This window comes from Polyodon spathula, chromosome 35 (genome assembly GCF_017654505.1).
Source record: "Polyodon spathula isolate WHYD16114869_AA chromosome 35, ASM1765450v1, whole genome shotgun sequence".
Lineage (NCBI taxonomy): Eukaryota > Metazoa > Chordata > Actinopteri > Acipenseriformes > Polyodontidae > Polyodon > Polyodon spathula.
The window spans coordinates 1103891-1248069 of record NC_054568.1 but is presented as its reverse complement, the minus strand read 5'-3'; the positions used below and the strand labels follow the sequence as shown (position 1 = coordinate 1248069).

Here is a 144179-nt window from a genome sequence, read left to right as displayed (position 1 = left end):
ATTATTTTTTCAAATAGGAAAATAACAATAGTTAGCTACACACCCAAATAAGAAACAAAAACAAAACTTTGCTTTTATATATAGTGAAAATGTATTTGTTTGGCTATCTATTACGTATGTACTGGAAAAAATAAAGGTCAGCTTCATTTAATAGTGTGTGTGATATCCTTGTGATGGTAATTGCAGAAAAGAATATCAGTGACATGCTAAATGAAGCTTGTGTCTCTTCACTGTGTATTTTCTTTTCTTGGCTCTTGGTCTATGATGTTGCCATTTGTATCTCTTAGAAATTTAACCTCCTCTTTGAATGTTCTCTTGCTGTTGTAATATTGTGTACTTTGTTTTTGGTCCATTTTTAACGCTCTGTAAAGTGCCTTTTTTCACTGAATTTTTAAATTTTTTTTATTGATCTATTAAACTATTTTGGCAATTTAGTTTTATATTTAGATTTGTCTACTTTAGGGATGTAATTGTTTTGCGCCTCTAGTACTACATTTTTGAAGAACAGCCATCCTTTTTCTTTGGATGTTTTCTCTATTTTACTCCAATCTACTTCTGTTAGTCTCCGTTTCATACCTTCATAGTTTGCTTTTCTAAAATTGTAAACCTTAGCTTTAGTCATTACTTTTGGGGTTTTAAAAAGCACTTCAAATGAGACCATGTTGTGGTCTGAGTTTGCTAGTGGTTCTCTGACCTCTGTTTTAGTTATTCTATCTTCGTTATTTGAAAAGATTAAATCAAGGCATGCCTCCCCTCTAGTCGGTACCTTGACAAATTGTGTTAGGAAGCAGTCATTTGTCATTTCCACCATTTCTATTTCATCCTTCGCGCTACCCACCGGGTTTTCCCATTTTATATGGGGGAAGTTGAAATCCCCCATTAGTATGGCTTCTCCTTTGCTACACACATTTCTAATGTCATTGTATAACAGATTATTTTGCTCACCGTCTGAATCTGGCGGTCTATAGCATGCTCCTATTATTATGCCCTTTGAATTTTTGTCTGTTATTCTGACCCATATTGATTCGGCTTTATTTTCTTTGTCCAGGTTTAACACCTAGGCTTAAAGACTGTTTCTTATGTACAGTGCTACCCCTCCACCTGTTCTGTCCTGCCTGTCTTTCCTATACAGTGTATACTCACAAATATTATATTCGTCCCCGTCACTCTCAGACAGCTAATTTTCTGTAACACCTATCACATCATAGTTACCTGTTAGTTGTTCTTGTTTTGATGCGGTCTCCCTTCTGTTTTTTTGTTGATTTCTCCCCCCCCTTCCTTTCTAGTTTAAATGCTTCTGAACCTGCTCGAGGATCTTTTCTCCAAGTAGACTGGTTCCCTTTTTATTTAAGTGCAGTCCGTCCATATGGTCCTTTGCAAGGTGCCGGCAGTATCCCAGAAAATACCACAGTTTTGGTCTTGTCTTTTAATTTCCTTCCTAGCTCTCTGAATTTGTTTTGCAGGGATTTTGGTCTGTCTCTTCCAATGTTGTTTGTACTGATGTGGACGACTACTACCGGGTCGTCTCCTGTTAGGAGCCTGTCCACATTCTCAGTGATGTGCTTGACAGAGGCTCCGGGAAGGCAGCACACTGTTGTAGTAAGGGGGTCCAAACTGCAAATTGAACTTGCTGTGTTTCTCAATATGGAGTCCCCAACAATCATGACCTCCCTTCTTTTTGCTGTCTGGTCACAACTGTTAATAGGGTCGTGGATGTTCAATGCAGTCAGTATTGATTAGCAATCAAAAAAGTCTTTGCAAGATAACTGTCAAATCTGTGCACCAAATGTTTCATACTGTGCTTCTTTTGTGCCCATGCATATTTCTCTGCAGAGTGTATCTTTCTCAGCAGTGGTTGAAGTAGCTCTGTAAGTCTTTAGGAGCAGGATCCCTTTCAGGATCATGGTTCTTTCCTTTGTCCACTGGCTTTGCATCAGTGAAAGAACTTGCTCTACATTTGCATTGTGTGAGGGAACAGCAAAGAACTGTGCAATACAGTATGTAACAGTGCTGAATGACATTCAATATTTTTGGACCTGTCGAAATATTTGGCCTATTTTTGGAGTGCTGTCAAGTTCTTGAATTCTTCATCACTTTTACAACCTTCCACACATTTCTGGAGATTGCAAGATTGCAAAGCACTTACCTAAACAACAAGAAAACATTTTAAATTTGGAACTCACTGTAGCTCAGTGTTGTTTATTATCGTCTGCGCTCTGCTGCAGTTTAACGTTCAACCAACATCCACATATTTTAAGCGAAGGAAACTGAAACTTTCAAAGTATTTTTAAATACAGTTTTCTTAAATACAAATACAGTACTGGTAGCATTTTAATAGCAAACTGTATTTATCTTACGTACCGGCATTTAAACCTCAGCGTTTCCAGAAAAAAAAAAAAAAAAAAAAAAAAATATATATATATATATATATATATATATATATATATATATATATATATATATATATATATAATATATTTAATTAGTTACATGTTTTGACACATTCATCTTTGGCTCGTTTAACGTGTGTTACATTATAGTTGTACCAAACACGTGTTTTATGTGTGCTGTTTTTGGTGGCTGTGATGCACAGGTATTCACGCAATCCTGTCAGTCTGTGAATGAGCCGCTGCACTTCCTCCATTTAAATACGTTCGATCAAACTCTGAAGCAAGATCGAGTCAGGATCAGATTTTGGGCTCAAACTGAGCTCAGGGTCAACCCTGTTGCTTTCAGTATAAGTCAGTACGTCACAGGAGCAAGATCAAATCTGGGATCCAGTACAAACGGCCCCAGTGAACAATACGGACAATAGCGGGGCTATCAGGACACGCCGGGGATCGCAGCTCTGCAAGCATCAGCTGCACCAAAGGGGCGAGCAGGTGAAATCCTGGACCTTCATTCATTTTTCGAAAATCCACCCGGATGCCCAAAAAAAGAGGACGTGTGGTAACCCTAAACAATTCAGACAACTCGGTTTGAGTTTAACAAATCAAGAAACGTTTACTAAACACCTAGTTCGCTTACAGGTTTGGTCAGTGTCACTTAATCGCATGCTGGCAACTGAATCTCCTCTAAAGACTACGGCGTTACAGTTTTATCTGACCCGTCCACAACTGTGGCTCAATGCTAAGGAACCCACTCTGTTTTTCAGCTCGGAGTGACAGGATGTGGTGTGACACCAGGGGGGGCGGGATCGGGGGGTCTGTCCGCCGTCAGAACAGGAAGCTGCATTGTCCCTGGAGAAAAAGACAAGCGAAGACAGAAGGAATAGAAAACAGAGCAAGAAAGAGAGCTGTACATCATCATTGGGATTGAATGCATTGCTCTCGCTGATAGCTGTGTGGAGAGCGGTACATCATCATTGGGATTGAATGCGTCGCTCTCGCTGATAGCTGTGTGGAGAGCGGTACATCATCATTGGGATTGAATGCGTCGCTCTCGCTGATAGCTGTGTGGAGAGCGGTACATCATCATTGGGATTGAATGCGTCGCTCTCGCTGATAGCTGTGTGGAGAGCGGTACATCATCATTGGGATTGAATGCGTCGCTCTCGCTGATAGCTGTGTGGAGAGCGGTACATCATCATTGGGATTGAATGCGTCGCTCTCGCTGATAGCTGTGTGGAGAGCGGTACATCATCATTGGGATTGAATGCGTCGCTCTCGCTGATAGCTGTGTGGAGAGCGGTACATCATCATTGGGATTGAATGCGTCGCTCTCGCTGATAGCTGTGTGGAGAGCGGTACATCATCATTGGGATTGAATGCGTCGCTCTCGCTGATAGCTGTGTGGAGAGCGGTACATCATCATTGGGATTGAATGCGTCGCTCTCGCTGATAGCTGTGTGGAGAGCGGTACATCATCATTGGGATTGAATGCGTCGCTCTCGCTGATAGCTGTGTGGAGAGCGGTACATCATCATTGGGATTGAATGCGTCGCTCTCGCTGATAGCTGTGTGGAGAGCGGTACATCATCATTGGGATTGAATGCGTCGCTCTCGCTGATAGCTGTGTGGAGAGCGGTACATCATCATTGGGATTGAATGCGTCGCTCTCGCTGATAGCTGTGTGGAGAGCGGTACATCATCATTGGGATTGAATGCGTCGCTCTCGCTGATAGCTGTGTGGAGAGCGGTACATCATCATTGGGATTGAATGCGTCGCTCTCGCTGATAGCTGTGTGGAGAGCGGTACATCATCATTGGGATTGAATGCGTCGCTCTCGCTGATAGCTGTGTGGAGAGCGGTACATCATCATTGGGATTGAATGCGTCGCTCTCGCTGATAGCTGTGTGGAGAGCGGTACATCATCATTGGGATTGAATGCGTCGCTCTCGCTGATAGCTGTGTGGAGAGCGGTACATCATCATTGGGATTGAATGCGTCGCTCTCGCTGATAGCTGTGTGGAGAGCGGTACATCATCATTGGGATTGAATGCGTCGCTCTCGCTGATAGCTGTGTGGAGAGCGGTACATCATCATTGGGATTGAATGCGTCGCTCTCGCTGATAGCTGTGTGGAGAGCGGTACATCATCATTGGGATTGAATGCGTCGCTCTCGCTGATAGCTGTGTGGAGAGCGGTACATCATCATTGGGATTGAATGCGTCGCTCTCGCTGATGAATGCGTCGCTCTCGCTGATAGCTGTGTGGAGAGCGGTACATCATCATTGGGATTGAATGCGTCGCTCTCGCTGATAGCTGTGTGGAGAGCGGTACATCATCATTGGGATTGAATGCGTCGCTCTCAGCTGATAGCTGTGTGGAGAGCGGTACATCATCATTGGGATTGAATGCGTCGCTCTCGCTGATAGCTGTGTGGAGAGCGGTACATCATCATTGGGATTGAATGCGTCGCTCTCTCTGATAACTGTGTGTATAAGACTCGTTCACTGTAACCTGCTCGCTTGATCTCCATGCTGTAAGTCGGACCGCTTTCTGACAGGCTGAGTTCGGGTTTATATTCGTGTTGGGTTCATCGGAGATGACTGTCGAGAGGAGATTTTAAATACAGTTACCGCTGTGTGCCAGCGGCGTCTCGTTTGTAAAACAGTACATGAACTGCATTCTGCAAACTGCCCTGTACTGTATGGGCATCGGCGTGGTTCATAATAATAATAATAATAATATACTAATAATAATAATAATAATAATAATACAGTGACCGCTGCCTGCTTGTACGATCTTAATGTGCGGTGTGTCAAGTAGGGTTACCAGATTTCCATAGGTAAAAACTGGGACTTTTAGTCTAATTCAGTTCATCAGCACCATAGCAACTCTTAAGCAGTTAAAATAACAGTGTGGAATTGCAGAATCAAAATTTAAAAGTAAAACTTCGAGTGCATTTATTGCAGATCATAGCAATTGATTGTTTTATTTCTGTTTTCATCTTACCAAAACATGTTTAAATGTACAAAAAGATTATTTTTAAACAATAGATTAGCTTTTAACGTTTAAAAAACGTGATATATTAGAATAATAACTCAAATAAGATATTAGGCATTCCTTTGTCTTGCTAACACATTTATGAATAACCCATGGTACACACTTCATATTTCTACTATGTATATTAACTCTGTATTGCTATGAATTGTAATGAGTTTAAGAAATGTTTTGACCAATACTAATTGAATTTGAGGTAATTTAAATGTTATTTTTAATGTATTTTATTAAATAGCGTATTCAATTTGGCGCAACGGTGTTTATTTTAAATTGATCAAAATTATTATTATTATTATTATTATTATTATTATTATTATTATTATTAATAGGGTACTTGCTATACGTTGCTTATTTTCTGTAATAGGGTAGCCTGCCTGTATATAGCACCGTGTGTGGCTTGCGCTGCTAGGGACATAATTCAAACTGACCTCTCATACACTACACAGTGAAATCCCAGACGCTACACAGTGAAATCCCAGACGCTACACAGTGAAATCCCAGACGCTACACAGTGAAATCCCACACGCCACACAGTGAAATCCCAGACGCCACACAGTGAAATCCCATACGCCACACAGTGAAATCCCACACACCACACAGTGAAATCCCACACACCACACAGTGAAATCCCATACACTACACAGTGAAATCCCATACACTACACAGTGAAATCCCATACACTACACAGTGAAATCCCACACACTACACAGTGAAATCCCACACAGTACACAGTGAAATCCCATACACTACACAGTGAAATCCCACAACGAGATTTCAAAGTCACGTAGTGTATGAGGTGTCGGTTTGAATTATGTCCCTAAAGGCGCCTCATATACGTTGACTACAGTACATTTATCGGTGACAGTTACCGAGAACCAATTAGGTGGGAGTTTGAAGTTCAGGGAATACTGTACCAGCGAATCAGGAGTGTGTATTGGTTGTTAAGGGGTGGGTAATGCTGGTGTGGCAGTTAAATTCAAGAGTGTGATGTAGATGTTTTTCTGCAACAAAAATGACCTCAGAATATCAGTTTGATTTTTGTAAAAACTACAATATGTCCTACTTGGTTTTTTTTTTTCTCACTGTAACTTGCTTGTTTGTAATTTTTCTGCAAGAGAAACCGAAAATAATACTTCTCATAGATAGCAGCTTCCAAGCTCTTGGGTTTTAAAGCTGGTCTAATTTCTTTAGCTCAGGAGAAAGCCTTTGATTGTGTAGATCATAAATAATTATTTAATGTAGTTAAGGTTTTTGGTTTTGGGCCCAGTTTTTTGGGCAAAATTTAGTACACTTAAAATCAATGGTGTGCTTAGCTCTCCTATTCAGGTGCAGAGGGGAATTCGCCAGCGTTGTTCCATGTCTGGGGTGTTATATTTACTCTCAATTGAACTATTACTCCACAAATTAAGGCTTTTGTTATCTGGCTTGTCCATTCCAAATATACCAATGGAGCCTATAAAAATGGTGGCCTGTGCTGATGATGTTGTAGTCTTTGTTTTGGGAAAAAAAGATGTACAAACATTAAATGATTGCTTGACATTGTTTGGAGAAGTGTCCTCTGCAAAGACAAACTGGTCAAAAAGCAGTGCATTTTTATTAGGTGATTGGGAAGGCAGTGCGCCTCCAGATCTCCCCTCAGGGTTACAATGGAGTCAGGCAGTTTTTAGATACCTGGGAGTGTTCTTGGGAGGGGTAGGGATGGCTAAAGAGAACTGGGATGGGGTGTTAGATAAGGTCAAAAGTAGACTATACAGATGAGGTCAAAAGTAGACTGTCAGAGCATGGGATGGCTCCTCACTAATTGATCCTATAATTTTTCGTGATTAACAACCTAGTAACCTCCATGTTATGGCACAGAGCTTGCCAAGTAATGTGTCAAATCCTACATGTATGTTAACACTTCCCAGTACATTTCACTGAAAAGGCACCAGTAAATGGGGTCTTATACTATAGTACTGTATGAGTATACTGTTGCTCCATGTACCTTCTGTGGTACACAAAGACTGTCTGTGACATTTTATCTCTTGTACAGCATTACAATCCACCTTTTGTGTAATGTGCTTCATTGAGTACTGTTAAATTTTCACAATGGTGAAATCTGCAATTGTATCTAAACATTGTTAATGTCATAATTGTCTTTCAGCATAACAGTATGTTACAAGCATTCATAGCGAACTATAAAGTTTAAAAGAAGAGTGGTTAATCACAGTGCAAACACACATACATGCCACTGCAGAAATGCAGGGACCCCTTTTGCCATGTATAACAGTGAAGTTAATACAAGAAAAGCCAATGTGTTTGCAGATTCCCAGTGTTATGTCCATATTGGCCAGCCTTCGGTGAGAATTTGTCACTTGCTTAGTGATGTCATTGCCGAGGTCAAGTGTAACAGGAAACCTAACTGGAAAACGTACATACGTGAGGTATGCTGCGTTAGGGTTGCCTGGCTCTTAAACAAGTCCTTGCAGTTTTCTAACTTTTAACGACTCCAGTTGCAACAGAACCTTAACGTTACTTTTCCCAAGTTTTTGCCATCCCATTGTTTTGCGAAGGCATTCTGGAAAATCAAACAACCAGAATCTGAATAATACAGTGCTGAAAACGTTTTTGTCTTGAGACACTGAAAGTGCACAGAAAACGGACTTGGTAACCAAAGTTCCGTCAAGACCTTTTTTTTTTTGGTCTAGACAGATTTACTTAAGTCAAAATCTTTTGTGAAAAAAATGTTAATCCCTCTCCCTGAGTCTTCCGTCAGAACCACTGTTCAAAGTTTGTCCCCCAAAACCTCTTGTTTCAAAATTGATTGCAAGAATCAATTTTTAAAGATAGCAACAAAGAAAGAATAAGAGGTCAATTGGCACGGAACAACCACTTTGAAATAGAAGCACACAAGTTACACAAAGGACAGGCTTGATGTTTGATTTTAAACACTTTTGCCTCTGTATTTTTGGGGAGGGGAAACGTCTCACACAAGGGGTGAAACTTTATGACTTTGTTCACTGCAACTGTGTTTCAGGGGCTATGCGCACTAATATGGGCCAAAGTCAGCCTAGATCTGTACTCGAGTGTACACGTGGGGCTCATATGATATAATCTTTGAATGCGGTGATCAAACCTATCGAATCCGTGTTGAGTCCCCAGTTACCGGTCCGGAGTTGTAGCATGAAAATGTATTACCAGGTATACATCCTTAGAAAGATCATAATACGGTCAGTTCATACTTTTTTTTCTTTTTTTCAGGACTGCCTTATAATATTTCATTTCATTTTCTGTTTTCAGGACTGAGTCGTCTTGGTGAAAACCAAGGAAGAAAGATGGAGTACTTGTTTACATTAAACAAGATTTTATTTTCTGTTTTCTGGAATTGTAGTCTATGCATTAAACAGGAGATGACTGAACTGGAGCCTGTCCACATTAAACAGGAAGAGACTGAACTGGAGCCTGTCCACATTAAAAAGAAGAGACTGAACTGGAGCCTGTCCACATTAAACATGAGACTGAACTGGAGCCTGTCCACATTAAAGAAGAGACTGAACTGCAGCCTGTCCACATTAAAGAAGAGACTGAACTGGAGCCTGTCCACATTAAAGAAGAGACTGAACTGGAGCCTGTCCACATTAAAGAAGAGACTGAACTGGAGCCTGTCCACATTAAAGAAGAGACTGAACTGGAGCCTGTCCACATTAAAGAAGAGACTGAACTGGAGCCTGTCCACATTAAAGAAGAGACTGAACTGGAGCCTGTCCACATTAAAGAAGAGACTGAACTGGAGCCTGTCCACATTAAACAAGAGACTGAACTGGAGCCTGTCCACATTAAACAAGAGACTGAACTGGAGCCTGTCCACATTAAACAAAGAGACTGAACTGGAGCCTGTCCACATTAAAGAAGAGACTGAACTGGAGCCTGTCCACATTAAAGAAGAGACTGAACTGGAGCCTGTCCACATTAAAGAAGAGACTGAACTGGAGCCTGTCCACATTAAACAAGAGACTGAACTGGAGCCTGTCCACATTAAACAAGAGACTGAACTGGAGCCTGTCCACATTAAACAAGAGACTGAACTGGAGCCTGTCCACATTAAACAAGAGACTGAACTGGAGCCTGTCCACATTAAAACAGAAGAGACTGAACTGGAGCCTGTCCACATTAAAGAAGAGACTGAACTGGAGCCTGTCCACATTAAAGAAGAGACTGAACTGGAGCCTGTCCACATTAAAGATGAGACTGAACTGGAGCCTGTCCACATTAAAGAAGAGACTGAACTGGAGCCTGTCCACATTAAATATGAGACTGAACTGGAGCCTGTCCACATTGACTGAACCGGAGCCTGTCCACATTAAACAAGAGACTGAACTGGAGCCTGTCCACATTAAACAAGAGAGACTGAACTGGAGCCTGTCCACATTAAACAAGAGACTGAACTGGAGCCTGTCCACATTAAACAAGAGACTGAACTGGAGCCTGTCCACATTAAAGAAGAGACTGAACTGGAGCCTGTCCACATTAAAAGAAGAGACTGAACTGGAGCCTGTCCACATTAAAGAAGAAGAGACTGAACTGGAGCCTGTCCACATTAAAGATGAGACTGAACTGGAGCCTGTCCACATTAAACAAGAGACTGAACTGGAGCCTGTCCACATTAAAGAAGAGACTGAACTGGAGCCTGTCCACATTAAACAAGAGACTGAACTGGAGCCTGTCCACATTAAACAAGAGACTGAACTGGAGCCTGTCCACATTAAACAAGAGACTGAACTGGAGCCTGTCCACATTAAACAAGAGACTGAACTGGAGCCTGTCCACATTAAACAAGAGACTGGACTGCAGCCTGTCCACATTAAACAAGAGACTGAACCGGAGCCTGTCCACATTAAACAAAAGACTGAACTGGAGCCTGTCCACATTAAAAAACAAGAGACTGAACCGGAGCCTGTCCACATTAAACAAGAGACTGAACTGGAGCCTGTCCACATTAAACAAGAGACTGAACTGGAGCCTGTCCATATTAAAGAAGAGACTGAACTGGAGCCTGTCCACATTAAACAAGAGAGACTGAACTGGAGCCTGTCCACATTAAAAGAAGAGACTGAACTGGAGCCTGTCCACATTAAAGGAAGAGACTGAACTGGAGCCTGTCCACATTAAACAAGAGACTGGACTGCAGCCTGTCCACATTAAACAAGAGACTGAACTGGAGCCTGTCCACATTAAACAAGAGACTGAACTGGAGCCTGTCCACATTAAACAAGAGACTGAACCGGAGCCTGTCCACATTAAACAAGAGACTGAACTGGAGCCTGTCCACATTAAACAAGAGACTGAACTGGAGCCTGTCCACATTAAACAAGAGACTGAACCGGAGCCTGTCCACATTAAACAAGAGACTGAACCGGAGCCTGTCCACATTAAACAAGAGACTGAACTGGAGCCTGTCCACATTAAACAAGAGACTGAACTGGAGCCTGTCCACATTAAACAAGAGACTGAACTGGAGCCTGTCCACATTAAACAAGAGACTGGACTGCAGCCTGTCCACATTAAACAAGAGACTGAACCGGAGCACAGAACCAGAGCACTGACTGCAGCCTTCCATATATACAACAGACTGGAACTCTGTTTCGCCTCTGACCTTGACGTCGAGACGAGTGTAATTTTTCTCCACAGAACCTGAGATCGGAGCACTTCCCAATTAAAAAGTATTTTTGCTCTGACCTGTATCCAATAACCCACATTAAACAGTCTTAAATGGACAATTCAGGAAGTGGCTGTCCCACATAGTGGGTTTGTCCAATCAAGTGGAACTGTAAGTCAGTCAGTGACAAAAACCCTAAAGAGTTAGAAACCCTAAAAAGACACCAGCGAATTCACACTGGAGAGAAGCCTGTATCACTGTTTTGAATGTGGGGAGAGCTTCATTCAGTCAGGACTTGAAAAGACACCAGCGAATTCACACCGGAGAGAAGCCGTATCAGTGTATTGAATGTGGAAAGAACTTCAGTCAGTTAGAAACCCTAAAAAGACACCAGCGAATTCACACCGGAGAGAAGCCGTATCACTGTTTTGAATGTGGGGAGAGCTTCATTGAGTCAGGAAGCCTGAAAAGACACCAGCGAGTTCACATTGGAGAGAAGTCAGATCACTGTTTTGAATGTGGGGAGAGCTTCAGTCAGTTAGGAAGCCTAAAAAGACACCTGCAGATTCACACTGGAGAGAAGCCATATTACTGTTTTGAATGTGGGGAGAGCTTCATTGAATCTGGAAACCTAAAAAGACACCAGCGAATTCATACTGGAGAGAAACCGTGTTGCTGTATTGAATGTGGGGAGAGCTTTGGTCGGTCAGCAAACTTAAAAAAAACACCTACAAATTCACATTAGAGCCGCCCCCCGCTCCCTCCCAATCCCTCACCTCTCCACCCTGCTTGTGTGAGTTTGTGGAGAGCTGATTGATTTCATTAAACTCGACAGCAGCTACAAATGAGCACCGAAAAATGAAATTAATAAAAACAGAAGCCCTAAATATGCCAGGCTTTTTCTCTGAACAGTTATATGTGTGATACAAACCCATCACATTAAACAAAGCTGCTAATAGCCTACATGGTATTTTATAAATGTAGTGCGAGCTATAAAAGGCATTACTGTACCAACGTCAATGGGAACAGTATAAGATACAGAAGTGAATCGTTTAAGAGAAACTAAATTAAGAATATCTTCATGGGTGTGGCAGCAATGTTTTCTTCATCTTTCTAGAATGGCCCTGGAGCCAGTGCAAACACAAGCTGAAACAGCCTGCTGTTTTTTTTAATTTATTTCTTTGTTTTATTTCAAGTGGTGCAAACTTTGCACTTGAGCAGATGCTGTTTTGGTTTTTGAATGAACGAGTCTGTGAATATTTATGAATATAAATACAAGCAAGCAGACTGTTTATATGATTGTGCTATCATTAGCGTGACAGTACAGTACATCCTAAGGCAAACATAGCTATGTAAAAGGATTTCATTGAAATTGAGTGCGAGTTCCTGTACGTTTTCCAGTATCTCTGTTTCCATCATTTCTGTATGTAGAAGTGCTGTCATTTTTTAACTATCCAGTGATTCCTGATATAAATATCTGCAGTGGAACTGAACAAACCCAAGAGGGACATTGAACAATACAAGCTTGCCGGAGCAGGAGACATGCTGCTGCAGGTTTGATAATATTGGCTTCATGAAATGAGCAATGGAATTCCCTGTGTATCCTGGAATTCCTGTGCTAGTGTATCATGGTGTAAGCCCTGAAGTGTGGGATCAGTCTTCTCTCCTGCCTGCTTGTTCTCGTTGTGCGAGTTAAACGATGCTTCATGTCCTGAGCTGAGCTTTGAATCCACAGTGGCTGAGACTCGGATTTTGTTTTAGATCAACAAGACAAGAAACCTTATACACATAACTCTTGTTTTATTGTTTTTTTTTTTTCCTATGAATTTGTTAAGACTTAGAGTCTCTTTGTATTGTGTTGCAATTTAGACATTTTCAGTTTCTGTAAAAAGCACAGCTACAGACAAGTTTTGCATTGCCTCAAATTTTAGGATTGAGACAGAAAAGAAACTTTATGAACATAATTTGGAGTTTTTTTTTAACATCATATGTCAAACAAGAAAGTCTACTCTGGTCTATTCGGCCAAACAGAATATTGCTAGCATGCCTGCAGTGGGGGGCCATCTCTCCGCCGGGACCACCAGAAGTCGAAGCCAAGTCTACTGATACACCAGACGCTCTTTCTCAAGGCGGGGCTGAAAGTTTCCCAAGTAATGCGTCAATGTTCAGATACCTCTACTTTAAATACTAATTCAACAACTATCTTTAAGTTGACACCCTAATGCATATCCAAACTGATTAGCAGAGTGTCTATATCTCTATCAGTTGCTCAGCATTTGCTAAGCAACGATAACCTTGTTTCACCTCGGAACCATTTTTCTGTTGCATAAACAAGTTATTTGCTAAACTGCTGCTACCAACAAGAAATGTACCGATAACAGAATGTTCAAGTTCTACTTGTGAAAGTAATGCAAACTCATACATGAACCCTTTCATACATTCCTTAGGCGGTCCAGTGGTGTAGATAGTTACATTAATATTTTCCTAGATATGTAATACTGGAAGTTATCATAACATTCACCAGGTTTCATTCGACTATGAAGCAAAATCTGTATTGGAAAAAGATCTAAAGACATACATATAAATTGGCAATGCCAATGAAATAGAATGTTTAATGATTTGGATGTTTTGTATCAATTCCATTCTATAAGGAAGTGTGAAGTGTATATCATGCTATCAAAAGAGAACATCTTACACGTTTCACTATTCAGAAGCCACTAATAAACTTTGCATTGGTTTTACACAACTTTGGTGAAGTAGTTTCTTTTTTTGTTTCATTGCTTTACCGCTCGGCTCCACTATTTGTGCTGCCTGTATAGGAGAAGAGAATTCTATTAATCCAAACAGCAAGCAGATTTTTAGATTTGATCAGGAGCAATGGATCCTCAAACAGGTTTGGACTGTACAGGTACGTCATGCATGTGGAAATGGCAAAAACAAACAAACAAATGAACAAACCACAATACATTTGTATAGCATGTCACACAATGCCACAATCAGCATTTAAATAACAGTATGCACATAATAATACAAAAGCAACTATTTTAAATTTACCTCTAAAGCCATTTTATAAAAGAGTGTTTAGTCTTGATTTGAAAACTTCGTCCCAGCTTCCCTGACAAACGAAGGCAGAGCACTCCATAATTTAGGAACTCTGCAAGAAAAAGCCTTACACTCTCGTTGACCCTAGGAATAACCAGCAGCCCTGTATCCTGCAATCTCAGTGTGGTTTGGGAGATATGGGGTCAGTAGCCAGTGTAAAGATTTATCTGAATTCAACATTAGAAAATTATGTGACACCCAATGCGTGATGTCTGTAAGGGAAGTAGTTAATAACACCCAGGAGAAGAAATTCCTGGATTCAGGGACAAATATAGCTGGGAATCATCAGCACAGCAATGGAAGTTCACTCTGTGTCTGTGGATAATGTCAACTAACGATAGCATAGATAATGAAAACAACAAGGGACCCAGAACTTCTGATAATACAGATTTTAACTCCCCAATAAATCAAACTGAAACCTATCAGATAAGATTTGAAACAGGATAGGACATGGCCAGACAGTCCCACTGTGCTTTCAAGATGACTCAGTGGGATGGAATGGGCTACAGTATCAAAAGAGGCACATAGGTCAAGAAGAATTAATAGTGGTGGAAAGCCTGAGTCAGAGCTTAAGATCGATCACAACTCTGAAAAGGGCCGTCTCAGTGCTGTGTCAGCACGAAAAACAGATTGAAAATTGAATATACTATTAAGAGTTAGATATTTTTGTAATTTAATTATAAAAACTCTGAAATCTTAACTAAGAATAGTATGTTGGAGATTGGCCTATAGTCATTGAGGACTTTAGCATCCAAATTGTGTTTCTTAAGCAAAGTCTTTACCAAAACTATCATAAGTGCTGAGGGAACTGTATCGGAGGAAAGGGAACCACTTTTTAAATGTGGGTGTTAATAACACCAAGATCATCTTTTAATAGTAATTTACTGGCAAATATTTAGAAAAAAAGTCTAAGTCTATTTTACATATATTTCTCATTAGCCTTCCCAGTGCACCCCTGCACAGATGCCCGCTCCCACCGCCTAGAGAACCGTCCAGCGTCGACGGAGGCACACGCACATCAGCCCCTGATTACGGAGGAACCAGAGGACAGTCAGCCTGGCAAATATGTGAAGGAAGCAACCCTCCACTGACTGCATCAACATCCGCTCCGCCTGCGGCTTCTGCGTCAACATCCGCTCCGTCTGGACATTTCATTTAATTGCAATAGATGAATGTGTTTGTTTATTTTGTTTATTTTATTGTGTATCAAAATGTTATATTTACTTATTGCAGTTGTTTTCATGTTACAAAATTTAAAGTATATAAACACTATGAAAGGCGCTATATAAAAATAAATGTGTTATTATTGCATGTGATAAGCACACAAGTGACAGTACATTTATTGCATTGTTATAGTAACATTTTCTTAACAGTAAATAATACATACCCAGAAATGTAAACGCTAGAAACAAATAACTATTAATGAAACAAAAAGTGATACAAATTATATTTAACACATATTACATAAACATTGTTCAAATATGCATGTACGAATGTTACAAGGTGTGACAGGACGAGGAGCCCTGTGCATTGTTTGTTTGTTTATTTTTAGAACAGGGTCTCCCCCTCCGCCCCTGTGTTATTTTGTATTTGTTTATCCTGATTAAATATTTAAAAATATATATATATATATATAATATATATATATATATATTATTAATAGATACATATATATTATATAGATACACTGCCACATCACGACAGGTGAAACTGTAGCTGTATTTTTGTTTAATACTTGTATTATGATAAATTTTCTTATTTAAAAGACGGCAATCCGTGTCAAAACTTGGCGAGTTTTGACACTCGTCTCATGGATTGTATTTTTAAATAACTCGTGCAGTAATAGAACTTCGCTGTTTCGACCACAATATAATAACCCTGCAGCTCTCCATGTTCCGGGTGGGTGTTCGGAAGTGGAGAACGAGAGCGAGAGGAGAGAGCAATTTAAAACAATCTAGGAGCAGTGAAGGCGATTTGCTCAGCCTGACCTGGAGTATTTTCTTTTTGTGTTTGATAATTTGTTTTGTTTACCTGTTTCATTTGCTCTGTGAGCAGTGTTGTTTGCGTAAACCTTTTATTTATTTTTGTGTCTTTAATAAATGGCGCGTCTTTTTGCCCTGTAGTTCCTTGCCTTTGTTTTGCTTCCTGCATTCTGGCCTGACATCACCCCTCGCCAGCCTGTCACACAAAGGTATAGAATAAACATGTCCATCCCTTCATAATATTACAAATTATACAGAGAAAAACAATAAAGAAACAAACAGACGATTTCCATAGCAAAAAATTAAAAAAATTTGCCTCAACTTCCTCTTCCCCCCATTTTCCCCTTGTGGAGAACCTTGCAGTCAATGTTAATTGCCAAGAGAAAATGGTAGAGCCCCCATTTCAATGTGTACTCGATTTATTTTATTTAATTAATAATAAATTAATTTATAAAATAATCTGTTGAGAGAAAATATTTATCATTATGTGCACTGGGCGCGAGTTGGGGGATGTAAGGACAGGGCAGAAGAAGCAGAAAGGAGCAATTAGTAGGACAGGGTGTCAGCTAGAAAGGACCGGACTCAGACTAGTAGCAGATAGACAGGCCCAGACTTGGAAACTAGGACAGAAAGTGGTCGCTGACTGAGGGCAACGATGCCGACACATCTCAGGGGCAAAGAACCCAGTGACTGAAAACACATTTGAGAGTTATTAATAGAGAAGCAGCCCCAAGGTAGGAAGTCAGTCCTGGTAGACCAGGACATGAAAGGAGATATGAGAGAGAGGTACCCAGCATCTGAGCCTTCTGTAAAAGGGGTGCTCGTTAAACCCCTGATTGGCTGAGACTTCACGCTGCCTGGGACCTGAAATAAGGACAAAGCACGAAGGTTGGTATGGGACTCGAGCACTGAGAGCGGCCAAGTCCTGAAAGAAGAACAGAGCCTCAAGGTGAGGGAAGATAAGAGCAGCAGCTATGAAAAGGACAGTGTGGCCGGGGCTCCGCTCTGATTCCTGTGGTAAGAACCCCCCTCTGAAGGTAAGGGAGGCAGATACCTAGCCCTGAGGTTGGGTAAGTGAGATTCACTTGCCCACCAAAGGATGGACCCCCAGCTCCTCGCAAAATCTCCCACACCATGAGACGAACAAAAGACAGCACATGCCAGCGCATAACATATAAACAAAAGAGCAGAAGGACAAAACAGGACAAAACAGGACAAACAGGAGGATGGGTAGCAATTTAGTAGGATGTGACAGTGTGTATACCTGCTGATCAGTGAAGAGGAAAAAACTACCTATTCTTTTGGTAATTATTTATCATCCTCCTAATTATGGTCAGACTTTCTTGTCAGAATCTGTTGAATAGCACTCTATCATCTAATTATGACAGGATTATTTTAATTGGAGATTTTAATCTACATATTGACACCGAGATTGATTTAAGGGCTCTTGACTTTCTACCGCTATTGGAATCTTTAGATTTTGTGCAACATGTAACTGGGCCTACTCACAATCATACCTTAGATCTTTGAATCACTCCTGGTGTAGTTGTGCATATCTCCTCTATACTTGATGTCTCTGATCATTACCTCATTCTATTTGAAGTAATCCTTCCCTTATCTAAAAAGAGGGAGACTCTCACTTTCAAAAGCTGTGCAGTTAATCATTTTACTGCTAGCACATGTGCAAAGAGAATAAGCTTTGCTTCACCTGTGCCTATACAGTCTCTGTCTACGTGGTTGATAGAGTTAATCATCTTTGTGCATCGACCTTTGATGCTTTTGCCCCACTTAAGACCAGACTAGTCATACAAAATCACAAAGCTGCATGGATTAATGATGCTATCTGCCAAATGAAAACAGAATGTCGTAAAATGGAGCGTACATGGAAAGCGACGTGACTACAAGTTCATTATGATATTATGAAAGAAAATTTATTAAGCTACAAGGAAGCAATGTAGCTATTTCTTGAATCTTATTGAGGAAAGCAAGAACACTTCCCGGGTCCTTTTTTCTGTAATTGATAGATTGGTAAATCCTTCCCTAAGCAATCACTGTGATGATAGGTGTAATGAATTTCTTCATTTATTTCAGTCTAAATTATACACTACCAGAAAACATATCCCTATTTGCGGCTCTGACTTATACATTCCAGATAGGCCAAGTGCATTGGCAAAGGGTTCCTTTTTGTTAATTACAATACAGGAACTCAATATGATTGTGATACAGATGAAATCTGCTACTAGTTAATTCGATCCATTCCTACTAAGTTCCTTAAGGATGTTTTCAATTACTTGTTCAGTGATATTCTTGCAATAATAAACAGCTCTCTTGAAACAGGAATAGTGCCAGTTCAATTTAAAACTGCTGTAATAAAGCCTTTGCTTAAGAACTCTAACGTAGACAGCTCGGTGCTGAATAATTTTAGACCTATTTCCAGTCTTCCTTTTCTTGTAAAGGTCCTTGAATAAATAATGCTAAAACAATTAAACGAACACCTGATTTCTAACAGCATATTTTAAAAGTTTGTCAGTTTTTTTTTTATCTTATTATGAAGGTTTCTGTCTTATTAAAAGTAACGAATGACCTTTTGATAAATGCAGGTTCAAATGCTATCTCCATCTTGCTGGTTTTGCTGCCTTCTCCTCCGGCATCTCTGTGTGTTCTCAATCACGGCCACCCGAATGCACAACCAAGTGCAGTACTTATTGGCTGAGCAATCCCCCAAGGCCCGCCTCTCAGCCACTCAGAGCGAGGGAAAGCCCACACACCCTTTCTGTGACTCTCTGTGTCATCGCCATGACTGACAGGTGGAGTCTCTGAAGGCTGCCACGCAGGACGGCAGACAGTCAGCACAGACCCCGCTCTGTTACACATTTATTATTAATGTCTCTGTATTTAAAGTATTATGGATTTTCTTGTTGTTACTGAATTTTGTAAAGCTCTTTGTGATGGCGGTCCACTATGAAAGGCGCTATATAAAATAAAGATTGATTGAGTGATTGATTGATGGTACAGTGTGGCAAGGTGCCCGCCCCTGTGTATTTTCTGTTATATGTTGTGTGTTAATGTTGGTGTATAGTCATTGGTACACGGGATATAAATGGGTCTGTGTAACACGAGTGTTTAAAATGTATATTTGTATTTTGTCACGAGGATTGCACAGCACTTCACATGCAGGTAAAATGTAATAATATGTGAGCACGGGGAATTGCACTTTATTAATTCACGTGGAGTTGTACCGAGACTCCAATTGAATGATTGATTAGCAATCGAGTCTCGGTACAGCTGCGTGTTTTCACCCACTCGCGGTTGGGTGTTCGGTGAGTGGAGAACGGGATTGGAGACAGAGGTAATAATAAGTATAATAATAATAATAATAATCGTTAAATAGAAGCTCACCGTGTTTTGTCTGTATAGTCCGTTTTGTTTGTCTTTTTGTTTTGGTGAATGTGCCGTGTGCTGTGTTTTTCTGTTTGTTACAACCGTTTATTTTTTCTGGCTGTCTGTTCATTTGTTAAATGCTGAGTGAAACCATTCGCTCAGCTCCACCAAACTCCACCTCTCTCTGTCGTTTATTTCCTGTTTCTGATCTGACGTCACCCACTGCAGCCGTCTTTGTGACATACAGTTATCGTAAAACATGGCCATTCATACCATTCCGTATTAGATACGCTATCCTTCAGAGCTCTTACCACTGGGTATCCTCCCTTATCTAGTTGTTGTAATACATAATTTTTCCAGAGGGGTGAGTTCCATCCTCTGTCTAATTCCCTAATGGCAAGCATTACATCACATGTCAAAGAAAAACCGAACCTAAAGCAATTTTCTTCCCTTGCAGTTTGACTAACGTCATGTTCAATTGCTATCATTACCCTCCTAACAATATTTACAGTCATTTGTGTCCCTTGACCCACCATTTCAGATGCAGAGGCTGGTTTCTGGATCGCGTCGGCGGTCGAGGTAAACTGGCTCCTGTCTCGTGACTCTTGCACAGCTCCATTAATGTAGTTGAACCGCGAATTAATTGCTCCAAACCAGCCTGCCGCATCATCAAGGAGCCCTCGTTTGGTCCTTGAACCTGCGTTGGCCCTATTATAATTTTCTTCCCTTTTCAGTGTTATTAATATTTTTTTAATATTAATTTTTTTAATATTTAATATATTTGGAATTTAGGGCACCGGCAATAGTATTGCTTAGCTCTGCTATCCAGGTCCACTTTTACCAATGCTTTATGCCATGTTATCCCTGTGTATTATGTTTTAGTGCGCCCCACGGGAACTAGGCCATCTCAGGGGGCCTGGCCCTACGTCAGAGCATTCTGATTTGGGCAAATTAATTTTGGGTCCTAAGAATATGTCGCCTGTGTACACTCCTCCTCTGTGGCGCGTCAATTCAAACAAAATACGCTGTTCGAGGGTGAGCTCCACAAACATATTTTGTTATTTTTACACGATAATCTATAGTTATTTACTGTATTTGTGTAATGTTTCCCTTTGGAATAGACCCCCCCCCCCCCAGCTCCCATACCAACATCCACACTGCCAGTCACCCTGTATAGTTCCTTCATATGGTACTCGTGGATAGCCCACCCCTAGCTATGGCATTGGTAGTAACATGTCTAGTCTCTTAGGGGGCTGATAATATGTTATAGACAAAGCTAAGTTGTACCTAGCATCACCAATCTCCCTGTACTAATTGGATCCTATCTGTTCCACAGGGCCAATCTATTTGTGTGAATTAAACTAATTAGTGTTGATTTGAACATTTTTAGTAATTAGTTCGGTAATTCAGTAAACTCAGTTAGGGAGGGGAGGTCTGTCTGAATGATGTTTGCTGTCTGTATAATAATGTATAATAATATGAATGTAGAAAACTATGAACTCAGGGAGGGAGGACTGTTTGAATGGTGTTTGCTGTCTGTATAATAATGTATAATAATATGAATGTAGAAAACTATTAACTCAGGGAGGGAGGACTGTTTGAATGGTGTTTGCTGTCTGTATAATAATGTATAATAATATGAATGTAGAAAACTATGAACTCAGGGAGGGAGGACTGTTTGAATGGTGTTTGCTGTCTGTATAATAATGTATAATAATATGAATGTAGAAAACTATTAACTCAGGGAGGGAGGACTGTTTGAATGGTGTTTGCTGTTGCTGTATAATAATGTATAATAACATTAATATAAAAAACTATAGGGGTTTTCACCCAGGGGTCCTCAGAGACAGTCTGGGAGGGATAACCTGAGAAGATTACACTCAAGATTAGCAGCAGTAGTGTATGTAAAAATCAACGTTTACTTCCTGAACGACTCTGATCTGACAAGGTCTAATTATGGTGGATCTGTTGACCTACAAACCTGATTGTAATATCTCACTGTTAATAATAACAGCATCATTTATTATGGTCTAAACTTCAACATGTTCTGATGCTGAAATTAGTCTTATTGAGAGTGACTGCTTGAAAAGGTGGAAAACCCCTGCTAATACACATTGTGAAGCACTGTCTGTAGATCCTAGCGAAGAACTCTGAAATCTTGTGAATGCTATTTAAAGGAACAGAGTTCTAGAGAAGTGCCAGATTATAAAGCATTGGAAAGCATTGTAACACATTGTGAATCACTGTAAAGGACAGGGAAGCATTGTAAATCACAGGGGAGCAGTGTAAACCATAGGGGAGCATTGTAAACCATAGGGGAGCATTGTAAACCATAGGGGAGCATTGTAAAGCACAGGGAAGCAGTGTAAACCATAGGGGAGCATTGTAAACCATAGGGGAGCATTGTAAAGCACAGGGAAGCAATATAAACCACAGGGGAGCAGTGTAAACCATAGGGGAGCAGTGTAAACCATAGGGGAGCATTGTAAAGCACAGGGAAGCAGTGTAAACCATAGGGGAGCATTGTAAAGCACAGGGGAGCAGTGTAAACCATAGGGGAGCAGTGTAAACCATAGGGGAGCATTGTAAAGCACAGGGGAGCAGTGTAAACCATAGGGGAGCATTGTAAAGCACAGGGGAGCAGTGTAAACCATAGGGGAGCAGTGTAAACCATAGGGGAGCATTGTAAACCAGGGGAGCATTGTAAACCATAGGGGAGCATTGTAAACCATAGGGGAGCAGTGTAAACCATAGGGGAGCATTGTAAAGCACAGGGAAGCAGTGTAAACCATAGGGGAGCAGTGTAAACCATAGGGGAGCATTGTAAAGCACAGGGAAGCAGTGTAAACCATAGGGGAGCAGTGTAAACCATAGGGGAGCATTGTAAAGCACAGGGAAGCAGTGTAAACCATAGGGGAGCATTGTAAAGCACAGGGGAGCATTGTAAACCATAGGGGAGCATTGTAAAGCACAGGGAAGCAGTGTAAACCATAGGGGAGCAGTGTAAACCATAGGGGAGCATTGTAAAGCACAGGGAAGCAGTGTAAACCATAGGGGAGCATTGTAAAGTATAGGGAAGGATTCTAGTAGTTAACAGTATTTAAATCAGTGTGTCACTTTCTCTCCCTTTCCTGTGCAGAGTTCTAGAGAAGCACCAGGCTGGTGCAGGAGAGAGTGTTGAACTGACAGAGGATGGCCGGCTGGTCCTGCCTGGTCAACAAGAACGCTCCCGAGTGGTGCATTTTAGATACTGGACTAGTGGAATTGCATTGAAACTGCTGTATTCTAATTTTTTTTTTCTTTTCCCCTATTTTTTAGATAGCTCAGTTTACATGGGACCCTGAGACTGATCCATGGGTCATTTTGTTGGGGGGTAAATAGTCACCCAAATACCTGGCTGGGTTATATCACAGAAATTCACAGCAAACAGGTAAACCAAAACTTCTAAAAATCCATTAAAACTAGGGAAGCAGTGTAAAACACAGGGAAGTAGTGTAAAACACAGGAAACTAGTGTAAAGCACAGGGAAGTAGTGTAAAACACAGAGAGGGACAGTAAAAGCGCAGTGTAATGTAACAAATAATTTAAAATATTGACATACTTTTTTATTCTGTCATCTTTGGAAAAAAGCCTGGTTTCTAAAATGTGCAAAGTTTGAATTAAAAAGCAATAGTCCCGGTAGTAATGACTTACTCTAAACTTGTTCCCAATATTTCTAAGCTAGTTTGGAAACACTTGTGGATTCTACATAATTCAGAAAAAAATGAAAAAAAAAAGTTTCTTAAGGCCCCAGTTGCAGCATTCAAAAGAGAAGCTAATTTAGGTGATATTCTAGTTCACAGTAAACATAAAAGAATAATTGACAGAATATGATCTACAAATACTTGCACTAGTACATGTGAAGTGTCTAAATACATGGACAAAAGTAAGAATATATAATAATACAAGAACAACACATATCCACTAAATACTCATATCCACTGTAAAAACAGCAATGCTGTTTATGGAATAGCCTGAAATATGTATATAATAAAATATGTTGGAGAGACTGGAACAACTTTATATAAAATAATTCAGAACCACCTTTCATTCATTAGAAATAAAAAATGAATGAGCCAATAGCACAGCACAGCAGTCAAGGACATGACATAAATGATGTAAAGTCTGTAGTATTAGAACAGCTAAAATTACACACTGCGACATATGTAGAATCTGCAAGTGTTTCCAGACTATCTTAGAAATATCTTAGAAATATTGGGCAAATGGGACTCTTCTGACCTTTTATCTCTATTTTTAGAATCTAGTAGATCATCTCTTTTTAGTTTATCCACTTTTCTTAACTCTGTCTCTATAATTCTTTCTTTGTATCCTCTTTTTTTTAAGATTTGCTTTTAATACATGTTTTTGTTTTACACAGTCACTTTCTTTAGCGCATATTCTTCGTATTTTTATTCCTAGCCCCTTTGGGATTGCCCTTTTAGTGTGTATTGGATGTGCAGAGGACATGTGTAAATACTGGTGCATGTCAGTAGGCTTATAGAAGAGGTCAGTCTCAATTGAACCACCTTCAAATTTTACTGCGGTATCTAAAAATTAGATTTCTTTTCTTGTCCCTCGAAGGTCCACCTTAATATTGCTGTGTATGTCATTTGCTGTTTTATGAAACTGGAAGAGATTCTTCTGCATCTGTCCAAACCCCCAAAATATCATCTACAAACCAAACGTATTCTAAAGGTTGTGTTTCTGAAATATATTTCGTGAAATAACTGAGTGAGGCTGGAAAAAGGGCAGCTTCGATTTCCTGTGGTAACGTTGCCCTATACGTGCTGAATTCCAGCGCTTCATAATGAAACGAATTGCTTTCAATTTTGAGCGCTTTCATTCTGGAATCAACCATTTCATGTGCGGGGAACAACTTTCTTTTTTTGTGTATTGTTTATTTGCTTTTTCTTTCTTTCTTTTTTTTAAATATTTAAAATGTCTTGAAACTCGAAAATATAGCCAGAATATAACTTCCCAATTCCCGTGCGTCCGTGTGGATTGTTAATAAGTTTACACACACGCTCGCACCCCCTCCTCCACCTCGTTAGATTTGGTACAGGCTAAACTAAGTGCTGTATGTTTTCTGTAAGGATTGTGTGCGATAGTTTACACTGAGGAGCCGAAGTTGAGCTGACGCAGGTAAAAACTAGCGCATTATTATATTGCTATTATTATTGCTGGGAATGTTGTATTATATTGAATGTGGTTATTGTATATTGAAATGCATTCTATTTTAACATTTACCTTTTTTAAATCAGTGGTCCACACTTTACAGCAACGAAATGAGCAGATTGTGTGTGTAAATTAACAATATTTATTTATTTATTTATTGACAGACGCTCTTATTCAGGGCAACGTACAAAAATATCACTTTACAGAAAGAAAAAGTAAGTTACTTAGTCTTCAGTGCTAAATTAAGAACAAGTTAAGAGCAAAATACAATACATCAGGATTCAATTAGGGTCAAGTTCAAGTACAGATCCATATTCCAGTAAATCTAGTTCCATTTACTGATGTACGAGCAGGATCGGATAGAGCTGCTCGACTACAGATCCATATTCCAGTAAATCTAGTTCCATTTACTGATGTACGAGCAGGATCGGATAGAGCTGCTCGACTACAGATCCATATTCCAGTAAATCTAGTTCCATTTACTGATGTACGAGCAGGATCGGATAGAGCTGCTCGACTACAGATCCATATTCCAGTAAATCTAGTTCCATTTACTGATGTACGAGCAGGATCGGATAGAGCTGCTCGACTACAGATCCATATTCCAGTAAATCTAGTTCCAGCTGCTATACGTGCAGCAGAGGAGAAACTACAAAATGCTGCAGATTTGCAGTTACGGTTTAGAGGCAGATTCAAGTGCTAGGTTTAGTAAACCCAGATAGAATTCAACAATGATGGGGACGAATATAATATTTGTGGGTATACACTGTATAGGAAAGACAGGCAGGACAGAAGAGGAGGAGGGGTAGCGCTGTACATAAGAAACAGTCTTGAAGCCCAGGGGTTAAACCTGGCCAAAGAAAATAAAACCGAATCAATATGGGTCAGAATAACGGACAAAAATTCAAAGGGCATAATAATAGGAGCATGCTATAGACCGCCAGATTCAGATGGTGAGCAAAATAATCTGTTGTACAATGACATTAGAAATGTGTGTAGCAAAGGAGAAGCCATACTAATGGGGGATTTCAACTTCCCCCATATAAAATGGGAAAACCCGGTGGGTAGCGCGAAGGATGAAATAGAAATGGTGGAAATGACAAATGACTGCCTCCTAACACAATTTGTCAAGGCACCGACTAGAGGGGAGGCATGCCTTGATTTAGTCTTTTCAAATAACGAAGACAGAATAACTAAAACAGAGGTCAGAGAACCACTGGCAAACTCAGACCACAACATGGTCTCATTTGAAGTGTTTTTTAAAACCCCAAAAGTAATGACTAAAGCTAAGGTTTACAATTTTAGAAAAGCAAACTATGAAGGTATGAAACAGAGACTAACAGAAGTAGACTGGAGTAAAATAGAGAAAACACCCACAGAAGAAGGATGGTTGTTCTTCAAAAATGTAGTACTAGAGGCTCAAAACAATTACATCCCTAAAGTAGACAAATCTAAATGTAAAACTAAATTGCCAAAATGGTTTAATAGATCAATTAAAAAAAATATTCAGCGAAAAAAGGCACTTTACAGAGCATTAAAAAAGGACCAAAAAGAAAGTACGCAGAAAGAGTACACAGAATTGCAAACGCAAGTCAAAAAGGAAGTTAGAAAGGCCAAAAGAGAAATACAAATGAACATTGCTAAGGGAGCTAAAACCAATTCCAAAATGTTTTTCCAATATTACAACAGCAAGAGAACATTCAAAGAGGAGATTAAATGTTTAAGAGATACAAATGGCAAAATCGTAGATAAAGAAAAAAAAATAGCAAATATATTAAATGATTACTTTTCACAAGTTTTTACAAAGGAAGATACTGACAACATGCCCCACATGTCATCCAGTTCCTATCCAGTTTTAAATAACTTTAGCATAACTGAGGCAGAAGTGTTAAAGGGACTAGGAGCTCTTAAAATAAACAAATCCCCTGGGCCGGATGAGATCCTCCCAGTAGTACTCAAAGAAATGAAAGAAGTAATTTACAAACCGCTAACCAAGATCATGCAGCAGTCTCTTGACACAGGGGTGGTACCGACAGACTGGAAAATTGCAAACGTAATACCGATCCACAAAAAGGGAAACAAAACTGAACCAGGTAACTACAGACTAGTAAGCCTGACTTCTATTATATGCAAACTTATGGAAACTATAATAAGATCCAAAATGGAAAATTACCTATATGGTAACAGGGTCCTGGGAGACAGTCAACATGGTTTTAGGAAAGGGAGATCGTGTCTAACTAACTTGCTTGATTTTTTTGAGGATGCAACATCGATAATGGATAATTGCAAAGCATATGACATGGTTTATTTAGATTTCCAGAAAGCTTTTGACAAAGTCCCGCACAAAAGATTAATTCTCAAACTGAACGCAGTCGGGATTCAAGGAAACACATGTACATGGATTAGGGAGTGGTTAACATGTAGAAAACAGAAAGTACTGATTAGAGGAAAAACCTCAGAATGGAGTGTGGTAACCAGCGGTGTACCACAGGGATCAGTATTAGGTCCTCTGCTATTCCTAATCTACATTAATGATTTAGATTCTGGTATAGTAAGCAAACTTGTTAAATTTGCAGACGACACAAAAGTAGGAGGAGTGGCAAACACTGTTGTAGCAGCAAAGGTCATTCAAAATGATCTAGACAAGATTCAGAACTGGGCAGACACATGGCAAATGACATTTAATAGAGAAAAGTGTAAGGTACTGCACGCAGGAAATAAAAATGTACATTATAAATATCATATGGGAGATACTGAAATCGGAGAAGGAATCTAGGAAAAAGACCTAGGAGTTTTTCTTGATTCAGAAATATCTTCATTTAGACAATATGGGGAAGCTATAAAAAGGCTAACAAGATGCTCGGATACATTGTGAAAAGTGTTGAATTTAAATCAAGGGAAGTAATGTTAAAACTGCACAATGCACTAGTAAGACCTCATCTTGAATATTGTGTGCAGTTCTGGTCACCTCGCTATAAAAAAGATATTGCTGCTCTAGAAAGAGTGCAAAGAAGAGCGACCAGAATTATTCTGGGCTTAAAAGGCATGTCATATGCAGACAGGCTAAAATAATTGAATCTGTTCAGTCTTGAACAAAGAAGACTACGTGGCGACCTAATTCAAGCATTCAAAATTCTAAAAGGTATTGACAGTGTCGACCCAAGGGACTTTTTCAGCCTGAAAAAAGAAACAAGGACCAGGGGTCACAAATGGAGTTTAGAAAAAGGGGCATTCAGAACAGAAAATAGGAGGCACTTTTTTACACAGAGAATTGCGACGGTCTGGAATCAACTCCCCAGTAATGTTGTTGAAGTGACACCCTGGGATCCTTCAAGAAGCTGCTTGATGAGATTCTGGGATCAATAAGCTACTAACAACCAAACGAGCAAGATGGGCTGAATGGCCTCCTTTCGGTTGTAAACTTTCTTATGTTCTTATGTTTTTAATGAAATAAGAGTAAACAACTAAATTAAGCGATTAAAGTTAATTATATTAAATACAAGCTATAGGTTACGCTAAAAAAAAAAATGCAATTTGTCAAAATGATCAAAATTAAAATTAAATATTATTTCAATATTTATGTAAAATGATTTAAACAAATTGTGAAATAAAAAATACCAACCAGGCAAAGACCAGTACAGACGAAAGCAGAGACACATTTCTTCAGTCTTTGTGTTTATACAAATTCATAATTCCTGAACAGATTTCGAAAACGCTGCTAATAGCAATTATACCCCTTGGAGAGTTTTCAACCAAAATAAAAGGAATTATTTAATCAGGCGTAGACCTCTCGTCAAGACCCTAGTCAAGTGAGTGTAATACATGTGTACAGTTTTATTTCTCAAGGACAATGGGGCAATTCTGATTCAGTTTTAGTTTTGATGGACAATGGGGATATTTTGACTTATTGCATCTCCAAAATGACAGACTCACCAATTGCGTCTGAGCGCATTTTCTTTGTCAGGGCTAATTTTGATGCATCGTTACTCCAAAAATCTACAGTAATTTGTCATGCAATTCATAGTATTTTTTAGCGCTGATGCATGACCAAGAATTTGAAAGCGTCTGATAGCTTTACCGCTGTAATCACATGATACCACCACAACACAAGCTGGACCCCCTTTGTGCATGCTGTGCCAGGAAATCTCAATACTCCGGTTATGCAACAAGCTGGACACCCCCCCCACCCATAAAGGGGTGTATATTTCACTGGGTATTTCCAGGGTGTGAATGCCCCTTTTAATAAATTCTCAGGGTTACAATGTAGGTCGTGTGTAAATGTGTATGCTGTTGTTTTAGTGATATTGAAATAATTTTAAGACACGTAATTTACGTCCATTATAATAATAATCTTAGCAGAACCCTTATCCAGGGTAACTTACAATTTGTTCCAAAATATCACGTTACAGTTAAGACCGCATACAAGAAAGAAGTCAAGATTACAGCATTGATATGTGGAAGAGATTTTGCGATTTATGATGCACAAAATCTACTGTCCATGAGCGGCTATTATTATGAGAACATCTTTGCTTTGTTGTACTATAAATTTTAATATAGCACACAAGTTCCTGAATATGTGGTTACTCTGCAAAAACAAATAAATAAATAAAAAGAATAAACACGTTTCTGTAACACTTTTCGGAACACCTTTTTAACCGCATTTACAGTTTGTCTGAACGGTTTGGTGTTTTAAGAAAAAAACAAAACAACAAAAAAAAAAAAAAAAAACACACACTGGCTTAAATAAGCTTAAGAAAATAAACAATTTAAATAGGTATATATTTAACCTTGAATTTTGCATGTTAATGATATCCCTTTCGAAATGTTAATATTAATAAAATTATTATTATTATTATTATTATTATTATTATTATTATTATTATTATTATTATTATTATTATTATTATTTATAAAGTAAACCACACACAGCATATCAGAATAAAATAGTTGGACATTATGACTTTATGAAAACGTATGTTCACAATCTGAACAGCGATTTTTTATTATACAGTGTATTTAATACATATAAGAACACTTCAACTGTTCTCGATTTTTTTTTTTTTTCTAGCAACTATCTAAAGAGCAGGTGTGTGCCAATGGGGATAAAGAAGATGAATCAAACTGCGCTCTTACTGCCACTGCCGCTGTCTGCAGCCCCATCAAATCAAAACTTTTTAAATTAAACAAAAGTAATGGGTCCGTGTACATTCCGGCATTCAAAATCTGAAAACCAGAAAACAACTCGTTTTTCTATTTCGGTTTTTCATTTTAAAAAAGAAATCGACCCGTTTTTCATTTTCCAGTTTCAGAGTATAAAATACAAAAACTGATTCAGGCTTGTTTTCACATTTTTCAAATTGCTTTTTGCAAAGAAGTGTTGGAAATGGAATAATCTCAAACATTGGGATGGTGTGAAATTTTCAGGGTATGATAACCCTTAAAAAATACCGTGGTAATCTTAATATCACGGTATACAGTACATCATGCAGGTTATCAAAGAAAGACTCAAAAGAAGAAAGACTAATGATTTAAACATTTGATATTTAATATGATACTATGCCAAATAACTTGGCCCGTTTCTTTTTTTTATAAAGACAATCAGAATAATTAAAACCTGAAGATGTACACTCTCAATGTTATACTACAACAGTATTAAGAGCTAGTATTTGTTCAGAATGACGTGGTGCTATAGTTTGTATTTTAATGTATACAATTTAATAAATACATACATACTTTGTTTAGCTGATGGAATTGGGAAATGATCGGTCTTATTGTTTAAAACACAAACATGTACCCATACAGGTTATTATTTAAGAGCAGAGGTGAGTCGTTTCAACCTGATAAATAAAATATGTATAGCAAAAAAAAAAAAAAAAAAAAAAGTATTTTAACACTGAAACGTGTTATTGGATTTGCATGTACAACATTGCACAGGTTAGCTTCCAATGATTATTACACAAGAGCTTGACCTAAGAAAATCGGAATCCTGTTACAACTAGTTTGAACAAATCTACGTTGATAATAAGGAGGCTGTCGTGCTGCAGTCGCGGGTCTGTGCCGGTTTTGTTAGAGAGATGGCTTGTGTTTTTACAGCGCAGGTTTCCGCAGTCCTGCACAGCGCTGCACAGAATCGCAGAGATGCGCTGGACACGCCACTCGACACCCACAGAAACCTGTGCGGATTCTGCAGAGCGCAGCTTTGAAATGTTACTGCGGGAGGCTGGCTGTGAACCAAAGGGACGAGGCAAAGATCACGAGTCACTGCTAATCGTACTGCAAATAACCACTAGCACTACTGCTGCAGCCTTGTTAGCGGGGGCGAACGACATTTTATCATTATGTAATGAAGCCCTGAACAGCCTTGTTATTTTAATAAATAAATCAATTATTAAAAAAAAACAAAACAAACAAACAAAAAAAACATAATGTACTAAATCCTTGATAAGTGATGTATAATTTTACAATAAAGTTAATGTTAATCAATTATATTAAACTAACCGCTGGCTTTTGTTCCAACTGAGCTGCTCACTTCCTTAAATTGAACTAACCGTTTGCTTAATTCGAATTTTTAAATTGTTTAGCATATCAAAAGTTGGAGATTTCAAGGTCCTTTCACAATTTTATACTTAATTTGAAATCTCCAAATCTTTCAAATAATTCAAAAGCTCTGATTAGGCAAATGATTAGTTCAACTGCTGGTTCAATTGAGTAATTGAGAGCCGCCCGGGTGGGGCTCAAGTCGGCTGGGTAATCCGTCTCACCGTGTGCACCAGTGAGCCCTGGGCTGTGTTGCTGTCACCAGATCTGTGTGGTCCTCCAACGCGATAGCTCCGGTGTCTTCACTGAGGGCTTGCGGTGTGAAAGAATGCGGGCGGCTTGACTTCACAGTGCAGGTTTCGGGGGTTGCAGCGGTGAGACAGGGTCTTAAAAACAATTGTATGTTCCAAATTGGGAGAAAAGCAAGGGTAAAATAATTGACTCCAAATTAAAGAATAAAAAGGAAAAATCTCGCTGCTGATCTGTGAGAGAGCTGCGTCAGGATGCCTAGAAGCGCATTGTTTATTGTTTTGTTTTGTTATTTTATTATTTACCAAAGGACCGGTCTGTGTCTATTTACTTTCCTTGTTAAATAAAGCCCTTACCGGGACAGTCAATAGCATAGTTGTGGCATAACTTCCTTTCCCCGGCACTGCACTTTGGCATAGCCAGTTTATCACAATTGTCATATTAAGCAACTAATCTATAATTTTTTCTCTGTAAACTTTAGAACTCAATGATGGCCAAGCAGCTGGATATCCTTCTACAAAAATACAAGATACCATCATATATCTACAGTCTATTTAATGTTCTCTCTGAGAACGGCTTGGAAAGTGGAGCTTTTAAGCATTTAATGACATCAGAACAAATAAAGCGTATTCTTCAATCATGTAAAACTTTGCTACCCATTCTCAGTTCAATAAAAGAGTTTAAAGATGAGGACGTCTCTTTGGTTATTGAGGTAAGTGCTGAATATTATTATTTTTTTCAATTTGGAGTTGCCAATTATTTTACCCCATTTAACTGGAGATATCACGTTGGAGGACTATGCAGATCTGGTTACAACCCAGCTGTCTCACAGGCGCCTGGCCACCCACAGGAGTCGCAGGTGTGCGGTGAGACAGGGACTACCCAGCCAACTTGAGTCCTCCCCACCCAGGCGGCGCTCGGCCTATTGTGTGCCTCCCACTGGAAGCTTCCGGCCACAGCTGGCAATGGCATAGCCTGGATTGGAACTAGCGATCTCCAGGCTATAGGGCGCATCCTGCACTCCGGTGAGCGCCTTTACTGGATGTGCCACTCAGGAGCCCTTGTGCTGAAAATGTCTTTTAGACAAGGAGCACAAACAGCTATTAAAAGTGACACACGGTTAAAAACATCTCATCATCACTCAACTCGAGTTTATGACCAAGCCACCTGCAAGTTTAGTCATTTTTTTAAGGTGTGGCTAATTAAAGCCCTACCACATTTTACTCCAAATCATACACATCAAATCATATTGCAGCAGCAGTGAGGAAATAATACGCTTCTCCACTATGACTGGATAGGAACTAGATTAATAGATTAATGATAAAAGAAAAACATTGTTCCACTAGAGCAGGGATCTTAAATTCCAGTCCTCGAGGGCCGAAGTGTTTCTGGTTTTCATTCCAACTCCAGGTCTTAATTGCTTAATTGATCTAATTATTTGGGCCAGATATTTAAGGCTTTAAGAGACATTTTTGGGGGGGATTTTTCATTTGATGTTTAAAAATCAGATGTGGCCGTACACCAAGCACTGCGACCCATTTTGGTGGATCTCAATGGCAGTTTAAATGAGGGAAGCTACTTTATTTATGTAACTAGTTTCCGTTTGTTGTGCAGAACATTGTTCTTCTCCTCTTCTGCCACAATGTGTGAAAAACTTTGAATTGGAAGGCTGTTAATTGATGGTTAAACATTGTATCATATTTGCTACAGATTAATAATATAACAGTATCCAATAACAACCACAATAAAAAAAAACAAATGTGCAATAAGATATAAAACAGCTTTTATTATGAGTCCTGAAACCAAGCAGCTATCTAATAAAAATCCATAACGGTAACAGCAATGATGAACATTACTGTTCTTTAAAATAAACATAGTTGCCAGTACTTTAGCTCCAGGTTTACCTTCTTTGAAACTGTTGGGATATTTTCACCTGTGCTTCTGGGCGACACAGAAGGCTTTTGAAACTCGTACCACAAAACGATCCACTGAAACGTCAACACAAACCCAACCGCATATTAGAAACTGCTGGTGGAACTCGGGTGTTGTCACAGTAGAAATTAATTTCAGATATTAAAGTTCTAGCGCCATCTTTTGATAGAAGTTCTTATTTTAACGTATGAATTCTTAGTTGGGAATTTTTATTTGCCATCAGTCGTATTGAAAATGGTTGCATGCTTGTGTTGGTGTTTGATCTGATTTGTCCTGAGATCCACAACAAATCTTTTGTGATCCACACATTGGCCACCGCTGGTTCAAATGATGCACTTGATTGATTCAAGATACAGTTACCTGTAAAACATTATAAGGCCCTGAGCAAAAGTGTTTTTGTTTTGTTTTGTTTTCTATTTTTTCAATAATTAAGCTAGTTAACTAACAGACAGCTTGAACAGAATGTACCTGTTCATAATGATAAGGTGTCTAAGTGTCTCCGTGATAGTAATGATGGATACTTAACCTCTGTATGAAGGTCCTCCTTTGTTACCAGAGAAGTGAAGCGCATACATTATGTAAGTACAGCCATGTATCTGGAGAGGGTTTCGTGCAGGAACACAACTTAGCTGGCCTGTTCTTACTCATGAATGGACAACCCTGGTCCTGGGCCTCAGTCCTGAAGCTTGATGTTTTGTAGATATCTCTAAATCATTAATTGCTAAATACCTGCAGCTTTCGTTTTATTTTCATTGCAAAAGAATATTTGAAATGTTTGATGATTTCGAGATCTCTCTAAATGATAATTCGGCTTGCCATAATCATTTGGGGATATCTCGAAATCTTTGTGTGGAAATCAGTGGTTAGTGGGTCTGTGACACAGGTTTAACAATATTTTCATTTATTTTTTTAAGTTTCACAATATGTCTTTTTTTATGCGCATATAGACCATGGAAACCATCCTGTCAGAGCTCAAAACATGTGATATCAGCAAAAGTATAAGTAAAATGAAACAGAAGCATGACCAACTCAAAAATGATCTTGAGGAAAAGCAATCTGGAATCGGAGTCGAAGAGAAAAAAATGAACCTTAATGAAAATGACAAAACTAAATATGAGGCAAAAAATGACCCTGAGGGATATAAACAATGTACTGATGAGCGTGACAGTGCACAGACCAGTGCAGCAGTTGGCGCTTCTGCTGGAGGAACAGTTGCTTCTGTTGGACTTTCTTTCATCCCATTTATAGGTCCAGTTCTTGCAACACTCAATAAAATGACATTGATGTCCAAAGCTGAAGAGGAAAGTGTCAAAATCAAAGAGCTGAAGAGTGAAATTGGTAAGTTAGAAACATTCAAATGAACGTCACATTTTTTTAAAACCTGGAAATGTGCTGAAAGGTTAATATTTGTTTTGTTTCTTAGATCAACTTGAAAAGAACATTGAGTGTCTGTCAGCTCTAAGAGAATCTCTTGAGGAGAGGGGCGGACTGCCTATGTATCTGAGTGCTTTGTCTGAGTTCTTGCAGGTAGTTATTGGGCATGTTGGCTGTACTGCTCAACTGCTTTGTTCAGAACAGAATTTAGACATCTACAGTATTTCAGAGATTTCCATACAAAGGCTTCCAGGAATGTCAATTCAATCTTTGGATTTGGGAGGACAAAAAACAGAAAAAATGTCAATTTTGTGATTGTGATTAGTACTTATTTACAGAAAACGCTCAGTAATTTGTCACCTCAGGGGGAATCCAGTTTGTGAGCAGTTATCCTCAGCTACTTGAATGTATTTGCACTATAAAGTACACAGTAATATGCCGACATACATCTTGTTTGTTCCACGCTTGTAAAAAGATTCACACCCCTTTTTAAAGGAGCACTCCCTTATTTAATTTGTGCACCACATTTTTTAAAATTTCACCTTGCCCTTCCAGGTCACCATACTTATGCTATATAAGCACTATTGTAACATAATGTGTGTAAAAAGCCTGTTCATTGTCCTTTCTATCTATATCGTTTGTGTTGATATGCTCTGTGCAAAAACTAAATAAATGCTTATTCAAAAACAAACAAAAAAAGTCGCCAACAGTGATACAACAGTGACCCCCAGTGGATTCTTTAAGAACTGCGCTTCACTAAAGTACACTTACAAGAAGCTAGGGAAGCATTGTAAAAGCAGAGAGGGACAGTGGTAAAGTAAAGCCCTGGGAAGCAAGGGTAAACCAGCTTATAAAAGTTTACAATTCGTGGACTTCTCTTGTACAGCAGTTTTTCTTACAGTATTTTGTTTTTTACTTTGTTTAGGAGCTGAGAAAAACAAGCAAAACAATGGGAAACAAGCAGAGTTATGTTTATCACATTACAGTCATCACTTCAGACTCTTCTTACGCCCCAGCTATAGAATCAGTCTCTGTTACTCTGATCGGCACCAAAAGCCAGAGTAAAGGGTACCACAAAGAACTGCATGTCTTTAAGCAAAGTGTGAGTATATTAATCATGACTTCACATTCTTTGGTTAAATATCAATGATTTATCCCTACAACAGACAGGCTCAGGGGTTAATTTGTGCAGGATCGCACTGGATCTCAGACCTGGTACCTTTTTGTGTAACTGCAGGGTAACAGTCCCGTTCAGTGCTTGAAATATGGGCCGCTTCTCAAATTTAAACATTTGAGTCCCACTGGCTCTCTCATTTTAAACCATGGCGCTTGTTATCACTGAGTATCTGCCCATTTTCTTTCCAAACTGGCGAGCGATTCTCAGCTACATTTGTGTGCCTGTAGCTGTTACTTTGTTGTCCCAGCTGCAAGATGTACTTCAGGCAGTATAGGCTGTAGACTACAGCACCCAGTGCATTACGAAGCAGCACGTTTAAGGCAGAGTATAGACCAAGGCTGACCAAACCTGGTCCTGGAGAGCCTCAATCCTGCAGCTTGTTGTTTTGTAGGTATCTCTATATCATCAATTGCTAAATACCTGGAACACAACAGGAATTCTGAACAATTAAGTCCAATCATTGTCAATTAACTCATTAAGAGGCTCTAGAGGGTAAAACAAAAACCAGCAGACGTTGTGGCTCTCCAGGACCGGATTTGTCCTCCCTTGGTATAGACAAGAACTCTCAGACTTCATTGAAAAACAGAGCAAGACCTTCACAGTTAGAAATTGTGGGTTAGGGGGCTTCTACAGTGAGAGTTTAGGAAAGATTGAGCTGTTCCGATAGACAGCTAGCTAGTTAGATAGACAGATAGCTAGTTAGATAGATAGACAGATAGCTAGTTAGATAGACAGATAGCTAGTTAGATAGACAGATAGCTAGCTAGTTAGATAAACAGATAGCTAACTAGTTAGAGCAGTGGTTCTCAATCCTGGTCCTGGGCACCCCTGAGTCTGCTGGGTTTTGTTCCAACTGAGCTCTCAATTACTTAATTGAACACTCAATTGAACTAACAATTTGCTTAATGAGCCCTTTTAAATTGTTTTAGCTTATAAAAAGTTGGCGAATTCAAGTTCTTTATACAATCTTATATGGAACTTGAAATCTCCAATGTTTAAAATATGAAGTATTTTATGAAATAACTGAGATCTCAGTTGGAACAAAAACCAGCAGAGACAGAGAGAGAGGGGGTCCTCCAGGACCAGGGTTGAGAACCACTGGGATAGACCAATAGACAGAGATAGATGGATAGCTAGCTAGATAGTTAGACTAGATAGATATAGATAAACTAATAGATAGATCAATGTATAGACAGACAGACAGCCCTCCAGGCTGCTAATCTAAAAGCACAGAATCTAAGGGGCTTTATTTAATTCATTTTTTCTTTTTTGTCTTTGCAGCACAAGCAGTATAAAATACACTGCAAGGAGAGTCTTGGAGATATTGTGATGGTGAAATTGGAACACACAGACTTTTGTTGGAAATGCTGGTTCTGTTCCAAAGTAATTGTAGAGGACTGTGCAGGAAGGAAGTCCTTCACGTTTCCTTGTCACACTTGGTTGACAAATAATACGACTGTTGAGCTGAGAGAGGGCACAGGTAAGCGCTGTTTTATTATATTGTAATCAATCAAGAGTTCCCCAATTGTTTTGCTATGGTGGCTCATTGAGGTCATTGAAAACAAAAAATAATAATAACAATGTCTTTTTTATGTCATGATCACCAGATCATTTATCTCAGGATCTCGATATTACCATTCTGTGATCACCTGTAGCTGTGTGACTAGCAAGCTAGTTAAGCAGACATACAGATAGATAGATAGTAAGACAGACAGCTAGTTTGAGAGATAGGTAGCTAGTTAGACACAAATAGTTAGCTAGACATACAAAATACAGTTGAACCTTGTTTATCGGTGTGCGTTGGGGGACAGGGGTCCACGGATATGTGATAATCTGATAAATGAGGTGTGGTTAAAAAAGAGGAGAATGCATCAAAACTTGCAGAAAATAGTAATGTAAACAAAACGTTTAGGCCCCATTCACACTTGGCTGATATTGCGTTTCCCAGTAAGGTTTGTTTGAGTTTGGAACGTTTGAAAGCTCCAAACGTTCCCGGGAACGATTAAAACGAATCGCCCCACGCGCACGTGAAGGAGGTGGTGTCGGCACCGTGCATCTGTTCTGGGGGCAGTTCGCTTATTTTTGCTTCAGTGTGAAAGAAAAATGTTCTCAGTTCAGTTGTGAACATCAAGTGTAACAAAGCGTCAATCATATTTAGTTCAGTAACTGATGTAACTCAGTTGGAACTAAAATCAGAGATTCTTGTATACGATAGGGTTATTGCCGTCATTGTAGCATAACTTGAAATTGAAGATGTCACTTCATGGAGAAAAGCATTCCGCTGCCTTGATGGTTTAACTAACTGTGATATCGGATGGTAAACCTTAAAAGTTATTTTTTTAAAAAGATTTAAAAAAAAAAAAAAAAAAAAAAAAAAAACTGCCACATTTAAAACAATCGAGAATTAAGAATATTTGACTATGCCATACATGTTCTATTAGGCGGGCCTATATAACAAACAAATGATAACTTGAGATTTGTTTTCGTAGCAGTGCCAGTAGCTGAGAGACTACAAACTCCGGGGGAGATTTTGTGCAAACAGCAGATCCCACAAGAAGATAGACTGAACACGAAGTAGGCTATAAAAATAATACAGGGTTTTATTTAATTCACGCTTCTCTCATGCAGTGGTTTCATTTGAATGGCAGTTTTACTTTAATTTCTAAATTCTGTGATGTGATTACATTTTAATTAAGATACATATTTATTCCAGTGCTATAAAGAAAACAATTGTGTTGTGTTCGGTTTTGTCAAGATCGTAATATTGCTACCGCATCATAGAGATCAGCTGCATAAGGACATTTCTACCACAGAATAGAATACGATAACTTGTAAACAGTAAGTGCAAAACATTTTCTTATTATATTAAATAATATTAAATTAAATTAAGGCTGCCAAATGTTAAATTCATATGTTTTTACGTATCATTTATCAAACTGTACCGAGTTTTGTTTTATTTGCTATTTATTAGCTATTAGCTGTTTTTTTTGTGTGTTCTCAGTACAATTGCAGATGTGTAATGTGAAAGGGAAGTGTTCTCGGTACACTTGAAAAGGTGGATGTGAACTCAGTACATTTCCAAGTGTATTCGGCACACATCCAGTGTGAAAGAAAAACGATTCAAGGAGGTTTCCACTGAAAAGTGCCGAGCACACTTGGTAAGTGTACCGTACTCGGTACACGTACAAGTGTTCCCAGTGTGAAAAGGGGGTTATTAACACTTTGAGTAGTGCGAACGTACCGGTACGTCATTGAATTAATGGTCCCCAGGGAGTACAAATGTACCGGTATGTTCTGCAACTTTTGAGCTTTGAACTGAACTTGGATTACTGAGTCTACAAAACTCTATACACAGTAATCTGATATTGCAACACTAGGTGTCTGTAACACCTTGTAGTGGTGTCTTGCACCATCTGCCAGATATTTATGGAATTACACACAACAAACACAAAATGTCAACAATGTCTGGAAAACGGCGAGAAATGCTCTGTGGGAAAGAAGCACTAGAAATTATATTGAATTCCGATTTAAATTCTTCTGCTGAATCAGGTGTTAGTGTAAATATTTCAGTGATGAATATTTACCTTCAACGTCTAGTGGCCCAAGCTCAGACAACGTGACGAGGATCACTGACCTACGTTTTCCTCACTGCCTTCACCCTCACCACGTGTTTACTCTGATGTGATGTATCTCTCTCTCTCTCTCGTTTTTTGGGAATGTGTTTTTAATCCTGATCTTGTTTATTGATTAATATTTATTTGTTTTGTTTATTTACTGTAAGAAATAGTTGTTTATATATATTTTCATTGTTTAATAAATTGACAAATGTGTCGATGTGAGAAGTGTAAATATGAAAAATTATGAAAAATGTAAAAGTGGGCCCTTGAAAACATTCTAAAACTCACTACTCAAAGGGTTAAACACATCCGCAATAAACTCAATAAACAAATCAGCTGCATAATTTAACAAAATAGGCTAATTCTCTGAGCTCTCAGGAATTCATGTTCAGAACTCTGACAGCAGCCACCAGGCCTACTGTATTGTAGTCATCTTGCATCAGTCACATGACCAGCAATATTCAATCCAAATCCACCTCTTGCTTCAGAAAATCAAAAGAGAGAAATCCACTGTTTTATTGAGTATATACTTTTTTTTGCTTGTTTTTGAGAGCCTGTGCTGCCCCGTGGATAGCTGAAGTTGTGGATAAACAGGGTTTTGGATAAATTAGGTTCTGCTGTAGCTAGCTAGTTAGACAGATAGCTAGCTAGTTAGATAGCTAGTTAGAGAGTTAGCTAGTTAGACATATAGCTAGCTAGTTAGATAGCTAGTTAGAGAGTTAGCTAGTTAGACAGATAGCTAGCTAGTTAGCTAGAGAGTTAGCTAGACAGACAGCTAGCTACTTAGATAGCTAGCTAGAGAGTTAGCTAGTTAGGCAGACAGTTAGCTAGTAGGATAGCTAGTTAGATAGCTAGTTAGAGATATAGCCAGTTAAACAAATAGCTAATTAGACAGTGAAGGAACCAAACAGGATAACAGAATCTACCAGCGATCACTGGGGTGTAGTTTTGCAAATGAAGAACTTGTGAAAGGTGAAAGAAAGGACAGAATGTTCCATCACACCCTTAGGTTGAGTAAGAGTCAGATGACTGGGGACAGAGGAAGGGTAGAAGGAGAAGCGCTATGTTTGCTTAACCATAAGATGCTTGCTTAATCTTAACTGGTTTCTGAAATGAACATAACAAATGGAAAGGGGGGGGGGGGGGGGGTAGGGTTAGGCGTGCCAAATCCTGATAAGAGCAAGGGATTTTATGTAGAAACTATATAACCCATGTGCATGCTTTACTCCGGCAGAATACACTAGTTACTGATGAAGTGACTGTTATTCTCCGGAGCGCTCTGTATTTTGATGACCACTGCAATAAACCTTTGATGCAACGATCGGTGTGATCGATTGTCTCTGATCATCTCTGCACTTCATTTTGCGACCCTACAACAGATAGCTATGCAAACAGCTAGCTAGTTAGAAAGAAAGCTAGCTAGTTAGATAGCTATTTAGTTTTTCCTATTAACAGGAGTTGACAGTTGACTGTGACTGTGCTTTTTAAAACCCCCAAAGAAATGACTAAAGCTAAGGTTTACAATTTTAGAAAAGCAAACTATGAAGGTATGAAACAGAGACTAACAGAAGTAGACTGGAGTAAAATAGAGAAAACACCCACAGAAGAAGGATGGTTGTTCTTCAAAAATGTAGTACTAGAGGCGCAAAACAATTACATCCCTAAAGTAGACAAATCTAAATGTAAAACTAAATTGCCAAAATGGTTTAATACATCAATTAAAAAAAAATATTCAGCGAAAAAAGGCACTATAGAGCATTAAAAAAGGACCAAAAAGAAAGTACACAGAAAGAGTACTTAGAACTGCAAACGCAAGTCAAAACAGAAGTTAGAAAGGCCAAGAGAAAAATAGAAATGAACATTGCTAAGGGGGCTAAAACCAATTCCAAAATGTTTTTCCAATATTATAACAGCAAGAGAACATTCAAAGAAGAGGTTAATTGTCTTAGATATATAAATGGCAAAATAGTAGATGAAGAAAAAAAAATAGCAAATATATTAAATGATTACTTTTCACAAGTTTTTATAAAGGAGGATACGGACAATATGCCCCACAAGTCAACCAGTTCCTATCCAGTTTTAAATAACTTTAGCATAACCGAGGCAGAAGTGTTAAAGGGACTAGGAGCTCTTAAAATAAACAAATCCCCTGGGCCGGATAAGATCATCCCAATAGTACTCAAAGAAATGAAAGAAGTTATTTACAAACCGCTAACCAAGATCATGCAACAGTCTCTTGACACAGGGGTGGTACTGACAGACTGGAAAATTGCAAAAGTTATACTGATCCACAAAAAGGGAAGCAAAACTGAACCAGGTAACTACAGACCAGTAAGCCTGACTTCTATTATAAGCAAACTTATGGAAACTATAATAAGATCCAAAATGGAAAATTACCTATATGGTAACAATGTCCTGGGAGACAGTCAACATGGTTTTAGGAAAGGGAGATCGTGTCTAACTAACTTGCTTGATTTTTTTGAGGATGCAACATCGATAATGGATAATTGCAAAGCATATGACATGGTTTATTTAGATTTCCAGAAAGCTTTTGACAAAGTCCCGTACAAAAGATTAATTCTCAAACTGAACGCAGTCGGGATTCAAGGAAACACATGTACATGGATTAGGGAGTGGTTAACATGTAGAAAACAGAAAGTACTGATTAGAGGAGAAACCTCAGAATGGAGTGTGGTAACCAGTGGTGTACCACAGGGATCAGTATTAGGTCCTCTGCTATTCCTAATCTACATTAATGATTTAGATTCTGGTATAGTAAGCAAACTTGTTAAATTTGCAGACGACACAAAAGTAGGAGGAGTGGCAAACACTGTTGTAGCAGCAAAGGTCATTCAAAATGATCTAGACAAGATTCAGAACTGGGCAGACACATGGCAAATGACATTTAATAGAGAAAAGTGTAAGGTACTGCATGCAGGAAATAAAAATGTACATTATAAATATCATATGGGAGATACTGAAATCGGAGAAGGAATCTAGGAAAAAGACCTAGGAGTTTTTCTTGATTCAGAAATGTCTTCATTTAGACAATATGGGGAAGCTATAAAAAGGCTAACAAGATGCTCGGATACATTGTGAAAAGTGTTGAATTTAAATCAAGGGAAGTAATGTTAAAACTGTACAATGCACTAGTAAGACCTCATCTTGAATATTGTGTTCAGTTCTGGTCACCTCGCTATAAAAAATATACTGCTGCTCTAGAAAGAGTGCAAAGAAGAGTGACCAGAATTATTCCAGGCTTAAAAGGCATATCATATGCAGACAGGCTAAAAGAATTGAATCTGTTCAGTCTTGAACAAAGAAAACTACGCTGTGACCTAATTCAAGCATTCAAAATTCTAAAAGGTATTGACAATGTCGACCGAAGGGAATGTTTCAAAGTGAAAAAAGAAACAAGGACCAGGGGTCACAAATGGAGATTAGACAAAGGAGCATTCAGAACAGAAAATAGGAGGCACTTTTTTACACAGAGAATTGTGAGGGTCTGGAATCAACTTTCCAGTAACGTTGTTGAAGCTGACACCCTGGGATCCTTCAAAAAGCTGCTTGATGAGATTCTGGGGTCAATAAGCTACTAACAACCAAACGAGCAAGATGGGCCGAAGATGAGTTTGTAAACTTTCTTATGTTCTTATGTTCTTGTGTTGCAGCAAAGAAACCCAAAGAAGATGAACTGGACATCTTGAAGCAGAACAGAAAGGGAGAGCTGGACAATCGGAGGAAGATTTTAAAGTAAGGGCTGCACTAACCCTAACATAAAAAAATTAAAATGGAATGGATTCGATCTGGTGTAGTTTCATTATATACTTCAGGTAGGGGCTGTGCAACAAAGAAAGCAATGAGAACCTCAAAATCAAAACTAGATTAAAGCCAGCTTGGAGTAAAAATCCGGACTGGAATGGATCTCGAAGGACCAGAGGTCACTATCCCTGCTGTACGCTGTAATATAAATCTGGATAGTTTGGGGGGGAGGGGGGGATACAAGACTGCAGCATTGAAGATGCTCACAATTGCCACAAGTGCAGAGGCATGCTGGGAGCTGTAGTTCTAGCTGACTATAAACAGCCAAAGAACAGCTGAGATATACGTCTCTCTCACTCTCTCTTTGCTTTTCACTCAGATGGGTGACCTATGCAGAAGGAATCCCAAGATGTCTGGATATGAAGGACACAAGTGAATTGCCGCTGGATGTACAATTTTCATTCATCAAAAACACAGAATTTAAATTGACATACTTGATAGGGTTAGACCTTCATTTTTTCTTTCTTTCATGAATTTTGGCTGTTATCTTTCTTTCTCATTCTTTCCTTCCTTCATCCTAACTTCTTTCTTTTGTAAATTTGAGGATTTTTTTCTTTCTTGCAGGGGGAGTTGTACAGTCAGGGGGGAGCGCAGGGAGGGAGGCATCTCCCCTGGTAAAGGCACTACAGTGTGGTGTGCAGGGGGAGTCATACAGTCAGGGGGAGAGCAGTGATGGAGGGGGGTAGTGTTTCACCTGGTTAAGATAAGGCCACGTGGCAGGCAGAGTGAGTCACATTTAGCTACAGGTTCGAACCCTGGCTGTACGAAACAGTTGGTCTTCACTGGGGGGCAGGGGGGGTGACTCTGGGGGGAGCGTCGCATTAGCCCAGACGCTCCTATGGGGCAGGGAGGGGAAACCAGAGGGGACGATTTCAAGATCTCTTCTAAGTGTGCTCGTCTCCCTCTCTTCTCAACAGTGTGAGTGAACTAAAAATAGAGAAGTATTTACACTGGCAGACTCACTGGAGATCTATGGCAGACATAGAGACTTTCTTCGGAGTATACAAAACTGCAGCGTCAGGTACTGTCTGTTTGCTGTCATCACATTAAAAAGAATATCATCTGGTGATCTATCTGACTATCTGTAACTAGCTATTATTATTTCTACAAACATTTAAATAAATTAACTACCTAACAAGATGTCTGTCTAAGTAGATCCTGTCAAACTATCTTTCTGTCAGTCTCTCTGTCTATTATTATACAAGTAAAAGAATTAAAATTTTTAAGTTTAAGGACTTCAAATACGTGAACGTTATGTCAATCTTTGCAATACAGTAACATCCGTTAGTTAGTGTATCTCATATAACACTCATAAACGATAACACTATGTAACACAATTTTTGTTCCTGGGTAGTAAGTGTTATTTCCTAATTGCTTATGCCTCAAAAGTATAGAAAATGGCTATTATTCCCCACAAACTTTGCTTTTGTGACCAGGACAGTGATATTTTGAAATTGACCTATTTCCAATGAGAAAACGGGCGAATTTGTGTCTTTTCGTTCACATAAAGTCAGAAAAAAAACAACATATGAATCCAAATTAACATGTATTTATACTAAAGTAATATAAAAATGACTACAAAAGATTTAGAAGTGAGTAGTTTTTCGAGATTTACGATTATACTGTAAATTTACAGTATAATCGCTTAGAGCGAAAACTACTCACTTATTAAGTTCAACACTTTTTTAAATATTTCCGAGCATCTTGTTGGCATTTTTTATTGTACTCTTTTTTCCCCACATTTTCACTAGTGAAGGAGTGATACATTGCTCGAAAGAAGCAGACAGAGATAATTGTAATCCAGTTTGGAAATGTTTTTACAGGTCTGGCGAGCAAACAATAATTCTCCGGCAATACACACCAATGTGTACTGCACGGGGTAAATAACATGAGAAAAGACAGTCCCAAATAATAAACAATATCCGCCCCACAGTAATAGAGACATAGTCACCAGTCCTGGATATGTGCAGTAGTGCTCGTGGTGGGTTATAGAGTTTATATTTGTGACAATGGTGAAGTGCTGTCTGGTTTTAGTGCTGGCCCTTGGCAACAGCTTCGGAAGTGTGTTAGCTGTCTAGTAACGTACAAAACAAGATGAGACAATTACAAACAAACAAAACACAACACTTACGATACAGTTTCTGTTTACTTTCGTTTTAGTCATTCTCGGTTCGAGCCACAACAAACCAAAGCGAAGGAACAGATTACGATTCTCCGTCCCCTTTTATGCTGTCACACATGACCCCTTGGTAAACGAGTGCAGCCGCCCCTCCAATCTGTGGCTGCCACGTCGTTTCTCTTCCGGGTCAATGCGTTCTTGCAACGGAGCCTTGCCTTCTTCTAGACTGGCCGACTTCCCGACCCTGGGAAAGAACCGTTAGACCAGCCCGTCCAAAGAACTCTGTTCTCGCTGCTTAGCACCCTCACAGGTTGGGAGGGAGATTTACAATGAAGAAACATTGTATTTCTGTCACATATCCCACTGCTCAGAGTGGAGCCGAAGAAACACTCGGGTGTATCTGTCTTTCACCTTACTCCCCCATCCCGGGAAAAATAAACCTCATTTTGGTGGTCTTTCCCTACATGATGTACCATGTGGTACATGAAGGGTTACAGCAATACCAGATACCATCGAGTTATCCGGGCATTGCTGTCCTTCATTGTGCTTAACCACTTGAGTGGGATGTGGTCTGTGACAAGATCAAATGAATGTCCCAGCAGGTAGTATCGTAAAGAGTGAGCAGCCCATTTAATGGCCAAACACTCCTTTTCGACTACGGAGTAGTTGTGGTCCCAAGGAAGCATCTTTTTACTCAGATACAGTATCGGGTGTGCGACTCCGTCTACCTTTTGGGACAAGACAGCACCCAAACCCACATCTGACGCATCGGTGTGGAGAATACATTTTTTGGTGAAATCAGGTGTGATAAGGGTGGGGGCCTGGCAAAGTTTACACTTTATAGTATCAAACGCCCCCTGACACTCAGCTGACCATTTAATTGAATTTTTGGAGAGGTCAACTAAAGGGTTAACCACTGTGGCATACTCAGGGATAAAGCGGCGGTAATAACAGGCTAATCCCAGTAGTGCCCTCACCTGAGTCTTAGATTTGGGGATCACTGCGTCGACCAAAGCCTGGCTTTTGGTGACCACGGGTATCACCCTTCCATTTCCCATTAAAAATCCCAAATATTGAATCTCTGTCTTGGCAAACACACATTTTCTCAAGTTAGCTGTCAGCCGGGCTACCCTTAGAGACTGAAGAACGGCTGTAACCATAGCCAAATGCTCTTGCCAGGTGCAGCTGTAAATCACCACGTCATCATTATACGCTGCTGCATATTCATGATTTGGGCGTAAAACCTGGTCCATCACTTTCTGAAAGGCAGTGGGCGCACCATGTAACCCAAACGACATGGTTTTAAAGTGAAACAGCCCTTCTGGTGTTGAAAATGCGGTTTTCTCGCTAGAATTGCAGGTTAAAGGGATCTGCCAGTATCCCTTTGTCAGGTCCAGAATCAAGATTAACTTTGCCTATCCCAGTCTATTGGTCTTGTCTTTCTTGGCCACTATGACAATTGGACTGCACCACTCACTCCTGGAAGGCTCAATCACAACAAGTTCAAGCACATCCCATACCTCTTTACGAACGCCACTTCGTCAACTTTCCAGGGTCCGGTAAGTTCTCTCTCGTACTGTGACACCTGAGGGAGAGACAATATCATATTCAACCAAGTTATTCCTGCCGGGCATGTCAGAAAAAACAAAAGCTTTCACAGTTCCCGTTGCTGATCTGGAACCAATTGTTCCCCCATTGAAATTATTTTTGTGCGAGGAATCTCTGGACAGGGGCCTAAATCATTCTGTACATTGCCTGGGGCTATAAATAAGACCTCTATTGCCTGCCAGGGCTTTAATAAATTTACATGATACATTTCACATCCATTACAGCAATTGGGCTGTCTATTTTCATAATTCACCTTTCCTGAATCACCTGTAGCCTGAATCACTTCATATGGCCCCTGCCATTTAGCACATAATTTCGATTCTGATGAGGGAAGTTGCAGCATTACCTTGTCTCCTGCTCGAAAGGTTCAAATTAGTGCGTTTTTGTTGTAATGTTGCTTTTACCGGTGCTGAGCTGATTTAAGGTTGTCCTGGGCCAAACGACCGACCAAATCCAGGCAATCTCTTAGTAGGGGCACATGCTTCACTACATTTTTGGATGAGCCATTGTGCTCCTCCCACCCCTCTCTCAACAGATCGAGGATGCCGTGAGGCTGTCAGCCGTAGAAGAGCGAGCTCGAAGGGAGAGAACCCTGTCGAACTCTGTGGCACCTCTCTCACTGCGAAAAGGAGGTAGTGAAGAAGTGATGCCCAGTGTTTTTGCTTTTGCGTTACAAACATCTCAGCATCTGCTTCAAGGTCTGATTAAAGCGTTCCACCAAACTGTCCATCTGATGGGATGTATTTTTAATATTTTATATACCTGCTGTAAAATATTATGACAGAATGTTTTCTATGATCAGTCAAAATCTCCTTGAGGATTCCTACTCTCATCATAATCTGTACCAATTGTGTGGCTATTGCAGTGGCACTACCTCAATGGAACTGCCTCTGGGTATCGCATTGCGTAATATATATACTAATATACTATACTAATATACTAATATATGCCTATACCCGGAGTCAGAAGGTAGCAAAAGGCCCACTAATAATTGGCAGTGGAACCAAAGGGTCGGGCGCACTTGACCTGGTGCTACTCGGTGGCAGTCTGGACATGTGGCTACATATTTCGACACATCAGTATGAAGACCTACCCAATAGAATCCGTTCCCTTGTCTTGTCAGTTCCAAGGTGCCTGGCAAAAGGAATATCATGTGCCGACCTCATAACCTCGGTCTGACAAGACGGGGGAACCAATAATTGTGTTACAGACTATCCTGTGCCCACGGCTAGATTTATCTTATACAGTAATTGCCCCTTGATACTGAAATGCGAAAATACTAGCATCCCAGCGCCATCAACATCCTTACCTTCAATAGACCAAACCTGCCCCCAAGCGTGCACTAGTGAACGGGTCATTATATTGACCACATGTCCAGTATATTGAGAGGGGCCGGAGTAGCATCTGCCCTAGATGGCCCAGTAACCTCACCCTCTCGGTCACACTGCGTTCCAATTCCCTTTGACTGGCGTTTGTTACCATCTGCACAGTAGGAGCCAATTTGCTTTTCTGGCTCACTGCACATGCGCAACGAAGAGACTAGGAACAGACAATGGAAAGATACCAGCAATTGACTTGTATTTGACTTGTACAAAGAGTGCAAGAGCAATGGGAGAATACAAAGTGTGAAATGTGTACAGAACTGTTCTGGTTAAATAAAAGATACATAGATGAAGTGCCAGCACTTACTTATGCAAACTGTTAATATGCTAATACTGTTATTGCGAATTTACTAACATAGCTGCGTGCTGAATGCTGATTGGTGAAACACATATTTCTTACTGTGTAGTTAGTTCTGATTGGTACTAATAAAATATAACAAACTGTATAAAGATATCCCCTAAGGACTGAACCGTACAGAATGATTTGCTACACTATTGAATGTTTGTGATTGTCTCTCCAGAGCTCTGAATGTTCAATAAGCAACTGTAACAATCTACTCTTAGATCTGAATCATTGTGTTCAAGATTTCTGACCCTACAGCGCACTCTCCCACCATTTGCAGGTTGGTTTTCTTCTCAGGGATCAGCCAGCATACCATGTGGTCACACAACCACTCCGCAACCACCCTGGTGCGTGTCTCTGGGGATCTTCGGTACTCCCTGAACCATACCCGGTGGGTCTCTGCCGTAATGTTGAGGCAGCAGAGAATGGCCAGCTTGACCAGGTTGTAACTGGCAGCATTGAGATTGCGCATAGGCTGGTAGGCTTCCTGAGCCTCCCCGATCAAGCAGGGTCCCAGCTGACTCGCCCAGAACTCCCATGGCCATGACGCGGTGGTGGCCATCTGCCCAAACGTGACCAGGTATGCCTCTGGGTCATCCTCCGCCGACATCTTCATCACCTGAGCCTTTGGTGCCAACATCGCTGGTGTTCCTGTAGGGACTGGTGCTGTAGAACACGCCCCCCTGCCTGTTCATGTAGATTAGGAAGAGCAGAGGACCTAATACTGATCTCTGTGGTACACCACTGGTTACCCTCGCTCCATTTTGAGGTTTCTCCTCTAGTCGGTACTTTCAGTTTTCTACATGTTAGCCACTCCCTAATCGCATTTCCTTGAATCCCTACTGCATTCAGTTTGGTTATTAATCTTTTATGCAGGACTTGGTCAAAAGCTTTCTGGAAATCTAAATAAACCCTGTCATATGCTTTGCAATTATCCATTGTCGATGATGCAGTCTCAAAAAAAATCAAGCAGGTTAGTTAGACAAGATCTCCCTTTCCTAAAACCATGCTGACTGTCTCCCAGGATACTGTTACCATATAGGTAATTTTCCGTTTTGGATCTTATGGTTGCCATAAGTTTACATATAATAGAATTCAGGCTTATTGGTCTGTAGCTACCTGGTTCGGTTTTGTCTCCCTTTTTGTGGATCAGAATTACGTTTGCAATTCTCCAGTCTGTCGGTACAACCCCTGTGTCAAGAGACTGTTGCATGATCTTGGTTAGCGGTTTGTAAATAACTTCTTTCATTTCTTTGAGTACTATTGGGAGGATCTAATCCGGCCCAGGGGATTTGTTTATTTTAAGAGCGCCTAGTCCCTTTAACACAACTGCCTCTGTTATGCTAAAGTTATTTAAAACTGTAATGGAATAGTTTGACATGTGGGGCATGTTGTCTTTATCCTCCTTTGTGAACTTGTGAACAGTAATCATTTAATATATTTGCTATTTTTTTCTTTGTCTATGATTTTGCCATTTGTATCTCTTAGACATTTTTCCTCCTCTTTGAATGTTCTCTTGCTGTTGTAATGTTGGAAAAAAACTTTGGAATTGGTTTTAGCCCCCTTAGCAATGTTCATTTCTATTTCTCTCTTGGCCTTTCTAACTTCCTTTTTGACTTGCGTTTGCAGTTCTAAGTACTCTTTCTGTGTACTTTGTTCTTGGTGCTTTTTAAACGGTCTGTAAAGTGTCTTTTTTCTCCGGATATATATTTTTAATTGATCTATTAAACCATTTTGGCCATTTTGTTTTAGATTTAGATTCGTCTACTTTTGGGATGTAAATATTTTGCTTCTCTAGTATTACATTTAAAAAAAAACTGCCATCCTTTTACTGTGGATATTTTTTCTATTTTACTCCAATCTACTTCTGTTAGTCTCTGTTTCATTCCTTCATAGTTTGCCTTTTTTAAATTGTAAGCCTTAGCTTTAGTCGTTACTTTTGAGGGGTTACTTTTCTCGTTATTTGAAAAGACTTGGTGCCTTGACAAATTGCGTTAGGAAGCAGGTCATTTGTCATTTCTACCATTTCAATTTCATCTGTCTTGCTCCCCACCGGGTTTTCCCATTTTAATGGGGGAAGTTGAAATCCCCCATTAGTATGGCTTCTCCTTTGCTACACGCATTTCTAATGTAATTGTATAACAGATTATTATACAATTATTATAAAGTCACAGGGAGGTGAAGCAGTCTTCAGATACACCCTCTGGTACCGAAAGAACATTTTCACAGACGGCAAGCCAGAAACACACAGCTTCAAGATCACAGCTACGTGTCCCCCCCACGTTGTTTGCTGTCCCTTTAAAATGTGTTGAAATATATTATGGAAATAGTAACAAAGTGGATTATAAGGAGAAATAATTTAATAAAATAATAAACACATTTATTATTTTAAAAAGAAGGATTCGTCTCACTATGATTTATTGAGTTTTAATGTCAGAATTGGTGCAATATTTTACTGTCAGTAGTCAAGGTGAAAGAACACGGTACCAAAAGTTATTTTTTTTTTTTTAAACACAGCAGTGGCTGTGCAATCCTACTACTATTACTAACCACATTAGTACAATCTTGTGTAACTAGAGCTGCGGTTGGTCAGGGAGGCATTAATATTAACATACACTAATAGCACAAATTAAATACACGTCTTTTTGCCTTGCTGAAAGAGTATGTTTATAACTTGTTTATAGTGTTGTTAAGTGGCTAACATTTTTCCAGTGTGGCTAAAAATGTTAAGTTACTTTAGACCTAGTTGCTAACTAAATGAAAGTGAACGTAGTTCTGGTATAATAATAAAGATCTGCAGCGGGGTTGCTTTTTACAGAGCTGTGTATCGGGGGCGTACCCAGGATCGACTCATCTGTCAACAGGGGGGAATGTGCTAATAAAGTTCAGTGAAGTTCAATCTCGTCTCCGTGTCGCATACATTACATGCACCAAACTAAAGAACATGCTGTCACAACCAACCCATTGAAGAGAATTGAGAGCTGAAACAAGTATTTTAAGCAAACCAATTTCTCACGTAAAGGAATAAATTGACAAGGTTTCACAGAATTATTATTTTTGTGCCGTTATGCAAACTGAAAACAGCGTAGCGGGCTGATTACAGCGTCATTTTTCCAGGTAACAATGTAACAGCCCGTTACGCTCAACAGCGCTGACGAGAACCCTGGGATGTGCCCTATAGCCCAGAGATCACTGGTTTCAATCCGGGCTATGCCGTCGCAGGCCGAGGCTGGGAGCTCACAGGGGGAGGCACACGTTTGGCCGAGCGCCGCCCGGGCGGGGAGGGCTCAAGTTGGCTGGGTAATCCCTGTCTCACCGCGCACCAGCGACTCCTGTGGGTGGCCGGGCGCCTGCGAGACAGCTGGGTTGTAACCGGATCTGTGTGGTCCTCCGACGTGATAGCTTTGGTGGCTTCACTGTGGGCTTGCAGTGTGAAAGAAAGCAGGCGGCTTGACTTGACAGCGCAGGTTTCAGAGGACGTGCGTGCTTGTCTTTGCCTCTCCCGAGTCACTGGGAGTTGCAGCAGTGGGAGGAAATGGGGGTAAAATAATTGGCAATTCCAAATTTAAAAAAACAAAACATAAGTATAAGGCATCAACTATCATCTTCATTTTAATATTATATTTTTATAGTATTGTTTTTTTTTGTAGCTGTGAATTGTAATACTGTCTGTATTCAAGTAAAGGCTTGGCCAATATGAGTCAGATTGGATGTGGTGTTTAACTCTGAATGCATGTATTTAATTTCTACTGTATTATAATCAATACAGTATACATGTAAACATGGTAATTTTGAAAACAAATATGAAACATTAGCAGGGTCCTAATAATATTACTTAGAACTAACAGAGTTAGTAGTTATATATATATATATATATATATATATATATATATATATATATATATATATATATATATATATATATTATATATATAATATAATGTTTTGGGTTTCTCACCCAAAGTTACAAGAAACTTCTATAATAACAATCCCGTCTCGTGGTTCTGTGACCAAGACACTCAGACACTGATGGTCTGATATATATCTATATCTATATCTATATCTATATCTATATATATATATATATATATATATATATATATATATATATATATATATGTTGTCTTTGTTGTCAATCTAGAGTTGGTGAAATCGAGATGGGAAGAAGATGTATTTTTCGGCTTCCAGTTTCTGAACGGCTTCAACCCCATTATGATCAAAAAGTGCAAAGAGATCCCTTCAAACTTCCCAGTGACGGACAACATGGTGTCTCCATTCCTGGAACAATCCAGTTCATTGCAGAACGAAGTGCAGGTTAGAACTACAGAGAAGCCTTTCTTTAAAAAAGCTCTTTAAACTCAGTTTCCGTTCTAAAATAATGTAATGAAACAGTTTATTTGGGTTTTAGATGTGTTTATTGTAAAATAAGTGCCCAGGTAAAAATGTCCCTGTTGTTCTATCTATGTTCTAGTTATTCCAGTGATAATTTAAATGCACTTTAGTTTAACCCAGTTAATTACAGTAAATTGGCAACAAATTACAAAACTACTGGAACTGATTCCCAGGTATAATAATAATATCCCTTCAGTTAAACCATAGTTAGTAACTCTAGATTTTGTAATTTAAATGGCTGTCATAATGAACTAGATGACTTAACAGGAAAAGGGAAATATTTTGGTATGAATAATGGTCTAGTCACATGGATCAGAAATCCTATTCATTTTGCCAGAGGAAACCCCAGAGAATGTTAGGTTGCTTACCATAACCCTGGTTTGAAAGAGAAGACGACCACCAGTGAACATTATGTATGGATCATCCTGAGGAAGCCATTTCTGTTTTTCCATCGAACCTGTGAGGGCGACCGATGTGACCTCGCTGGTTGATGGTCGTCTTCTCTTTCAAGGAACCAGGGTTACGGTAAGTAACCTAACATTCCCTTTCAATTAGAAGGCGTCAAGGCGGTAGAACCTGGAGAAGGTATGTGGCGTAGCCCCACTAGCTGCAGTACAAATATCGGACAGCGAGGCCCCTCTGAAGAGGACCGAAGATGTAGCCAACCCTCTAGTGGAGTGTGCGGCTACCCTACTAAATGGGGGCAAGCCAGCACCATCATATGCAGTCGCGACCTAGTCCTAGGGTCCATGTCCCGTGACAGATGAAGAGCTGGTCAGATCACAGAGCTCTTGTCCTATCCACGCAGCATCTCAATGCCCGCACTGGGCATAGGAAATTCAATTTCTTATCCTCTATTGAAGCAAACGGAGGTGGATGGAAGATCTCCAGTTCCACAGATCTGATTAATGTGGAAGGCTGTGATCACCCTGAGGAGGAAAGCAGGGTTGGTGTGCAGAGACACCCTGCTGCCATCCTTCCAAATACTCATGTAGGAGCTGTGCACAGACAGTGCCTGCAGCTCACTGACCCGCTTAGCGGAGGTGATAGCCACGAGGAAGGCTTCATAGACAGGTACTTCAGCTCTATGGAGTGTATAGGCTCAAACAGGGCCTTTGTGAGAGCCACCAGGCTCCATTCGGGGAGAACTGGGAGGGCATTATTGCCAAGCTCCTTTAAGAAATCGGGTAGCCAAGAATTGCACACCCGGAGACACAGAATCTACGGGGGCATGTCAAGCAGAGATAGCTGCTAAATACACCTTCAAAGTGAAAGGTGACCTACCAGCATCAAGCAATTCATGTAGAAACTGTAAGATGACAGGTATAGGGCAAGATATTGGATCATGACATCCAACCAGACAAAAAGAGCTAGTGGAGTCTGCCCTAATGCTCTGCAACATACCCACAACCGCATCCGATAGCCCTTGACCTAACCAGCAGTTCCTTTCAGGGGCCAGACCCATAGCCAGAACCTGCCCGGTTCTGGGTGCCAAAGAGTGCATCTCGTCTGGCTGAGGAGATCCGTGTGAAGCAGGATCTCCCAGGGCTGGCTGTGTAACAGCTGGCACAGGGTTGAAAACCAGCTTCTCCTGGGCCACTTGGGGGCCACTAAGAACTGACGCTTCCTCTAAACCTGACCTTTTCGAGAAAGGCCGTTAGGTGGGGTATAGGCGGGAAAGCGCTAAGGCGTCAACGCCGAGTGGACCACCTAAGCGGTGGAGGGAGTACCATAGGGTGCAATGCGTCGTCTCTGCCAAGGCGAAGAGATTGACCTGTTTCTTCCTGAACCATTCCCAAATGCGCTCCACTGTCTGAGGGCGGAGTCGCCACTCTGTTGGATGCAGACCCTTCCTGGAGAGGAGGTCCACTGCCCAGTTCACCACTCTGGGAATGTGCCCATAGGGACAGCAAGTTTCTCTGAGCCCATGCTAATGGCCTCAACATTTTTTTTTTTTTTTTAAGCATTTTTACTAAAACTGTTTGGTTACAAAGATTCTGAAGCATTTCTTTGAGTGCATATTGCTAGGGAATTGTCGTTACAATTGTTTACATTAAAATAAAAAGGAAACATGTACATTGTTTATTTATAGTGTTATAGTAAACTTTATATGCATGTAAAAATTTAAACTATAACTGCCAAGCAGTTTTACGGCTTCCAAGCCCAGTACCAAATACTGTAGCAAATACTGTAGGAACACATTTTTTCCATATATAAATTCTATTCATGCCTACCAAGTTTGGAGTTAATTTGCTGAACAGTTTTCAAACAGAAGTAGTTTGAAGTTTGGGCTGCATTTTGATTAATTTTGATGCAACCATTTATATCAATTTATTATAGCAAAGCTGAGCAAACTTGAAGTGGGTTTGGTTGTTGATGACATTTGCTAAGTTTTAAATCAATCTCTTTTCCGGTTCCCAAGAAGATTTTGAACGTTTTTTTTTTTTTTTTAATAATAATAATTTTTTTTTTTTTTAATTTTTTTTTTTAATAAATTTGTCAATAAATTTTGGTTTATGCAAACACCATTTTTGTTACACTCAACTGTAGTGACTCAGGGATGATGCTTGTCAACTTTTGTAGGTCTGGCGGCCATCTTGTTTTATGAAAGAACACCATTTTTGCCATTTTCAAATTCTATTGATCATGCCTACTAAATTAGTTGGCTACACGGTTTTGAAACAGAAGCAGTTTGATGTTTGGGCTGCATTTTGGCAAAATTGGTGGCGGACATTTTGATATTAAAATTTATCGCAGCAATTTATGCTTTGCAAACTTGAAGCAGGTTTGTGTTGTTGAGGATATTTGCCAAGTTTCACTGGTTCCCAAGAAGATTTTGAACATTTTTTTTTTTTTTAATAATGCGTCAGGACGCAACCTTGGTTGCCGCAGGAGTGCAGTTTTTGTAGCATCTGAACTGCAGCCTAGCTGGGTTGATACCCCTGCTGTAGAGTATTCTATAGGACACTGTAGAGAGAAATCCTATAGTACAGCTTAAAGGTGTGTCCTACAGACACCCTATAAGAAGTGCTATAGGACCCAGTTTACTATGGGATGGCCTTTTTTATAGTACACTTATAGGACAATTATAGCAGCCAGTATAGCCAAAATAAATTCCCTGCCAGAATTTCCCACTATACAGTATATTGACATTTATTACAGTCAGCTTAGACTGTATAACTGAACTGAAGAGCAAAATATTCCATTTTGGTTTTTGTACAGAAGGGGAACATCTTTCTGGTGGACTATCAGCTATTGGACGAGATTCCAGCCAATGAAATTAATGGAGGACTTCAGTATCTACCTGCCCCACTCTGTCTGCTGTACAGAGATCCCAACAATCATCTGAAACCGATTGCTATCCAGGTACCCAGCATGCATGGCTGCTTTATCTGAAACACAGCATGACAACTGGAACATTATACAATTTCACATTTATTTACTTTTAAGCAGTTTCACAGTACAGAACTGTATTACAGATTCACAGTGCTGAACTGTATTACAGTTTCACAGTACAGAACTGTATTACAGTTCCACAGTGCAGAACGGCATTGCAGTTTCACAGTACAAAACTGTATTACAGTTTGACAATACAGAACTGTATTACAGTTTCAGAACCAGTGTTACATCCATAACATCGTTCCCTTTTGAAGATGACTGCCAAAATAATACTTTTGGGAAAGTATACCAAAGCCGTTGCGAGGGAGAATGAGCGGACAGCATATGAGGGACATCTCGCTACCGCCATCTAGTGTTGGTGGTGTAAGCGTGCAACCTCAAGGACCCTAGTGCCTATTGAAGACATAGAGGGATCTACGACAAGTCAGTTGAACATGGTAAATGTATGAGGAGTAGCCCAGCTAGCTGCCATACAAATATCGGTCAGCAAGGCACCGCTATATTAATAATATTTGATAATATTTGTATTATTATCTCTGGAAATGGCTGCACCTGTCTGGAGATATTTATAAACAAAAAAAAAAAACAATATGTATCTACAAGGCATTGCCTAATTTTCACTGTCAGTATTGCAACTGCATGTCACTGGTAAAGACATTCCGAAATGAGGAGCTCCCATCTTGGCAATCAAAGAAGTTTTGAGACAGCTGCTAGACTAAAAGAGCATAAAAGGTTAAAACTTTTGCAAATAAAAAACAGTTAATCAATTTAAGGCTGTTTAAATTAATCTGAAATTGCATCGGCTCAATATAACCCAAAACATAACAGATGTACCTAAATTCTGAACATAGTAGGAGGGTTAAAGAGAGTCAATCACACAACTGGAAGAGGTTAGTTCATACTTACCTTGTTTACTCACCTGAAGTGAAAGGCAGAAGAGACTGACGTCTCTGCGCAGTGACTGTTTATTACCTCGGGGGCGGGACCGAGGACGTCACTCCACGGAGGGGCCTAGCAGCAGCTTTATAAAAATGCTCAGTAAATACCTGACAAGCAGGCATATCCCAAAAGTATTGTTTTGGCGGTCATCTTCGAATTGAAAGAGAACTGTATTGCAGTTTCACAGTGCAGAACTGTATTACAGTTTCACAGTACAGAACTGTATTACAGTTTCACAGTGCAGAACTGTATTACAGTTTCACAGTACAGAACTGTATTGCAGTTTCACAGTGCAGAACTGTATTGCAGTTTCACAGTACAGAACTGTATTACAGTTTCACAGTACAGAACTGTATTGCAGTTTCACAGTGCAGAACTGTATTGCAGTTTCACAGTGCAGAACTGTATTGCAGTTTCACAGTACAGAACTGTATTACAGTTTCACAGTACAGAACTGTATTGCAGTTTCACAGTACAGAACTGTATTACAGTTTCACAGTACAGAACTGTATTACAGTTTCACAGTACAGAACTGTATTGCAGTTTCACAGTGCAGAACTGTATTGCAGTTTCACAGTACAGAACTGTATTGCAGTTTCACAGTACAGAACTGTATTACAGTTTCACAGTACAGAACCGTATTACAGTTTCACAGTACAGAACTGTATTGCAGTTTCACAGTACAGAACTGTATTGCAGTTTCACAGTACAGAACTGTATTACAGTTTCACAGTGCAGTACAGAACTGTATTACAGTTTCACAGTACAGAACTGTATTAGTTTCACAGTACAGAACCGTATTACAGTTTCACAGTGCAGAACTGTATTACAGTTTGAAAGTACAAAGGCAGCCCATGGACACCATATAGCCAGGTTAGATTGTATGACAATTTCGACCAAATCCTAACACCCTTTATGAGTGTGTTTTTATGTTTCTGACAGTTGCAGCAGAAAGCACATCCAGAAAACCTGATTTTCCTGCCCAGTCACTCTGTAGACTGGCTGCTTGCAAAGATCTACGTGCGCAGTGCAGATTTCAACTACTTTGAGCTCATTACTCACCTGCTGCGCACTCACCTGCTAGCTGAAGTGTTCTGCATGGCAACACACAGAAATCTGGCTTCTGTGCACCCGCTGTACAAGGTAACTGCATTTACCATCACAATACAAAATCACAAAACAGTGAAGAGCAAGTTACAATGCATATATACAGCAACTGTCTTCAGTTCTACATTAAGTCTAACTAAGTGGAAGTTACAAGTTACATTTTCTTTACTAGCTCCTGATTCCTCACACAAAATACACGCTGCAGATCAATATCATAGCAAGGAATAACCTGCTGAAGAAAGGTGGGACTTTTGACCAGGTCAGTCGTGTTATTGCATATCCATTGCATTGCATGCACATTTAACTACAGTATATTTAAAGTGTGCTATTACAAAAGTTTTGTTTTTTTAAATATTAATGTCTTGCGAAAAATATTTACCATATTTGCTCAGCTATAAGTCGAGAAATTGAAACCCAAAACACAAGCCTGAAGTTGGGAGGATCGACTAATACATGAGCAAACATATGAACCGATCTATAATTTACAGTAAAAGCCTGTATTTGCTGATCGCGATGCATGCCTGCCTCTAACAAAACCACAGCAGCCTTTCAGCAACAAGACTGAGCATCAGAGCGTTGATTATCTGTGGCAGTGTGCCCCGCCCCTGTATGTATTTTTGTGTTGTATGTTGTATTTTCTGTTTGTTCATTTATTAAATGTTGAACACAAGCAAGCGCTCAGCTTCACCAAACTCCCTTTCTCTGTGTCTGTTCTGTGTTGGTCCCAGTTTCTGGTCTGACGTCATCCACTACAGCCGTCTTTGTGACACTTGGTGTCATTGTGGGATTAACAGCGCCTCCTAGACGCAGACCAGAGCGGGAACTACAGAAACCACTAAGAAAACAAAAAGTTGAAAGACAAACAAAACACAGGACACAGCACTGGTAGCCAAAACAAAGAGACAAACAAAACGGACTACACAGACAAACACGGTGAGCTGGTAATATGATTTACTATTAATTGCTATTACCTGCGTCTCCAATCCCGTTCTCCACTCACTTAACACACATCCCCGAGTGAGTGAAAACATGCTGCTTTTGCTAATTCAATTGGAGTCTCGGTACAACTGCACGTGAATTAATAAGTGCAATTCCCCGTGCTCACATATTATTACATTTTACCTGCACGTGAAGTGCTGTGCAATCCTTTTGCCTAAATACAGGTATAGATTTTAAATCACTGATGTTCATAACCCATATTATATCCCGTGTACCAACTACAATACACCAACATTAACACACAACACGCAACTTAAAAACACACACAGGGGCTGCGCACAGTGCCACAGTATCTTATGCTTTTCTGTTCCTTTTATTGCCTTTTGTGAAATTACTTTGCAGAATCCGCTTGCCTAGATTTTTCTTTACCAGCTGACATTTTTTTTTCTTTTCGCTCTGTAGTATTGTTTTTCAGCCTTGTGCCTTGCGGGAGCCTGCAGCTAAAGTTTGACCTACCTGCCGGGTCTTACGCACTGACTGTTGGTCGACGTGTGCTCTCACTCCTGGCTCCAGCCTGAGCTAGAAAGTAGCTAATGCACGGGGTCGTCTTATATTCGATTATTTGTTAAAATAATATATATTTTTTTTTTTTAATTATTATTATAAGGCTGTGTTGCCCATCTTGTCTTCAACTTCTGTATAGATTCCGCTGGTCAGTCGTTTTTAACAGAAATAACACAATAAGGAATCTATAGCTCCCTTCACTGTTACACCCAATGCAGAGGCATGCTGGGAGCTGTAGTTTATTAATCCCTTTTGCCCATGTACAGCACTGTACATAACTATTACAGAGCTGTGTCCCTGTCAGACACTTTATTCTGTATTTTATGCTGGACTAGGCTTTCAGTATTGGAGGAAAGGGACTTCATAAACTGCTGCAGAAAGCTCACAGCTGTGTGACCTACAGCTCCCTCTGTCTGCCGGAGGATATTACAGCAAGAGGAGTAGAAGGCATTCCCTGTTATTACTACATAGAGGACGGGATGAAAGTGTGGAACACAATCAACAGGTGAGAGAGACACAGTGGACAGGATGTAACTGTGAAAGACAATCAACAGGTGAGAGAGACACAGTGGACAGGATGTAACTGTGAAATACAATCAACAGGTGAGAGAGACACAGTGGACAGGATGTAACTGTGAAAGACAATCAACAGGTGAGAGAGACACAGTGGACAGGATGTAACTGTGAAATGCAATGAACAGGTGAGAGAGGGGAGAATTGAATTGAAATTGAGAGGGAGGATGAGGGAGAGACAGATATAGTTAGAGAGAAATAAACAAAGATAGGGGGATAGGCTCGATATATAGACAGAGATAGAGAGACAAATAGATAAACAGATAAAGATATAGAAAAATATATAGGCTATCTAGCTAGCTAGCTACATAGACAGACAGGCTAGAAAGACATATCAGTATAGGCCCCGATATTCTAAACTTTTGCACACCGCACAGAGGGGTATGCGAGTTGCAAATCACCGTTATGCTCATAATTTGCCATTTTCGAAACGTATTTTTGCGTGTCACAATCCTGTCTGCACTGTGCACTAATATAATGTATGCAAAGAGCAATATTGGGTGAGTTGCTGACAATTTGCGTGATCTTGCTATTTTCCAAAGTTTGCGGCAGGCATAAATCCAGTTTCAAGGCACAACATGGAGCTTTTAAAAAGCAAGCCTTAACTCCACACACACCACTCCAGCACTCACTCAACACTGAACCCAGGAGCTTTCCAAGGTACAGCAACAGCAAACACCCAGCGGTCATACAAGGAACACTCGGCTGAATCTAAATTTCCCATTACTCCCCACTCCCGGGAAAAATAATCTACATTTTGGTGGTCTTTCCCTGCACAGATGTACCATGTGGTACATGAAGGGCTGCAATTGCAGATAGCACTAAGTTATTCGGGCATTGCTGTGCTTCATCGTGCTTAACCACGAGTGGGGCGTGGTCTGTGACAAGACCTTTATGATACTACCGCAGTGGGTAGTATCGTAAAGAGTGAGGAGCCCATTTAATGGCCAAACACTCCTTTTCGACTACGGAGTAGTTGTGGTCCCAAGGAAGCATCTTTTTACTCAGATACAGTATTGGGTGTTCTACTCCGTCTACCTTTTGGGACAAGACAGCACCCAAACCCACATCCGATGCATCAGTGTGGAGGATTAATCTCTTGGTGAAATCTGGTGTGATAAGAGTAGGGGCCTAGCAAAGTCTACGTTTAATAGTATCAAACGTCCCCTGACACTCAGCTGACCACTTAATTACATTTAGAGCACTATTTTTGGTGAGGTCAACTAAAGGGTTCACCACTGTGGCATACTTGGGGATAAAGCGGCGGTAATAACCAGCTAATCCCAGTAGTGACCTCACCTGAGTCTTTGTTTTGGTGATCGCCACTATGACAATAGGACTGCACCACTCACTCCTGGAAGGTTCAATCACCCCAAGCTCGAGCACGTCCCATATATAAGAACATAAGAACATAAGAAAGTTTACAAACGAGAGGAGGCCATTCGGCCCATCTTGCTCGTTTGGTTGTTAGTAGCTTATTGATCCCAGAATCTCATCAAGCAACTTCTTGAAGGATACCAGGGTGTCAGCTTCAACAACATTACTGGGGAGTTGATTCCAGACCCTCACAATTCTCTGTGTAAAAAAGTGCCTCCTATTTTCTGTTCTGAATGCCCCTTTGTCTAATCTCCATTTGTCCACCCCAGGTCCTTGTTTCTTTTTTCAGGCTGAAAAAGTCCCTTGGGTCGACACTGTCAATACCTTTTAGAATTTTGAATGCTTGAATTAGGTGGCCACATAGTCTTCTTTGTTCAAGACTGAACAGATTCAATTCTTTTAGCCTGTCTGCATATGACATGCCTTTTGAGCCCGGAATAATTCTGGTCGCTCTTGTTTGCACTCTTTCTAGAGCAGCAATATCTTTTTTATAGCGAGTTGACCAGAACTGAACACAATATTCAAAATGAGGTCTTACTAGTGCATTGTACAGTTTTAACATTACTTCCCATGATTTAAATTCAACACTTTTCACAATGTATCCGAGCATCTGTTAGCCTTTTTTTATAGCTTCCCCACATTGTCTAGATGAAGACATTTCTGAGTCAACAAAAACTCCTAGGTCTTTTTCATAGATTCCTTCTCCAATTTCAGTATCTCCCATATGATATTTATAATGTACATTTTTATTTCCTGCGTGCAGTACCTTACACTTTTCTCTATTAAATGTCATTTGCCATGTGTCTGCCAAGTTCTGAATCTTGTCTAGATCATTTTGAATGACCTTTGCTGCTGCAACAGTGTTTGCCACTCCTCCTACTTTTTTGTCGTCTGCAAATTTAACAAGTTTGCTTACTATACCAGAATCTAAATCATTAATGTCGATTAGGAATAGCAGAGGACCTAATACTGATCCCTGTGGTACACCGCTGGTTACCACACTCCATTCTGAGGTTTTTCCTCTAATCAGTACTTTCTGTTTTCTACATGTTAACCATTCCCTAATTCTTTAACTCTACTTTGAGTACTACTGGGAGGATCTCATCCGGCCCAGGGGATTTGTTTATTTTAAGAGCTCCTAGTCCCTTTAACACTTCTGCCTCAGTTATGCTAAAGTTATTTAAAACTGGATAGGAACTGGATGACATGTGGGGCATGTTGTCAGTATCTTCCTTTGTAAAAACTTGTGAAAAGTAATCATTTAATATATTTGCTATTTTTTTTTTCTTCCTCTACGATTTTGCCATTTGTATCTCTTAAACATTTAATCTCCTCTTTGAATGTTCTCTTGCTGTTGTAATATTGGAAAAACATTTTGGAATTGGTTTTAGCTCCCTTAGCAATGTTCATTTCTATTTTTCTCTTGGCCTTTCTAACTTCCTTTTTGACTTGCGTTTGCAGTTCCGTGTACTCTTTCTGTGTACTTTCTTTTTGGTCCTTTTTTAATGCTCTATAAAGTGCCTTTTTTCGCTGAATATTTTTTTTTAATTGATCTATTAAACCATTTTGGCAATTTAGTTTTACATTTAGATTTGTCTACTTTAGGGATGTAATTGTTTTGCGCCTCTAGTACTACATTTTTGAAGAACAACCATCCTTCTTCTGTGGGTGTTTTCTCTATTTTACTCCAGTCTACTTCTGTTAGTCTCTGTTTCATACCTTCATAGTTTGCTTTTCTAAAATTGTAAACCTTAGCTTTAGTCATTACTTTTGGGGTTTTAAAAAACACTTCAAATGAGACCATGTTGTGGTCTGAGTTTGCCAGTGGTTCTCTGACCTCTGTTTTAGTTATTCTGTCTTCGTTATTTGAAAAGACTAAATCAAGGCATGCCTCCCCTCTAGTCTGTGCCTTGACAAATTGTGTTAAGAGGCAGTCATTTGTCATTTCCACCATTTCAATTTCATCCTTCGCGCTACCCACCGGGTTTTCCCATTTTATATGTGGGAAGTTGAAATCCCCCATTGGTATGGCTTCTCCTTTGCTACACGCATTTCTAATGTCATTGTGTAACAGATTATTGTGCTTACCATCTGAATCTGGCGGTCTATAGCATGCTCCTATTATTATGCCCTTTGAATTTTTGTCCGTTATTCTGACCCATATTGATTTGGTTTTATTTTCTTTGTCCAGGTTTAACACCTGGGCTTCAAGACTATTTCTTATGTATAGCGCTACCCCTCCTCCTCTTCTGTCCTGCCTGTCTTTCCTATACAGTGTATACCCACAAATATTATATTCGTCCCCATCACTCTCAGTCAACCAAGTTTCAGTAACACCTAACACATCATAGTTACTTGTTAGTGCAGTAGCTTCAAGTTCTAGAATTTTTTTTCTGATACTTCTAGCATTTAGATAAATACATTTAGTGGTTGTCTTACCTGAGTTGTTGTTCTTGTTCTGATGCAGTCTCCCTTCTGTTTTTTGTTGATTTCTCCCCCCTTCCTTTCTAGTTTAAATGCTTCTGAACCTGCTCGAGGATTTTTTCTTCAAGTAGACTGGTTCCCTTGTTATTTAAGTGCAGTCCGTCCCGTCTATACAGATAGTCCTCGTTGTAGAATGTGGTCCAATGATCAAGATAGGTGAAGCCTTTCCGTGTGCACCGCGTCTTCAGCCATGCGTTTTGATTAATTATTTCCAGCTGTCTATATGGTCCTTTGCAAGGTGCCGGTAGTATATCAGAAAATACCACAGTTTTGGTTTTCTCTTTTAATTTCCATCCTAGCTCTCTGAATGAAATTAAAAGAGAAAACCAAAACCTCTTTGCGAACACCACTTTGTCAACTTTCTTGGATCCGGTAAGTTCTCTCTCGTACTGTGACCTCTGGTGGAGAGATAACGTCATATTCAACCAAGTTAGTTCTGCTGGGCAAGTCAGAAAATACATTGCTGAACTCCTTAATAATTGTTGTGCTAGTGGTCTCTGGACAGGGGCCTAAATCATCCTGTACATCGTCTGGGGCATAAATAAGGCCTCCCTTGCTTTCCAGGCCTTTAATAAATTTACATGATAAATTTCACGTTAATTATGGCGATCGGGCTGTCTAATTTCATAAATCACCTTTCCAATAGTCCGAATCACTTCATATGGCCCCTGCCATTTAGCACATAATTTCGATTCTGAGGAGTAAAGCAGCAGCATTACCTTGTCTCCTGGTCGAAAGGTTAGAATTAATGCATTTTTATTGTAATGCTGCTGTTGCTGGTGCTAAGTCGCTTTGAGGTTGTCCTGGGCCAAACGACCGACCAAATCCAGGCAATTTCTTTGTAGGAGCTCATGCTTCACTACATTTTTGGATGAGCCTTTGTGCTCCTCCCATCCCTCTCTCAACAGATCGAAGATGCTGCAAGGCTGTCGGCCGTACAAGAGCTCGAAGGGGGAGAACCCTGTCGAACTCTGCGGCACCTCTCTCACTGAAAAAAAAAGGTAGGGGACAAACGATGCCCAATGCTTTTGCTCTTGGTTTACAAAATGTCTCAGCATCTGCTTTAGGGTCTGATTAAAACGTTCCACCAAACCATCCATTTGTGGATGATAAACAGATGTCCTGATGGGGCGTATTTATAATATTTTATACATTTGCTACAGCGTGTTAGACAGAAAGTTGGTTCCTTGATCAGTCAAGGTCTCCTTGGGCATCCCTACTCTAGCCACAATCTATACTAATTCTTTGGCAATTGCAGTGGCACTAGTGAACCTCAATGGAACTGCCGCCGGGTATCGCGCTGCATAATCCACCACCACTAATATATGCATGTCCCCAGAATTAGAAGGTAGCAAAAGGCCCACTATGTCCATTGCAGTGCGCTCAAAGGGGGTGGAAATAATCGGCAGTGGAACCAAAAGGGAGTGGCTCACTCGACCCGGTGCTATTCGCTGACAATCAGTATGGAGTCCTACCCAATAGAATCGAGCCAATATCCATTCCCTTGTTTTGTCAGTTCCGAGGTGTCCCACAAAAGGGATATCATGCGGCAGCCTTGTGACCTCGGGCAGACAAGATGGGGAACCAATAATTGTGTTACAGACTGTCCTGTAGGTTTACCCTATACAGTAATTGCCACACTGTGTGGAAATACTAGCATCTCAGCACCATCAACATCCTTTCCTTCAATAGACTGGACCTGTCCTCAAGCGTGCACTAGTGATGGGTCATTATGTTGACCCCACACTATGTCCGCGCTTGAGTACCACATGTCCAGTATATTGAGAGGGGCAGGAGTAGCATCTGCCTCAGATGGCCTAGTAACCTTGCCCTCTCAGTCACACTGCGTTCCAACCCCCTTTGACTGCTCCAATGGTGACAAACGCCATTCTCCCACCAGCCCCCAGCTTCGTCTCATTAATGCTCCCTCCCATTTCCATATCCATCTCTTTATTTGTTTTTCTTGGATGAAAAAGGGGGGAAAACATTTCAGTTTAAAAGGGAAAAACTAAACCAATTATTTCCCTTTCTTTTTTCTCTGCCACGTTTATATGTGTGGTTGAGCCATTAATTTACTAATTCTCTATAATTTGGCCAGTCTCGACCCAGAATTATTGGGTGTGGTAGCCTTTCCGCCACCCCAGCTACTAGGTGGCATTTTGTCTGTCCTACCGATAAATGTACTTTTAGGGTGGGATTTAATTACGGTCTGCTCACACCCGATGTACACTAATGCATGGGTTGTCACCTTGCATAAAACTGTATTAACAATACAACGACCATTTTCCCTGCGCTTACCCGCTTCAGATGTCCAGTTGCATGCCACCACATCACACTCCATTGCCGATGGGCATGACCTGGGCAACGGGGCCGGGGTAGCAGCTTTACCCCTGCTGGGGGCCAACCTTGACCTCCATGAGATCTGGGAGGTTCTAGGAGTTCTAGGAGGTCTCGGTCCCAGTGTTGCAGGTGGAGCAGAGAGAGGAGGTGGTGTGCAGCTGCTCTGGTGGATGGGAGCTGTGGTCAGGTTGGTGTGGGCTGAGACCAGGGAGTCCTCACAATCCTCAGCCAGTTTTATCGTTGCTTCCGGCGTAGGATGGCTCACTTTACGAGGTTGCAGTCGGCGGCTTCTGTGTCCGTCATGACCTGATATGCTGCCTGAGCCTCCCCAATCAGACAGGGTCCCAGCTGGCTCACCCAGTACATTCTGGGCCATGACGCGGTGGTAGCCAGCTGCTTGAAAGAGACCAGGTAAGGGGGTCATCCTTCGCCGTCATTTTCAGCGTCTTTGCCTTTGGGGCCATCATCACGGGTGCCGTTGGTACTGTGGTCTGGATCGCCAGACCGACCTTCTCAACCAACGACGTGTACTGCTCCTGTCTCCATCTCTCCGCAGTCTCCTGTCTGCTGTCCAGCACCTGCAGCATCGCTGAAAGTGCTGCTTGATCCACAGTCCCGTGTTCTGACACCACTTGTGGCAAAGTGGTTAATAGTATGCAGGTGGTCAAAGAACAGACAATTATAATCCAGGTGCAAAAGTTTGGTTTTATTTCTTTCATGTCCAGTGCCTGAAGGCAAAACAAACAGTAAATAATAAAGCTGGTAAGCAATACAGTGGCATGTATTACTTACTTTATAATCCCCGGGTTGGCCCCGAAATAATAGTCCCGCTATTGTATCCCCACATTAAACACAAAACACATACACAAGTCCCTTTAGTGCGTGAATTAGTGATTGTGGTACAAGTTCAGTTTATTGTGATACGAGTGAAGTGCTGTTCCAGGTTTGTGCTGGGCTCTGGCGACAGCTCCGGAACCTGTTAGCTGTCTAGTGATAAAAAGCAACAAATAGACAGAACAAACAAACACGATACGCATACACGGAACACAGGTCCTTCTGGGTCATTTTTCATTAACCAAAACGAAGGAACAGATTACGTCGCATCGACCCCTATTTATACCATCACTCAAGACCCCTTGATAAACAGTTGCAGCCGCTCCTCCAATCCGCGGCTTTGCCTTCTGGGTCTATGAGTTAGTGTACCGAACCTCCACCCGTTTTCTAAATGACCAACTTCCTTTTAACTCTTGGAACGAAGTGTCAGACCAGGTAGTTCAGAGTATTCTGTTTCTGTTACCTAGCGCCCTCACAGGTCGGGAGGAAGGTTTATCACCAAGAATCATTGTCTTTTGGTCACAGGAGATGAGGAATATTCATACGTACTGTACTCCTGTAATAGCTGCTTGGCTGGGTAATGTTAACGGTTCATTGCCGTGTAGTATTCCAATTCTGCACATTCTCCTATAGCTCTCTGTTGTGCATTTCTTGGTAATGAATGCGCAGGTGGTTTTGCGAGTCACAAACAGATTTGCTAATTGAGCAAAAACTGCTATTTTCAAACCTCGCGCAACTGTTTTGTGCCGTGTTGGAAAATACACATTTTTGTGCAAAAGCACTCATTTTTGCGAGGCACTCATTTTGCGAGAGGATTGCGCGTTGCTTCGAATATCAGGGCCATATACGTTTTAAAAATTGTTGATTTAAATATTTTTTTCTTTTACCACCTATTTATGTAGTTTTTCAAGGAAAATGTAAAAGCGTGGAATCTCATGGAAGTGATTTCTGACCATCTAAAATGAGTTTAAAGGGTGGAATATCCCCATAAACTGCCAACAGCCCTAACCACACAGGCACCAAAATATTTACTACACACAATAGATGAATGAGTTACCATGTTTCACATACAGGGTGTCAATCTTTATGTCAGCAGCTGTACATGTGTACGTGTATTATTAAAACGAGACAGATGATGAATGATGTAATAGTGGCTGTGAGGAAGCATATTATAGCTCACATTTAGAGGATGCCACAATGATATATAATTTGCTTTATTAATGAATTCATTTAGATTTTGAGTAATGTGTTTTGGTATGTAACTATTCCCTATTTGGCATGTAACTAACCCGACCCATAAAATGTTTTAATAATTAAAAAAAAAAAAAAAAGATTTAAACAAGTAATCCAATTTTTTTTTTTGTTTGTTTTAATCTAAAAAAATCACCAACCCTTCCAGAGGCTCGTGGGTTCAAATTCAGTTATATAATATTTTGTACTTGCCCTTTATTTTCCCGGTTAGGTTTGTCGAGGCAATGCTTAAGTATTACTACCCGAGTGACAGAGATGTGGTTGAAGACACAGAGCTGCAGGATTGGGCAAAAGAAATATTTTCTAATGGCTTTCTGAATCGCAAAGAATCAGGTGAGTTTTCATGTTATCAAGTTTTCATGTTATCATACTTATTAATAAAGATCCCCAGAACTGTATTACAGGTTTCACACTAGAGAACTGTATTGCAGTTTCACAGTTCAGTACACAACTGTATTGCAGTTCCACAGTACAAAACTATTACAGTTCCACAGTACAGAACTATTACAGTTTCACAGTACAGAACTGTATTACAGTTTCACAGTACAGAACTGTATTACAGTTTCACAGTACAGAACTGTATTGCAGTTTCACAGTGCAGAACTGTATTGCAGTTTCACAGTACAGAACTGTATTGCAGTTTCACAGTGCAGAACTGTATTGCAGTTTCACAGTACAGAACTGTATTACAGTTTCACAGTGCAGAACTGTATTGCAGTTTCACAGTACAGAACTGTATTACAGTTTCACAGTACAGAACTGTATTGCAGTTTCACAGTGCAGAACTGTATTGCAGTTTCACAGTACAGAACTGTATTGCAGTTTCACAGTGCAGAACTGTATTGCAGTTTCACAGTACAGAACTGTATTACAGTTTCACAGTACAGAACTGTATTGCAGTTTCACAGTGCAGAACTGTATTGCAGTTTCACAGTACAGAACTGTATTACAGTTTCACAGTACAGAACTGTATTGCAGTTTCACAGTACAGAACTGTATTGCAGTTTCACAGTGCAGAACTGTATTGCAGTTTCACAGTACAGAACTGTATTACAGTTTCACAGTACAGAACTGTATTACAGTTTCACAGTACAGAACTGTATTGCAGTTTCAGAGTACAGAACTGTGTTACAGTTTCACAGTACAGAACTGTGTTGCAGTTTCACAGTGCAGAACTGCATTGGTTTCACAGTGCAGAACTGCATTGCAGTTTCACAGTACAGAACTGTATTACAGTTTCACAGTGCAGAACTGCATTACAGTTTCACAGTACAGAACTGCATTACAGTTTCACAGTACAGAACTGTATTGCAGTTTCACAGTGCAGAACTGTATTGCAGTTTCACAGTGCAGAACTGTATTGCAGTTTCACAGTGCAGAACTGTATTGCAGTTTCACAGTACAGAACTGTATTGCAGTTTCACAGTGCAGAACTGTATTGCAGTTTCACAGTACAGAACTGCATTACAGTTTCACAGTGCAGAACTGCATTGCAGTTTCACAGTACAGAACTGTATTGCAGTTTCACAGTACAGAACTGCATTACAGTTTCACAGTGCAGAACTGCATTGCAGTTTCACAGTGCAGAACTGCATTGCAGTTTCACAGTGCAGAACTGCATTGCAGTTTCACAGTGCAGAACTGCATTGCAGTTTCACAGTACAGAACTGTTTTGCAGTTTCATAGTACAGAACTGTATTACAGTTTCACAGTGCAGTACAGAACTCTATTACGGTAATATGTATTGTATGATAAAGTTGGCATGTTTGATGGTGTGATTTTTCCTTTATTGTTACAGGTATCCCAGACTCCTTTAGTACAGTCAGTGAACTCAACAAGTTCCTCACAATGATTCTGTTTACCTGCTCAGCGCAGCACAATGCAGTTAATGCAGGTCAGGTGAGTAACAGAAACAATGGAAGTGTGTCTCTGATTGATATCAAATATCAATGCTGAACTAACCTGATACCACTCTATCCCTGTGTGTAAATTTGTGTATATTTGAATGTTCCTTCGTCTGCATGATGTAGTTTTTGTTAGGAAATTTACTAACCAACTGTAGGACCTCCCAGAGACAGGTGTATTTAACCTGAAATCATGTGATTAATTGCACACAGGTGGACTCCATTCAACTTATTATATGACTTCTAAAGACAACTGGAGCTTATTTAGGTGTGTCATATCAAAGGGGGTGAATATTTATGCAATCAATTATTTTCTGTTTTATATTTGTAATTAATTTAGAACAATTTGTAGATTTTATTTTTCACTTTGACATTATGGACTTTTTTGTGTTGATCAGTGGCAAAAGCTGGCACAATGCTGTAACACAATAAAATGTGGAAAAGTCCAAGGAGGGTGAATACTTTTGAGAGCCACTGTAAATATTTTTTAAATTTTATATATATAACATACAGAAAAGGCAGGTCCCGACCAAACAGCATGGGTTTAAAGCCAAACGTAGTTTGGGCTCCCGAGTAGCATATCCAGTAAATGCACTCCCTGGATAACCCTATAGCATCCTATAGCCCGGAGGTCGCTGGTTTGAATCCGGGCTCTGTCATTGCCGGCAGTGGCTGGGAGCTCGCAGGGGGTGGCACGCAATTGGCCGAGTGTGTGTGCAAGCCAGCTGTCACTGGATCTGCATTAGACCTCCAACGCGATAGGTCCGGTGGCTTCACTGTGGGCTTGCAGTGCGAAGAAAAGAGAGCGGCTTGACCACACACGTTTCGGATGATGCCTGTTCTTGTCTTTGCCTTATTTCAAATTGGGAGAAAAACAGGAGTAAAACAATTGCCATTTCCAAAAAAATAAAGAGCGGTAAGCAGATGTTTTGATGGATGTAGCGTACATCTGGGACAGTAAAAACAGCAGACCAGGGCTGTGCTTGTGACATTAACGGAAGATCCTCTCCTCTCCTCTCCCAGAGTGCAGAGAGCTGCAGGCTTTTACTTACTTTGACCGAGGAGTTAAATTATCAATTCTCTCATTACCCCCCGGCCACATTCTGCACAAGTTTATTAATTGTGTGGCTGCCAGCTAGTTTAACAATGCACTAGCCGACAGCCACATATCACCACAAGTTTTTAAATTAGCTACTGGCAGAGGATGTGCTGCCAATCTCGTCTCTGCCAGAACAAAATGAAAACAAAACAATAACAAAACAAACGCACGGCTACGCCGTCATAAATACAATACATAATAAACCCAAATAATAAATCATAATGCAAAACACAAAATAAACTGCACAGGGGTGGATGGGGAAACCCTGTTCTAAAAATACATACTGTACAGGGCTGCTCGTCCTGTTACAGGTGTGTTTTTAAAAATGGGTTGCTTAATTAGGTTTTTCAGCTTTTTGGCACACTGAACCATTTTCCTGCGTTCATAAAACAGAAGTCATGTGGGCTATACTATATACATTATACAATTAAAATGTTACCGGCCCGGTCGGGCCTGTGGTGTTTCATAACTACCGGCCAAACTGGGCTCTCTACTGGCCCCGGGCCGCCGGGCCATGGTTAATGTTGAACCCTGTTATTTGTATGCTTCCCATCACACTTGACATCACATATGACATCATCAATAAACCCCTAACTTTGTACCTCAATAACTTTGGCCGTGTTTGTCAGAATTACTTACCGATTTAAATGTTTAGATATACTTTTACAAAATTGTCGCTACCTGATGTAGTTTCCAAGATCTGGATCCCCCTTTTTAAATCTTTCCCTTTTCACCCTATTCTTAACGTGTTTTGGTTGTTTTTTGCGCTTGTGTCATGTAGAGAGAGTTGTATGTTCTGTGTCTTACCTGATTACGGCAGTCTGTAGTTGCTTGTGTTGTCAGGTTCCTTTGGCTGCTTGTGTGGGGGTGGGAATGGCGAGTTAGGGTTAAACATACAGTGTTGAATGTGTATATATATATATATATATATATATATATATATATATATATATATATATATATATATATATATATATATATATCTGTCTGTCTCTCTATATGTCTCAACCTAAACCTATTCCACCACTGCCCGTTCCCTTCAGTTTGATTTTGCAGCTTGGATGCCCAACGCCTCTCCCACCCTGCGGCGCCCCCCTCCCTCCAGTCTGGGGGAAACGACTGAACAAGACATCCTGGAGAGCATCGCTGATGTTAACAGCACCATTCAAAGCCTGGCAGTCGTCTGGTTGCTCAGCCACAAGTACCACGACTTTGTGAGTGTCCAAAAAAAACTATTTCCCAGCATGTGGGTCATGGGAACTGTAGTTCTTTTTTTTTAAAGGAAGGGCATTATGTGAATATCTATGAAGCTATATCTATTTAGCTCCTTCTTCTTTTTCTGTCTCAGGTTAAACTGGGTGATTACCCAGAGGAGCGATTCACAGAGGAGACCCCAAAAAAGCTGATTTCAAAATTCCAGTCTGACTTGCAGCAAATTGATGATGAGATAGCGCTTCGCAATAAAGGCCTAAAACCTGGATATCCTTACTTGAGACCAACACAAGTAGAGAACAGCGTTGCCGTCTGAGTGTTTAAACCTCAAATATCACAGCTATTCTATTGTAGCATAACTGTAACTGCAATTGTAATGAAACAGCAATCAGTGGTTCCAAATCCTGGTCCTGGTCCTGGTCCTGGTCCAGAAACCCAGACCCCCCCTGGGACGACCCCCCCCCCAGACGTATCAATATTGTGACACAGTTAACACTGTTACAAATTTACAGTATAATTGTAAATCTCGAAAAACTACTCACTTCTAAATCTTTTATAGTCATTTTTGTATTACTTTAATATAAATACATGTTAATTTGGATTCATATGTTGTTGTTTTTTTCTGACTTTATGTGAACGAAAAGACACAAAAGCTCCCGTTTTCTCATTGGAAATAGTGATATTTCAAAATATCACTGTCCTGGTCACAAAAGCAAAGTTTGTGCTGCTTTTATAGCCATTTAAAAAGAATGGCAGAACCAATATTTTTGTTTTAACAAACGAGCCAGACCTGTAAAAATTTTTTGTAAAGGTTTACCTAATGTTGTCTGCTTCTTTCGAAGCAAATGTATCACTTCTTCATCTCCTGAAAATGTGGGATGCTATAAAAAACGCCAACAAGATGCGGATATATGTGCAAAAAGTGGTGTTGATATTAATAAGTGAGTAGTTTTTCGAGATTTACGATTATACTGTAAATTTACAGTATAATCGTAAATCTCGAAAAACTACTCACTTCTAAATCTTTTGTAGTCATTTTTGTATTACTTTAGTATAAATACATGTTAATTTGGATTCATATGTTGTTTTTTTCTGACTTTATGTGAACGAAAAGACACAAAAGCTCCTGTTTTCTCATTGGAAATAGTGATATTTCAAAATATCACTGTCCTGGTCACAAAAGCAAAGTTTGTGGGGAATAATAGCCATTTTCTATACTTTTGAGGCATAAGCAATTAGGAAATAACACTTACTACCCAGGAACAAAAATTGTGTTACATAGTGGGTGTAATCAAAGCTGTTCAGTGATTTGAAAGAGTTGGAGATTTCAAGCTATGTGTAAAGTTGTAAACATTTTAAAATCGCCAACTTCTTATAAGCTGAAGAACAGTTAAAAACTTCTGATTAACCAATTTTTTAGTTTAATTGACATGTTCATTTACTAACTGAGATTGCTCAGCTCGAACTTGTTTTGGGTTGTTTCCAACAAAGCTGGCTAACTCTTGGGCCCCAGGATCCCAGGATTGAGACCACTGATTTTAGAGGTCTAGTACAACAGTCACTGCCCTCTGTGACTAAAACCACAGATTTTTTCATGTTGTCTTAGATTTATATGTGAATTACCAAAGCTATCGCAACAATTAGAATAGAAACCATATCTGAAGTGAGGCAATGTATTTCTTCTGTACTTTTTCAAGCACACACATACTCACACCTTTCAATTCTGTTAAAAAGTGGAAAGAGATTAAACAGTCAACAGTCATTGCGACGACTGAAGTTTTGAAGATTTTAATCACAATCCGACAGCTAATCTTCAAACTTCTAACGGGATATCTACACCACAGGCTGTTCCAGAGAACGATTGAATACCCACTACGTGCCCTGACACAGTGGTGTTGACTACCTTGTTGTCTGATGTGAACCCCTCGGCAAGCAGTCGAGCAGTTAAGCACTGCGTTCTCGAAAGCCCGTCGTCAGAACATGGGTCAGGTAAGAGCGCAGTGGCAGCCTTACCTGACAAAGTCACCTCTTTTTTGGCAAAAAACCAAATCACTGTCACTCAAAAACATAGTTTTTTGTTTTAGTTTTCTTAGTTTTTTCACTGGAGGCTGATTAAAACTATATTTGTTACCATATTCAATGGAAAGCACGTCCTTTTTCATTGTAGATGTCTCTGTGTCCAGTTTTAGGTTTGCTATTTTTTTTGCGAACCAAACTTTGTTTTGCAACATAATTTCGTATGTAATTAAAGCAAACATTTTAAATACATTATAAAGTAACTTTTCATTGTCACATAGACAGTGTATGTATACACTTATACATAGACTTCATTAATACAGTGTATGTATACACTTATACAGACTTCTCATTAATACAGTGTATGTATACACTTATACATAGACTTCTCATTAATAAATAGACAGTGTATTTTAATGTTGTGTTTACTTACGTGGAGTCTGTATATATGCAATGATGTGGAATAATAATAGAAAAAATTAAAATTGAAGGGAACAATTCTTTACAAATGCATCAAACAACTGCTTTAAAAACTGATTAGCAATATTAGTATAAAAATGTATAATTGATTGGACTATTATACCGTTGGTCATGTTAAGCTTTGTATGTAAGAAGAACTAACAAACCACCACACACAGGAAATAAAGTAAGTTAGGACATCAACTGTTTATATATTTGCTACTCCATTCAGGTTGTATAAATAATATACCTGTCTTATTGTGTTGAGGGACTTGAAATAAGTAGGGATTGAGTGACTGTTAGAAAAAACAGGAAGGGAAGGCCGAGTGGTCAAGATACTATTACAAATGAGATAGACTTATCCAATAGATATCAAGTACTGAGCACAGAGAACTGTGTAACGGATGAAATTAGGAGCGAGGAGCTGCTCGTGGGTGACTCCGTATTAAAATGCATCGTTACGTGCCACTCACACCTCCACCAGCGGAGGCAGAATACCTGCTGGTTCCACCTCCACCGCTGTGGGAGGACTGCTTGGCGCTCCCATCTCCACCAGCAGAGGGAGAATACCTGCTGGTTCCACATCCACCACCGTGGGAGGACTACGTGCCGCTCACACCTCCACCAACAGAGGGAGAATACCTGCTGGTTCCACCTGCACTGCTGTGGGAGGACTGCTTGGCGCTACCATCTCCACCAGTAGAGGGAGAATACCTGCTGGTTCCACATCCACCACCGTGGGAGGACTACGTGCCGCTCACACCTCCACCAACAGAGGGAGAATACCTGCTGGTTCCACCTGCACCGCTGTGGGAGGACTGCTTGGCGCTCCCATCTCCACCAGCAGAGGGAGAATACCTGCTGGTTCCACATCCACCACCGTGGGAGGACTACGTGCCGCTCACACCTCCACCAGCAGAGGGAAAATACCTGCTGGTTCCACCTGCACCGCTGTGGGAGGACTGCTTGGCGCTACCATCTCCACCAGCAGAGGGAGAATACCTGCTGGTTCCACCTGCACCTAGGGTGACCAGATAGCAAGAGCGAAAAAGTGGGTCACTTGAGTGAAAAATCAGGACACGTTGGTGCGGGGAGGAAAGAAACCTCATTTAAATGAACTTGTGCACAATGCAAGCGACGGAGACTACTTATCTTTCCTCTGTAGATAGGCTTTTTTTATTCCTTCTTTCTGTGTGCATTGCACTTAGGCAAAAACAAAAACGTAGATAAATATATTTAAAAAAACAGTGTTTTAATGAGCCTATCAGTCTGCGTTGGTTTTTCTGTGACCTGCTGTACTGTACGCAGCAGGTGGGCAGTCAGTGCTGCATTGTTTTGAATTAGGTTTGCTAAAATCTAGTTTTTATTGGACATAAAATACAAAAAATGGACAACAAAGCAAAACAATATTTCGGCTGAGGATTTTGACAAGACATTTCTTAAAGAAACTGCATGGAGATGGAGGCATTGCACTTGTTGTGACTTAAAGAAAATCCGTTTGATCACTATTTAGCTTCAGAATCACACATTAATCAAAAGGCGAAAACAGGGGCTGCTGAACAGAACGTAAAAGAAACAACAGCTTTCAGAAAACAAACATGGAAAGTCATCGCAGACAAAAAAGTATTCCTGTGTCAGTTGTACCCAGGTTAAATCAGCACTACAGGTACAATCAAGCACAGCTACCTCGGTTCAAACAACCTGCTGTTTACTTTTTAAGCGCAGTTACAATTAGACCTGAAATAGGCACATTTTCTTTGTTTGACTTGATACTGACAAAATAAATGCCTCTTAATCACTCAGTTGATTCTCTGCAGCCATCCACTCCAACCGTGACAACCAGGGCGAGTCTAAAACACAAAGGGGACCACGGAATCTTTTCCCGGCCAGCTTTTAAAAGAAAGAATAAAGGAAGTTACGACACACATTGCTAAAATCACCCAATTACTGAGGACTACCACACAGTCTGGAGAACAGGCTTTTCCCACAACACACCTACTGCTGATTCATCTTAAAAGGAGAGAGGAACGACACCCATACACAGAAATAAGGTGCTAAATTATAAATCATAAAACGTAAATGAACAAATAATAAAGTAAAGTGCAAAGTAATATAAATATTTATAATTGAAAATTCAAAACAAACGTGCTTAGAAATATAAAGAAATCCACCCTGTTACACTTACATGACGAAAAAGAAAGTAGAAAAGCAATAGAGAATATAGAACCCCTGTAAAAAGGTTCTTAGAGGCACCTAAAAAGGTTCAACCACAGTGTCAAAGAAAGGTTCTAACTACTAGAGCAGGGGTGGCTAACCTTTCACAGACCAAGAGCCAAGGAAATAACATGTACAGTGACAAAAAGCCACCAACTTTAAAAAGTGCTTCATTTAGCATTCCACTGGTAATTTTTTATTACAATTACTATCACACACACCATTAAATGAAGCTGACCTTTATTTTTTCCAGTACATATGTAATATTGATATCCAAACAAATACATTTTCACTATATATAAAAGCACAGTTTTGTTTTTGTTTCTTGTTTGGGTGTGTAGCTAACTTGTTTATTTTCTTATACCACATACAGGCAGGATCTGTACTCAGTGTGACTGGCATGCTTTACTACGCACACTGTTCTGAATGCAGCTGTAGTTCAGTGTCACTATTTAGATCTGAGATGGATGCGTTCTATCGTGTGATGTGAGAGCTGCAGCTCTGAAGTTTGCTTTGCAGTTGATTGTTGTTTGGACATGGGATAGCAATAACATCCCTGAGGCAAGTTTTCACAAACTCAACTTGCACAGGCGATGTTCCAGGCCACTTGTAGGGGGTAGGCTAGCGTCGCGGTCTCAGATTGTTTGGCAAATTTGGTCAACATTTGCGTCTGTTTATTCTTTTGCTTTTTACCGACATCAGTCATTTTGACGAGTACATTTTAATCAACTCCGATATGAAAAAGAAATACAAACTTTCAGATAAAACTCAAACGATGTGTTCATGAACAAAATAGTTAACATTTGCATAGCAGAAACACCATATTTAAACGTAAATTAGCACATATAACGCATGACTATCGTGGTGGTTCTAGTGCTAACTTTTAAAGACAGAAGTGCAGAATCTTTTGGAAATTCTTTGTCAATGCGGACATGGTTTGTAGTGAAATAACGCTGCAGATTTGAAGATTTGAACTGTGACATAAAGGCGAGTGCCTGGTTGTATAACACGTTATGTGAAATTCCCCCCTAGATTTCCCAAATGTTTTACTTATGTAATATTTGTATTTAAGTATTTCCCTTAAGTTAGTTAACCGTTGGATAAAACTTCAGGGGATAACTAAGTTAAAATAATTAAATGTCCTATTGAGGCCCCTTAAATCGAACAAACGGTATGGAAGTGCTTTTGGAAATTGAAGAGGACAGAGCCACACTTAGCAGAATAACTTGCAGAGAGAAAATCCTTTGGATATAATGGATGACGAGCAATTAATAACAAACTATTGATTTGACCGGAATACTGTCTTTTAAATGTCTGTATAATGCTGGAAGCAGATTAACAAACCCAAACAAGAAGAAATCACGCATTGCTCCCTGTTCTTCAAATACAGCAGCAGCACTTCATTTTTCGCAACTGGTGGCTTTTTATTACTATACAAATGTATACTTAAAAAACACCAAAAAAAAAAAAAAAAAAAAAAAAAAAAAAAAACACATTTGGCTGGTTGCATAACATCTTAAGTGAGATGAGTGGTTAATTCTGGTAAATACTAGATACTGCTCTCACTTTTATTGCAAACACAGCCATACAAATTGTTTAAACAAATGTGTTTAGTGTACCTGTTTTTTGTGATGCTCTTCTGAAATCAGAAACTAGGGCTGTCGTAGGGGACTCCAATCCCCTTCGTCCCCCTAATAGCAGACCTGGAGGAACCTGCTACAGTGAGCTTGCCATGTGCAGTGGCGAAAAGTCTCGTCGCTGCCCGGGACCTTGGGGTGGTTAAGGGAGGCTCCGCTGGCTGTCAGTGGAGGCATGTGGCCACCCTCTCGAATGTGCCCCTCTCGCCACTTCCACGGTCTCTCTCACTCGCCATACCCCTGAACACACACTGCTGTCGGGCCTCTGGAACTGCATGGCACGTCCTTCCTGTCACGGGACCGGGGTGTAGCGGGCCGTGTGGCGGACGCCGATGCGTGCTCCCTCTCTGTCTTGTCCCCGTTCTCTCCCTCGGTCGGGGTACGGGAAGAAGGGGGCCGGCATCAGATCAGACAAGTCAGCCCGCTGAATTTAAGCATACTACTAAGAGAAGGAGTAACAGCGAGTGAACAGGGAAGAGCCCAGCAACGAAATGTCACGTACAGAAGAATGAATCCCTGGCGTAGATTGGAGGCCCAAGTCCTTGTGATGGAGGCTCACCCCAAGGATGGTGTGAGGCTGGTGGCGTCATTCTTTGTGCCCGGGTCAGGTCTTCCTGGAGTCAGGTTGTTTGTGAAAGCAGCCCAAGCAGTTGGTAAACTCTGTGGCTAAATATCGGCATGAGACCGATAGCCAACAAATGCCGTGAGGGAAAGTTGAAAAGAACTTTGAAGAGTTCAAGAGGGTGTGAAACCGTCAAGAGGTAAGCAGATGGGTTCTGTGCAATCTGCCTGGAGGGTTCAACTCGGTGGGTTGAGCGGTTGGCCGTCCCAGGATGGTGGATTCCCTCCAAGGTGGTGCTCCGTGACCGACTCTGGTTCGGCTTGAAACGGCCCAGGGTGGAAGGTGGCTCTAGTCTGAGTGTTACATCCCCTCTGCCGCGAATCACCGCTTTCTGGGGCCGAGGGACATGACTGCTGCCATGCCCGCTCCCCTCCAGGGGAGCACCGGGACCCCTTTTCTCCCAGCGTGACTGTTGACTGGGCCGGACTGTCCTCAGCGAGGTCTGACTGCGTCGCTTCGCTGAGCAGGGTGCGTTCACGCCAGGGGGCCAGGGGTCGTCGGCGATGTCAGTTACCCATCCGGCCCGTCTTGAAACACAGACCAAGGAGTCTAACGCGCGCGTGCGAGTCAGAGGGCTCTTCCGAAACCCTGTAGCGCAAAGTGAGGGCCAGTTCGTGCTGCCTGAGGTGGGATCCCGCTGCCCCTGGCCCATCTCACCCGCAGCGTTGGAGAGGTGGAGCATGAGTGCATGCGCTAGGACCCGAAAGACGGTGAACTATGCCTGAGCAGGGCGAAGCCAGAGGAAACGTTGATGGAGGCCCGTAGTGGTCCTGAAGTGCAAATTGGTCATCTGACCTGAGTATAGGGGCGAAAGAGCAGCTGACAGCTGGTTCGCTCCAAAGTTTCCCTCAGGATAGCTGGCGCTCTGTGGTTGCAGTTTTATCTTTTATCAGACACTAATAATATTCTTTCAGATACACGTCTGGTTTTTGTTCTGGACATGGGTGTATTAATGCTACCTTGAAAGTATTGAATATAATAACTGCCCTCGACAATAAAAAGTTTGTGCAGCTGTTTTCATAGACTTAGCTAAGGCATTTGACACTGTCGATCATTTTATTCTTTTAAATAAACTGAATGACATTGGTTTTACTAAGGAATGTCTTGCCTGGTTTCTGAACTACTTTTCTGGTTGAGTCCAGTGTGTTAAATTCGACAGTTGGTTCTTGGTTATCCTTCCAGGTTCTACAGGCAGAGACAGGTAAAGACAAACAAGTAGACTTGGTGAAGACTCTCAGACAACACAACACACATACATACATCCCATCCATCTATAGAAGAATAGGTGAAAGAGCAAGAAGCAATATTTCCAAGAATGAAGATGTCCAATAATATGAACCAGTACAAAGGATGATGAAAATGCAAGGTAAGAGTATGGGAATTGACAGTTCATGTGGCAGGCTTTGCAGATCCAGGGCTGGGGTGTTTTTACATGTTTGGTTGCGCATTGTCAAGGTTTATGTTGTAGATGTGAGTTTTGCGCTGCCAAGGAATGGTCAGAATCCAGTTGAAATTGTCCAAAAAGCATCTGAATGTAAAGTGGAGTGATCAAAAAAAGAAGCCAAGTTAGAAGCAAGAATTGTGTGATTCTTGGGGTCCCAGCACCTTCCCAATTGTGCCTGTTTGCTTGGTGCTTGACAAGGTTGCCCCAATTGCTTCTCCTAACTTGTGCTTTTGTGTTTGATATCACCCCTTTAAACGGCTGTGCATTTTTTTTACACTGCCAATGTGTTTTTGTTATAGATCTGAAAGTACACATTTAAACACTTATTTAAATGTTTTTCACAGATTATATAAATTGGGGGAAACTACAATATTTAAGTTAAATCTGGAAAAGTTCAGTTTTTTACACTTCTTTGTGTTTTTTTACATTGCCAACGTGCTTTTGTTATAGGTACCACTTTTTGTACTTGGAGACATCATTAATAATGTGAGGGAAAGAGATTAGGGAATGCATATGGTAAACAGACAGATGAGAGGAGAGTAATAAGTAACCTAATAGTAATGAGAAAAGATTTGAAAGTAAAATAGCATCATATGAGAGTTTTTGACAGTGTTGAAAGTGCGAACATGTGATTGTTTTGGTTGCAAATGTACATCCTTCAGTGAAGGAAAGAATATATTTTGATAGGTATTGATGTTTGCATAGGTCCAAAAGTATACAACGTTATGAATGGTTAAAAAGGTCCAGCTGCATGCCAGTGCTTAATAGTAGTACATGAACATTGTAATAGTGGGGGAAAAGCATGATTATTGGCATTGATATAACAATGTTGTTTTGACAAAGTCCCGCACAAAAGATTAATTCTCAAACTGAACGCAGTTGGGATTCAAGGAAACACATGTACATGGATTAGGGAGTGGTTAACATGTAGAAAACAGAAAGTACTTATTAGAGGAAAAACCTCAGAATGGAGTGTGGTAACCAGTGGTGTACCACAGGGATCAGTATTAGGTCCTCTGCTATTCCTAATCTACATTAATGATTTAGATTCTGGTATAGTAAGCAAACTTGTTAAATTTGCAGACGACACAAAAGTAGGAGGAGTGGCAAACACTGTTGTAGCAGCAAAGGTCATTCAAAATGATCTAGACAAGATTCAAAACTGGGCAGACACATAGCAAATAACATTTAATAGAGAAAAGTGTAAGGTACTGCACGCAGGAAATAAAAATGTACATTATAAATATCATATGGGAGATATTGAAATTGGAGAAGGAATCTATGAAAAAGACCTAGGAGTTTTTGTTGACTCAGAAATGTCTTCATCTAGACAATGTGGGGAAGCTATAAAAAAGGCTAACAAGATGCTCGGATACATTGTGAAAAGTGTTGAATTTAAATCATGGGAAGTAATGTTAAAACTGTACAATGCACTAGTAAGACCTCATCTTGAATATTGTGTTCAGTTCTGGTCACCTCGCTATAAAAAAGATATTGCTGCTCTAGAAAGAGTGCAAAGAAGAGCAACCAGAGTTATCCCGGGCTTAAAAGGAATGTCATATGCAGACAGGCTAAAAGAATTGAATCTGTTCAGTCTTGAACAAAGAAGACTACGTCAAGCATTCAAAATTCTAAAAGGTATTGACAGTGTCGACCCAAGGGACTTTTACAGCCTGAAAAAAGAAACAAGGACCAGGGGTCACAAATGGAGATTAGACAAAGGGGCATTCAGAACAGAAAATAGGAGGCACTTTTTTACACAGAGAATTGTGAGAGTCTGGAATCAACTCCCCAGTAATGTTGTTGAAGCTGACACTAACATACCATTTTATATAAGAAATGTGCCCGTTTGTAATGTAGCCTTCTGCTACATTAAAGTTGCCCATCTGTGATTTAAACTATGCGACTTGCGACACTAGCACAGAAATAAACAAAAACCGCTTAAATGACAGACTTAAAACAATGACGCATTAGAGGGTGCATTTTAAATAGAGCAACGGCACTGCACATTTAAAAAAAAATATTCCGTGTGTTTATACTTTTTCACACATACAGTAAAAGTATAAAAATAAAGTACCTTTTTCAAACAGTGTCAAACACCTGGAATTGAACCCACAACCCTGCGGTGTAATGTGGAATGGTACTTCTAAGTTATTTAGTGTTGCCGCTGCAACATGGTCAAAACAGCAAAATTTGATGCCATATAGAGAGTCTCAGTAGTTCCGTCAAGTTTTTCTAACTTGTAGAGGAACAACTGTTCCACTCAATATATAAATGTTGAGACATTTAGCAATTTTTCAACATTTAAATGCTAAATCTTTATATATATATATATATATACCCTCTTAAATTCCTATCTACACCTCACCATGGTGAGAGGGTGAAACACTCGCTGGAGGCAATTCCAGTGAGTGGCTAACGTAGAAGGTCCCGGAGCAGGCAATGGCAAACCACTCTGGACGTACCTTTCCAGGAAAACCGAATGACAGACATGCAAACAAAAACTAACGATATGGTGGAACCTCCAGGCCGATAGAGTCTCAAAGAGCTACTCGGGAAGAGCTAGGCACCCATTCGCAGAACTCCTATGATCCCCGCGATCCCGAATGATGTTTCATAGACAAAGCCACAAGGACCCTGCGAGACTGAGACACAGGAAGAAAGCAAATGGAAGCTGGGCTACCAGAATAAGAAATCGGCCACACAATGGCCTGAAACAAGAAACCCGAAAACTATAGGGACGTGGAACACAAGGACGATAGAAATAGGAACGCTTGAAATCCTGAAAGACGAGATAGATAGGATAGGAGTGGATCTTTTAGGGCTTGCCGAGACAAGATGGACTGGAAACTGCTATTTCAACTCAGGTGACACCACAATCTACTTCTTGGGAAACAAAACGAAAAGAGAAGGAGGAGTTGCATTCATGTGCAGCAAGGAAACATCGAAGGCGGTAATGGGGTATAACCCCTACAACGTAAGAATGATATTGCTCAGGATTCAGGGTAAACCGGTAAATGCAACGATCATACAAGTGTACGCCCCGACATCCAGTTCTGACAACGACAAGGCAGTAAAGTTCTATGCACAACTACAGTCACTCATCAATGCGACCCCTAAAAGAGATATACTGATCATCCTCGGTGATCTGAACGCCAAGGTTGGCGTTAAACCGGCAGCCGGTGTGACCGGGAAGTTCGTGCTTGGCGAACGAAATGAAAGAGAAGCACTGATCGAATTCTGCGCAGGAAACAACTTGATGATCATGAACACTTGGTTCAAGCAACACGCAAGAAGGCTATCTACCTGGACTGTGCCGAGCGGAGAGTATAAAAACAAGATAGACTATGTCATGTTTCAAAACAGGTGGAAAAGCGCGATATCATGCGTGAAAACTAGACCCGGTGCGGACTGCGGCTCAGATCACAACTTCTGATAGCAAAACTTAACGTTAGATTGAGGAAAATGAAGAAGGCCGGAATGGTACTGAAATACTACACAACCTCTATCCTGGAAAACTTCAAGGCCAAAGTCAGAAATAGATTCTTCAATATGGAGTTTGATGAGAAAGAACCCGAAGAACTCTGGGAAGAAATGAAGAAAACTGTGACGGACGCAGCAGAAAAGAACATCCCCAAGAAGAAGAGAAAACCCAAATCACCGTGGCTCTCGGAAGAGGAGATAGAAGTCCCCGTGAAAAGAAGAATGGTGAAAGGGAAACCTGAAAATGAAGCAAATCATGCAGAATACAGAAGACTAAGCAACCTGTTCCAGAAACTCGCAAGGAGAGATAAGGAAGCCTACTATGCGGGCATGTGCTTTGAATTAGAAGAAGAAAGAAAGGAAATACAAGGGGCATATACTCTGTTGTCAAAAACACCAGAGGAAAATTTGCACCGAGAAGTAAAGTCATCAAAGATAAAGATGACACAACACTGACGGAATAGTACGACATTGCGAGTAGGTGGAAGGAGTACATGACTGGACTCTATAAGAAGGAAGAAGGGATGCCTTACCCGGGAACTATAAACAAGAATGAAGGCGACGAGCCCAAAATATTAAGGTCAGAAGTCATACAAGCACTCAGAGAAACGGCGAACAACAAAACTCCTGGAATAATCTCCCCATAGAGATATGGAAGAACCTTGGTGATGAAGGAACAACGGCCCTGACCAAACTTTGCAAGAAAGTATTCAGAGCTACACAGTGGCCTCAAGACTGGAAAATGTCAGTATACATTCTGATACCGAAGAAGGGAGATCTTAGAGCATGTGAGAATTACAGGACAATCTCTCTGTTCTGCCACGTGAGAAAAATACTGCTGAAGATCATCTTAAAGAGACTAGATAACTTTGTGAATACTCAGCTACCTGACAAGCAAGCAGGGTTTAGGAAAAACAGAGGCACGAGGGACCACATTTGCAACATGAGGTGGATCATTGAAACCAGCAAAGAAAGAAATGGAAAAGTTCATATGTGCTTCATTGATTATGCCAAAGCATTTGATTGTGTAGACTGGGCACTCCGCTGGGAAATCTTGAAGAGGATGGGAGCCCAGGCGCTTCTGGTCGGTCTACTAAGCGAGCTTTACAGAGACCAGGAAGCGACTATAAGGACATCAGACCTGGTAACAGAGAAATTCAAAATCGGCAAAGTTGTCAGACAGGGCTGTGTCCTGTCTCCGGCCCTGTTCAATCTATATGCGGAAGAAATCATCAGACAATCCTTAGAGGGTCTGGACTTAGGAGTAAGGATTGGCGAAAATAAACAATCTCCGCTATGCAGATAGCACTACCCTGCGAGCAGACAACATCGAAGACCTGGAGAAAGCTTTAACAGTCTTGCACAGAGAAAGCGCTAAGAAAGGTCTTCTGAATATGAAGAAAACTGTATTCATGTCCACAGTGCCTGACGTCGATTTGAGAATAGAAGGCGAAAGGGTCGAAAGGGTGGCACAATTCGAATTCCTCGGCTCAGTGTTAACGGACAATGGCGATATCAAACCCGAGATCACCAGACGGTTGGCTAAGGGGAGACAAGTCATGTCAGGCTTGACGAAACTCTGGAAGGACAAAAATATATCCACACAGACAAAAGCGAGGCTAGTGAGATCCCTAGTTCACCCAGTAGCAACCTACGCGAGCGAGAGTTGGACGACAACCAAGACTCTAAGAAGGAAAACCCAGGCATTCGAAACGTGGTGCTGGAGGAGAATGCTCAGAGTCCCGTGGACCGAAAGGGGATCCAACGTAGAAATTCTTCAGCAAGTGGGAAATCCGATACCTCTGGATGGAACAATTATAAGGCAGAAACTGGTCTACTTCGGGCATATTACAAGGGGCAATCAACTAGAAAAAGTTGTCATGTAAGGCATGGCCGATGGGAAAAGAGGGCACAGAAGGCCCAAAACGAGATGGCTACAGGAAGCCAAAGAAGCCCTGAATATGAGTCTCCAAGAAATCCTACAAGCCACGAGGAATAGAGAAATGTGGCGCGGCGTCTGTCATAAGGTCGCTATGAGTCGCCTGCGACTCGACAGACGAACATGAACATGAACATATATATATATATGTGTGTGTGTGTGTGTGTGTGTATATATATATATATATATATATATATATATATATATATATATGTATAATTTTACACTTGGCACCCATACAGTTGTGGGTTACTTGTTACATAATTTATCTATGATCGATTTATGTTTACTATAGACCAAAATGTCTGCTTTGGATACTATCTAAATCTGCGATCTGTGTTATCTGAAGTATACATAAATGTTTCCAAAGTATTTTTGAAATGTTGGGTAGTATTTAAATATATTCTGATGTATTCCAGTGTGGTCTGGCAGTTTGGTATGTAGAAACAACACTCTGTACACAACACTGCAGGTAAACAGGACTTGACCTTGGTTTTTATTAATTACAAGAATGGTCTTACAACAAACGGAAACACAAGCCTAGTGCCCACTTGGAGCACTATATAAACTGTATATGCAAGACTTACTATATCTTTCCCATCTTATTCCATTTGTTTTTTCATTTGGAATTTTACCCCCGTTTCCTCCCCAATTTAGAATGGCCAATTGTTTCTAAGCCCTTGTCTGACTGCTGTAACCCTGCAGAGATTCCGGAGAGGCGAAGACAAGCGCACGCGCCCTCAAGAACGTGTGCTGTCAGGCCGCCTGCTTTCTTTCACTCTACAAGCCAACCAGACCTGTCACGAGGAAACACAGATCCTGCTACAACACAGCCAACTCACAGGTGCCAGGCCAACACAGGAGTCGTCGATGCACGCTGAGACAAGGATCACCCACCTGACTTAAACCCTCATCACCCGAGTGGCTCTTAGCCAATTTTGCACTGCTTCCTGAAAACTCCCAGCCATATTTTGCTATGGCATAGCCTGGATTCAAACCAGCGATCTCCATGCTACAGGGCCCATCCTGCATTTCAGTGAAGTGCCTTAGCTGGATACGCAACTCGGGAGCATTCTGGTTGCTTTTACTTACTGCTTAAGGTTAGGTAGATTTTTTAATTCTTCAGGTGGAAATCAGAAGCAAAGTCTAATGTATAACATCTTGCTATATTACTTATACACTATAATGAACACAATACATTTTGGATATAATTTCATAAATGCAGAAGCCCTTCTTTTTTTAAATGCGCTTGCAGTATAAATTATGTATCTTTTCTTTCAAGTTACATGTGTGCGTTTAATATATTTACATTGCTTTATTTGACAAGATTATACACCACAACAGAAGCTGGTAGTGAATTTCGACATGGAAAGTTTGGGAGATGGTGATCATTGTAGGAATGCAGTTCAGGTCTTGCTAATGCTGTTAATAGCAGCTCAGCACCATCAGATATGCAATGATTGAATTTCAAACACAATGTATCCTTTATCTTGTTTAGGGGGAATTCAAATTCCATATATGTGGTTATCTCTTGTATAAGTTTCTTAGAAACTGGTATATCAAGCAAGGGATTTGTGAAGTCCTTTTTACGTACACTTTCCAAGTCATAACCCCAATAACACTTTTGTTCTGGCAGTAACAGGGCTAAAAGAACTAAAGCATCTTTCTGAGTCTTTAACTCAGGGTGTATAATAACTATTCTTGTCACAGAATATTCCTTTTTTACATTTTCCAATATCTGTTCTTTTAAAATATGGAATCTGTGAACAGTTTCAATTGCATGACCCAGTTCTGTTATTCTTTTATCAAGAAACTCAATTAAGTTTTGCTGGATATAAGTCATCTCTTTTAAATGTTTTAGATTAACTTGGGATGGATCGCATTTGTTATATCTGAAAAAAATAGAATTGAATTTGTTATTCCACTTTTGAATATCATCATATTTTTGGTCATTTTTAAGATAATTAGCTAACAGCTCAAGAATTGTCCCCAAGTATAAGATGTCTGTCTTGCAGGTCAGTTCACAATATGTTTGTATTTGTTTTTCCGCTTCATTTAGCCTTGATATATGAGTCAGAATCTTTTGCTTGGCATCAATAAGATCATCTCGTACCTGCCTTTCCCTCTGTACACTGTGGACTATATCATATATAAACATGGCAACTGATATAACTCCTCCAACAATGGATAATACAGCAGTTGCAGTTGATATTGTAGCTGAAATTACTGTAATTTCTGCTATGGAAAATACACCTTGTACACTAAAACCAATTAATGCACTTTTCAGTTCTCCTTCCATTTGTAATTCAAAAGATGATATAACAGCCTCTGCCTTCTGAAGGTCATCATCAAATGAGAATTCATTTGATTTTAAATTGTCAAAAAACTCTCGGTCCGTAGAAAACTCTTTCATCAACAAAGATATCCTGTATAATCTACTTCTGATTTCCCCATTTTTAGAAAAAATGTCTATACTTTCAATTTTAATTTCAATTGGGTTCCCAAATCCTTTCAGAATTGTATCCTTCTTTCTTTCAGCCAGACGGCTTAAATCCCTTACCTGCAAAAAAAGAGAAGAAAATGCGAAACATATGGAAAATTATAAATGGATAGCACTGTGCAAGTAGTAGTAAATAATCCCATGTACATTCAAAAATCACAGCACCACTAGCAAGGATCAGAAAAAATAAATGCAATAGAGATTTTGTTCACAAAAAAGGACTGTTAGCTTTTCAGTGTTAAAGACCTGACAGTAAATGGATAAATTTCAACAAATAAAATTAATCTGAATAGAATGTGCCCAGTTGGGACTTCTGAGCTATATTTTTATCAATCTATAACAAAAACACTTAGCAATGTTAGTGGTGATATCAAACACAAAAGCCCAAGTTAGAAGCAGCAAGCAATAGGCACAATTGGAAAGGTGGTGGGGCTCAAGATTCAAACAACTGCTTCTAACTTGGCTTCTTTTTCTTCCACTTTATCGCTCCACTCTCAGAAGTCTCAGTTGAGACTGAAATAGAAGCCATAAATAGGATACCGTACTTTTCTATCTCAGAAGAGTGTGTGAAAGCTATACTGAATGGAACAGAAAACAAAGTTACTACAGGCCCTTTCTTCTCAATGCAGGATGAACTGAGTGTAGAGAATGGAATAATATTCTGGAGAGTGAGAGAGACAGAGTCGTAATCCCTGCTACACACAGAAAGGAAATAATGCACAATATCTCACCTGGGGATGGAAGGCTGTTTGAAACAAGCTAGAGAGTGCGTGTATTGGCCAGGAATGAATGAACACTTAAAGACAATTTCATCAATAGATGCGCAACAGCAGAGAAAGACATTATACCCACATAACATACCCAAGAGACCTGGGGCAAAAGTAGGGACATACTTATTTAGCTTTGCAGACAAATATCTGAGCATGGTGGATGATTACTCCAATTTCTGGGAGATTGACTACTTGCAGGATACAAAATCTAGAACTAATAAAAAAAAAAATTAAAAGCACCTTTCATTCGACGTGGGATACCTGTTACAGTATGTTCAGTTAATGGCCCGCAGTTCTCACTGCAAGAGTTTAGACAATTTAGCAGAGACTGGAAATTCCTCTCCAGGTTATCCAAGGAAAGGCAGAGTCGGCTGTGAAAACAGCCAAAAGACTGATGGCAAAAGCAAGAAATGCAGATTCAGACTCTTAGCAATATTGGACCACTGCAATATCCCATCCCAATGAGTGAGTGCAAGCCCAGCACAAAGACTAATGAGCCGAAGAACCAAGACACAGCTGCCAATATGTAGCGGTCTGCTGTAGCCAGTGATAAAAAGGACTCCTTAAGAGTTGCAGAGAAACCAAGTAAGACAAGCTCATCATTTCAATAAAAATGCAAAAGACCTTGGAAAAACTAAGAACCTACAAAACACAAAATTTGGAAGCATGACACAAATACTACAGTGCTTAAACCTGTGGTTAATAGATCATACCAGGTACAACTGGAGTGGAGAGCAGTGTGGCGTAGTGGTTAGGACTCCGGAGGGTCGTGGGTTCAATCCCAGGTAAGGGGGAGACACACACTGCTGCTGTACCCTTGAGCAAGCAGGCAGGTACTTTACCTAGATTGCACTAGTAATAACCCAACTGTACAAACCCAAATTAGCGCCTCACACAAAGAACACCAGCCCTACTGTGAAGCATGGTGGCGGCAGTATCATGTTTATTTCTCATTGGCAGGGACTGGGGCACTTGTCAGGATAGAAGGGATAATGAATGGAGCAAAGTACAGAGAAGTCCTTAAGGAAAACCTGCTGCCCTCTGTAAGAAAGCTGAAACTGGGATGGAAGTTAACCTTTCAGCATGACAACAACCCAAAGCACACAGCCAAAGCTACACTGGAGTTGCTAAGGAACAAAAAAAGCAAATGTTCTTGAGTGGCCCAGTCAGAGACTTGAAGATTGCTGTCTATTAATGCTCCCCAAGGAACTTGACAGAGCTCGAACAGTTTTGTAAAGAAGAATGGTCAAATATTGCCAAATCTAGGTGTGCAAAGCTGGTAGAGACCTATCGCAGCAGACTCACAGCTGTAATTGCAGCCAAAGGTGCTTCCACCAAGTATTAACTCAGGGGGGTGGAGAGTTATCCAATTATGATCTTTCAGTTTTGTATTTTTAATATATAATTTTCTCAATAAAAACTTGTTTCCTCTTAACAGTGTGGAGTACGGTGTGTAGATAAGTGGAAAAAAATCCTCATTTAAATGCATGAAACTCTGAGGCACTGACACAACAAAATGTAAAAAAGTTCAAGGGGGTGTAGACTTTCTATAGGCACTGATCATATACACATCTATATATATAGATACACATATAATATATGGAATGCCTATTCAAAGCATTTTTCTTTTACAAACAACCTATTTACTGTAAGTTATGATGATATTATTTGACCCGACACTAGTTTCCAATTAGCTTTAATGCTATTTTTCTTTTCATTTTTTTCTTATACAAAGAAAACAGAACCTTTGTGATGTTTTATTTTTTTAGAACAAGTCATGTGTACAAATAAGACATTTCGGGTCACTGTGAGCCGTGGCATTTATCTATGAAGATTTGTGTGCAGGAATAAAAAAAACTTCTTTAATTTATATTATTTTATTATTATTATTATTATTATTATTATTATTATTATTATTATTATTATTTTTTTAGAACAACAAACAACAAAAAAAAAAAACAATATACATCTACAAGGCAGAGCCTAATTTTCTCTGTCAGTATTGCAACAGCATCTCACTGGTAAAGACATTCCAAAATGAGAAGCTCCCAGGTTGGCAGTCAAACAAGTTTTATCACAGCTCCTGGACTAAAAGAGCATAAAAGAGTAAAACCTTTGCAAATAAAAACATTTAATCAATTTAAGGCTGTTTAAATTTGTTTGAAATTGCATTGGGTCAATATGACCCAAAACATAACAGATGTACCTAAATTCTGAACATAATAGGAGGGTTAAAAAACTGGTAAAGACAATCATTTTATAAAACACACAAACTTTTTGAAAAAATAATTAAAAAGTGTTTTGGTTGTGTCGTCCAACACAGCACCAAGACATGTGTCGTGTCAGTCACAGGCAGGTCCAAAGACCCGTTCTTAGCAGTTAATCATTGTACGTTATTACATGTCATATCCTTTCCAGTATATCGCCAGGTATTCTAGTCCGACATATGTGTCTACAATTCATTTAAGTAAAGATATTATTATCTGACACCATTACCGTAATTTAAGCTATAAGATCTAGGTCTCCATCATAGAGCCTTGGAACATTTGTCTACAGTAAATGGTATACCATATGTTATGTCACATGTTAAAGAGCAGAGCGTCCAAGGTCAGTATGTGTGTGTGTGTGTGTGTGTGTGTGTGTGTGTGTATATATATATATATATATATACACACACACACACACACACACACACACACACACACAAATATGTGTGTGTATGTGTGTGTGTGTTAAAAACTGTTTACTAAACCCTGCTTGGCTCTGCCCTGCTTTTCTTGGCCATGCCCGTCCATGTGCGCTTGGCCCCTTACATTGCTCTACCCTGCCCTGTCCAGCTCAGCCATGCTCATCCATGTGCACTTGGCCACTTATAGTGCTCTGCTATGCCATACCCTACCCTACTCTGCTCAGCCTTGACCTGCTTGGCATGCCAGTCCATACGCACATGGCCCCCTACAATGCTCTACCCTGCCCTACTCTGCCCTTTCCTGCCCTGCTCTGTCCTGCTCAGCCTTGTCCTTTCCTGCCCTGCTTTGTCCTGCTGTGCCCTGCTCTGCCCCCCCCCCCTCCATTGCTGCTTGCAGCTATATTTGTAATCATAATCGACCCCAGGACCAGAGTTGAGGGTAATGCGCTACTCGAATAATACTACATTTGTCGGTATCGCGGAAATATAACACATTAGGTTTTTAATTGTGTTGTTATATTACAGTTAATAAATAATGAATGCGTTACTCTTTGTTAGACAGTACACACACACACACACACACAGTGTGGTGTTATTCTTTATGTCAGACAGTACACACACAGTGTGGTGTTATTCTTTATGTCAGACAGTACACACACAGTGTGGTGTTATTCTTTATGTCAGACAGTACACACACAGTGTGGTGTTATTCTTTATGTCAGACAGTACACACACAGTGTGGTGTTATTCTTTATGTCAGACAGTACACACACAGTGTGGTGTTTCTCTTTGAATGAACCCACTAAAAGTCAAAACTGCTTGGAATCACTCCGCCCCATTAAAGGAGTTATAAGGTAATCATGAGCGTTGTTGTGCCCATGCGTACTAGCTACAGACCTGTTGCTAGGAGACTAGATGAGTGTGCCAAAAAGAACACACTATCTAAAGATAGGTAAATGAAGCTCTTAAATTTGCAAAGATGTCATGCATTGTTTGGGTTAGATTTACGATTTAATCCAAGTAAAAATTTTTTTTCATTTTTACAACAACTGAAACAAGCACTGAAGTTTAGATTGTAGGAACTTAAAGTTCATAGAATTGTTTACATTTTAGAAACTGTTAGAGCTAATTTACTTCAGCACTCAAACTATCAGGAATTAGTTTAATTTCATTGTTTTTGTATTCAACATAGCAATTCAAATTTTTTAAAAAAGTTATTTTGATAGAAAATATCACTCTCGCGATCTATCAGAAAAATGCATGCTTACAATATGCATCAACCTGAGCTTTTTGTTCTACTTTGAGATATTAATATGGCTTGTCGTGTGTGCCCAGTGTTTTTAAGCTGCCTACATCGTGAATTTCACACGGGAGATGTAAAGAGAGTAATACAACACGTTTCTTTTTATGCTCGGTAATATTTGTGGATTATAGTATAATATTCTAAAGTAGAGTGTAATATGCACTATTATTATGTAATAACTCAAGTAACTCCCCCAACCCTGGTCTTACCAGAATGCACTGGGATGAGAGTTAAAAAAACAAAACTAAACTGCCCCACACTGTCCGGGCGAAACCAGTCATAACCCCAAATAAATCTCAGCAGATGTACAATTCTCTAAGCAAAGCTTTGTTTTTGTGACACCAAAAACACCCCGAACTCCTCATTGCTAGTATTTTCACAGCACATCACACCATCCTGGATGACCATAATGCAAACAAAAAATGGCTTTTCATGCTTATTGAGTTCCATCTTTTATTAAATGACCTGCTTCGCTATAAGTACTGGCTGAAACCTGTTATGAATCTTAATAGGGGAGCTCAAAGTACACGTCAATCCAAAACAATTGAATATTTTTGCTCAATGAAATTTTTTCTCCTTCTTAAATTGATCCTGTAGACCTCATTCATGCCAGCGACCATCTTAGTTTGAAAACGAGGCTCGGAAAGCAAACAAACACTGAGGGTTGTTTGCAGCGTACCAAAGTTAGTCCATTTGATGCATCTAACTTGTGTGTTAAGCAGGTTTAGTCCGCTTGCTTGGACTAACTTTAATCTTCTTGTTAGTCCTGATTGCAGCGTCCCAGATGATAATCCCCACAGCTGGATCATCCGCCAAATCGAACTAAAAACGATCTTGATGTAGCGAACCAAATCGAATGGGAGATGCTACCAGCGTCTATGTGGAAGGCATCACTAAAAAGTAACAATACAGAATTAAATATAATATTTTAAATTAGTATATAAAATTGACAATTGTTTGATGTATTCAGTTTAACCGACTGAAATGTCACAATGCGTTTGTTCGAATCGTGCTTGATTTAATATAAATGCTTTTATTATTAGGCAACTCTATTTGCCTTTTTTGCTGATGCTTTCAATATCTTCAATACTTTTAATCAAATATCCATAATGACAATGTACAAGATGAGTTTGTACATCTTAACATTGAATTTCCGCACACATTTACACAGGGTTATTATGAGTTAGTCTTTATTGTCAGGCTAACTTGTTCCACTTGTTAAGACTAGCTAAAGCAATTGCTGCTTGGTATGTTGTCTCGGTGAATTGATAATCCATGCTTTCCTCTTTTGTTTGTCTACTGGAAATCTATGAAACGACAGGTCTTGATCTCTGTCATAACAGGAATCACTCGCACGGTTGGGACATAACAGTGATTGTTTATTACACTTCTGGAACTGATGCTTTCCGAACCTCGTTTTTGCTGTGGCCGTGAATAAGGTTCATTGTATTCAAAACCTACCGTGGTCCACTTATTGAGTACTGCTGCTCTAGTTACCAGTAAAAAACACAGTTAGCAGAATTCCTCTAGCCCTCACTTAGCACTCCACTAACAGAATAGTACAGAAAATTGTGCAGAGGAACTTTAAAATTCTCCAACAATCCTCCCCCAATGTCCTAGAGACAAGAATTTAAAAGAATGCTTGGCCCACAGAGAAATTTGCACTTCTAACACCTTCAGCCCTTCCCCTACTGACTGTTCTAATTTCAGTCATTTATGTCTGATGTCTTCTGTAACAAAAATCTGTGTGATAATCAAATCAGTCTTTCTGAGGCATGCTATTGAGTAAACCTAGAAACAAAAAAACAAATGTTTCCCTCTGTGTATTTTTAATGACACACTTAAAGAAAAATAAAATAAATAAATATATATATATATATATATATATATATATATATATATATATATATATATATATATATATATATATATATTACACAGTACTGTGCAAAAGTTTTAGGCAGGTGTGAAAAAATGCTGTAAAGTAAGAATGCTTTCAAAAATAGACATGTTAATAGTTTATATTTATCAATTAACAAAATGCAAAGTGAGTGAACAGAAGAAAAATCTACATCAAATCAATATTTGGTGTGACCACCCTTTGCCTTCAAAACAGCATCAATTCTTCTAGGTACACTTGCACACAGTTTTTGAAGGAACTCGGCAGGTAGGTTGGCCCAAACATCTTGGAGAACTAACCACAGTTCTTCTGTGGATTTAGGCAGCCTCAGTTGCTTCTCTCTCTTCATGTAATCCCAGACAGACTCGATGATGTTGAGATCAGGGCTCTGTGGGGACCATACCATCACTTCCAGGACTCCTTGTTCTTTACGCTGAAGATAGTTCTTAATGACTTTTGCTGTATGTTTGGGGTCATTGTCATGCTGCAGAATAAATTTGGGGCCAATCAGATGCCTCCCTGATGGTATTGCATGATGGATAAGTATCTGCCTGTACTTTTCAGCATTGAGGAGACCATTAATTCTGACCAAATCCCCAACTCCATTTGCAGAAATGCAGCCCCAAACTTGCAAGGAACCTCCACCATGCTTCACTGTTGCCTGCAGACACTCATTTGTGTACCACTCTCCATCCCTTTGGCAAACAAACTGCCTTCTGCTACAGCCAAATATTTCAAATTTTGACTCATCAGTCCAGAGCACCTGCTGCCATTTTTCTGCACCCCAGTTCCTGTGTTTTCGTGCATAGTTGAGTTGCTTGGCCTTGTTTCCACGTCGGAGGTATGGCTTTTTGGCCACAAGTCTTCCATGAAGGCCACTTCTGACCAGACTTCTCCGGACAGTAGATGGGTGTACCAGGGTCCCACTGTTTTCTGCCAATTCTGAGCTGATGGCACTGCTGGACATCTTCCGATTGCGAAGGGAAGTAAGCATGATGTGTCTTTCATCTGCTGCAGTAAGTTTCCTTGGCCGACCACTGCGTCTACGGTCCTCAATGTTGCCCGTTTCTTTGTGCTTCTTCAAAAGAGCTTGGACAGCACATCTGGAAACCCCTGTCTGCCTTGAAATTTCTGCCTGGGAGAGACCTTGCTGATGCAGTATAACTACCTTGTGTCTTGTTGCTGTGCTCAGTCTTGCCATGGTGTATGACTTTTGACAGTAAACTGTCTTCAGTAACCTCACCTTGTTAGCTGAGTTTGACTATTCCTCACCCAGTTTTTTCCTCCTACACAGCTGTTTCTGTTTCAGTTAATGATTGTGTTTCAACCTACATATTGAATTGATGATCATTAGCACCTGTTTGGTATAATTGTTTAATCATACACCTGACTATATGCCTACAAAATCCCTGACTTTGTGCAAGTGTACCTAGAAGAATTGATGCTGTTTTGAAGGCAAAGGGTGGTCACACCAAATATGGATTTGATTTAGATTTTTCTTCTGTTCACTCACTTTGCATTTTGTTAATTGATAAATATAATCTATTAACATGTCTATTTTTGAAAGCATTCTTACTTTACAGCATTTTTTCACGCCTGCCTAAAACTTTTGCACAGTAGTGTGTGTGTGTGTGTGTGTGTGTATATATATATATATATATATATATATATATATATATATTCATGTCACATTTAAAGGTAAAGAGAGTCCCAGGGTTCTTAATGACGCTGCGACAAAAATTTTTTTTTTTTTTTTTAAAGGACCTGGTCACAGTGTCCTGGACCTTCCATACGTAGGTTGGCATCCAAACCACACATGCTTTCCTGCTCATATATATATATATATATATATATATATATATATATATATATATATATATATATATATATATATATACTTGCCTATTTTGAATGCTGAACAAATTAATTCTGAGACTGAAAGCCATATAATTTCTGAAAGAAATAAGAATAGCCATTACCTCTGTTGTAAGGGTGCAAACAGACGGATACCAAAGACATCCTTTTTGCTGCTGGACTGTGTGAATCACAGCAGATGTTGTTGTGGTGATAAGAGAAACAACAATTGCTGCAATTAGAAACCTGTTTTAAAAGAGACAATATTGAAAGATGTGAGTGATTCTGTGAGCCTCAGACAGTGCTTTGTTTTAAAGAGAAAATGCACGCTTACCAAATGAATCTAGGCCCCGGTGTGTTTGCATTTTCTGTGTGAAAAACGAAAGACAAATAAATATTCCTCCTAATATTATGAGACTATATGTGGTTGTTGTACTACGCATTCCTATTTATTTACATTCTACTTTATTTTACAACACAGGTAATAAAAGTGCTTTTCCGTGGACATTCGGTTATGCATGTGCCAGCATGGGTTTGATAAAATCTGTTAAAAAATATTTTAAAATAATAAAAGCAAAACTGGCTCAACTTTGCAAACTCGCTAAGGTGAATATGTAGCAAAATAAACACAATTCAAGTAAAAAAAAATAAAATAAAAAAATGCCCAGCAGCACTTAGGAGATTCTTTTCAAAGTGGAAAAAGTTTTATTGTTTTAACACGCTTTTCGTCCAGCACCTTCGTCAGGGTAATAAAAACTTGCATGAACTTACATGGCAGTATAAAAAAAGGCTATGTAGGATAATTATGGAGTTTAGCAGACAATTAACAACATCCAATAAAGGTTCAATGGATTAGATTTTGAATTTGAATGAGCCAATAAATATCAAGTTAAGGCCCCCTAATCCAATGTATGAATAGTGAAGTTCAACAACATACTAGAATACAAACACCTGTAAATAATCATGAATACAGCCAGCAAATCAATAATAAAGCAATAACAATTATTTTAGCATCTAAGATTAAACTGTCCATTATAATTTTAAATGAGATATAATAGAATACAATAAGTACAGATCCATCTAGATATACTGCAGCTTACAAATACAGAATACAATTTCATGCAAGTGTTTATTACCCTGACGAAGGCACTGGCTGAAATGCGTTGGTAAAAACAACCAAACTTTTTCCACTTTGAAAAGAATCTCCTAAGTGTTGCAGGGCTTTTTTTTTTTTTTTTTTTTTTTACAATATTTTAAAATGATATGAAATATTAGACAAACCAATAAAACACTGCAGTTGTAGAAAGATATCTTCTTTCCAAATCTCATTTCCATTATCATCATGATTTACTATCCACCAGCCAGCTATGCTGTCTTGGGGCCAGGTAGCATTCGTTAGAGAGAAGGCAGCCAGATGAATCTGTCCATCTTCAGATCTTTTACCTTAGAGGTATGACAGAACTAAGTTGTATAACTTGGATCCAATGAGGCATTCACAACTAAACACAGTAAACTGAAAATATGTGAAAACAAACCTATAATCCACCTCTGCATCTTGACATCATACTGCATTACAAACTCTGTTCTGTATTTTAATAACGCTCTGTATACAGTTCTGCCGTCATGTGTTGCTCCAGTTGGTTCAAAAGAAATTAAGCCATACTTGGGATGTTCTCCCTCAGCCCCTTCTCCACGAGTTAGCTTCAGATGAGTGCAATTTCCTATACCGTAACAAAGAAAGAAGAGAGATTAAACTACTGCATCATGGATAGAAAGAAAAGAGTACACAGAACTGCAAACGCAAGTCAAAAAGGAAGTTAGAAAGACCAAGAGAGAAATAGAAAAGAACATTGCTAAGGGAGCTAAAACCAATTCCAAAATGTTTTTCCAATATTACAACAGCAAGCAAACATTCAAAGAGGAGATTAAATGTTTAAGAGATACAAATGGCAAAATCGTAGATGAAGAATAGCAAATAGCAAATATATTAAATTATTACTTTTCACAAGTTTTTACAAAGGAAGATACTGACAACATGCCCCACATGTCATCCAGTTCATATCCAGTTTTAAATAACTTTAGCATAACTGAGGCAGAAGTGTTAAAGGGACTAGGAGCTCTTAAAATAAACAAATCCCCTGGGCTGGATGAGATTCTCCCAGTAGTACTCAAAGAAATGAAAGAAGTAATTTACAAACCGCTAACCAAGATCATGCAGCAGTCTCTTGACACAGGAGTGGTACCGACAGACTGGAAAATTGTAAACGTAATACCGATCCACAAAAAGGGAAACAAAACTAAACCAGGTAACTACAGACCAGTAAGCCTGACTTCTATTATATGCAAACTTATGGAAACTATAATAAGATCCAAAATGGAAAATTACCTTTATGGTAACAGGGTCCTGGGAGACAGTCAACATGGTTTTAGAAAAGGGAGATCGTGTCTAACTAACTTGCTTGATTTTTTTGAGGATGCAACATCGATAAGGGATAATTGCAAAGCATATGACGTGGTTTATTTAGATTTCCAGAAAGCTTTTGACAAAGTCCCGCACAAAAGATTAATTCTCAAACTGAATGCAGTTGGGATTCAAGGAAACACATGTACATGGATTAGGGAGTGGTTAACATGTAGAAAACAGAAAGTACTGATTAGAGGAGAAACCTCAGAATGGAGTGTGGTAACCAGTGGTGTACCACAGGGATCAGTATTAGGTCCTCTGCTATTCCTAATCTACATTAATGATTTAGATTCTGGTATAGTAAGCAAACTTGTTAAATTTGCAGAAAAGTAGGAGGAGTGGCAAACACTGTTGCAACAGCAAAGGTCATTCAAAATGATCTAGACAAGATTCAGAACTGGGCAGACACATGGCAAATGACATTTAATAGAGAAAAGTGTAAGGTACTGCATGCAGGAAATAAAAATGTACATTATAAATATCATATGGGAGATGCTGAAATTAGAGAAGGAATCTATGAAAAAGACCTAGGAGTTTTTGTTGACTCAGAAATGTATTCATCTAGACAATGTGGGGAAGCTATATAAAAGGCTAACAAGGTGCTCGGATACATTGTGAAAAGTGTTGAATTTAAATCAAGGGAAGTAATGTTAAAACTGTACAATGCACTAGTAAGACCTTATCTTGAATATTGTGTGCAGTTCTGGTCACCTCGCTATAAAAAAGATATTGCTGCTCTAGAAAGAGTGTAAAGAAGAGCGACCAGAATTATTCCGGGCTTAAAAAGCTTGTCATGTGCAGACAGGCTAAAAGAATTGAATCTGTTCAGTCTTGAACAAGAAGACTACGTGGCGACCTAATTCAAGCATTCAAAATTCTAAAAGGTATTGACAGTGTCGACCCAAGGGACTTTTTCAGCCTGAAAAAAGAAACAAGGACCAGGGGTCACAAATGGAGATTAGACAAAGGGCCATTCAGAACAGAAAATAGGAGGCACTTTTTTACACAGAGAATTGTGAGGGTCTGGAATCAACTCCCCAGTAATGTTGTTGAAACTTACACCCTGGGATCCTTCAAGAAGCTGCTTGATGAGATTCTGGGATCAATAAGCTACTAACAACCAAACGAGCAAGATGGGCTGAATGGCCTCCTCTCGTTTGTAAACTTTCTTATGTTCTTATGTTCTGATGATAACAGCAGCCTTAAAAACTGCACTAAAGCAAGCAGTAAATGTCCTAAATAGCGTTTCACTGTAAATATTAAAATACACTTCCATATGAAATGTGTCGCCTGATAAAGGTCTGCAAGTTTTGATACTCAAATTCCTTTTAGCCCTTTTCCACCTGCACACCCGAGCCAAACAGGTGCCAAGCCAGTGCTGTGCCAGCCGGATTCCAGCCTGGTACGGCTCGGGTAGCTTCAGCTGCTTTTACATAGAGAGAAGTGAGCTGATGTATTACGTATGCTGCGCAAAGAGGAGACGAGAGAACTCTACTGAAGTTTTTTTTTCCTCCCACTTTGCTTGAGACTGTGGTTCAATCCCGTTTCTTTTAAATCTGCATTTGTTTAATAGACTTTCTCTGACGTTTATCTCCAGTTGCTGGATATTTGTATCCGCCCCTAGACGAACGAGCGCTTGCACCTCGCCAGTCAGTACGTTTACGCAACACATTAAAGCGCAACAGATGGTAGTCTAGTCATCTGGATATTGCCTTTGCATTTCTTGATAAGAATAAAAGCATGGTGTCTGCGACCCACTTTTTAAAACACAGGAATGGTATTTCATTGTAAAGAATAAGCATTAGTGGCTGCTGGACGGCTGCTAAAATGTCAACGTATCCACAATTTTCATTTAACTGCTGTAGACTGATCTAATCAGTTCAATATAACGGCCCTCCTGACTGATAATACACACACACACACAGGATAATAATGGCCAATCCCTTATATTTTTAGATTACACAGGATACTGCAAGTATACTTGTGACAAAATAGCATGGTTTTAGTAGACTATTTGTATTATATAATATGTTATTTTGGCATAAATACTTGCAGTATACTACTTTTATTTTATTTTTTTGTAAGAGATTGCCTTTGAATATCCCTGGGAGTTGTAAGTGGTGAGCCGAGAATACAGAGACTAAATTAGAAATAAATAAATAAATCAATTCTGTGACACGGACACCAAGGGTGCCAAATATGACCCGACTGGTTTTGAAATGGCCATGAAAACCTACCCCACTAAATTTAGTTTAAACAAGAAACTGTCAGCCACTCTTACTGACTGTGGGGAAAATTAATTATTAAATATAACTATAACGATTTAACTGTTTATATGGAGAAAATACTGAAAACAGTGATTTGAATTATTGTAAAACAACTTTTTACATGAAACTAAATCGATACATGTATTTTAATATAGACTGTTAGTAAAATGTTTTCCTAAAATGTTATAGTTAAGTTAAAAGGGTGAAACAGTGTATTGAGATGACAGATTTGGTTGTGTATATCCAATCTGGAATCAAACTATTCATATTGGACTGAGCAACACAGATTTACAAGTCTAATGAAAATCCAAGTCAGATTAAGGAAGTTATGAGAACAAGTTTTACATCATTCATTTAAAAATTAGGTAACTAATTTAAAAAACCTTTGAAGTTAAAAAAAACCTCTTTCAGATATCAGCCACCAATCAAAGAACTTCTTTTGAGAAAGACAGTGATTGGCTGAGAGTGCAAACACACCCCTTTGGCGAAAGTTTAAGAAAAGTTTTTTGTGCTCCAGAAGCGGATCTAGAAAATTCATCTACCTGTGACCGTTTGCTTAGAGGACCAAACTACCCTTTCGTGTGGATACTCTGCTCAAATTTTTTGAAAACTTTTGGGGAAAAAAACTTGAACTAAAGGAAACTTTGAAAGCTCTGAAAACTGAAAAGGTCAAACAAATTGTGTTTAATTTAATATTGCCAGCCGAGGAAACTATGTGGGGTAGCGTAAGATGGACTATTATTATATTTGTTCATTATACCTTACAATAAGGAGCACGGTTATTAAAATCTTCAGCTGAAGATCAACGTGGGATATTCAATAACTTTGATTCCAAGAGAACACCACTTCCTTCTTCAAAAGACACTCTGACAAAATCTGGAATGGATTGAAACTTGGCTAACCATTGGGATTTTTTGCTACACAAGTGGAATTCTTCATTGACTGAGTTTAGACCTGAGTTGGTGCAACCTCCTATATTTCATCAATGTTAAATCAATTGTTTCATTCTGGAAAAAAGTTGCCAGTTTTATAAGTATAAAGTATAAAAAAGTAAAGTATACAATTGAAAGCTTTAATTTAGCCAGAACTGGCAATGCATACTTAAATAATAACTTGTGAGGATACTGGGCCATGTATAACATATAGAACGTATGTATGCATGACAGCACAGAAGGACTATCGTCATTCTAATGATTACTACTGTTACTAATAAAAATGAAATGATTATTATGCTAAACAAGAAACATTTGCAAGCAAGAATTTGTTTTGCTGATTTAGCTTTTATTAAAAATCCGCAGAATGAATGTGCTGCAAAATATATAATATACAAGTGGTGCTTCATTCAAAAATAAAAGCTCAAATGTGTTGCTTCAAAAATGTACCTTGAAATCCATTATCAACATTAAGTTTAAATTATAATCCTGTTTGAGTTGATTGAGCGTGGCAACCTGAAATTGATCGCTGGTTCAAATCCAGGCTATGCCATGGCCGACTGTAGCCAGGAGCTCCGAGGGGGCGGCGCACAATTGGTCGAGCGCCGGCTGGGTTGGGAGGGCTTAAGTTGGCAGCGACCAGCGACTCCTGTGGCAGCCGGGCGCCTGTGAATTTCTGGCAGAACTGCGTTTCCTCCGACGTGACAGGTCCAATAGGCTTCGCTGTTGGCTTGCAGTATGAAAAGAGGATGTCGGCTGACATGCTTTTCAGAGGACACGCATATTTGACTTCGTCTCTCCCAAGTCAACATGGGACTTACAGCGCCAAGACAAGGTCTTAAAAACAATGGGATATTCCAAATTGGGTGGGTCATTTTTATATATATATATATATATATATATATATATATATATAGAGAGAGAGAGAGAGAGAGAGAGAGAGAGAGAGAGAGAGAGAGAGAGAGAGACCGCTGTCTAATGAGTTATGAATATTTTTAACATTTACTTCCTTATACATTACTGTGAAAACAAGGTGTACCGATATTTTGGTAAGACTTGCTGTGACAGGATGGCGCAAGGGATGAGGCCAAGAGACAGACTTCAGTTAAAAAAAAGGACTTATTAACAAAACAAATGGTTCCAAACACACATAAATAAAGCAAAACGTACAAATTTCCCAGGCTGGGCTTTACCCTTCACTGGAGCTCAAACTAAAACAAAAAAAACAAGCAACACAAACCACCTTGCTTCTTCAGCTACCTCCTCTAAATGAGGAGCTGAGGCCTCTTTTTGTCAGGTGGCTGGGTGCTGACTGATTGTTAATTACACCAATCAACCCCCAACCACCTGAACACAATAAACCTGGGCAGGGAGGGGAATTTAACCTCATCCCTGCCAATATTTACAAGGGCAGAGCTCTGCCACACTCGAAGGGACGTTTTTAGACAGAGTGTTCCTGGTTGCCATCTTAGATAAAACATCAAATTGGTACAGTATTTACTTCTGCTACATATGATATATAGTGTCTTACCACATGATCCTTGAGTTCTGTTAAGAGGAATGAGGCCATGACATATTGAGGCAGAAAAGGCACAGTGGTTCAGATACTGGTTGCCTTCATCATCACATACAATAGGTCCAGCTGTGCCACAGTTTGTAATTTCTTTACATATGCACATGCTGTTATTCTGCATCTCCCATTCTTCACACCCTGGACATTAAATAAAGGTAGGACAGATTTAACACATATTTAATGTAATCGTAGAAGAAATTATTTTAACGATCTCAATTCTAGGCCCTGACCCACCCGTTAATCGCAAATTACAAAGCTGGTGCTGAGAGTGGCTTTTTTTGTCTGACAGAAGGTTATTCTTTTTACCCTATAGGGAACCTGCCATTAAAATGACTTACTTTTTTAATGAGAGATCCACGGCTTTACTGTAGGTATGTTTGTATTGTTTATGTGTTTCAAATGAATAAAATCTTATTCTGAAAGTAATACTAACACACTGCTCCAGTACACTGGTGAAATAACAATGACTTACTTGTATTATTATCAGTATTTGGTTTTTATCGGGAGAAAAAAATAGAGGCCGATTCAAAATCTATTTTTTAAAACGTCCTAAACGCTCCGCGCAGTAATACCTGTGTGTTGCTACTTGCTGGGACTTTTTCCTGTGGGTTGTAGTCTAATTCAATGGTTTAGAATGCCTATCAGCCAATCAGGATGTAGACAGCTCCCAAACCATTTTATAAATAACCATATTAATACTTGCCTGTATCTCTTACATCTTTATTTACTGTATAGACAGACGGTACATATCATTTTTTACATGTCAAACTTTTTTGGTAATAAGTGCTTTTATGGTTCATATTAACACGGCCTCTCATAGATTACACAGTAATTTAAAAGTTTTGTTAAGAGGTGGAGGTCAGGATCGAACCAGCCATCCCAGCACTGCAGCACAACTCTGACACCGCTGTACAAGCAGGCTTATTGTGTCCTGTGTTCCCTCACCTCCAGCTATGAACCCTACAATACAATATACAATTTATACATCGTATCAACTATACAATTTACTCATTGCTTCCATCTACAGTACCGTCAAGGGAACTAAAAAAAAAAGCTTGCAGGACTTGAGAAACTTGAGCTCAAATGTAATGTCAAGAGTTAGTATATTTAATAACTCTAAAAGCAAAGCATTCTTCTACTTGTACACAACAGCAATGCATTTAGAATGTGAAGATCTACTTTGTGTTATTTGCATAACTTTGATTAAAGTCTAATAAGTCATTTATTATTGGGTTTGAAATTTGCGATTAGCAGGTGGGTCAAAGTTTTGATTTGGTTCAGGTCCTAGTTAGCATCGTTCTACATACCACACATTGGAATATTACAGTATTCCCATCGTACTGCAGGACTGGATGTATAGCACCACGGGCCAGCATTATCATTATTTGGATTTCTGTGTCAATGGATGGGAAAACATTTTTATTTTTTTAATATATGTATCCAGTTTTATGTAGTAGTTAGCAGCAGTATAATTAGTTATACAATAAAAGGTTAAGCTCATTGTGACAGGATGGACGTGTGATGATGTCAGGACAGATGCAGGAACAAAAACAAAACAAGGTACTACAGTGGAAAATGTGCAGCGGCACCATTTAAACACAAAAATAAATAAAATATTTAAAACAAATAGAAACACTTGTTTAATAAATTAAACAAAACAAATCACAAACACAAATAATACAATTACAGGTCAGTCTGGGCGATTGCCTTCACTGTTCCTATATATTATTTTTAAATCCTTTTTCGTTTAACTCCTCTGCTCTCCCGTACTCTTCTCTGTACACACCCACCTCGAGCAGGGAAAACTGCAGGGCTTTTATACCATGGCCGAGGGGTTTAACTAGCTAGTAATTATTCTATCACCCCTCGGCCACAATCTGCACAAGTTTATTAATTACTTCTGGCAGAGGACAAGCTACCACCTTGCCTCTGTCAGAACACGTTTTAAATTAAAACAATAACAAAACACACAACGCTTCGCCGTCATATATACAATAAATACATCATAATACAAACAAATACAAAACAATAAAATTGCACAGGAGTGGAGGGGGAGACCCCGTTCTAACATAAACACATACTGAACGGGCCTCGTCACCCTGTCACACTCACCTGCAGTAGTTTCTCTGTAGCCCCTTATCTGGGTCTGAGAGAGAAGAGTATTGCGGTACATGGGGGTGGTCACTATCCCAGTTCTGACAGGTTATATTCCGTTTTGTAACAGTTGTGCTTCCACGATATCCTATTCCTGACCCGTACTGACAGTCTTCACCTGTTTAAAAGACCTGTTTTATGATGTTTTTATGACTGAATAATATATATATATATATATATATATATATATATATATATATATATATATATATATACAGTGCCTTGCAAAAGTATTCAGACCCCTGACCAATTAAGAACATAAGAACATAAGAAAGTTTACAAACGAGAGGAGGCCATTTGGCCCATCTTGCTCGTTTGGTTGTTAGTAGCTTATTGATCCCAAAATCTCATCAAGCAGCTTCTTGAAGGATCCCAGGGTGTCAGCTTCAACAACATTACTGGGGAGTTGATTCCAGACCCTCACAATTCTCTGTGTAAAAAAGTGTCTCCTATTTTTATGTAATTACTGAATTACATATGGTACATTGAAATTTCGTTCTGTTCGATGTTTTATTTTAAAACACTTAAACTCAAAATCAATTATTGTAAGGTAACATTGGTTTTATGTTGGTAAATATTTTTAAGAAAAATAAAAAACTGAAATATCTTGCATGCATAAGTATTCAACCCCCACACATTAATATTTGTTAGAGCCACTTTTCGCTGCAATAACAGCTTTAAGTCTTTTGGGGTAAGTATGTACCAGCTTTGCACACAGTATTGGAATGATTTTGCCCCATTCTTCTTGGCAGATTTGCTCCAGGTTGTTCAGGTTGGTTGGACGATGCTTGTGGACCGCAATTTTCAAATAGTGCCACAGATTGTCAATGGGATTGAGATCAAGACTTTGACTGGGCCACTGTAGGACATTCACCTTTTTGTTCTTGAGCTTTGGCCTTGTGCTTGGGATCATTGTCCTGCTGAAAGGTAAATTTCCTCCCAAGCTTCAGTTTTTTAGCGGACTAAAGCAGATTCTCTTGCAGTATTTTCCTGTATTTTGCTCCATCCATTCTTCCTTCAATTGTAACAAGATGCCCAGTCCCTGCTGATGAGAAGCATCCCTACAGCATCCCTATGCTGCCACCACCATACTAGACTGCAGGGATGGTGTGTTTTGAGGCTTGGGCAGTGTTAGGTTTGCACCACACATAGCGCTTTGAGTTTTGGCCAAAAAGTTCTATCTTGGGCTCATCTGACCACAAAACCTTTTCCCACATCGCAGCTGGGTCACTCTCATGCTTTCCGGCAAACTCCAGACGTGCTTTCAGATGGTACTTTTTGAGTAAAGGCTTTTTTCTTGCCACCCTCCCATAAAGGCCAGTGTTATGCAGAGCTCTTGATATGGTTGACTGGTGCACATTTACTTCACTCCCAGCCACTGAACTCTGTAGCTCCTTCAAAGTGATTGTTGGCCTCTCTGTGACTTCGCTCACAAGTCTCCTTCTTGTTTGAGTGCTGAGTTTTGAGGGACGGCCTTTTCTTGGCAGTGCCTGGGTGGTGTAATGCAGCTTCCACTTCCTGATTATTGATCCAACTGTGCTCACTGGGATATCCAAACACTTGGATATTATTTTGTACCCTTTCCCTAATCTATGCATTTGTATTACTGTATCTCTAACTTCTGTAGAATGCTCTTTGGTCTTCATTTTCCTTCAGATTCACAGCCTTACCAATGATCCTTCAACAGTGGAGTTTTTATCCAGAAAATGTGACAGCAACTTTAATGGTTCATAGGTGGAGGCCAATGGTAAGGTAATTGTGTCCTCGTTAGGGCAATTACTTTCATCGGTGCAAACTGGGAGCTTCAACAGCACAGGGGTTGAATACTTATGCAAGCAAGATATTTCAGTTTTTTATTTTTCTTAAAATATTTACCAACATAAAACCAATTTCACCTTACAATAACTGATTCTGAGTTTCAGTGTTTAAAAATAAAATATCATACAGAACGAAATTTCAATGTACCATTTGTAATTCAGTAATATGACAGAATTGGTCAGGGGTCTGAATACTTTTGCAAGGCACTGTGTATATATAAACACACACACACTTTCCCACATCCAGGTGGGGGGGGGGGGGGGGGGGGTGTTATTTGGTTAAATCAGTGAAATCACACCAAGTACCACTGGAAAAGGTGTGAAAGCCTCTAAAGTACTTATTTTCAACTCTGGCCCTCAAGATCTATTCCATTCCTGGTCTTTGTCACAACCATTGCCTCTTAACAGGTTCAATTAATTTTAGAACCTGCTTGGAGTAAAAACCTGGACTGGAATCGATGTCGAAGGCCAGAGTTGTGCAATAGTATTACTGATGCCTGTAGATCATAAGAAATTAACTGACTTTTCATAAATCACATCATTTGTAGAATCCATGCATGAATAAGTATTGGATTTGTTATTTATGGTTTATGAACAATTTAAGGAGGATTATAATCCAGATCAGTTGATACAGACAGCTCTACTTGATCGGAGAAAATACAGAAACTGCTTGAATAATATCTTTACTGTCCATGAGAATTCCATCCTTGAAAGATTCACTTTCAAGGAATGTTTGGTCAAGTAAAACCTTCTGGCTTTTAAACATCTTAACAGTCAGAAATTGCTCTCTGGATGCTAGCAGTGCTAACTTGCTGTCACTGAAGACAAAATGCTGTTTGTTAGCTCTCTGTTAGCACAAATATAAGGTTCTGAAAAATGAGGGTTACCCTGGTAGAAATCTTGAACAGGATCCTTTATAAGATCTTGTAGCCAACTGATGAAGTTGCAAACAATTGGTTTTATTAATCCTTATACTATCCCTGTAGAGTTATTTGAATAAACAGCAACAGCGTGCTAATGGGTATAGTTGCTGTGTTAATATTTATTATTATGATTATCATTTACCTTTTTAAAATCAGTCTCTCTCTCTCAGCGCCCGTGGACATAGGTAGGTTACATGTATTTTTCATTTAACCATCCCTTGACTGGCATTAAAAAGACTGAAATTTACTTAACCGTTTATTTCAAATAACTGGTGGAGTGAACATGTGCATCAAGGATGCGAGATCCCAAAAAATACATGACAGAAAAAAAGGGATGACCTCCAACATTTACTGGAACAAAAACCAAACACAGTCCCGCAACAAAAATAAAGAAAAGAAACGATCTCACCAGCGACTCCTGGGTACCCACTTGCTTGAAGATCCTCCTCCTCGGTCGATAGGCGATGTGAAAAGGTAATCCAGAAGAAAAATGAACTTTAAAAAAGACCATCAGAAAACGTGGTGCATTCAAACCGGCACCAGGCTTTAGTGATCATCCTGCAGAAGAGGTGGGCGACCCCAGCTAAATAAAGCTTGAACCTGGCTCGAAGCACTTGCTGATGTAAAAAACAAAAATGACTTCCAACAAGAACGACATTGGGAAGTAACCAGTATAGCTCTGCCGAGACTGACCTCTGTATGTAAACCGAGGTCAAGAGCAACTAAACAGATACGGAAGGAACTCACAAGGCAAGTAAGGAGCTCCTCCACATGACGTAAAAAAAGATACTATTTATACTAGCCTAAACAATCTTTCAATTACAGCATCCGGGAAATAGGAAATGAAAGCACAATCGAATACAATAATGATAATGAACCCCCGAAATGTATTGGGAACATGGCCAGGCTTCCGTGCTGCGCATGGTGCATTTATTGCACCAAACAGAACTGATTTTTTTTTATTATTATTATTATTTATGTGGTGGTGCCACAGACCTACAGGAACTTCTTTCACATTTTGTTGTGTCAGTGCCTCAGAGTTTCATGCATTTAAATGAGGATTTTTTTCCACTTATCAACACACCATACTCCACACTGTTAAGAGGAAAAAAGTTTTTATTGAGGAAGAAATGCTGTAATGACATGGTGGAAGCACCTTTGGCAGCAATTACAGCTGTGAGTCTGTTGGGATAGGTCTCTACCAAATTTGCACACCTAGATTTGCCAATATTTGACCATTCCTCTTTACAAAACTGTTCAAGCTCTGTCAAGTTCCTTGGGGAGCGTTGATGGACAACAATCTTCAAGTCATGCCACACATTTTCGATTGGTTTTAGGTCTGGGTTCTGACTGGGTCACTCAAGGACATTTACCTTTTTGTTCCTTAGCCACTCCAGTGTAGCTTTGGCTGTGTGCTTTGGGTCGTTGTCCTGCTGAAAGGTGAACTTCCCTCCCAGTTTCGAGCTTTCTTGCAGAAGGCAACAGGTTTTGCTCAAGGACTTCTCTGTACTTGGGTATGCTATGCTGTGTTGGGTTTGCACCAAACATAACGCTTTGCATTTAGGCCAAAAAGTTACATTTTAGTTTCGTCAGACCACAAAACTTTTTGCCACATGGCTACAGAATCTCCCGAGTGTTTTTTGCATACTTCAAAACGGGATTCAAGGTGGGCTTTCTTGAGTAAAATACAGGCCAGATTTGTGGAGAGTTTGGGATATTGTTGTCACATGCACACTTTGACCAGTCTTGGCCATAAAAGTCTGTAGCTCTTGCACAGTTGCCATTGGCTTCTTGGTAGCCTTTCTGATCAGTCTCCTTCTTGCTCGGTCGGGACGGGCTGATCTAGGCAGGGTCTTGGTGGTGCCATACACCTTCCACTTCTTAATAATCACCTTGACCGTGCTCCAAGGGATATTCAAGGCCTTTGATATTTTTTTAATACCCATCCCCTGATCTGTGCCTTTCAACAACTTTGTCCCGGAGTTCTTTTGAAAGCTCCTTGGTGCTCATGGTTGAGTCTTTGCTTTGAAATGCACTACCCAGCAGAGGGAACCTACAGGAACTGCTGAATTTATCCTGAAATGCGATTGGTTACACCTGAGCTAATTTAGGATTGCTATTACAAGGGAGGTGGACACTTATCCAACCAAGCTATTTCAGTTTTTATTTTTAATTAATTTTCTACAAATTTCTATAATATTTTTTTCACTTGGAAATTGTGGGGTAGGATGTGTAGATAAATAAAAAAAAACTTTAATGCATTTTAATTCCAGGCTATAAGGCAACAAAAGGTGAACATTTTGAAAGGGGGTGTAGACTTTCTATAGTATATAGTATATAGCACTGTATAACGAGAGGTCAAAGTCCAAGACATATTTAGAAAGCTCTTAGTTGGCTTCCTATACATGTTCAATAGTAAATAAGGGTTGATCTGTGTTTTTTAAGGAGGTATAAGCAGTTAAAGCAGTATAATTTGACCAATAACAATTGGTCAAAGTCCAAGACATATTTAGAAAGCTCTTAGTTGGTTTCCTGGTTCGAATTTGAGCTATTTCCCTGCCGGCTGTGGTCTGAAATCCCAAAGGGCAGTACGCAATTGGTCGGGTGCCGTCCAGGTGGAGAGGGATTTAGAGATTTTTTTCCAGAGATTTTTTTGCATTTATTGTTAATATTATTACTTCACATTATTAGTTTATTCATTGACTTTATTGATTTTCTATGAATAAATGTTAATATCAGTGAGCTGCAATATACCAAGTTTAAAACATATCTGCCGGTATATATTTGTATTCTCCTCTTGAGGATAACAGATAAAAACACATGTTTAAGTGAGTACCCACAATGTATAGAGCAACCCGACCCCCATTGTGTGGGGTGGAAATAGTGAATTACTGTAGGGTTAAAACCTTGCTTTTGTGGTGATGGCAATAACATAGTTTTTAGTAATTAATTGTTATACATTATGCAGTTTTTTTTTTTTGCGATAATAAATACATTAAACTTACAAGAAAATTCCTTGGCAAGAAGCATCAGGACCAGGAAAATGACATAATCTTGTTTCCACTTCATTTTGTTCTTTAATGTTCCCAAGAATCTGAAGGAAAAAAAAGAACATCCCACGATTAAAAGAAAATGATTGTGTATGAAGATACTTAAATAAAATGAACTTGCATTACAAAATCTCCCATTAGTTTTGTACTTGTTAATATTCTTGAAGCAATAGCATTTAGACCAGATGCACTTCTCAGAAGGTATTGATATTTTTTTGTTAGAATTAAACAATCATAGTCTATTTAAATTATTATTTTATTCTGAATACATCAAGAAAAGAATATGGGACTTATGCACCTTCCTATTGGTAGATGCTAGAGATGTAGACTGCGTCCATCGTCTGGTTTACCTTTGCTTAGGAATAAATACTGTTTTTATGCAACTTGCACAATCAAAAAACATCTCTGCTGCTAAGTGGAGCGAACAAAAAAAAGAAGCCAAGTTAGAAGCAGCAATTGTGTGAATCTTGGGCTCCAGCACCTTTCCAAATGTGTCTATTTGCTTGACAAGGCTGCCCTACCTGCTTCTCCTAACTTGTGCTTTTGTGTTTGGTATCACCACCTTAAAACGGCTGTGCGTTTTTCTAACTTGTTTTTTACATTGCCACTGTTTTATAGATATGACTTTTTGTACTTGATGAATAATGTGAGGAAAGAGATTGGAGAATGCACATGGTAAGCAGACAGAGATGAGAGTAAGATAGCAGTGTAAGAGCAAATGTACATCTACATCTCTCAGTGGTGAAAACAATATGTATATTGTGATAGGTATTTCCATAGGTCCAACAGTATACAATGCTGTAGTTAAAAAGGTCAATCTGCATGTCAGTTCTAAAGAGTAGTATATTGGCATTATAATGGTGGTAAAAAGCATGATTATTCTCGTTGATATAGTGATGTTATGAAGTTAGGCAAATGTAACGTGCAAGTCCACTGTCAGTAGGAAGATGTTAAGTTAAAGAATGCATCAATAGCGGTACTGCAGAGAGATCGTTACCAGGTCCTGACGAGCTTCAACTGAGTGGCGACTGTGAAATGACAAATTCAGTGCAGTTTCTTCTTTCTCTGATTTCAGAGATGGAAACTTGAAAATGTCATCAATAGTTGTGCCGTTGCCGGTAGCACTTGTAAGAAATAACGACTGTTGTTGATTGTAATTGTGCTTTTCAGCTTCCAATGCAACTCTGATGACACATACTAACAAACTAACAACATACTGTCACTGGTAGAAGAGGTACATGGATGCCCTTTACAATTTCACAGGTCTAAAGCAATAACAATTGCACTACGGGAATCGTAAAGGCATTTGTTTCTAGAGTATAACATGTTTGTACATAAAAATATGTTTTAATATTTTTGTTTTTTTCACAAGACAAAACAAATAGATGCAAACTGACGTTCAATAAATTTATTTCAACAGATCCCCAACACACACAGGTGCCTGTTGGTTACCGCTATCTTGAAATATGCAACTGTTCAAGAAAACCAGCAGCCACAGGGGGTCCCCGGGACCGAGTTTGAGAAGCCCTGATATAGGGGGACCCGGTTGTTAAGGAGGAGACTGAGAGAGTCCCTAGCAACAGAGCAGCATGACTATGTTCTGAGATACTTTAACCTGTGAAAGTCCCTAATGTTCAATTAGACAAGAAAACATTCTGTACCTGAATGTCAGCCTCTTACCTGTCAGTTTTTTGCCACTGGTTCTTTTCTTTGTTAGCTGTGGTGGCGATTTGATCCATTTAACCAGAGCATTTGCTGCTGTTCAGAACTCATTGCAAATACTTTGAATGTAAATTATAAATGTATTTTATATTGGAAATATATATAAGCTGTATGGATTTGTGAATAGTGATCTTATACAAAAGTTAAATACATTTTATTCCACTTAGTACTGTACTGTCCATTGTTAGTCTATAGAAATTGTTAGACTAAGTTAGTCTGTACTTTGTATCCTCTAGAGGGCAGCAGCAGTTATTCTGGGTTGTTGATATTGAGATCATTTTTAGTATGCAGATGGGGACCAATTGGTATTAGCTTGCATAGCCTACTGGTTTACCACTGTGTGGGAGTGTCCTTTCAGAAGAACAAACGGCAGGCACAGGCAGCAATTCAACAGCCAATAGACCAAAGTATTTATTTTACCTTTATCACAAAGCGAACTGAAAACAATAATAAAAATAAATGCACTTTCACCCTGTACGGGTTGCTAACTATCTTGCTTTTGGCCCTATCTAGGCTAACAAAACAAAACTGAATCCGTAAACACAAAACATAAACTTGGCGGAATGTCTAACACAGGTAAGGCAAATGTTCTTTTTTTACAGTTTATCCCGAATCCCTATCACCGATACGAGAACATTCGTTTACCGTGCTCTTTCCTCCCCTCTACAGGACACCCGAGGAACCACAGGTAAGTAGGTCAAAGTAGGTAAGTAAATTCAGGTAAGTAATCCAGGCAAGAAGATCCCGGAGTGCTGACTGTGGCGGCCCCTAGGGGTGAAACAGATGGCCGGACAAGAGGGTGCTCATCCAGCACGGAAAACGCCGGTCTGCATGTTGTCACGGTTCCCCGCAGCGTTTTGGCGGCCCCTCCTGGAACACAGGGTTGTTGCAGCAGTTGAACTTGGTGTGTTCAATAAAGCAGCGTTTAAAAGATGTGAGTTTTTTTGGTCTTAAGTGTCTTTGTTTCTGCACAGGAGTACACACGGTAAACAATTTCTAATCCCTTTGGTAGACTCCAAATAAGTAGCACAGCACAAACTCTTTCTTCCACTGGTATTTATTATACTCACTCACAACCAAACAGTATAAACAAAGTAATACCTTCTGCCTAACACTCGTAATATAATCTCAGCAGGTTTTAAACATTCGTAAAGACTTTCATAGGTTCACTCAAGAACTTAACCAGAGATCCTAGCAATCGCTTCATGTGGTCCTCCCATCTTGCAAACAAAGCACTGACCTCGAGACCTTCTGCTGGTCTTCCTTTTATACCCTGGGAGCCCTGCCCTTTCCTGCTTAAAGTGCAGGGCATCCTGGGAATCGTAGTTTTTTTCTATACGCGCTGTTCCACCAGCATCTCTTAAAGACACATGACCTCTTACTATCACAATGGTTAGTGCTCTGCTTTCAGTTCATTGCAGTTGACCCTATATGATTTTTTATTATGATTTGTGTTTTTTTTTTGAATAATTTTTTTTTTTTATGCATACCGATGCATACCGCCCTGCAGGTTTGTACAGGCCTACTCTTCTAAACTACTAAATGCATCCTCCTCCACAGCTAAACATTGTGCTTGCTGATTGTTAGAAATTAAAACCGTCTCTGGTTGAACTTCAACCTATAATGTCATCATCAAAGCGAGCAGACACTGCGCATGCAGCTCTGCTTTACTCAATCAGAATGCTGGCCAGCGCAAGAGTCAGTGTGCTGAAAAAGAACGAGAACGAGATGCTTCTGGGAAATGTAATGGAGTAACATGACCACTATTTTCTAAACAAATGAAATTGAGTAAAAGTACGAGTATGCCAAAAATAAAGAACTTAAGTAAAGCACAGATCCAGTTAAAACAGCTGGCAGGGTTTTTTTTTTTTTGTTGTTTTTTTTAACTTCTTAAACGTAACTTCAATGAGTCTTAGAATCAGTCTTATATTATTATTCCTTAGCAGAATCCCTTATCCAGGGCAACTAACAATTATTGCAATTTATTTATCTTTTTCACCACTAAAGAGTATAACAGCAGTGTCTCCCGCCTGGGATTGAACCCGCAACCCTCTGGTTATTTAAAACAGGCCCTTAATGAACTCCGGAGTTCAGGGTAACACATTGGTTGCTATCATTGGGCAATGCAATCCAAAGTCAGTTTTACTTTAGTAATTACAGCAGTCGCAGAGTATCTGGAAGGGTTTTGCTGTTTTGTATTGTTAGTGCTATATTAACTTAATGGGGAATGTCACAGAGACGGCCGAAGTGGGCGGCGTCAGAACCAGGAAAGGTAATGAAATACACAAAACACAGGACGGATGAAATGAAATGATGAAGACGCCTGTTGGCGCCGGTTTAATACAAAATAAAAGGTTTAACAAACACGAAAAACACAGGACACGGCACTCTACGCCAAAATAAATAGACAAACAAAAACAGACTACTACTACTAATTTCCTCCGTCTCCAATCCCGTTCTCCGCTCACCGAACACCCAACAACCAGTATGTGCCAACGTGCATCTATATATACTGTTGTGCTGGGATTCAATTACCAATTAATTATTCACTTGAATCCCAGCACGTGAATTAATAAAGTGCAATTCCCCGTGCTCACATATTACTACATTTTACTTGCACGTGAAGTGCTGTGCAATCCTCGTGCCTAAATACACATATACATTTTTAAACACTCGTGTTACACAGACCCGTTTATATCCCGTGTACCAATGTCTATACACCAACATTTAAACACACCACACGCAACACATAACAGATAATATACACAGGGGCGGGCACTTTGTCACATATACCCCCTCCTGTGCAAAGCACACATGGCCTCAATGGCCACCTCCCCCCTTAAAAGCCCAAAAGTCCCGCCCAAAGTCCTTGGCCAGGACCAGAGGCTTCCAGGGGCCCACAGGTCGTAATGCTGTCAGCAGGGTAGCATTCTCCTGCCAGGGTAGTCCTAGCAGCGGAAAGGCTGCTTGGGGTGTGGTCTCCTGACCTTCCCCCTCCTTCGGCGCCGGCAGCTCCCCTTGGTGGGGCTTCAACCACCGTTCTTCCTGCAGGGAAGAAACTGCAGAGGGAGCAGGTCTCCGGACCTCCCCCACGATCTCCGGCGGAGAAACTGCTGCTGGGGTTGGCGGTCTCCAGACCTCCTCCCCCTCCTCTGGCAGCGAAACTGCTGCTGGGGTTGGCGGTCTCCAGACCTCCTCCCCCTCCTCCGGCAGCGAAACTGCTGCTGGGGTTGGCGGTCTCCAGACCTCCTCCCCCTCCTCCGGCAGCGAAACTGCTGCTGGGGTTGGCGGTCTCCAGACCTCCTCCCCCTCCTCCGGCAGCGAAACTGCTGCTGGGGTTGGCGGTCTCCAGACCTCCTCCCCCTTCTTCGTGGCCGGCAGCTCCCCTTCGTGGGGTTCCGGCCACAGTACTTCCGGCTGTGATGCGGAGCGGCGGGCAACCCCAGGCGATGCAGAGCGGCGGGCAACCCCAGGCGATGCAGAGCGGCGGGCAACCCCAGGCGATGCAGAGCGGCGGGCAACCCCAGGCGATGCAGAGCGGCGGGCAACCCCAGGCGATGCAGAGCGGCGGGCAACCCCAGGCGATGCAGAGCGGCGGGCAACCCCAGGCGATGCAGAGCGGCGGGCAACCCCAGGCGATGCAGAGCGGCGGGCAACCCCAGGCGATGCAGAGCGGCGGGCAACCCCAGGCGATGCAGAGCGGCGGGCAACCCCAGGCGATGCAGAGCGGCGGGCAACCCCAGGCGATGCAGAGCGGCGGGCAACCCCAGGCGATGCAGAGCGGCGGGCAACCCCAGGCGATGCGAGCGGCGGGCAACCTTGGGCGATGCGCGGCGGGCATCCTTGGGCGAAGCGAGGCTGGCATCCTTGGGCGAAGCGAGGCTGGCATCCTTGGGCGAAGCGAGGCTGGCATCCTTGGGCGAAGCGAGGCTGGCATCCTTGGGCGAAGCGAGGCTGGCATCCTTGGGCGAAGCGAGGCTGGCATCCTTGGGCGAAGCGAGGCTGGCATCCTTGGGCGAAGCGAGGCTGGCATCCTTGGGCGAAGCGAGCATCCTCTGGGCGAAGCGAGGCTGGCATCCTTGGGCGAAGCGAGGCTGGCATCCTTGGGCGAAGCGAGGCTGGCAGTCAGGACAAGCTGGGGTGCGGGTGTTGGCCCTCTTTTCGGCCACTGCAGCCGGGAGGTTCTTCCCCGTGCTTCCCTCAGCAGCCTATGCAAGGGCTGCTGAGGACCGCCAGCATCTAGTCCTGGCCCTTGTGGTGCAGGGAGAGGCAGCTCCTGCTCCTCTCCCCCTGATGGAGGTGGAGGCAGAGGAAGCTCCAGCTCCTCTCCTCGTGATGGTGGGGGAAGTGATACCAGCAGGCATTCACCCTCTGCTGGTGGGGGAAGTGATACCAGCAGGCATTCACCCTCTGCTGGTGGGGGAAGTGATACCAGCAGGCATTCACCCTCTGCTGGTGGGGGAAGTGATACCAGCAGGCATTCACCCTCTGCTGGTGGACAGGGACCCAGCAGGCATTCACCCTCTGCTGGTGGAAGTGGCGGAGGCAGAGGCAGCTCCTGCTGCTCTCCCCCTGCCGGTGGAGGTCCTGCCATTCTGATACCATGCCCGTGCAAGTGGCGGACGAGCCTCCTGCTAGCTCCTGGGTCTCCTGAAGTGGATACGACCACCTCGGCAGTCTCCCGCTGCTGGACTCACTTGCCTCCTGCCTCTGCTAGGGAGTGGCGGAGGCAGAGAGCTTCAGCTCCTGCTGCTCTGCTCCTGCCGGTGGAGGTGGCGGAGGCAGAGGCAGCTCCTGCTGCTCTGCCCCTGCCGGTGGAGGTGGCGGAGGCAGAGGCAGCTCCTGCTGCTCTCCCCCCTGCCGGTGGAGGTGGCGGAGGCAGAGGCAGCTCCTGCTGCTCTGCTCCTGCCGGTGGAGGTGGCGGAGGCAGAGGCAGCTCCTGCTGCTCTGCTCCTGCCGGTGGAGGTGGCGGAGGCAGAGGCAGCTCCTGCTGCTCTGCTCCTGCCGGTGGAGGTGGCGGAGGCAGAGGCAGCTCCTGCTGCTCTGCCCCTGCCGGTGGAGGTGGCGGAGGCAGAGGCAGCTCCTGCTGCTCTGCGCCTGCCGGTGGAGGTAGGAGCGGCGTGTAGTCTCCTGGTGGTGGAGGTGGGAGCGGTGTGTAGTCTCCCCTTGATACAGGGGACTGGTGCGGCTCTCCCTCACTTGCAGGGGACTGGTGCGGCTCTCCCTCCCTTGCAGGAGACTGGTGCGGCTGTGGAGACAGCGGTGGGACCTCTGCCTTCCTCTTCCCCTTTCCCCTTCTCTGCCACCTCCTCACCTTCCTCTCCTGCGGCAGTTCCTCCTCTCCTTCCTGGTAGGGGCAGCGCACCACCGGGTGCCCAAACTCCCCACAGGCAAGGCACCAGCCCTGGTCCTCCAGACCACCGAGGAACTCCTCCAGGTCCTGGCAGCCATCTCTCCAGTCCCAGCCTTCCATGTTTTTTATTTTTTTTTGTTGCTTGCTGTGGTTTTTTTTTTTTTTTTTTTTTTTTTGACAAAACACCTCTCCTGGTCTGACGCTTGGAGGCGCTGTTATCCCACGCAGGACACCACGTGTCACAGAGACGGCCGAAGTGGGCGGCGTCAGAACCAGGAAAAGGAATGAAATACGCAAAACACAGGACGGATGAAATGAAATGATGAAGACGCCTGTTGGCGCCGGTTTATTACAAAATAAAAGGTTTAACAAACACGAAAAACACAGGACACGGCACTCTACGCCAAAATAAATAGACAAACAAAAACAGACTACTACTACTAATTTCCTCCGTCTCCAATCCCGTTCTCCGCTCACCGAACACCCAACCCCCAGTATGTGACAACGTGCATCTATATATACTGTTGTGCTGGGATTCAATTACCAATTAATTATTCACTTGAATCCCAGCACGTGAATTAATAAAGTGCAATTCCCCGTGCTCACATATTACTACATTTTACTTGCACGTGAAGTGCTGTGCAATCCTCGTGCCTAAATACACATATACATTTTTAAACACTCGTGTTACACAGACCCGTTTATATCCCGTGTACCAATGTCTATACACCAACATTTAAACACACCACACGCAACACATAACAGATAATACACAGGGGCGGGCACTTTGTTACAGGGAATTAACAGTAACAAATATGGTCAAATCAGAAAAACTGACATTATTTTCTTTAGACATTATTTATTTGTTTGATTATAATAACTGCGGGTGGGCACAGAGGGGCTCTGTGACAGCGTCAAGAGGCGTGGCTGGGAAAGATTGCTATGGGGGACGCAGAACGCCCCTGTGCAACTCTCTACAGGTGACTGGCGAGCAGATGCTGCAGGAGGCGCCTCCTTGTAGGGATGAAGTGGCGTGTTCGGCACCTAAGCACCGAGCACACAGGGTATGCCTGTCTTCCTGCGGGATGTTAGTCCCACAGGCCTCGCAGCATGAAACCCAGCCCTGCCTGTCATCGCTGGGTCGCACAGTGTGCGAAGTGTGTAACACGGGGGCCTAGCACTGAGCGCACGAGTGCAAAACCACCCCACGTAGAGCATGTACTAGTTGCAACAAGTACCGTGTGCACCGAGCACCGTGCAGCGCCTGGTACAATACACACAGCATGCACCGAGCACTGTGCAGCGCCGGGTACAATACACACAGCGTGCACTGAGCACCGCCGGATACAATACACACAGCGTGCACCGAGCACCGTGCAGCGCCGGGTACAATACACACAGCGTGCACCGAGCACCGCCGGGTACAATACACACAGCGTGCACTGAGCACCGTGCAGCGCCGGGTACAATACACACAGCGTGCACTGAGCACCGTGCAGCGCCGGGTACAATACACACAGCGTGCACTGAGCACCGCCGGGTACAATACACACAGCGTGCACTGAGCACCGTGCAGCGCCGGGTACAATACACACAGCGTGCACCGAGCACCGTGCAGCGCCGGGTACAATACACACAGCGTGCACCGAGCACCGCCGGGTACAATACACACAGCGTGCACTGAGCACCGTGCAGCGCCGGGTACAATACACACAGCGTGCACCGAGCACCGTGCAGCGCCGGGTACAATACACACAGCGTGCACTGAGCACCGCCGGGTACAATACACACAGCGTGCACTGAGCACCGCCGGGTACAATACACACAGCGTGCACCGAGCACCGTGCAGCGCCGGGTACAATGCACACAGCGTGCACTGAGCACCGTGCAGCGCCGGGTACAATACACACAGCGTGCACTGAGCACCGCCGGGTACAATACACACAGCGTGCACTGAGCACCGTGCAGCGCCGGGTACAATACACACAGCGTGCACCGAGCACCGTGCAGCGCCGGGTACAATGCACACAGCGTGCACTGAGCACCGCCGGGTACAATACACACAGCGTGCACTGAGCGCCGGGTACAATGCACACAGCGTGCACTGAGCACCGTGCAGCGCCGGGTACAATACACACAGCGTGCACCGTGCAGCGCCGGGTACAATACACACAGCGTGCACCGTGCAGCGCCGGGTACAATACACACAGCGTGCACTGAGCACTGCCGGGTACAATGCACACAGCGTGCACTGAGCACCGCCGGGTACAATACACACAGCGTGCACCGAGCACCGTGCAGTGCCGGAATCAATGGACACAGCGTGCACCGAGCACCGTGCAGCGCCAGCGCACTGCCTGTACCGGGTACTGTGTGTCAATGAGCACCTTGTGCACCGTGATACTGAAGTAGCATGGGCCGAGCACGCACCGCAAAATTTAAAAAACAGTTTTGATAGTAAGAGCTCAGTGACACCTACCAATAGGCAGGCCATTTTCGAATTGAAAGGGAACTTCCTTTCTGCCATCTAGTTGTTTTTAAACACACATATAGGAAGTTATATGAAGTCTATGAAAAATGCCATTGCCTGTGACCTTTGACCCCTCCTAGAAGTCAAACATGACAATTACTGGTAATACTATCTTACGGAGCACCGTCAGGTCATGGTTCATATTGAACATGTATAGTAAGTCATATGTGAGCTATACAAAAGTCCATCATCCTTAACCTCTGACCTTTCCTAATGCTCAAACTTTAAAAACTGGCTCATAACTCCTCAGAAATTGCAGATGGAGCTATAGTTGCTATTGAATACATGTAGAAAACCATTTGTGCTCTATGACAAATGTCTTTACCCCTAATATCTGTCGTCTGTGAAAGGTGCAGTGTCCATAAAACTGCCAATTTCTTTTTTTTTTTGACTGCCATTGCAAAACATTTTAAAGGCTTTATTATGTTTTGCACTAGGTGTTGCTCTTTACCTGCATGTATTTCCTGGAATGACATTGTTACACAGAAAACCAAGCTATAAAAGTTGTAATCAAAACTGTGTTGGTGACATTTAATCTATGTGGAGGTCAACTGTAACGTCAACTGGTTATCGTTTATGTTGAACACATATAGAAAGTGATATGTGGTCTTTGGAAATGATGAATGTAAATAAATATATAATAGCAAGAAAAATAAAGATTTTACTGGAATATTATGTTTATGTAAATATTATTTTTGTACTGTAAATTTTAATGCATTATTTGGCAAACATCTCAACACAGTTGCAGTTGTCTACTGTAGGTTTAGTACCATAATGTAGTTCTAGTATAGACCTTGTTCCAAAATCCAGTTATTCAAGTACTGTAGTACATTTTTACAGGGATATCGTAATACAGTACACAGTAGCATACAATACAGCTTGACACATAGTATACAATTATGTAGAAACAGATTTTGATTTATATTTTCTCAGGATATTTGCCAGTGTAAACTTAAACAATATATACAATAAGGTTTTTTTTTCTACTTACTGTTTCTAAGTTGCTTGTCTCCCATGAATACATTCTGTGGTAAAGATATAAGCTAATTCTTATGTAGCTGTATTATGTAAGGAAACTGAACATGCAATGCAATTGTTTAGTTTTTGTTTTTCAATTAATGTTACATCATTTATAAATATAGAAATCAATATGGAAGGAAACAAGCATGCGTTGTTATACTAAATGCCAGCACCACGGTAATAGCAATTGACTGAAATTGTTGCTGCATTTGGCAAATCGAGAACTAAACCTGCCACTTCCTGTGATTGAGTAGCTGTTTGTTACCTGTACAGATGCTTGGGAGCTGTACACAGCTGCTTTGCTGTTCTAGTTATTAGGCTGACTGAGCCTAAGGCACATATGACTCCCATTCCTATTGCTAAAGAAGCACGGCATTTACACAGTGCGACTTAAGAAGCAGGGTTAGTCTCTCATACTTAAAACAGCATAAAAACACCATGGAGACGCAAGCACCAGTTGTGTTTTAGAATCTAGCATTCAAGATCCCATTTACCTGGAGTAACATCACACTACTTCCCAGTTCCCAGCACAAGCCATACATATTAAATAATAATAGAATAATAACTGGCTTTGGTGAACATATTTTCTTTTCTTTTTTAAATGTAGGCTAATATTGTAATGTAGGTTTATGTCAAACTTTGTAGGACTTGAAACAGAGTTGGGAATTTGCTAAGTAAATAATTCTACCAAGTGTGTCTGTGTAGTGCAAAATGACAAGAGAAGAATGGGAGCGACTTTACCAGTAAGCCTCGCCAATAGTGGAGATTGCTGTTTGAGTGGATCATATACATTCAACTGCAATTTTATACAATAAGAAAGTTTTGCCAAAGTTAAAATAAACTACTACAAATACAATTGCTTCACAAATATCACACTTATAGCACATAAATCAAAATAATCTAATATCAGCTAACAGCATTTTTTTTTTAAACCCATTAGTTTAGTGTTAAATAAACTGTTTTAAACTTGTTTGTCTTTCTCAGCGGGTCATGTCATCACTAATAATCAAGTTATACATCAAATCTAATCCAGCATTGTGGGGAAAAAAAAAGAAGATATGAGAAGTGCAGCATTCCTGGCTGGGAACACAAGGGCTTGCTAAATGCCTGGCACGTCCCTTTGGCTCCTTTAAGCAGATTTATCCCTTCCCTTTTTCAATGTGGAGTAGTTTTCTGACCTCTTAGAAGCAAATCATTTTAGATTAAATCCCGATTATAATATTTTTAGATATTTGTGCTACCATTTTTGTGTACTTGTCTATTTGAAATTAACACCTACTCTCATTTAATGGAAATCTAAAGCAAACGTCCATAAAAAAAAAAATAAAAAAAATCTATTTCTCTCTGCTGGTCCATTTCTTGGAGTTGTATTTTAGTTTACAATAATGTTGGTTTACTCAGTGCAAAATACATGTTTCACTATAGCAAGATAATGCAAAACCTCTCTCTTCCATGTACCAACCCAGCAGAACAATCCAACAGAACACCGTGGCTGGGATTGTGTTCTGCTTTGAATTAAACCAGGGGAGTGAACCACAGCCCCAAAACACACGGTTTAGAATTACTGTACAATAATTAGTAAATTCAGGAGTAACCTGAGAAAATACATTGCATTAAAAAACAACCCCGAGAAAATCAGTTTCATGTTCTTATTAGTATCATTGTGCATGTTGCATTCTACATACCGTTCCTACTACAAATGTTAGACAGTAAAGCGACACCAAAACTACATATGAAAGAAAACTGCTCTTACTTTCCTTGCTGATAGGTATGACAGGCAACCATTATTTAAGCCTAGAACTTTGTAGGATGAAAGTAATGTATAACTTACCTAACTCAGCACAGTGCTGTTTGGATAGCACCAGCTTAAAATACAGCTGTTCACAAGCTGCCTCCTATTCTTCTGGCAGGAATATGTTCCAGTATTTGTTACCACTGTTCCCTCTTTTTATGAACTGGGCGGGCTACAAACTTATCAAAGCACTACCTTTCTGTCAATGGGCAGCTTAAATTTTAAAAAATAACTCATTGCTGGCCGCTACAACTACAAGTGAACTGAAATACAGTGTAACACACTGAAAAAAATATATCTGCAAAGGTGAGCTGGCTTGGCTTTTTTTTTTCAAAAATGGTTAATTTTTGTGCATGAGATCAGTAAGAAATAACATTGTTGGAATAACTAATCACATGACAAATTAAAAGAGAAAACCAAAACTGTGGTATTTTCTGGTATACTACCGGTACCTTGCAAAGGACCATATGGACAGCTGGAAATAATTAATCAAAACGCATGGCTGAAGATGTGGTGCACACGGGAAGGCTTCACCGATCTTGATCATTGGATCACATTCTACAACGAGGACTATCTGTATAGACGGGACGGACTGCACTTAAACAACAAGGGAACCAGTCTACTTGGAGAAAAAATCCTCGAGCAGGTTCAGAAGCATTTAAACTAGAAAGGAAGGGGGGAGAAATCAACAAAAAAACAGAAGGGAGACCGCATCAAAACAAGAACAACAACTCAGGTAAGACAACCATTAAATGTATTTATCTAAATGCTAGAAGTATCAGAAACAAAATTCTAGAACTTGAAGCTACTGCACTAACAGGTAACTATGATGTGATAGGTGTTACAGAAACATGGTTGTCTGAGAGTGATGGGGACGAATATAATATTTGTGGGTATACACTGTATAGGAAAGACAGACAGGACAGAAGAGGAGGAGGGGTAGCGCTATACATAAGAAACAGTCTTGAAGCCCAGGTGTTAAACCTGGACAAAAAAAATAAAACCGAATCAATATGGGTCAGAATAACAGACACAAATTCAAAGGGCATAATAATAGGAGCATGCTATAGACCGCCAGATTCAGACGGTGAGCACAATAATCTGTTATACAATGACATTAGAAATGCGTGTAGCAAAGGAGAAGCCATACTAATGGGGGATTTCAACTTCCCCCAAATAAAATGGAAAACCCGGTGGGTAGCGCGAAGGACGAAATAGAAATGGTGGAAATGACAAATGACTGCTTCCTAACACAATTTGTCAAGGCACCGACTAGAGGGGAGGCATGCCTTGATTTAGTCTTTTCAAATAACGAAAATAGAATAACTAAAACAGAGGTCAGAGAACCACTGGCAAACTCAGACCACAACATGGTCTCATTTGAAGTGTTTTTTAAATCCCCAAAAGTAATGACTAAAGCTAAGGTTTACAATTTTAGAAAAGCAAACTATGAAGGTATGAAACAGAGACTAACAGAAGTAGATTGGAGTAAAATAGAGAAAACATCCACAGAAGAAGGATGGTTGTTCTTCAAAAATGTAGTACTAGAGGCGCAAAACAATTATATCCCTAAAGTAGACAAATCTAAATGTAAAACTAAATTGCCAAAATGGTTTAATAGATCAATTAAAAAAAATATTCAGCGAAAAAAGGCACTTTACAGAGCATTAAAAAAGGACCAAAAAGAAAGTACGCAGAAAGAGTACACGGAACTGCAAACGCAAGTCAAAAAGGAAGTTAGAAAGGCCAAGAGAGAAATAGAAATGAACATTGCTAAGGGAGCTAAAACCAATTCCAAAATGTTTTTCCAATATTACAACAGCAAGAGAACATTCAAAGAGGAGATTAAATGTTTAAGAGATACAAATGGCAAAATCGTAGATGAAGAAAAAAAATAGCAAATATATTAAATGATTACTTTTCACAAGTTTTTACAAAGGAAGATACTGACAACATGCCCCACATGTCATCCAGTTCCTATCCAGTTTTAAATAACTTTAGCATAACTTAGGCAGAAGTGTTAAAGGGACTAGGAGCTCTTAAAAATAAACAAATCCCCTGGGCTGGATGAGATCCTCCCAGTAGTACTCAAAGAAATGAAATGGAAACTATAATAAGATCCAAAATGGAAAATTACATATGGTAACAGGGTCCTGGGAGACAGTCAACATGGTTTTAGGAAAGGGAGATTGTGTCTAACTAACTTGCTTGATTTTTTTGAGGATGCAACATCGATAATGGATAATTGCAAAGCATATGACATGGTTTATTTAGATTTCCAGAAAGCTTTTGACAAAGTCCTGCACAAAAGATTAATTCTCAAACTGAACGCAGTTGGGATTCAAGGAAACACATGTACATGGATTAGGGAGTGGTTAACATGTAGAAAACAGAAAGTACTTATTAGAGGAAAAACCTCAGAATGGAGTGTGGTAACCAGTGGTGTACCACAGGGATCAGTATTAGGTCCTCTGCTATTCCTAATCTACATTAATGATTTAGATTCTGGTATAGTAAGCAAACTTGTTAAATTTGCAGACGACACAAAAGTAGGAGGAGTGGCAAACACTGTTGCAGCAGCAAAGGTCATTCAAAATGATCTAGACAAGATTCAGAACTGGGCAGACACATGGCAAATGACATTTAATAGAGAAAAGTGTAAGGCACTGCATGCAGGAAATAAAAATGTACATTATAAATATCATATGGGAGATACTGAAATTGGAGAAGGAATCTATGAAAAAGACCTAGGAGTTTTTATTGACTCAGAAGTGTCTTCATCTAGACAATGTGGGGAAACTATAAAAAAGGCTAACAAGATGCTCGGATACATTGTGAAAAGTGTTGAATTTAAATCAAGGGAAGTAATGTTAAAACTGTACAATGCACTAGTAAGACCTCATCTTGAATATTGTGTGCAATTCTGGTCACCTCGCTATAAAAAAGATATTGCTGCTCTAGAAAGAGTGCAAAGAAGAGCGACCAGAATTATTCCGGGCTTAAAAGGCATGTCATATGCAGACAGGCTAAAAGAATTGAATCTGTTCAGTCTTGAACAAAGAAGACTATGTGGTGACCTAATTCAAGCATTCAAAATTCTAAAAGGTATTGACAGTGTCGACCCAAGGGACTTTTTCAGCCTGAAAAAAGAAACAAGGACCAGGGGTCACAAATGGAGTTTAGAAAAAGGGGCATTCAGAACAGAAAATAGGAGGCACTTTTTTACACAGAGAATTGTGAGGGTCTGGAATCAACTCCCCAGTAATGTTGTTGAAGCTGACACCCTGGGATCCTTCAAGAAGCTGCTTGATAAGATTTTGGGATCAATAAACTACTAACAACCAAACGAGCAAGATGGGCCGAATGGCCTCCTCTCGTTTGTAAACTTTCTTATGAACCTATCATGCTTCTTGACTTATGAAAACCATCCTGCCATCATAGACACATTCTTAAGTATTATTCGCACGAGACTAAGAAACAGTTAGCTTTGGATTTTTTGTTGACGTCAGTGTAATTTAGTCCTGTGCAAATCATCCACTTAGTTTTACCTGAGATTCTTACAAAGGTGCTCTGCTTGTTTTACAGGGCATTGCCATCTCCTATCATTTGTCAAACTCACTTGTGGATTTTTAGTTCTGTGTGAATTGATCAGTGTTTTGTTATAATTAATAAAGAGCATTTTCAGGTTTTTTGACTCTGCGTTTTAGAGGACACTGAAAATACAACAAAGTTCTCAAAATGAATGCTTTCATGCATTAAACTGCACTACACTGGTAAGTTATTGGATATATTTTTAAAAAATATTATTCACAGATCAGATGGAAAAGTGCTAACTCAGGCATTTAATAAAAAAAAAATACCAACTTTTCTAGTCCACGATTTGGAAGTTACTGGACCTCTGCTTTTGACCAACTCTGTGGACCCTCTGTTTTTTAGTCCCATGTGAATAATACTATGGACAGAACAAGTACACTTTCATTGCAGTCACTGTCACTCAGGTCAATCTTTGCACTATTGTCTATAGACGTGATATAGGTGTGCATAATTACTGCTTCTACTTCTAATGCAAAAGTAGTGAATACTGAACTGCAAGATGGCATTGCCACATATCTATCCAAGACCATTGGATTCCCAATGCATTTGAATATGTATCTCACTCAGTAAAAGGATAGATTGTTTTTCTAGAACAGCGCCAAGGAGAATGAGGACCAAACTCCTGTTTTTTTTTTTTAAATTAGTTCCTAAGAACAGTTGACGGCACAATATTCTGCAGAACAACAAAGATACCCAGGCAATGTCTTTCTGGGCATGTAATTAGTCATTAGTGATGTCATAAGTGATGTCATGTATCTAATGTGATGCATAGGCATAATAGGGGCAAGTTAAAGGGGAACTCAGCAGTACATATGAAAATAAAAGACAAACTAGAGTTTCCAGCAACTATAAGGCTTCCAGCACTAGTGAAGCTTCAGCATTAGTATAAGTGTTCCATAGTAAACATGGCCCCTTCTGCACTGTCTAATGAGTTATAAGCCACTTGACCATTAGGAAAGGTCAGAGGTCACAGGCAATAACTTTTTTTATGGAGCACATATGCATTACTATAAGTGTTCCATGGTAACTATGGCCCTATATGCTCTCTAAGCAGTTATAATCAAGTTTTTCATTTGACTTTTAGGAGAGTTCAGAGGTTACTGGCATGGACATATATTCATAGAGCATGTATGGTTTACTATATGTCTTACGTAGTAACCATGACCCTATCTGCACTTTCCAGGAGTAATAAGCAACATTTGTCCATGTTGGCCCTCTTGGATTGATGAAAACTCACAATTTTAATAACTTTTGATGCTCTCTCATTTAATAAGATCCCTGGATAGTTTCAGCTCAATCGGTCCAGCGGTTCTGGGGGAGTTGCATTTTAAAGCTAAAATGCAGAATCCAAAAATGATGGCTACATGTCACGTCATGTGATATGTGTAATTGCACACCCCTCCTCAACACATGTGAGACGTTTGAGGGCAACAGCAGCCATGTTTTTTTTGTTGTTTTAGTGTCTTCAAAACGAGTTACCAAAATATGGCTGCCAAACCACATGACCTACTTGCTATGTTTAGTTTTCAGGGTCAGCACGCTAGAGGCCTGTACCACTGAACGGCGAGCGTTTTTGTGAAACGGTTGTCGTTTTTTAGACTGTTAAAGCTATGGCAGACGATAAGAAATAACAATAGTGATAATCCTAGCATAAGAGTTGTCAAAGGTCACGGGCAGTAACTTTTTTTTGATAGCACACATATGGGTTCCTATATGCATTCCATTGTAACAGTGGCCCTATCTGCACTCTATAAGGCAGGGATATGACAGGGCCTGCTGACTGCTTTAATCCAGCCCGTATGCATTTTAATATTTTAAAAGAAAGAATGTCCCGCCTCCAGGGAAAAAATAAAAATAAATACTGTCATGTTCCAATTAACACAGAATGTCTTTGGGTTTTGGCGATACACTTTTTGCATCAACAGAGATGGGGTTGGCAAAAAGTTTAAATGAGGCTCACTCACTTCTGTACTTCTCAAATCTGCTGGAAAACACTCCTTGTAGTTCTTTCAGGACACTTGCATGTTCCAGTTGTATGTCAATCACATGAAAAGGCTTCTTCCCATATTGTGAAATGTGGCAGTTGACCTGTCAAGATTGGGTTTTTTAATTTCATTTCAAATGCAGGGGTGATGCTGACTCAGATATTAACTTCAGGTTTAAAACGTCTAAATGTCCTGTGAGTCAAAAAAGCAAGATCTGCAATCCAGTTGCTGTCTTCCATGATAGAAGTATCTCTTCCCTTCTCTTGCAAAAAATACATTTTCATCTCAAAGAACCTATTGAGAGCGCTATATTTTATTTCCAAAATCCATTGAAGCATTGCTAGGGAGAGTGACTTAATGATATTTGTTCCATTCTGCTTTACAAGTTCTACTGTTTCATTTATTCACACTGACTCTTAATATTAACCATATCCCCTAAATCCACCTGCCACTTTATCCATATAGGATGCATAAACTACTCTTTTAAAATGTATCTTGACTTGCAAGCCATTCTGTTAACACCCTGTCGTCAGTCTTGAAGCTCTCAGCATCCAATGCTCTGTGAAGGGTGTTTAACCCCACTAAACCTCCAGGATTTGAGGGGTCATAACATATATTTTTTCATACCATGATGTGCCATCCCTCCCCACAGTAGAACAAATGACTTGCATTTAACCAAAGGTTTTTAAACACAAACATTAGGATTGTTTAGAAATTGTATAAAATGTTTACATAGACGTATATTTTTAGATATTAAAAAGGCCACCATGTCTTGTGCAACCGTTACAATGTCTGGTGAAAGGACCTCAATATGGTGAAAACATAACTTTAATACACACTCATTCAATACAATAATGTGGGCTATCGTACAAGTTCCTAGTCTATTAAACATTTCAGTTAAGATTCTCTTTAAGAAGTCATTTAAAGGGAGACAAGCCTTTACAGATTCTGAAACAATTTGCTGCCATTCATGACCATCAATCACAGTGAGCAGGAAGGCATCTCCTCTTTTTAGGCTGTTGTACATATCTAGATTCACAGGTATGTTGTTTGGAAAGAGTATCTCGCAATTCACTTTCTCAGCTATTAAGTTATTATTTCTAGTTATTATTTCTAGTTATTATTTTAGATCACTGAGGTGTCCTGCGGTATCCAATGCCTGACCACATGCTACGGGAGGAAGCTGAACAGATCCTTACCCCTGTGTTTGCTGGGTTGGACTTCTTTTGTTGTTCTATTTATTGTGTTTTTTATGTTTCATTTGCTACTTTGGTTCCCAGCCAACAGAGGGAGCCCCCTTTCCCATTTCCTGTGTTACTTTGGCTCCTAGCCAAGTGGTGGAGTCTTTGTATGTTTTCCTTGTTCAATTAACACATTTTTTGTAATACTTAAACTGCCTCTTGCGCTCCTGCTTGGCCTTTGGCGTGGTACACGACTGCTCCACCAGTCAGAATTAGAACTCAAAGGGGAATACTATTGTTTTTTTTAAATTGCTCTAGGGTCCTAGTGCCCTGCAAAAACACTGGGTGGTGTAGATCGGCAGACTACATTTGTTATAGCGAAGACACTAGCTATTTTAGATTGGGGCTGTGAGGGTTAGTGAGGCACCCCGTAACATTTAGGCATTTGGAATTCTTAATAATTGTTAAACTTTATGTGTTTAAATTGTGCCATATTTGTTAGTTTATTTGCTATAGTTTATAGTTTAATGTTTTTTTTTTTCTATCTATTTATGGTTCTATTATTTCACACCCAACATTTTACCCAAATGCATGAAGGCCACACACCTGCTTTTACTAATTGCTTGCTCACACTCTACTGTACATGCTGTGTTTCAACAATATTTCTGTTTTCTTGGATTCTTTGAAGTTGTTTTTTTCTTTATAATGTGCACTATTTGCATTTGACTTGGTATTTGTTTATTCTGATATACAAGTATTTTCATTTGTATTTAAAATCATGGAAAAGCTTCAAACAATTGCAATTTCAAATGCATTTAAATACTTTTAATAAATGCATAACAAAGTGAGAAAAATAATCCTTTCAGTATTGCTGGTAAAGCTTATCAAATGAAAGATGCAAACTAAAGGACTCCACTTTACACAACTTCATGTTTATTAAACATTACAATCAAAACAAGTACAAATAAAACTTTGTAAAGCACACATTATATATATGTCATGTATGTCAGCTTTTCCTCAAACCTGGTCGTGTGAACCCACTGTGTCTGCTGCTATTGTTCAAACTGAGTTCTCAATTATTACATTCATCCCCCAGTTGAACTAACAATTAGTTACTTCATGCAATGTTAGACATAACTTGAAATATCCAACTCTTTTTGCTGATCCACAGACCCTGATCAGTACTAATCTTTATTACCTTAACTGAGTTAACATCAGGTAGTCAAAGATTAGTGCTAATTGGCACCTGTGCAACTAGCCATTTAAGAGCTAAAAATCATTCAAAAGCTCTGATTAGACAATTAGTTCCATTGAGGGTTCAATGAAGTAATTCAGAGCTTGTTGTTTGTTATTATTTTAGTTATATTTATGTTTACTTAATTTTGCCTAGCTGCTTTAATGGGGGCTCAGTGACTTACAATGTTATCCCATTTTTATTTTCTCAATAGGAGTTCACTGGTTTATTTTTTTCCCATTATCTCAACATGAGAATTGTTACTTTTCTTATCAAGCATGCATCAGGCAGTTTGGCTCTGCAGTGTCGTTATTATAAGAATAATCTGTTTTACACTGAGTTGACTTGGATTGATCTGTATATGTTTATGTAGTTTTAATAGGTCATTTTGTTTGCAATAAATAAAGCTTCTGGAGACCCAGAATTAAATGTATTGCTTGCATAACATTACTAATATTATAATATATACATGGGCAGCAGTGGAGAGTAGTGGTTGGGGCTCTGGGCTCTTGACTGGAGGGTCGTGGCTGTTATATCCTTGATCAAGGTACTTTACCTAGATTGCTCCAGTAAAATCTGTATAAGTGGGTAATTGTATGTAAAAATAATGTGATATATTGTAACAATTGTAATCTGCTAATAAAATAATAATAATAATAATAATAATAATAATAATAATAATAATAATAATAATAATAATAATAATAATAATAATAATAATGCTTTCAAATATGTAATTGCTATAAAATGTTAACATTAGAATAATCCACAAAGAAATTACCTCAACTGTATTTTTCATTAACCCTTTATATCACTATGGGTTCCACGTCCTGCCATTTCAAACCAAACACCTTCCAGCTGGCTTACCTGTAAAGTAGCTGAATGCTCTTTTGTTTGGGCAAACACAAAGGGAAGTGATTCGTTTTTTGGGAACAAAAGCCAATAAGCACTCCAATGGAGAACACAGACCCTCTAGTACCTCAGCAGGGTGCACATCTATGTAAAGAGTTGCAAAATTAAATGATGGAGTACTGGCATCAGGGTAAGGATCAGTAATAAACAACCGGTCCTGTGCTGTTCTTGGCTCCCAATCCTCTTCATCAAAATCGCTGATTGATAAGTAAGCAATCACTGTCGGTGGTGTCAAAATCCTCAGGACCAAGTTCAAAATCATCATCATTCCCATTGTCGCTCTCTGGGTACGTTGACATGTTTAGCTTTGGCTAACAACTATAAAAACTACAGCTAAACAAGTAAAACTCATAACAATAATAATAATAATAATAATAATAATAATAATAATAATAATAATAATAATAACATAAAATGCTAAGGGTAAAGTTGCACTGTTTTTCTTGGACTTGATTTGATCTTTTATTTTACTTGTTTTATGTTTATTTGTTTAAATACCTAGACACAGCCTTGACTTGTACAAAAGAAACCTTGTTATTTGGGCCTGAGTGCGCTTTCTCAATTGCCACTTTGCACAATGCTTGTATGTTGTCAGTTTTGCACAATGTTTGTATATTGTCAGTTTTCACATTGTCTATTTGAACGCTGCTACTTTGCACAAAGCTTATTGTACTGCTTGTTTTGCACACTTACTGTCAGCCTCTTTTTAAACTTTGTCATTGAATAAAAGCCTTTGGCACTTTGTTTAATTTATCGTCCTCTTCGCTTGATATTTACCTGGTGACCCACTGTGGGCTACACAGAGGAGAAATTTAAACTGAGAAATCAGGGTCTCCTAAAAAACTCTAAGACCCAGAGCTATGAGAAATTGATCTACAACCAGTTTGTGTCTTATTTGCTTTTCTAAAGTTTCTTTGTTATATTGGAATTTATCTCCATTCATTTAGGGGGGGTCTATTCTCAAAAAAGCACGGAAACCCTGTGTAGCATCTCCACAATACCTGCATGTATCAGCAGTGCTAGGAAAAACCTACCAAAAAAAAAAAAAAAAAAAACGCATTACAATTGAATGCGAGATATCATTTTGTAATTACACACAAGAGCACACCAGCTATTGTAATTGCAGGTACCGGTGCGCAAAGAGAACACCGTCACTCAAAGAAGGGTAAATACACTCCCAAAATATTGTGTTGATTTCTTGCAATGCTACGTTTGAATACAGTACAAGTGCCGCTTCTTCCTGCTTTTTTTCTTTTTTTTTTTTTACTAACTGCTTGATATTTGGAAATAGTGCATGTATATTCGTATATATATATTATATATAATATATATATATATATATATATATTATATATATATATATTTGTGGCACATCAGCTAAAGGGGTCAGTTTAAAGGGGAACCTAAACACCTCTACCTAATTTTATGCCAAATTACTCTTTTATACATCTAAACACAGAATTGATAAGTAGTTTTCAAATTTTGGATTAGGAAATTGGTTACTTTTAACCTCAAAATGAACAATGTGACCAATCGGCTCGATGACGTCATAGAGTGAACAAATTTTTGTACTTCTGACTGTTTCCAGTGTACAGTGTGTGAGAGACAGCTAATTAAATTGATCATTATGCCCTGGCGATGTGTTGCAACAACACAGACAAAGGCAGATTTAAACTACCAAAGTGGCCAAAGGTTGCCAGAGTTTGGACAGCATTTTTCCAGAAAACGAGAGCCTTCTGGAGGAAGCCGACAAAATGGTCGCACTTGTGCTCGGCCCATTTTGAGGAGCAGTGCTATGAAACAACGACGATTGCTTGGTCCTGTGGTATCCAGCCTCAACTGAGAGTCGATGCATATCTCACAATTAGACCAAATAAGGAATCAATGGTAGCAAAATCAATACCATCTCGTCATAAATGTGTGAGCCTCTTGACAAAACACAGCGGGCTGAGCGGGTCTGATTTCGATCCCAGTGAAGGCTTGTCTGCTGGTATGCCTGCTTATATGTCACTGTTAGATTTACTGGCATCAGCTGCAGTTTCTTTGACCCACAAAGAGGAAGACAGTATGAATCTGGACCCAGTTTTTCCCATAGTATTCACTTCGAACCCCAAATTAAAGAAACGGTTACCAGATAGAAGATCAGCATTTTGAAAGAGAGAGAATAAAAGGGTGAGGGACCGTGTCATATTGCCCCTTGCTTTATGTATATTTATGTAATCTGCACTTTAAATATTATATATTAATTATTGTAGCCTGTATTAATTTTTATTATGTTATTTTTTAATATGTGTTTATTTACAATATTTGTCAGCAGACCCGGTGAGTATATTAATATTAGATAAGGATACGGTATGCAAAACGTTAGAAAACAAACAAGCGCACTGTATATCACCTGATTGCTGTGTAAAATGTACTATTTTAATGGAAATGCATCATTCATTACACCATTTTTCTTCTATGTCTGCATTTGTGTTATTTGCTAAATTATAAAGAGATTAGTCTCCAGACAGAACGTTACTTTTACGAAATAAACGTTTGTGTTTCTCTCAAAATAATATGTGATTATTCAATGCAGAGTGCAGTGCTTGAGTCCTTCACCACGAGAGTAAAGCGATCAATTATCTTTATAAAGCTAAAAAAAAAAAAAAAAAAAACGTATTGTTTCGATATCACCAGATATCCTTGATTTAATTATGAAAAGGACATGGATTAACAATGCTAGTTACAGGGAGGTAGAGGGAACAGAAATAAATGTTGAAAAGTAACAAGCCTATAACAAGAGTATTTAAAAGAAAGACATTTAACAAACTATGAAGCTAAACAATAATAATAATTTGTTTTGTAACCCATCGTAATAGGAAGGGTTTTATCCAAAGCGACTTGGATTTAGACCAATTTATACAGATGGGCGTTTTTTATATACTGAGCAACTGACTCAGTGATGCAGGCTGCCTTGCTGATGTGCAAAAGTAGAGCGCCTGGGATTCAACCTACAGTAGTGCTTTGTTTGTTTTAATAACATTTAATAAAAACCGATTACTTAAGATCAACAGGTATGCAGTTAGTTTATACACTTTGTAGTATTAAAAAACAAAACAAACAAAAAAAAAACGTACCAGTCTGTGTTATGTAGGCGATCGCCTTTATCGATGTCTGACTCGCTTTTGTCAGATGCATTGCTTTCGGTTTCATACGGCTCAAATTGATATGGCAACGAGTCCGCTGTCATCAAGAAAACCACCCTCCCTATTACACTCGTCATTTTCATTAACCTCTGAAGAAGTACAGTCAGTGAAAGTCAACCTATTTTCAGTAATATTCGCCAATTTTTCTGCCATCGATTTCACTCCGTGACGTCACAAGTCAGATTTCGCCATCATTTCCTTGTTGGAAAGAGACCTACTGTAACGCTGTTTGTAACACAGAAAGGAGTCATACAAAATCCAATATTTATGTTTTTATATCAAGTCAGAATAGGAAGAACATATTTTAGTGTTTTTTTATAGTATAAAAAAAATACATTTGGGTTTATAACATTCTGAATAGATTAATGTTAAGGTTATAAATGTTATAGACAATAAACAGTGCTTGATTATGATGTATTTATACATGTGATATCCTTGTGCCTAAAAATGAATAAAAACATGTTCAATATTATGTTTAATATTTTATATTTCAACCATTTTTGTACTGTTCCACTTTACCTAACAGAGTTAGGTTAGGTTTAACTGGGACACTGCTAAAGCCTATATTAATGGAGGAAAAGATCCCACTTTACATAAGGGGACCCCAATACCTGTTTATCTACTTAGTATTTAGAGTGTACCTACCTACCAGCATTTTGTTACCATGTAAATACACATGTGTTAAGGGGTATAAGTGGGTTAGAGGTATCTTAAGGCATGTCATACAGGCCCGGCTCCAGCTATTGCAACGTCTCTGGGGGGCAAGCCAGACCAGAGCCTGATGCCATACTTTGATTTAATTGCAATATTGATTCTGTATTGTGATTAACGTGTAAAAATGAATTCCAGAGTTCCTATGGCACCAAAAGCAAAGGTAGTGAGAGGGAAGGCCAGGGAGATGCAGTCAGGGAAAGGAACACTCAGGGAAGAAAGGATCAGAGAGAAAACTTAATCAGTGCAATCAGGACAGGATGAAGGGAGCCATTGTAGAATATAATGAGCAAATTGAGGCATTCCCCAGTTAAGGTTTTTAGCCTGGGCCTGGAATGTGCCAAAATCCACCCAACAGTGTGCGTCAAGGGCATTATGAAGGGGCATCAGCATGCCATAGGCAGGCATCCACTAATTTCACATGCAAGGACTGCATTGTTTAATGTTTAAGGCTAATTTAGAAGAAAGCTGACATGCACAAGCTCCCAGTCAATTTGAAATGGCACATAAGAAATGAAATGCTAAACATCAGATTAAATGTTCTTTTTAAATTTTGATAATACTTAAAAAAAACTGATGATTTTTTTTAATGATTAAGATAAGTATACAAGTAAACATATCAGTTTAAAATGGCGCATACCAACAATATATCAATATAATCGTTTCAGAAGTTTTTTCAAGTTTATTAAATGAAATGAATGAATGAATCCTAAATATCAAAATGCACACACACAAAAAAAAAACAAAGGAAACGACTTAACAGTGCAGCAAATGAAACAAATCAAATACCCAGTGCATCAAATAATAAAACACAAGAAACTCATCAATACTAATCATACTCTATAAACACATAGACAGACTAAAATAAAACCCCACTCTAGTGATCCCAGGAACATAGGTTACTGTCACAGACCGCAGGGTAAAAAGAGGAATAGCACTAATATAGTGTAAGTTCTAAATAATCGCAGCAGTCTTTTAAGCACTGCAAAAAAAGATCAAGATTCTAATACAGTTACTAGTTCGATACAAGGGTAAACAACCACACGAAAGAAAGGGAGAAGGGCACTGCTTCCCGGGTGCTTTCTATAGATCTCCTGGAGCCACTCAACAACAGTAGCCGAAGTCTGTTATTATCACAAATTCGAGTCAAACACACTAGCACATACTAGTCGTAGTTAGTTTTAAACCATAACACAAAGATGGGTTCGCCAATGGGGAACAGTGTCCGTTCTATAATAATAATAATAATAATAATAATATTAAAATACAAATAAAACAAAAGACAAAGAAAACAATACAAAAGTAAACGGTATAAAGAAAACATATACAAATAAAGTATTTATGAAACGGTGGCTGACACCTAAAACAATACAAAACGTTAGTTTACCTGCCGTAAACCTAGTTCCGTGAATGAGAAGATGGCCACCAAACATCGTTATGGGATACACTCCTGCCTATTCATAGGTGTCACTGAGCTCCTATATCAAAGCTGTGATAGGACCCCTTCCCCCAATGACCTCCTCGGTCCCGCCTCCCGAGGGTACATAACCGTCACGCAGGGGAAGGAACATCCTCCTCACAACGAAACCGTGATGTCGACAGAAGCGACCTCGCGGTTGGTGGCTATCTTCTCTTTCAGGGAACCAGGTTTATGGTAGGTAAACTAACCTTCCCTTTCAATTCGAAGATGGCCACCAAATATCATTATGGGAAACGTGTACCAGAGCCTTCGCGAGGGAGAAAAGAACGGCAGCATATGAGGGACGCTAAGTCCTGCCTGACTAAGGTCAGCGGTGTGAGCGTGCAACCTCGAGGACCCTACTGCCCACAGAGGGCAATGAGGGATCTACCACATTCAGGCAGTAGAATCTGGCAAAGGTATTTGGGTTAGCCCACCTAGCCGCATCGCAAATTTCAGCCATGGAGACATCTTAGAAGAGGGCCCATGATGTAGCACAACCCCTCTTGGGGAATGGGTGGGGGTAAGCCAGCACTATCATACTCAGTCGAAACTCCTCAATCCAATGCGACAGCCGCTGTTTGGAGAGGGCTGTCCCAGGGTCCGTGTTCCATGGCAGATGAAGAACTGGTCAGACTGACGCAATGCTCTTGTCCTATCCACAGAGGAGCGCTCTGGGCCATACATGGGCTAGGGCGTTGACAACGAGTGGACCACTGCAGCGGTGGAGGGAGTACCATAGGGGGTAGTGTGTCATCTCCGCCGAGGCGAAGAGATCGACCTGCGCCTTCCCGAAACCTTCCCAAATACTCTCCACCACCTGAGGGTGGAGCCGCCACTCCGATGGGTGCAGGCCCTCCATCGAGAGGAGGTCCGCTGCCCAATTCTCCACACCTGAACATGCGTCGCCCAAAGGGACAGCAAGTTCTGTTTGGCCCAAATCAGCAGCCTGAAAGCTAGGCAGTACAACCCCGAGTACTGAAGGCCACCCTGGTGGTTGACTTATGCCACCACTGATATGCTGTCTGTGCGGATCAGCACATGTCTGTTCCACACCATGGGTAGGAAGTACTGGAGGGCAAGGAACACTGCCTGCAGCTCCAACATGTTAATATGCAGGGACATCCGACGGCCCGACCAGGGTCCGCTGACTCCCTCTCCCTTCGCAGACCATGCCCCAACCCGAGTTGGAGGCGTCTGTCATCACTACCCTGCAGAGGGCCGCCGAGCAAGCAAGACACGCTGTCAGCCGACGGTGTCTTTCACACTTGGGATGCAGATGGAACGCATCGAGCCATGCTTGCAGCGGGTGCATACACAGTAAACCCACCACGTTGCTGATATTGCTATTGCACAAGACAAGGGGCACTATCGATCCATGTCGAAACAGGGAGAGTTGGTGCTGGAGAGCTGCTACTCTATCCTCGGACAGGTACGCTTACTATTAATTGGCTCTAGCATCATTAAGAGGAGACCCAGTCTCAACCAGATGATTCATCACAAATAACTGTGGGCCACCGCTCCTACCTGCGACTGGATATATATATATACACACCCAATTAAAAACGGTGAGCCGAGTAGGTGGCTGAGGCAGTCCAGCAGAGTCAACTCTACAGCGGAGCACGGCAGAGCTGAGATCCAATGGAGGATCACGCGTCTCTTTCTTTTAAACCGCAATAGCAGAGGAAAGATCAAACAGTGAGCGGTCTGAGGTTTTATGTAGGCTGCAGTTGTCAAGTGATGCAGGCTGTTACACAGAAAAAGAGTAACACAGCAGACTGGCTGGACAGGTTTGTCTAGCCTGGACTATGTGCAGTCACATGACCGGGGCAGTGAGTAGCCTACAGCGGAGTGGATCACCATCTACAGGCAGAGGCAACAAGGCACTGTTGTGCTAGGTCTGAAGCAGTGGCCAAACACTGTGTGCACTGCGTGTGCACTGTGTGTACCTTGCGCACTGAGCACCGGGTAAAATGTGCACTGCATGCACCACTTGTACCGAGCATCGCGTGCACTTGGATACCGCTTACACTGAGTACTGCGTGCACAGAAGCACAGAGTACCGTGCAGTACCGGCGTGCTAGCCTGTATAGATACAGAGAGACAATGGGCACCGTGCACACCGTGATACACAGTCTTACGCACCGCCTACCCTGACCTCGTGGTCACACCTGAGCCATGGCGGGCGATTGATTTACATATCACAGTAATACAAAACAGTTTTTAAATACAAAAAACAGTTAAAATATTACATGGGGGTAAGCCCACTGTCTGTAGATTGAGCGACCTACACCAGAGGTGAAGGCCAGCGAAGCCCGCGTACGTCTCCACTCAACAACGAGGGAAGCCTCGGTGGGGAGTATAAGGCTGGCCCGGCTAGAGCAGCCGCGGTGTGGCTAGTCTTCTGCACGAGCACGGGGACGTGTAGCTACAATCAAAACGAGGCCCAACTGCGGCCCCAGGCAGCTGGTGGGCTTCCACAACGGGAACAAGGCAAGCCCGGTCCATGTGGAGTAAAAGTGCTCTCCGAAGTAAGAAAGTGTTCCTAACAATAATACTTGCCATACTAAGACGGACAGACAAAAAGAAGCAGCCTGACACGAGCAGCGCGCAGGAGCTGATAGTCAGAAATACAATAAAAAGGCTGAACTAAACTACTGATTCCGTGAAAGCGGCGATGCCAGCTTTCAGCACAAAGTGCAGGGGAACTAGCAGTAGCTTAAGTGGCACTTTTTATAAGAAGACAGGGCGCAATGCAACACAGAGGTCAAGCGAAAGAGGATGTTCCTTCCCCTGCGTGATGGATAAGTACTCTCGGGAGGCGGGACTGAGGATGTCACTGGTGGAAGGGGTCCTATCGCAGCTTTGATATAGGAGCTCAGTGACACCTACCAATAGGCAGGACTGTATCCCATAACCATGTTTGGTGGCCATCTTTGAATTGCAAGGGAAATAGAATTAGTATCAACCACACCAATCAACAAATGAAAAATAAACACCATTTAAAAACATTACCTGCAGGCAAGACGCGATTGTTTATGGCCACCACACTCCAAGTCCGTCCTGCTAATCGCAATAAAAACAAATGGATAAAAAGACTATAAAAATCAACTCGCACCGGGAAGGGAATCTTAACGAAAACAAGAGCCAGCTTACCCCTCCTAGTAGTAGCAATGATAATGGGGACACAGACACACACGCACACTGACACACATGAACGCATTCACGCACGCACGCACGCACACACATACACACACACACACTGACACACACACACTGGCATACACAAACACACTGACCCACACACACGCACACACACACTGACACACACACACACATACACACACTGAGACACACACACACACACTGACATACACAGACAGACAGACAGACAGACACACACAACACACACACAAACACACACACACACTGAGACACTGACACACTGACACACTTACAAAGAAACCACACATGCTGACATCCACAAACTGACACACACACACACACACTCACACACAAACACACACACGCTGACACACACACACATACTGACACACACATGCTAACACACACACTGACACACACATCCCACACACACTGACACACACAGACAGACAGACACACACACACACACACTGAGGCACACACACTGACACACACCACACACTCACACACATACACACAGAGACACACACAGACACACACACACACACGCACACTAGCACACACATACTGACACACAAACCACACACGCTGACATGCAGACACGCACAAACTGACGCACACACACTGACACACTCACGCACATCCCACCACACACACATCCCACGCACACACTGACACACTCACGCACATCCCACTACACACACTGGCACACACTCACACATTGACACACATGCATGCATGCACCCATGCACACGCACACACACACTTACACAGAAGTCTTAGAATGTTTAGATTTTTTGAATTTTAGAACTGCATTGCTTTCTGCACATTGTCCCTATTTTGCCCGTCCCTTTTAGATTAATTTAATATTTTTTAGTTTGTTGTTTTAGTGTTTTAGTTCTGTTCTGTTTTATGTTCACCTTTTGAACTTTTTAGAGAGCACTCCCAGGCCCTCACATGCACTGTGTATTTTTAATTTATTTATTTTTT

The 144179-nt window shown here is 40.3% G+C and overlaps 2 protein-coding genes across 2 annotated transcripts; one reads left to right on the top strand and one right to left on the bottom strand.

The window, feature by feature from the left end:
* Positions 1–37320: 37320 nt before the first annotated feature.
* LOC121303694 (polyunsaturated fatty acid lipoxygenase ALOX15B-like) lies at positions 37321–73753 on the top strand. The gene is made up of 13 exons (XM_041234458.1): positions 37321–37508; positions 43317–43398; positions 43787–43909; positions 44385–44488; positions 53061–53233; positions 56534–56677; positions 58592–58792; positions 58929–59015; positions 60595–60764; positions 69330–69451; positions 70917–71017; positions 73165–73335; positions 73470–73753. The coding sequence occupies exons 1-13, from the start codon at positions 37358–37360 to the stop codon at positions 73647–73649; spliced, it is 1809 nt and encodes a 602-aa protein (XP_041090392.1). The 5' UTR covers positions 37321–37357; the 3' UTR covers positions 73650–73753.
* Positions 73754–87614: 13861 nt separating this feature from the next.
* Positions 87615–125872, bottom strand: LOC121303693. The gene is made up of 10 exons (XM_041234457.1): positions 125800–125872; positions 113299–113387; positions 107512–107671; positions 106707–106792; positions 105358–105537; positions 99699–99884; positions 99445–99606; positions 98498–98531; positions 98289–98409; positions 87615–89707 (listed from the first exon to the last, which is right to left on the bottom strand). Exons 2-10 carry the CDS (start codon positions 113360–113362, stop codon positions 88463–88465), a joined length of 2238 nt encoding a protein of 745 aa, XP_041090391.1. The 5' UTR covers positions 113363–113387; positions 125800–125872; the 3' UTR covers positions 87615–88462.
* Between the last annotated feature and the right edge of the window lie 18307 nt (positions 125873–144179).

Bases quoted from the DNA above. Each gene is read 5' to 3' on its own strand.
- LOC121303693 (XM_041234457.1), bottom strand. From the start codon at position 113,362: ATGAAGTGGAAACAAGATTATGTCATTTTCCTGGTCCTGATGCTTCTT. The intron at 105,538-106,706 runs GTATGTAGAACG...TTTAATGTCCAG, and splicing joins CTGTAATATTCCAATGTGTG to GGTGTGAAGAATGGGAGATG. The intron at 89,708-98,288 runs GTAATGGCTATT...CTTTTTTTGCAG, and splicing joins TTTGCACCCTTACAACAGAG to GTAAGGGATTTAAGCCGTCT.
- LOC121303694 (XM_041234458.1), top strand. From the start codon at position 37,358: ATGGTGAAATTGGAACACACAGACTTTTGTTGGAAATGCTGGTTCTGT. The intron at 37,509-43,316 runs GTAAGCGCTGTT...CTTGTGTTGCAG, and splicing joins TGAGCTGAGAGAGGGCACAG to CAAAGAAACCCAAAGAAGAT. The intron at 44,489-53,060 runs GTACTGTCTGTT...TTGTCAATCTAG, and splicing joins ATACAAAACTGCAGCGTCAG to AGTTGGTGAAATCGAGATGG.